Genomic DNA, 144179 nt, shown 5'->3' with positions numbered 1-144179 from the left:
TAACGGCTAAGGCCTTCTCCATGTTTGCTTGGTCAATAGCTCTCAATCTGGAAGCCGCCTCACTGTGCGACAACTTGCAGACTTCGTTGTAAATAGCATACGCCCACCTTTTGGTTCAGCCACCCACAGGACCATTCCCAAAATCATTCAATTCGGTATGCACATTGATGGAGTGGGTGGACTTCCTGATCCTGTTGATGTGCTCTGTGTCAGCTGGTGGACAGATTGGGATGTGTGTACCATCAATGCAGCCAATGAAATGGGGGAACTGTGCCATGTGAGAAATGTCTGTTTTTGTTTCCTGCAGTGCAGCCTGTGTGTTGTGGAAGCTGATGTAGTGGTGCATTCTCTGCATCATGGCATCCAGGAAATTCCTGAAGGAACGGGACGGGCAACTCTGGGATACACCACCCACCGCAGCTGTCACCACCTGATAACTGCCGGATGCCAACAGAAGTGGGCTGCAGAGCACCTGCACATGTGGGGGTATGGCGTGCGCCCTTCTTATTGGCTGGTCCAGGAGTGGGTGCAGGTCCCTGATTTAGTCCATGATGGTTTCGGGGTGTAGCCTGTACCTGTCATGTATCTCTGCATCAGTCAGCTGGAATAGTGTGATGCGCTGTCTGTAGATGCGTTCCTCCCGTCGCCAAACCCTCAGTCCTGCTGCCTGTAGATGTAGGCGCCTTGCAATGACGTACATAGCGAGCATGTTGTCCACGCTGTTGCATTTTGGGATTGCTTATCTGCACTGTTGATGGTTACCACCTGCTTTCAATCCGTGTTAATTACCGACTCTAATTTACCGATTTTCTTGGATTTCTTAATTTCCGAGTGCTCCTACATGTCATTTTGATTTTTACCACTTCATATTTACCACTTCATATTTACCGATTCGTTAATTATGTATTCGGTAAATCTGAATCGGTATTTTGGAATTCGGTAAATATGAATCGGTATTTACCGCCTCATATTTACCGAAAAGTGGTTTTTGGACTCCTACATCTCACTTGTCTGAATACCGGTCGGTAACGGCATATTTACCGAAAATCGGCCGTTACCGACCGGTATTTGGCTACCTACATGAGGCCCTAAGTCTTTTCCCAGATAGTGAATGCATCTGGGTGGGCTCAACCTCTCTAGTGGAGGGAACTCTTGAATGGTATCTTTAAACATGATACTGTTAAAACTGCCTAAATGTACACCCTCTCTTATAAAACTGATTCTTAGGGTCATTTGGCAAATTAAAAACTAGGGGCCATATGTAGGTATGGAAGAATTTGCAATTCTGAAATTGCGATTTTCCGCGAATCGCATTTTGAGAATCGCAAATTCCGATGTAGATATTTTTCGCAAATAATTAGCGATTCCCAAAAATTCGCAGAATTTTTTTGCGATTAGCAAAATTGCGATTCCTTAATTGCGAGAACGCAATTAAGGAATCGCAAATCTGGGAATCTGCAATTCAGGTGCAGAATGATCACATCACACCCAGGAAGTGTGACTGCCCATGCTGCACCTGATTGCCAGCAGCTGTGTGAGAGCCAGTAGCTGTGTGAGAGCCTGTGTGGAGATTAGAACAGTTGTGCTCAGCTACTGAAAGCAAGCCAAATGGAGTCCCAGGGGCCAGAGAAGCAGCAGGAAGAACCACCAAGAAAAAGGAAACAGAAATTCAGCGAAAGGGAGCTGGAGGTCCTCACTCAGGAAGTAGTCAGCAGCCATGACCTCCTGTTTGGCAAAAGTTCCCTACGTGTGCCAGAGGCAACAAAAAGAAAAATATGGAGTGACATCCAGGAAAAAGTGAATTCCATTGGCGTGACACACCGCACAGTCGAAGACCGCAGAAAAAGGTTGTGTGACATGCGGCAAAGGTCAAAGGAGAGGGTGGCTACAAGATTGGCCGAGGCCAAAAAGACTGGTGGTGGGCCATCCACAGCAACAGGCCAAACGCCCCTGGAGGAACTGGTGGAGGGCACACTTCAGCCTGAGAGTGTGAGTGGCGTGGCTGACCTGGACAGCTCCGAACACACAGACACCAGACAAGGTAAGATGCATGCCAAAACCCCCTGATACATACCCAACCCTCTCACACACCCCAAAAGGCAACCTAAGTGCAACTCCAGTACATGTCCACCAGCACACCCAGAAATGCATTATGGGAGATGTACTCACATGCACTGATAACTGGGCCAGTGAGACACAGCCAGGTGGAATAGGGAGGACTCCATCATGTAAATAGGGAAACAGACAGATAGTACCCATGTGAATTTTATTATGTAAACTATAATGCATTACAAATGCGAGACAGGACACAGAATTAATGTGTGCCTTTCAATTCACAGCAGCACCACCAACACAGGAAATCGTGCCTGGAGGGGAGAAAACTGCAGAAATGGAGGACGAGGCAGGGCAGGAGGAGCAGGGCGAAGCAAGAACATCAGACTCTGCACCATGCAGGCGGCGCAACATAGTGTCACCACTGCCACTGTTGGAGGCACAGGCACCAGACAAGCAGCAGAGCCACAGCCAGTGCACAGGAAGCGTGCAGGACAGCATCCAACACAGTCCCCTGAACACTCCCGAGAAGGGAGAGGGTTGAGACGCAGGGCACGCACGTCCACCAGCACTGCTCCTGCCGAAGAGGACACGGTGTTCTCGGGCCTTGAGGGCAGCATGCTTAAACAACAGCGCCTGCAAGTGAAGGGGATACGGTCAATACAGCGGCAACTGGCTGCACACAATCACAACATGACCGAGTTGCGGGCTGGTGTAATGGCCATGACAGGTGCTTTGAAGGGACTGTGCAGGGAGATCATGAGGACAGGGCAGCCCGGCGCAGGGAGAGACATCGCCTTCACACACGGCTGGACTTGTACACTAGAGCCGTCAACCGCCACATCCCTGCTGGCCAGAAGATGTGTCAGTATGCAGCGTGAGATGGCCCACTGCTGCGAGGACGTGGGCAGTGTTCTGGTGCAGGTAACACATGTGGTGGACCAGATGCGCGCAGCTGCCACAGGTGGCATAGGCCCACTCAGTGCAATGGATACGGACGAACAATCCAGCAGGAGCAGAATCACTCCCCCAATTCCACAGGACAGATGCCAGAGTGCACGCCAGGGGAGAGTGGATGGTGACTCCAGGGAGGGCGCTGCGCAGACAGAGCGAGGGGCAACAGGGCATGCACGTAAGAGGTGAAGGGACACCAGGGACTAATGGCCATGTGTGAAGCAACACATTCCATACTGACTCAGTGGCTGATGGCAGTTATTCCACTGTGACTCAAACATGTGCAAGCACGAACAATAAAGTCACGCTATGTGATAGATGTATTCCTGCAACTAAGGAAATAAACATCACTGTCAAACACCATTCAGTGGCATTGTGTCCTCATTACTCACTTAGAAGTAGTTCTGTGTGATCTCATCTCGTCTCATGCGCCCGGCAGCCGCACCGGCCCCACCTGCTGGTCCACGATGTGGGGCTGGTCCCTCCTCTTCTGATGATTCAGAGTCTGTCAGATCCATTGGGGTTCCTTTTTTGGTAGCGATGTTGAGTAGCATTGCACAGGCAACCACAATTTTGCAACATGTCTCAGGGCTGTACTGTAGCGCACCTCCACTCTTATGGATGCATCGGAAACGGCTCTTTAGGATTCCGAAGGTCCTCTCAATGGCACAGCGTGTAGCTCTGTGTGCGTTGTTGTACCTCCTCTCACCTGCAGATGCTGGATTCAGGTACGGTGTGAGGATGTAGTTATGTACAGCATACGCACTGTCACCTGCAGGGTATAAGTAGATTCATGTTCAATACTGTACTGCCACTGCATAACTCTACTGGTTCTGTGTCTGTATGGCATGCATTTACCTAGCAGGTAGCCCTCTCCATATTCGCCTTTTGTGAGTCTGCGATGCAATGCACAGTGGCGAAACATGAATGAGCTGTGTGTGCTTCCTGGGTATTTGCCCACAATATCAGTGATAATATGTTGGGCATTGCACACTACCTGGATGTTCAGGGAATGATATGACTTTCTGTTCCTAAAGACATACTCATTCTGTGATGGGGGTGAGATTGCAACATGGGTCACATCTACGCAGCCAATGACGTGGGGGAATTGGGCAATTTGGTAGAATTCCTGCTTGGTCTGATCTAATGCCTGTTGTGTGCTTGGGAATTGTATGTGGTGATGCAGCCTCTGTACCATTGCATCAAGGAAAGCGTGGAAGAAGCGCAAAAGTGCACTTTGAGAGACACCTCCTGCTGTGGCAATCACCCCCTGAAAACTCCCTGATGCCAGGAGGTGCAGTGAGCACAGGACCTGAACATGGGTGGGAATGGTGTGTGCCTGCGTGTGGGGTGGGTGTCAGCTCCTCTATTAAATCCAGGATGCTGTCTGGGTGCAGCCTGTAGTTCACAAGGATCTCCTCCTCGGTCAGTTGGAAGAGGGTGATGCGTACTCTGTAGATCCTTTCCTGGCGTCTCCTTCTCTGTGTGGCATCTCTGATTCGCAGCCTCCTGGCTATCATGTACAGGCCAGCCATGGTGGGAAGTCCCAGTGGCATTGTGGGCCTGTTTAAATAGGTTGCGCATGGTTACCACCTGCTCAGAGTTGGTGGTAATTGAGAAGTGTAAAATAGTGATTTTCGTGGATTCGCTAATTGCAAATTTTTCCAACATCTAATTTTGCGCAATCGCAATGTGCGTGATCTGTAATAGCGATTTTTGCAGTTGATGTGACGCAGACTGCGATTACACAAAATAATTCGCACAATCTGTGTTACGCAAAAATGCTAGTCGCTAAATTAGCGATTCTCATTTTTGGGCAGCGGAAATCTTTCCTACATAGGAACGGTCTGTTTTGCGATCGCAAACACCTTGATTTTTGCGATTCGCAGGGTTTGCGAACGCAAAAGAGCTTCCTACATATGACTCTAGGTCCCATGCCACTGGAGTATAATATTTCTCCTACATTCACAAATATGTTCTACTTGTTTCAGTCGCTCTTCAGTCTGCTTCTTATATGCCCTGCAGTCACCCAGCTTTCTTCAGGACCAGAAAGAGATTCTTGCATTCTGCTAAGTAGTATATTAATCACGATTTGTAAACAATGTGTGCCAGTCATGAACATTCGCTCATTCGACTGATAAACTTAATACAAACCGCACTGGTATTTCCAGGATAGTATCTGAGGATGTAGGAAATCCAAACATGGTTATTGCACTCTTGTTTCACATCAGGTACCCCAAACCAAGCATAGACTCTGTGGTCCACACCGCACATGACTATTAGTGCATTGTCATGCCCCCACCCATTTCTAAATCATTAAAATCTTTCCACTCCTAGAATCACAGCTGAAAAACACAATGAGAACTTTATTATTTAATTGTTGGGTTGGTGTTTAAGCATGCTACCAAAAAGCACGCATTGTGCATTCATGTAACAGGTGCAGCTTGTCATACTCTCTTTGGTGTCTGTGTTATTCTTCTTATGAAGAAGAACTTGCTACAACGTGTACCAATTGGTTGTTGGTGTCAAGGAATGCTGTACACACACATGCAATATATATGTTGTGATTGATATGTTTTTCTTTAGAGAAATATACCTAGACTTATGGCTAGTTTGACATCATAGGGATCAAGAGACAGGTGGACTTTATAGTCACACTCTGTAAATACAAACAAATCAAAGGGATGACTAGGGTTATAAGGTATTTTTAGGCATGCTTGCTACAGATCAAAAAATAGCAGCGCAACTTTCTCTTTCAAAGGTCCCGCCAGGCCTTTTGCCTAATTACATCCATCTCCTGAAAGTTCAAATTCAGTGGTAGCGCTCACTTATCAAGTCAGAGTCTTCCAAGTTGCATTCTGCCAACAGGGTGCATTAAGTCTGACGTGCAGTATCAGTTGATGTCACTCGTAATGCAGTCCTTACACAATCGTGTTCTGAACAAAAACATTTGGGTCAAAACACAGCATCTACCAAAATGTTGAGCGTGAACAACCTGTTTTCCATGTACCATCAATTGTTATTACTGTGAGTGTCGAGGCCACTGATTTCCTTTGCAACATCTTTGAGGGAGTATTGCTTTCTCTGTTTGCCAACTGCATAGGGTTAGCTGCACTGTGTTTCCACAGAGTTATGAAGAGTTATGTGTTGTGTTCTTCCAAAATGATATCTTGGTGTATTGGAAGAACAGAAAAGAGCATGATTAGGTTTTGATAGGGGTGTTAGAGAATTTGGAGGAAAGTGACTATACAGTCAAGTGAGATAGATGTTAAATTTGTGTTGGCAAGGTATCATACTTGGGGTACACAATCCCAGGTAACAGAATCAGTCCTAAGATAGTCAGTCCTAAGTTAGATGTTGTTGAGCAGAAACAGTAGACTTGACACAAGGTGTGCTCTCTGCTGTCTATCCTAGTCCACCTCCTGTGACTAGGTATGTCCATAATCTTCAGGAAGTAACAACAAAACCAGAGAATGGAGGGTCCAAGGGACTGTATTTTAAAGACCTGCAAGGAGGGTGTTCCCTATTTACAGCGTATTACAGCACAAAGACTCCCTGGGTCTGAACTCACAAAGTGTGTATGGAGTAGCAAATTAAGAAGAGGTATTGACTCTCAGTGGAGGAGAAAAATCCCTTTAGGATGATTACCCTCACTCACCAAAGGTGACATGCTTCATCATTTGGGAATCTCCTCTGCGACGGGGTACCGACGGAGAGAGCGGGGCCCCCTTCCCTGAGCTGTTGCCAGGTTGAGGTGAGGCTCAATATATCCAACAGATTGGGTATTTCCAGTATCACTGAAGGATACACTGGAGGATGGTTTAGTATCACAATAATATTGTGTTTTGTTGCACCTTTATGGTTTTTTCACTTCAGCAGCATCTTTGTATAGCTTTGTGGTCCTGACGAAAGCCCGGATACTTTTTTGATCAGCGGGGCTGAAACATGTTGACCTTGTGTTCACAACCAGCAGTCTAATTTCCATACTGCTGTTGCACTGCTTTTTATGTCTGCCAGTGGGAGCAACCCGATAAAGTTAGATCAATTTGTTCCTCACTAGGGAGTTTTAAATCACAAATTAGTTTATTTTGCGCTGCATTTTTTGTATTTTACCTTACTTACCATGGGACTTTAGGATCCCAGAGAGTGTAGCAGCTTCTACTTTAAAACATCCCTGAGCTCCTCCCTCACAGTGAGGGGGTTGTAGCCACAGTGGAACTAGGTTTTTCCACTGAGAGGAGATTCCCAAATGATGAAGCATGTCACCTTTGGTGAGTGAGGGTAATCGTCCTTAAGGGATTTTTCTCCTCTACTGAGAGTCGATACCTCTTCTTAATTTGCTACTCCATACACACTTTGTGAGTTCAGACTCAGGGAGGCTTTGTGCTATAATACATAATCTTCATGTGTCATACCTGATAATTACTAACCGCATCTTAAGTTCCAATTGACAAGGTCCAAACTTTGTCCTCTTTGTCAACCTTCTACGAATAGGTATGTTCTTACTCTAAATATGTCATACCGTGACTAGTACTAACCACCTCTTAAGTTCCTATTGACAATTTCCAGGCATTACCCTCTTCCAAGATGGCCTCCACATTTACTTGCCACCGTAACATCTCTAGTAGGGACTACTTAGACGCTAATATCAGCCGATTCCCTGAGTTTGACACATGCATTCCTTTATGCGGACCGACGAACAGTGTCCACCTCCTGTGACTAGGTATGTCCTTAATCCTCATGTCTTATACCTGGCAAGAACAAACCACATCTCATATTCTTACTAACAATGCCCAGACACTCCTCTTCCAAAATGGCCACCAGGTTTTCCTGCCTCCCACACGCCTTTGTGCACGTCATCACTCTCCAATCCCAGTCGCCACCCGCTCCCCAAGGTTGGCACACGGCCATGGTAGATATTAGGAAGCAGCTCTCCCTGACCCATACCAGCATCCTAGCAGTGGCAGGCAGGTAATAGGCTGCTTTTTCGGTAGGGGCTACGTGAGTATTTTCCTTCTGGTTCTTCACATCCAAAGAGGTAATATGCCGGTCACGAGCGCATTTGTGATACTGACTTCAATAATGTAACTCACAGATATCCTCCTCCATTCCGCACTACAAAGGCCGATTTAATAGATGACACTATAATGGATGTATAGAGGTCACATGACAATAAACCTAAATATTGGCAGATCGGTGAAATTTAAATAAAAGAAGACAAAGCAACACTTAGGTGCCGATCACAATCCGGTAAAAAATTCCCCCGTGCGACTCGTATCGGGTCTTTTTACCGTACGAATCGTACAAGTGCCGTACGAACTGGCAATCACGATTCGCATGGTAAAAAGTCCATACGAACCGCACTGGGAATCATTCCCCACACGTCCTCGGGTCGGAAAATGTGTCCGACACGTCCTCGGACGATTTACCTTACAAACGTGAAAAGCCAAGTCCGACCGAGGAATCACGATCCATCCCGTGCGTCCGAGCGTACAACCGTATGGAAAAAACACCGTCCGCACCGAACACCCATAGCAACCATGGAGACATGTGCCCGCATACGCGCCCAACACTCCCCCCAGCCCCCGTACGTCCGACACGTACCCCCCGTGTATGTATACCCCCACCCGTCTAGGTACACCCCAGTACGTTCCAGTCGTACCCCCACCCCAGTACGTGTCGTACCACCGTCAATGTACACCCCCCACCCCTGTACGTGTCGTACCACCGTCAATGTACACCCCCCCACCCCAGTACGTGTCGTACCCCCGTGTACCTACACCCAAGTACGTTCCAGTCGTACCCCCACCCCTGGACGTGTCGTACCCCCCCGTGTACCTACACCCAAGTACGTTCCAGTCGTACCCCCACCCCTGGACGTGTCGTACCACCGTGAACCTACACCCCAGTACGTTCCAGTCGTACCCCCACCCCTGGACGTGTCGTACCACCGTCAATGTACACCCCCCCACCCCAGTACGTGTCGTACCACCGTCAATGTACACCCCCCACCCCTGTACGTGTCGTACCCCCCGTGTACCCACACCCAAGTACGTTCGAGTCGTACCCCCACCCCAGGACGTGTCGTACCCCCCCGTGTACCTACACCCAAGTACGTTCGAGTCGTACCCCCACCCCAGGACGTGTCGTACCCCCCCGTGTACCTACACCCAAGTACGTTCCAGTCGTACCCCCACCCCTGGACGTGTCGTACCACCGTGAACCTACACCCCAGTACGTTCCAGTCGTACCCCCACCCCTGGACGTGTCGTACCACCGTGAACCTACACCCCAGTACGTTCCAGTCGTACCCCCACCCCTGGACGTGTCGTACCACCGTGAACCTACACCCCAGTACGTTCGAGTCGTACCCCCACCCCAGGACGTGTCGTACCACCGTCAATGTACACCCCCCACCCCTGTACGTGTCGTACCCCCCGTGTACCTACACCCCAGTACGTTCCAGTCGTACCCCCACCCCAGTACGTGTCGTACCACCGTGAACCTACACCCCAGTACGTTCCAGTCGTACCCCCACCCCTGGACGTGTCGTACCACCGTGAACCTACACCCCAGTACGTTCGAGTCGTACCCCCACCCCAGTACGTGTCGTACCACCGTCAATGTACACCCCCCACCCCAGTACGTGTCGTACCACCGTCAATGTACACCCCCCACCCCTGTACGTGTCGTACCACCGTCAATGTACACCCCCCCACCCCAGTACGTGTCATACCCCCCGTGTACCTACACCCAAGTACGTTCCAGTCGTACCCCCACCCCTGGACGTGTCGTACCCCCCGTGTACCTACACCCCAGTACGTTCCAGTCGTACCCCCACCCCAGTACGTGTCGTACCACCGTGAACCTACACCCCAGTACGTTCCAGTCGTACCCCCACCCCTGGACGTGTCGTACCACCGTGAACCTACACCCCAGTACGTTCGAGTCGTACCCCCACCCCAGTACGTGTCGTACCACCGTCAATGTACACCCCCCACCCCTGTACATGTCGTACCCCCCGTGTACCTACACCCAAGTACGTTCGAGTCGTACCCCCACCCCAGGACGTGTCGTACCCCCCCGTGTACCTACACCCAAGTACGTTCCAGTCGTACCCCCACCCCTGGACGTGTCGTACCACCGTGAACCTACACCCCAGTACGTTCCAGTCTACCCCCACCCCAGGACGTGTCGTACCACCGTCAATGTACACCCCCCACCCCTGTACGTGTCGTACCCCCCGTGTACCTACACCCAAGTACGTTCCAGTCGTACCCCCACCCCTGGACGTGTCGTACCCCCCGTGTACCTACACCCCAGTACGTTCCAGTCGTACCCCCACCCCTGGACGTGTCGTACCACCGTGAACCTACACCCCAGTACGTTCGAGTCGTACCCCCACCCCAGGACGTGTCGTACCACCGTCAATGTACACCCCCCCACCCCAGTACGTGTCGTACCACCGTCAATGTACACCCCCCACCCCTGTACGTGTCGTACCCCCCGTGTACCCACACCCCAGTACGTTCCAGTCGTAACCCCACCCCTGGACGTGTCGTACCCCCCCGTGTACCTACACCCCAGTACGTTCCAGTCGTACCCCCACCCCAGTACGTTCCTGGCGCACCCCCAACACAACCTCCTAAGTACGGAGCGCACCCCATGCCCCAACATCACAACCGCATGTACGAGTCTTACAAAGCCACACACAAGGACAAAATCGTACAACCAAATGGCCCATGTACACACCGTACACACGCTCAAAACGCACGTACACAACCAGGACAAAATAAAACAACACAAGAATACACCAGTCGAAAGGCACACAGCCACTAAACATGGCCAACAACCACTTAAATAACACAATCACTGACCTGCAACTGCCAAAAACAAACAGAGGCCCAATACACCACCACTCCTTATAACACACCCACCCAAAATTCAAAAACTGCCACACCCACCCATGGACCAATAAAAAGGGCCCACACACACAAACCATGAGCCTTTCAAACAGACTCACTGCTGCCAGACACCACAGAACCAGACTACAAGCTACACCACACCTTACACTTGCACACCTTCAAACGACCACCCTCACAAACACCCTCTCATCACATTCACACACACACACAACCATCCACACCCCCCCCCAACATCCACACCCCCCCCACACCCACACCATCCCCACCCACACCCCTCACCATGCCCACTACCAAGAATCCAAAGTTCAGTCACCGAGAGTTGGAGGTCCTTGTTGATCAAATCCTCAGAGTCGAGCCACAGATCTTTGGAACATTGGTCAGAAGCACCAGCCAGGCAGCCAAAACAGCCATGTGGCAGACCATCGTCGATGCTGTGAATGCTGTTGCGGACACCAGGAGGACCAAGCAGGATTGCCAGAACAGGTGGTACGATCTGCGGAGGAGGGTCAGAGCCAAGAGGCAGGAGGAACACGACCAGGCCAACGCCACCGGAGGAGGGCCCTCCCGCAGAGCCGTACAGTACCATCCCTGGGAGGAGAGGGTGATGGCCATACTGCCGGTGGAGGCAGTTGAAGGAGTAGAAGGACTCCGAGACCCGGGTGAGTACACAAACAACGCACCTCACATGGGGGGAACTGCAACCACAACCAAAATTAATAACAGGCACGCAACCACCACAAGCCATCGCATTACTCAACCACACTCCATGAGCAGGCACATGCCACTGCTGCCACCATGCCCCATGCACCCAGCTGGACAATGTCAAGTCACAGGCCACAGAAGACAACAACACATGACACGGTAACCCGGATGGCGGGAGGCTGGGCACCAAGAATCACATAGTGCGACTCCAAAGCAGACAACAATGCCCTCTGCCCATATGGCCTAGGTCACAGCCAGACAAACACTGTGTCCCAACACAGGAATGACTTGCCAGCAAATGGCGGACGCCTTGCATCAACACATGGGGGTGAAGGCACTGTTTTGCACATGCCAGCAGCTAATGAACAGCCAACAGTGCGAAAGAGTGGCAGCACACACCACCACAGCAGCAGCGCACAGACACACAGCAGACAAAATGGGTGCCTGGAGATCAGAAACAAACTCACATCAACAGGCCAAGGGCCACTCAAAGATCTGCTAACAGTGTGTGCCCAGGAAGCTGGGCCAAGGTGACAGAGGGTGACACACGGAGGGAGGGAGAGGGGGACACAGAGGGAGGGAGAGGGGGACAGAGAGGGAGGGAGAGGGGGACTGAGAGGGAGGGAGACGGACAGAGGGAGGAGGCTGACACACGGAGGGAGGGAGAGGGGGACACAGAGGGTGGGAGAGGGGGACAGAGAGGGAGGGAGAGGGGGACTGAGAGGGAGGGAGACGGACAGAGGGAGGAGGCTGACACACAGAGGGAGGGAGAGGGGGACAGAGAGGGAGGGAGAGGGGGACAGAGAGGGAGGGAGAGGGGGACAGAGAGGGAGGGAGAGGGGGACAGAGAGGGAGGGAGAGGGGGACACAGAGGGAGGGAGAGGGGGACAGAGAGGGAGGGAGAGGGGGACAGAGAGGGAGGGAGAGGGGGACTGAGAGGGAGGGAGACGGACAGAGGGAGGAGGCTGACACACGGAGGGAGGGAGAGGGGGACACAGAGGGTGGGAGAGGGGGACAGAGAGGGAGGGAGAGGGGGACTGAGAGGGAGGGAGAGGGGGACAGAGGGAGGAGGCTGACACACAGAGGGAGGGAGAGGGGGACAGAGAGGGAGGGAGAGGGGGACAGAGAGGGAGGGAGAGGGGGACAGAGAGGGAGGGAGAGGGGGACAGAGAGGGAGGGAGAGGGGGACACAGAGGGAGGGAGAGGGGGACACAGAGGGAGGGAGAGGGGGACAGAGAGGGAGGGAGAGGGGGACAGAGAGGGAGGGAGAGGGGGACTGAGAGGGAGGGAGACGGACAGAGGGAGGAGGCTGACACACGGAGGGAGGGAGAGGGGGACAGAGAGGGAGGGAGAGGGGGACAGAGAAGGAGGGAGACACAGGGAGAGCAAATCAGTCCTTTGGTGTGTGGGAATGTCTGCTCGTCAGCAGGTGGACTGCGTGCATGTAGACAAGGGTGGCCAGTGCCAGAACCCCCCCTCTTCATCATGGCAAAACGCAGGGCCATGTTACAACCTGTACACGAGCACAAGGACAGCCACCTGCATCATATGAGTGTGTGGATCCACTCCATGTGCACATGTACAGTGCTACAAGGAAGGCGCAAATGCATAGCTCGGCACACATGCACACTCCACTGCTGACTGCAGTCACACTTGACGCAGCAAGTAAGACTGTGCCACACATAGTTAAAGGGGCCAAATTGGTGCCCAAGGGACACACACATGCACAAGTGCACTGTGAGTGGAATGCAAGACAGATCCTAATTCCAAGAGGAAATGTGCCAACTTTGTAACGGATGAAACATGGATGTTGCATGGATCAAAATTAACATTGTCTCTCTCACACACAGGTCAACGTCGTGCTGCACCCCCCAACACTGGGGGGGAACACTCACAGGACCCGGATCTGCAGGAGACCGATCCCACCGGCAGCGACCACTCTCACCACTCTGCGGACGACCCCGACCGACCTGGCCCCTCTGGTGTCCAACCACCTGCAGCACCTGCGTCAGGTACAACCGTGCCAACCACCACCCCCACTCCTGCCACATCCCAGGAGACACCCAGGATCCCTGCCCCAACACCACAATGCAGCCAGGCTCGCCAGGAGGGACACGGTGTCCCGGGCACCCAGGAGGAGGCAGGCGACAACGCCAATGCCACCCCTCAGGGGTCCCGGAGACCCCATGTGCCCACAAGTGCAGGCCAGACGCAAGTGGGCAGGGGTGGTGGGAGTGGAGAACGGCGGAGGCGCGAGCCTGACCAGTTGGCTGGGGATCCGGTATTTTCCCATGTCCGTAACATCCTGGACTCATACCGGCAGGACACCACGGGCATGGCCCAGGTTGTGTCCGTCCTCGAGGGGATCAAGGTCCAGCAGGCCCAGCAACATGCGGAGCTAATAGCCTGTCTACAGCTACACCAACGGAGGATGGAGGACAGACAGGCTCAGCAAGTGACGGCGTCCCAGGGGATTCACGCTGAACTCCGTCGGATGGCCGACACCATGGCCGACCCTCCCTGTGCCAGAAGGCGGAGAACATCACCACCCACAGGGAGGGATCATGAGGAGGAGGAGGAAACATCCGACGGAGCATCCCAGACGTCGTCACGGCCTGCTGCTGAGGTTCCCCGCAGGAAGCCGGGTCGTCCACGGAAAGGACCGTGAGGGTGGCTGCTACATCACCATCTCCCAGGACACCTGGCCTGGCACCTGGCCCACTGGAGCAACAGCATCACAGCATCAAGAGACATTCTCTGCCACATGGCCCTGCTGGTCACTGGCTGACCAATGTTGACAAAGACTGTGGCATGGACTCTGAGGATTTCCAATGGCAAGGACACCAACTCCCCTACTGAACTTTGGATTCCCTAATCCCGGAAAGGCCCTCACTTGGCCCCCCCCCCCAATAATAAATCACACTATTAAGAGTAGATGCCTGCTGGTAGCATTATTACCTAACATGTGTCTTGTACAGTCTAAACATGCCTGAGTCATCTGTTCACTTCAACCATCCACACCCTGGGGCCTGAGTCTGGCACAGGACACATGGGTCACAGTTTTCTAGGCAAGACAGACATGGAGCACCATACACACCCGTGATGGTCAGAACCAGCTGAGGGGGTGGCCGAACAACCGTGCTGACAGACACATTGAGTACAGCAACAGTCATGCGCAGAGGTCAGGGATCCTGGCCCGTGTCCTGGGGGGCACCCAGGTACGTGTAGACAGGTGGCAGAACCATGTCCTGCAAGCTTGAGTCCGGTGGATGCAGAGAATGGGGTCATGGACAACGTTGGATGCATGGGGATGGCACATGTCACAATACCCACACAGTCATGGACATCATGCCCATTACACAGTCTCAGCACACACACACAGCTTGCATCTTGCCACTCGACACATTGACACATAGCCACAATCAGGGAATACCATGCCAGACATGCAGGATGCACCGTGCCAACACACCAGCATTGACTGAGAAGAGGCACCTTGGAGGCATAGGGACACCTTTAATAGTCATGTGTTTGGGATTGCAGAGGCAACTTGAAGTACACATGAACACATCATGTGGAGTAACATGTGGCTCCAACACTGGCACCCCCCTTCTGCAGCACAAATGCGTGATAGCCATGGAACTGGCACACAAGTGTCGGATAACAGCTAAATACCCACAGCTGCTCACGGAGAGACTGCCATACACCATACATCCGCTGATGTGGAAGTCCCACGCCATGTCAAGACAATGTTAACCGTATGTGTCCGAGGGCAGTGTCACACACATTGATGCCTTCATCACAATCCACTATCCCATCACTGATGACTGACAACCAGGCAGCCCATCTATTCAGGTGTACCCAGCTGCATGTCGTGTCCCATGGGGATGCCACATGTCTGCAGAGGACCCAAACCCCGACCGGGGCAGTGTGCACACATCGTGAACAACTGCCACACCCAATACACCCCAGATGCATCCCTTACCCCATGGAGACTTCGAAACGTGTCCGTGCCTGTAACGCTGAGTCAGCCCACGATGCCATGTCCATGAGGAATAGCAGTGCCACAACAATGCAACCAGCAAACGGCATGCGCAGGTACCTGGGGAAGAGAGACACACAAGAAGTCAGCCACAAGAAGCACAGCCACTTGCATGTGCATTTACTCGACACATGTATGTATGACAACATGCTAGGTCACAATTATGCCTGGGGAAATACTACCATCACTGCCACCATCACTCCAGTGACACACCCACACACACCTCTGACCCACGTGCCATACATGCAGGTGGAGACACACATCACAACGCATGCCACACGGGGACCAATGCGTGCACACTCAGACCCTGGTACTCACCACTAAGCAAAGAAGTCACGTATGAGCCGAGTCCGGATGTCCTCTTGCGGCTCCACATCCTCCACATCACTAGCCCCATTGCCAAGCCCTTCGTCCTCCACGGGTGGATGGTCCTCGTCATCTTGATCCAGGATGAGGGGCACAGCTCTTTCAACTGCCATGTTGTGCAGCATGCAGCAGACCATGAAGATCTTGCAGACCTTCGCCGGGGCATATGGGAGTGCGCCGCCGGTCTTGTGGAGGCACCGGAATCGGCTCTTCAGCATGCCAAACGTCCTCTCTATCACTCGCCTTGTCCGGCCATGGGCGGTGTTGTAGCGGAGCTGGGCCGGCGTGATGGGGTTGCGGAGAGGTGTCAGCAGCCAAGGCATGTTGGGATAGCCAGCGTCCCCTAAATGGAAAGCACATGGATATCGTTAGAACTGGCGAAGCGGTAGTGCTGCTCGGCCAAACAGAATACAGGACAGACAGACTGTACCCACCAACAACACATGCACGTTCGTTGCGCAGCTGCATCATCATATCAGGCATCCCGCTACGCCTCATGATGTAGGCATCGTGTGCTGATCCTGGAAAACGAACACAGACATGTGAAATCACCATGTTGGACAGACACACCACAAGGGCATTGATGGAGTGGTAGTGCTTCCGATTGCGGTACGCCACCTCCCGTGCGTGTGGTGGTACCAAACCTACATGTGTCCCATCTATGGACCCAATGACATGGGGCATCCCTCCCAGGGCATAGAAACCACGCTTGACCTCAGTCATCTGTTCAGGGGTTGGGAACTTGATGAAGTCATCCAGGTGAATCAACATGGCCTCCAAGAAATCATGCAGCACACCGCTGAACATGCTCTGGGACATGCCACCAACATGAGCTATGGTATATTGGAAGGTACCCGTGGCAAGGAAATGTAGGGCAGCCATTACCTTCAGCTGGGGTGTCAGTGCCGTAGGATACCTGTGCTGCGGTTGCAGGTGTGGTGCCAGTCTCGCCGTCAGCTCCAGAATCAACGGTTGGGTGAAGCGGTAGAGCCGGATCCTGTCATTCTCCTGCATGGTGGCCAAGTCTGGAATTCTTCGGGCAACAGGAGGCGCTCTGCAGTAATTTGGAAGTGACAAGGAAGAGTGAGTGCACTACGAGAACAACTCATGTCTACTGAGCACATGTAAATCTGGCAATACACACATGCCACATAGGGAGTCAGGCATGTGCTACATGCCCAGGACACGTATGGATGCAAGGTGACACTCCTTCCAAGACCCAGCTACACACGGTGATTGAGAACCTCCCCATGCCACGCCATGGGAATAGCTGTGTCCCAGTGCAAGTGCACTGCCCGACGCAAGACAGGAGTGACATACACCCACACATCAGCAGAAGTGTGATGCTGATTGCAGAGACTGGCAGCGGAACACTTGAGCCACAGGTCACATGACATTACACTAGTCCAGCCCACACACCTTGCCATGAAGGTGCACATGTCATGACTCCCCACACATTCCTTGTGAGTTTGCTGACATGGCCTTGTCACGCTACTCCGTGTCCCTTGCATACATGTGCACCTCACATCCGGTAACACATGTGGCATGGTGTTGGGAACAGTGTGCAATGACAATCTACACACAGCCACATGTTGGTTGCTGCAACGGCTGCAGCTTTTGAGGGTGCTACAACATCAACCCGATGTAAATCCCGGACACATATATGGCATAGTCACATTGTGCACTGTGGGTAGTGATGAGTCATGTGTCATGACCCCTGTACCGGGCATCATGGGACACTTCCGTGTGTTGGTGTCCGTGCCATGCCAGTGACGCTCACCCCAAGTGCGCAGTCCCACATGCACACATGTCAAAGGAGTCAAGGGCATGCCTGGCACACATTGCACCCTCACACAGTACACATGTACACATCTCATCATACATCTGGTGCCTTCTCCACTCAGGAGGCATGTTCCACATCACAGCCTGTGACACCTGTGCCCCACACATGTGGTAATGCACAGACGATGCCTTGGTGTCCATTCCTGGACAAGTATGTCCATCCATGGACAAGTATGTCCGCCCTATTCCGACATGTGTGTCGCCTATCACCACAGTGATGTGTAAAATCCGCCGTACTGCTGCTGAGAGGGCCTGTGCATGTTCCCAAATCACTGTGGGAGTGCTGCCGTATGTGTACCCATCGTGATAGTGAGCGTAGATGCGAGTGTACGGTCCGTACCACTACGGGTACGCATACGCGTTCAGACCCATAGTGATAGTGAGCGTAGATGCGAGTGTACGGTCCGTACCACTACGGGTACGCATACGCGTGCAGACCCATAGTGATAGTGAGCGTAGATGCGAGTGTACGGTCCGTACCACTACGGGTACGCATACGCGTGCAGACCCATAGTGATAGTGAGCGTAGATGCGAGTGTACGGTCCGTACCACTACGGGTACGCATACGCGTGCAGACCCATAGTGATAGTGAGCGTAGATGCGAGTGTACGGTCCGTACCACTACGGGTACGCATACGCGTGCAGACCCATAGTGATAGAGAGCGTAGATGCGAGTGTACGGCCCTATCACTATGGGTCTGCACGCGTATGCGTACCCGTAGTGGTACGGACCGTACACTCGCATCTACGCTCACTATCACTATGGGTCTGCACGCGTATGCGTACCCGTAGTGGTACGGACCGTACACTCGCATCTACGCTCACTATCACTATGGGTCTGCACGCGTATGCGTACCCGTAGTGGTACGGACCGTACACTCGCATCTACGCTCACTATCACTATGGGTCTGCACGCGTATGCGTACCCGTAGTGATAGTGAGCGTAGATGCGAGTGTTCGGTCCGTACCACTACGAGTACGCATACGCGTGCAGACCAAAAGTGATGGAGAGCGTAGGCATGCATGTACGGGCCGTTGCCATGCATTTGGGGTGCCCTAGGGCCCCCACACGCACCGTACCTGTGTGTGATGGTCCAAATTACATAGGGGACAAGTATTAAGGCCTACATGCATGCTGGTTGTCATGGAGACCAAGTTCAAAATTCGAAATTGTTCTGGAAGGTGCACAGCAGAAGTCAGTTGGGATTTGTCTACTTTGTTGCAATGTGTTTGTGGGGCTGACATCATGCAGGAGAATGAAACCGATAGAGAACCCACAGACTGCTAGGTTTGAAGGGATTGGTGGAAACATAGGATGCAAATGTGAGTGACCAATCTCTCTGTACTCCTGTGCATGAGACTGGGCAGAAGGGCACATATAAGGCAGCCAGGTCCCATGAGGGAGCACTTGCCTGCACATCTTTGCATTCGTCGACCCAGCTGCTGCTACTGATTCCCTGGAACCATGTCAAGGGCTGTGGAGAGGACACAGCCATTCACCCTGGAGGAGAACATGGCTCTGCTGGATGTGATCCTCCCACAGTACTCCATGCTGTATGGGCGACCAGGTTATCAGGTGAGTGCATAGGCCACTGCCACAGACTGTCCCTATGTGGTGACTGTGACTTCTGCCATTGCGTCCAGGTGTAACACACATGACATGTACTGTCGGGGGGGTCCCAGGGGGGGGGGGTGCCTGATGTCTCCCAGCAGTGCCCTGAGACAGGAGGGGTGGGTGCAGAGTCCTCCCAGCAGTGCCCTGACACAGGAGGGGTGGGTGCAGAGTCCTCCCAGCAGTGCCCTGAGACAGGAGGGGTGGGTGCAGAGTCCTCCCAGCAGTGCCCTGGGACAGGAGGGGTGGGTGCAGAGTCCTCCCAGCAGTGCCCTGAGACAGGAGGGGTGGGTGTGGAGTCCTCACAGCAGTGCCCTGAGCCAGGAGGGGTGGGTGTGATGCACAGTGTGAGCCTAGATCATTGATTGTGACATTGCCATCATTCCACCTGTGTACCCACTGTGGCACGTACTGCTTTTTCCCTCACCAGGGGATGATGTCCCTATGACAAAGGTGCAATGCGTTGGCTGCATGACATGCCTTGTTGTTACCAGCTAATTTGTACCCATATGTCTCTCTGTGACATGTGGCTGGTGTATTGATGTGGTGTCACTTGTTCCTCCTCACAGGTAGGCGCCACTGCCAAGGAGCAGATCTGGCTGACCGCCGTCAGTGCCGTGAGGGGTGTGGATGGTCGGAGGCGGCGCCTGGCCCAGGTGAGGAAACGCTGGCAGGATATCCGGTGCTGGACGCGGAGGATTGCACGGCTCCTGCTGGGGGACTCACCTGAGAGCCACAAGAACCGCGGCCGCCGCCGTCTGAGCCACCTCCACAGGCGTGTGCTGCCGGTGGTCTTTCCAGACCTTGAGAGGCGCTTACAGGCGATGCAGCAGCCGGAAGGGGGTAGGTACATGTGTGTTTGTTGTGTGTCACCGGCATTTGTAAGGGCACAGTAGCATGAATCCACTGGCAGGGTTTAAAGGTGCTGTGCAGATCCTGTTTGCCCCAGTATAGCGCTGTGCCCCTGCCACCCTTCCCCTCCTTGCAATGTGTTCCCTGGTCTGTGTGTAGTCACTCCTTCACAGGGTAATGTAGGCTGGCGCTTTGTCCACGGGAACAATGTCTGTAGCATCATGTGTGGGGGTGGTGTGTAACAGGTTGTGGGACCTTGCCTGTGCACTGTCAAGTTCACTGCATGTGGGTTTCATGTCAGTTGGCACTGATGCTGACTCCAGACATGGGAGTTGGTCTCTCATGTGTCATGCCTTACAGCGCGCATGTCCTATGTAGTGGCCTGTGACATGATGTGCATGACTGTGCGATACACATAGTGCAGGGATGGTGACGTGTGTTGCTGTCATTACCATTCAGTAGCATGTAGTTGCGTGCCCACTACTGTCCCCTGGGGCACCTTTTCCTCAGTGGTGTATGTGTCATCATGAACGTGGCCACTGTCAGTGTCTACAGCGTAAGTTGTGCTCTGTGCCATTGTCCCCTGTCACCATGTATATAGACGTGCTAATTTGTACAGGTGTCCACTGTGCAGCCTGACCTGATTGTCCTTCTTCATACTCACAGTTGCCAGTGCCTGTGTGTCTTGTTATACTCATCTGAGGATGGGCACTGGTACCTCATTATTTGTACAGGCGCACCTTGGCTGTTTGGCGACCAATCTTGCTTTTTGCCTGCCCCTGTGTGTATCACCCAGACCATGAGATGTTGGTGCCACCTGTGTCTCCACAATTTGCCTCGTGTAGGGTCTTGTTGGGGCGGGCAATGCCTATGTGTTAAATCCTGATTACCACTTGCTGGGTCTGGGCAGTGTGTGATGTGCCTGGACACACACGCAATGTGCAGTGACCGAGTCATGTTGTGCATGTTTTCAGCATTACCTATGCAGCATGTGTCTCAAGTTCATGGATATGGTCCCTGGTCATCGGTATTTTCGCAAACGCTGTGTGGTGCAGATGCAGTGCTGGATTGTCCCCAGGACCTGGGTGCTATGTCAGACTCCTTTTCCTGTGTTTAGCTATTGTCTCATGCTCTCCATGGTATTTCAGTGGCATGGTGGCTCAACCAACTGTGTGTTGCATGCCCTACATCGGTACCCTGTTCAGTAGATGTTAGGGATCTTCCTTTTCAGGCCATGCAATGTTACCTATGTAGATTGGACTCATGTGACAGATGTGTACAGGTGTCTGAATAATTTCTGTCTCTCCACCCTGCCCACAGCATCGTCGGGGGACACAGAGGGAGACATGGACACAGACCAGGCGGAGGGACCGAGCACCAGTGCCAGCCGTGACATCGGGTCTGGCACATCGAGTGGGACAGAGGCGGAGGAGAGTGTGGCCGAGGACCTGTCGACTGGCACATCAGACTACGAAGCTGACAGGTCCGGGGACGATGTCGCCGAGTGGGCGGAGGCTGCACCAGCAGCTGACAGCGGAACAACACCTCGCACCGCCCCCTCAGTTTCCACCAGCCGCCTCCCACTTGCTCGTGTCCCTTCCCAGCGTGCCCGGTCACAGCATGTCTCCTTCCTGCCAGGCACCGCGCCCCCTGCCCCTGTCTCCACTGCTGCCGCCAATGCAGAGTCTGTGGACATCCAGCGGCAACTGCAGGTTGGTCAGGCTGCGATCCTTAATGTCCTCCATGCCCACGGCAAAACCCTCACCAACATCGAGGCTTTCTTGGAGGGCATTCATTCATCGCAGGCTGACCAACGCAACTTGCTGAGGTCCATCGACTCCACACTGACTGCAGCAGTGGGTCTCCTGCAGCGCGACCTCCCCCCACCTACCCCTGCCCCATCCACACTTCCCACTCCCATGCCTGTCACACGTACACCCAGACGTCGGCATGCACCCACATCAACGGACACGGGCACCACACCAGCAGGGAAGGTCCACCGCACTCCTCCTGACACGCACACACAGGGTGAGGTAGGCACACCCACTGGGTCGGGGGGCAAACGTGTGACACGCAGCCATAGTGGGAGTCCGCATTCCACCCAGTCCACTCCCTCCAAATCCCCTCCCCTCAGCTCTCCTGGCCACATCTCCCCCAAGGACTCCTTCATGGCCGCTCTGTCCCTGAGCCCCACAGTTACACCACCACGCAAGCGGTCACGGAGGTCCCCGGTCAGGGTGGTTGAGTCTCCCCCCCTGTCTCCACCCTCCCCCGGTGGCGCTGCGACCCATCCCTCTGACCCCCCCCCTCCTTGGGGCCTGAGGTCCCTTCGGGTGCAGGGGACTCCCTGGATGACCTTGCAAAGGTGTGTAGTGCCATCCTGGCCTCCGCCTTTGGCACTGACCCACCCCCTGTGGTGGACTCCTCCATCCCTGCACCCACAACGCCGCCCCTTTGCCCTGATGTCCCTGCGGTGCCTGTTGCTCCCCCCCCCCCTGATGCCCTCACCAGTGTGGAAGACGATGCCATTTGACTGTGCAGGCAAGGTAGGGGACACGCATCCCACTGTGTCCCCCATCCAGCTGAGAATCATTGACTGCCCTATGGGGTTTGTGAAGATTGAACTGCCTGCGATCCACGGACATTGTGCTCCTGCTGAATAAAGCTTAATTTTGTTTTCATTATCACACTACTGCTATGCTGGTATTGGTGTTGGTGGGGCTGCTACATGGTTTTGGGTGGTGTGTAAGGGTTTGGGTGTGTGGGATATGTAGTAGTGTACTGCTCATTGGTGGGACCCTGTGATCTGTGTGCCATCACAAGGTGTTGGCTAACTTTCTTTGTTCATGTAGGCAGTTACTGCATGGTGCACTTGTCCAAGGGTGTATTCCTTCCTCTGTGTACCCAGCTTTCTTCCCTGCAGGGTGTTCCCAATGTTTAGCGCAGAGCTGTGTCTACATGAGCTGTGTGTGTGACGGAGCCCTTCTACTTTGGCCATGCATGCAGGGCCATGTCTCCACCTGCGACAATCGTGGCATCCTTGGTGATCACTGTACTTGTGTGTGGAGTCTGTTGACATGAGTTCATGGGGACATGTTCCCTTGTAGCCAGTATGCATGTGGATAATTCTGGCCTCACACACATGTGTTACACCCCTCCAGTCTCAGGGCACTGCTGGGAGGACTCTGCACCCACCCCTCCTGTCTCAGGGCACTGCTGGGAGGACTCTGCACACACCCCTCCTGTCTCAGGGCACTGCTGGGAGGACTCTGCACCCACCCCTCCTGTCTCAGGGCACTGCTGGGAGGACTCTGCACACACACCTCCTGTGTCAGGGCACTGCTGGGAGGACTCCACACCCACACCTCCTGTCTCAGGGCACTGCTGGGAGGACTCCACACCCACCCCTCCTGTGTCAGGGCACTGCTGGGAGGACTCCACACCCACCCCTCCTGTGTCTGGGCACTGCTGGGAGGACTCCACACCCACCACTCCTGTCTCAGGGCACTGCTGGGTGGACTCTGCACACACACCTCCGATTTCTGGATATGTGCGCTTGGCACATACACGGTGGGGGTACGCACACTGCATTAGTGGTGAGGGTACGAGTCTACTGACACTGGTGTGGTGGGGGTACGCTCCGTACGTCCGCGGGTGTGGGTACGGGTCGTACTTACACTGTTGGGCAGGGGGGTACGCTCCTTGCATTCGTGGGTGGGGGTTCGAGTCGTACTTACACTGTTGGCATGGGGGGTACGCTCCATGCATACGCGGGTGGGGGTACGGGTCGTACTTACACTGTTGGGCAGGGGGGTACGCTCCTTGCATTCGCGGGTGGGGGTACGGGTCGTACTTACACTGTTGGGCTGGGGGGTACGCTCCTTGCATTCGTGGGTGGGGGTTCGAGTCGTACTTACACTGTTGGCATGGGGGGTACGCTCCATGCATACGCGGGTGGGGGTACGGGTCGTACTTACACTGTTGGGCAGGGGGGTACGCTCCTTGCATTCGCGGGTGGGGGTACGGGTCGTACTTACACTGTTGGGCTGGGGGTACGCTCCGTACGTCCGCGGGTGGGGGTACGGGTCGTACTTACACTGTTGGGCTGGGGGTACGCTCCGTACGTCCGCGGGTGGGGGTACGGGTCGTACTTACACTGGTGTGGTGGGGGTACGCTCCGTACGTCCGCGGGTGTGGGTACGGGTCGTACTTACACTGTTGGGCAGGGGGGTACGCTCCTTGCATTCGTGGGTGGGGGTTCGAGTCGTACTTACACTGTTGGCATGGGGGGTACGCTCCATGCATACGCGGGTGGGGGTACGGGTCGTACTTACACTGTTGGGCAGGGGGGTACGCTCCTTGCATTCGCGGGTGGGGGTACGGGTCGTACTTACACTGTTGGGCTGGGGGTACGCTCCGTACGTCCGCGGGTGGGGGTACGGGTCGTACTTACACTGGTGTGGTGGGGGTACGCTCCGTACGTCCGCGGGTGTGGGTACGGGTCGTACTTACACTGTTGGGCTGGGGGTACGCTCCGTACGTCCGCGGGTGGGGGTACGGGTCGTACTTACACTGGTGTGGTGGGGGTACGCTCCGTACGTCCGCGGGTGGGGGTACGGGTCGTACTTACACTGTTGGGCAGGGGGTACGCTCCTTGCATTCGCGGGTGTGGGTACGGGTCGTACTTACACTGTTGGGGTGGGGGGTACGCTCCTTGCATTCGTGGGTGGGGGTACGGGTCGTACTTACACTGTTGGGCAGGGGGGTACGCTCCTTGCATTCGCGGGTGGGGGTACGGGTCGTACTTACACTGTTGGGGTGGGGGGTACGCTCCTTGCATTCGTGGGTGGGGGTACGGGTCGTACTTACACTGTTGGGCTGGGGGGTACGCTCCTTGCATTCGTGGGTGGGGGTTCGAGTCGTACTTACACTGTTGGCATGGGGGGTACGCTCCATGCATACGCGGGTGGGGGTACGGGTCGTACTTTCACTGTTGGGGTGGGGGGTACGCTCCTTGCATACGGGGTGGGGGTAGGGTCCGTACATATCCGTCCCCACGCTATGTGATGTTTGTGCGGCCCGTACCCAGGCCTTTGCCACGTGGGTGCGATCCGTCCCGCCATTGTTGGGGTGACGTGTGTGGGCGTGGTCCGACTCGTACCCACGCTCTTCAGGCGTGGGTACGGGACGTACCTGTCTGGTTGTGTTGCCGGTTCGCGTGGTGACGGACTTCCGTTGTGGCGGTCGCTGGATTATCAGGACACGCCCCCACCCCCTCGTGGTGACCAGGGCATGGGAGTCAGGTATGTCCAGGCCATGTGTAGTGTGTCACTCATGTGGTTGTTTTGTGGCCTGCCCTGGTAGTGCCACCCCCACCCCACCCCACTTTCCCCCCTCCCTTAGTTATTCTGACCTTCTGCGGCGTCTGCGTCGTAACCTGTAGAGGAGGTGGACTGCTATGAGGGCAGGGATGACTCGTAGGTTCGGGTCCATGTCTGTCCGTCACGTACTGGTCCTCCTTGTTCGCGTCGTCGTCTGTCCGTCGCGTACTGGTGGTCCTTGTTCGCGTCGTCCTGATTTCCCGGCAGTTTTTGGCTGCCGCAAAATATTCACCGTGCGGGGTGACGGTGCGAATCGTGATTCCTGGGTCGTGAATGGCTGGCTGCGTGCGTCCCGACGTCAGGTCGGCGCTTTCCCGGATCGCATTGGTAGGTGTTTTTTGTTCGGTCGGCCTTTTTTACGAATCGTACGGTAATGGTGTACCCGTGCGAATCGTAATTCCATGTTTGTATATTTTGACGACCGGGTACGCGTCGGACGGAGAATATGCTCCGTCCGACGGTTCGTACCCGGTTTTTACCGGATCGTGATCGGCACCAAAGTCTTTGAGATTCATTCGTGGTTTTAAATAGGATCAAGAAAAATTATCAAATTCTTGGGATATGATATTAAATCGGCGTTTTTGTCTTTGACTCCAACCTATAAAGTGCTCAGCCATCGCTTCACTGACTGAATTAGGAGGTTTGCATGTTAAATATGAAACATAAGATTGTAAGGATCTGGCTCGTATTTTTATTTATTTTTTTAATTTGTTTTTTTGATTTTCATACAATAATTTGCTACACAGTGTATAGCACAGCGCAAACACATTGGTACCGAGCTTAGTTATACATGGTTACAAACAGTTTAGAGGAATACACCTTTGGAATGCCGAAGAACTATGAGAGTTTCTGCAGAGCTATGTAGAGAAGTCTAAAACCGTTATACGAATCATGAGCAGCAGTCTAGTAAAGGTAGTTCACAGCATTGTCGGTTGCACTAGTAAAACAGTATAGCCTACATTATCAATTAGCTCTATCAACATCCATTACCTTTACAACAATCTAACACAACTCACGCACCCGTCCCTCCCCCCACGCTCGGCCATAAACAGCTATAATAGTAATGACACATATCTATATGAAAATCCTATAAGTCTCGGTCCCACAGTCTGTCTGAAGTGTACAAAGCAGTCTTGTTAAGCAACTAATAATAAAGCCCACCGGTGTTATATGAAGCTCACGTGCTTTGTGGTGGTGGTCCAAGCCCCCCATAGTAGTGGCATCGCTCCCTTAATAGGATAATATATCTATTGCAGCATATTCCTCCAACATTGCATTCCAGCTCAAGGAGATCGGTGTTTTTCGTAGGCCCCTATATTCCTCTCATTTAAGTTCAGCCCCTTCTGCCTTGCCCCATCTCACCATTTCCATATGCCAGTCCTGTAGGGATGGGGCAATGGTAGCTTTCCATCGTGTGGTTATGGCTCTTTTAGCTAAAAGGAGCGCAAGATTAGCAAAACGACAGGTGGAATTTCCCTTCTTTTCACGGGGCCCTAATCCCAATATGCAGTATTCCAAGGTGTCCTTAGATCGCACCGGGGCTATATCCGACAGTATTTTGCATATTGTCTCCCAGTAGTGTCCCAGACGAGGGCAGTCCCATATCATGTGTATCAGCCCTGAATTTGGTGCGTGGAAGCGTGGGCAGGAATCGTTTGCCCCTTGAAACATAGCGCACAATCTGCGTGGGGTTAAAGAAGCTCTGTGGGTTAGCATCAGTTGAATAAATTTAAATTTGGGATTACAAGATACTTTCTTGGGGTATCCCAGTATGGTGTCCCATTCCCTAACTGTAAGTTCACGGCCTATGTCCTCTTCCCACCTCTCCCGCAATTGTCGTAGTGAGATCGCCTTCTCAGTCCGAATTCCGTGAGTCAACCATTTTGTCAGGTGTGCCCCGTTACCCATGAGGTATTGCATGATAAGTAGCGTATTCGTGTGTGGTTCAGTGTCTTCGGGTGACCAGGTGGTGCGTATATATCTGGATACGTGTGCATGCAACAGGAACAGTGCATCAGAGGCACCATGTACGCGCACAAATGTTGCATGGGACATTAACCCGTTGAGTGCTCATGACGAGCTCAGCTTGTCATGAGTCACAGTGGTGCTGTGCTCATGACGAGCTGAGCTCGTCATACCGGCTGCGGCCCGCCCACATGCGATTAATTCCCTGCCTGTGCGGGAGAATTAATCAATGGGCAGGGTCGTGACGAGCTCAGCTCGTCATGAGCACAGCTCCATTGTGAGTCATGACGAGCTCAGCTCATCAGGAACACAGCGGTGCCGCGGACCCCCCCACCCACCCACACCGCGGGGGAATTACCCCCGCAGGGAAGGGGTTAATAAACCCTCAGAAAAAAAATCTCCTATCGTGGTGACGCCTGCGTCCGGCCACGTCTGCAACGCACGGTTAGTGATCAGTCCCGATCGCGTAGGGAGACCCAATAACGGAATAGTAGGAGCATATGGTGTCGTCCGTCCAGTGTATCTCACTGCATTTTTCCAGTAAGTAATGGCTATCTTTACAAGTGGGGTGTTGATATCGGCAGGGGGGCTTGAGGTAGTAAGAGTCTGTGGAGGACCCCTCTGTCCCTATCCCGCAGTGACATATCCAGTCCTTGCAAATTACGGCCTGCAAGCCAATACGCTAGCCACTGCAATTGGCTAGCATAGCAATACGCACGCAAATCCGGCACTCCCATCCCCCCTTGCTTCGTAGTCAATTGTAACTTCACGAGGCTTATACGTCTGCGCCCCGTGCCCCATATTAGGTCTATCAGCAGAGAGTTCAATACTTTAAAAATTCTCGAGGGGACCAATATAGGTAGATTAGTAAAATAATAAAGAAGCCACGGCAGTAGCACCATTTTAGTGATGGTTACTCTGCCCGCCACCGATAGGGGCAGCGAAACCCAGAATTGGATTTGAGATTTGAGAGCATTGATTGCGCGTGTCAAGTTGCCATCTAGGAGGTCCGTGGCAGTGCTATAGATGTGTATACCGAGGTATTTAAAGGTGTCAGGTGCTGTGTGGAAGGTCCAGGGGCCGAAAGTAAAGTGAGCGCTTCTCGCTGCATTATCAAAGAAATATGAAAACGACTTGGTAACATTAATAGCCAGGCCAGAAAGTTCCTGGAATGACTCAAAGATGGAGGGTAACGGGTGTGGGTCTATGTCCATGTCATTGATATAAAGAATGAGATCATCCGCATATGCGGAGACAGTGTGAGATACACGACCCCACACTATTCCCCTATAGCCTGCAAAAGAACGTAGTCTGTGCAGAAGCGGTTCCAGCACTAGGATAAATAACAACGGGGACAAGGCGCAGCCCTGTCTTTTACCCCGAGCCAATGTGTATTGCCTCGATATATATCTCGATATATATGGTGACCCGTGTGCGCCCACGCCGTGGGATTCGTGTACAGCAGGAGCACCCACGCAATATATTTCCCAGGGAGACCAAATTGTGCGAGGGCATAGAACATATAATTCCAATGCAAGGATCCAATGCCTGCCTCAATTCAAGTGATATGCAACCTTCCTCGGTACCTGTGCCAAGTGTGCCCAGCATGACCTGGTATAGACGTCTGATGTTAAGTGCCGTGTTCCTACCCACATTGATCAGTATGTATTAGTGTGGGGATAAACTGACAAAGGCGAGTGGCCAATAACTTACTCCGAATTTTATAATCCGTGTTAAGGAGTGATAAGGGCTTATAACTCGAAACGAGCAAACTATCCCTCCCAGGCTTTAGCAAAGAAACCACTTGCAATAAAGTAGCAGGGAGCCCACCCTTCTCCAACGCCTCGTGATATATGCTTTGTAAATGAGGAGTCAACAAATCGGAATATATCGCGTAGATCTCAAACGGTAGGCCATTGTTCCCCAGGGTTTTATTGCGCGGTAAAGCTTTAATCACCTGTCTGATTTCCGCCCCTGTTATTGGTCGTGCTAACTCATCGCGCTGTTGTTGTGTGAGCTGCGGTAAGTCTAGTCCGTCGAAGAAGGGTTCAAAATCAGTGTTGGTAAGTCCCAGCAATGGACCATAGAGATGCTCATAATAGTCCCTAAACACGGTATTAATGTCTATTTGCGTGTTTACCACAATACCCTCCCCGCTGCGAATTTCCAATATGGGTGTGGGCGAAGGAACATTTCGGACCAACCGTGCCAGTAATGGCCCTGATATGTCAGCCTGTGTGTGTTGCTTCTGTGTGTACAGTCGGTGATCAACAATGTGTAGCTTCTCAAGTACTTCTGCATACTGAATGTTAGCCTCCCATAATTGCGTCAATTCCTCATTTGTCCCTAAAACCTCCCCTTCCAACGCAGCCAGACTACCCTCTACCTTCGCTATTCGTTCCATCAGAGCAATTCGAACCCCAGTCTTAGTGCTAATAGCCACTCCCCTGATGACCGTTTAAAAGGCATCCCATTCCATTTGGCTAGTACTAGCAGCCCCCGTGTTTTCTGAAAAATAATGTGCAATCGCTTCCGAGATGGCATCACGGAATACTGGGTCCTCTAGCATCATATGTTGTAGTTTCCAAGTCGGTATGGGAGTCGGAACCTTGCCACACTGTAGTGTTAATTCCACCGGGTTATGATCCGATAAGGTTTGGCCCATATGGAGCACAGAAGTAACGGACCCCATCAGGGCTCCGGAACAGAGGAACCGATCTATCCTAGTGTGGAGTCTGTGTGGTGCTGAATAAAAAGAATATTCCCTGTGTCCTGAATGTTTTACTCACCATGCATCATGAATTTCCCACCCCTCCGTCCACCCTTTGAGTGCTTCAGCTTATTTTTTGCTTTCCGTAGCATGTAGTGGGGAATGAGACCTGTCTAAGTCAATGCTTAATACCGCATAAAGTCACCCCTTAGCACCCAGAGGTATTCCGCCCAGTCAATCAATTCTATCATCAGTGTAGCCAAATATTTATCCTGGTCAATGTTCGGTGCATATATACAACCAATAACCACATGAGCCCTGTCCAACAAGCCATGAAGTATCACATATCTGCCATTAACATCTATTTTCTGCTCTAGCAGCCTAAAAGGAACATTATTTCACACCCACACCGCCGCTCCCCTGGAAGAAGCTGAGTAAGTCATGGTGAACAGTTGCCCTCTACACTTCTTCTGCAGCTTGGCTGCCTCAGCAGCATTAAGATGGGTTTCCTAAGAAACACAAGAATGGTAGTAATGTATATCAGATAGCACCTCAGAAAACAGTATATAATCAGGTTGAGCAGTTCAAATGTTTTTCTTAATTTCCTGATTCCCACATAGCAATGAAACAATTTGTTGTGGTGCCACTAAGGATGACAAAGGCACCTTAATACCATAGGTGCACTAATACATAGATCCTGTGAACAGTCACTATGTGAAACAATATGCTATACAAGTATCCCGACACTCCAAAGTCAAGTCCTATTCTAACCTATTTACGGCCATTATGGACAAACTGCAATTCATTATATCAATACATCACTGGCAATAAACAAAGATGGGTTTATACAAAAAGTGCTCTTTTTAATGTAAACAAAACATTAAACAAAGCATCACAATTTTTCAAATACGACCATACAAACCTATTGTCCCTGGACCAGCATAACATTAAGGAGACTATTCATAAAGGGTATGTTGTAGGTTTACAGTCTTGATCCGAATATGCAACATCCGACACCTGTTTCGGTACACCAAGTGACTTTCTCAAGGCTCATTGGAGGTATTCTTTTCTGTGACTAGAACTTTCTTATTACTCCAATAAGATTTGCCATTCACAGTCCAGATTTGACGAATATATTCCTAGTTTGCTAGCGATGTCCGCATATCCCAAAAATTAGGACACCAGAAGTTCACCCAAACCAGTTGTTCCAAAATTGTATAACATAAATCTCTGTTTATATGTCTGTTTTTTCTATTTTTAGCGTGCGTTTGTAACGCCCAAAAGGACAGAGTCAAAAGTTGTATTAATACAACCGTAAATAGGTTAGAATAGGACTTGACTTTGGAGTGCCGGGATACTTGTATATCAAGATGGGTTTCCTGTAGGTAAGCTATGGCAACCTTCCTTCTATTGAGTTGTGCCAGGATACGGTGTCTTTTATGAATAGAACCCACGCCCCTCACGTTCCAGGTGCAGTAGGTGTACTTATTAGGTACTGCCATCGTGTTGCAGATAGTGTAGGTGTCACGTGACATGTGGAGACCGAATTCCTGTAAACAGGAACTGCGTATAAGCAGAGCGTGCTAAAACATATGAATACCCCAATACTAGGTTTCCCCAGAAAACCTCAGAGGACCAAACCTGAAACAGAAATCCAAAAGGGAGTATGAACAAGACATGCCATATCGCAATCGCCTGGGGGGAGAAGGCCTGAACTGCGACAGTTCGTATAAACAACACATTGCCCATTTGGAACTGTCCTGGTTACATTAGCATAGTTCCCTATATAGCTACTTCACTCCGGACCCACTCAAGCAGCCACCCTCCATAATATATATTGCAGAACGCCTTTATACGTTACCACTCACAGATATCACAGAACGCAGCATTAGAAGTCTCTGGCAATCTGAGCTGTAATAGAAGGGAACAGCGTTATGCTAGTCTCGGAGTCAGAGTGCACTGTGTCCGCATCCGATTAGTGCACCGAAGTCGCCGCAGCTTGGGCATCGTGAGCAGCCAATGCCGCCGCCGTCAGTAGTGCATCCTTTTGGCCCTTCGTGATCTGTTCTGACGTTGGGCAAGTGTCCATAGTGTTCCCACTACTGTCATGTCTTGGTCCGGGTATCCCAGTAGATCGTATTGGAGAGGCCCGGCGCAATTGTTCTGATGAAAGTGAGGTCTGGGAGGTCTCCAGAGTAAAAGTTATTTCAAGCCAGTCCGCTGCTTCCTCTGGGCGTTCAAAGAAATAAGATTTTTGTCCATAAACTACTTTCAGCCGGGCTGGGAAGAGCTATGCATATTTCAAGTTGTCTGCACGCAAGTTCTTCTTGACTCCTAGAAAACTAGCTCTGGCTTTTCTGGACTGCCGGGGTAAAATCCAGGTAGAGAGAGATTGTCTTTTTCTCAAAGCATATGGGAGCATTCTCCCTGGCTGCCCGTAGGATTCTGTCACGGTCCTTGTAATGTATTATGCGTGCTATCAGTGGACGGGGTGGTGAACCCGGCTGAGGAGGTCTGGGAGGCACCCGGTGTGCCCTTTCAACACTGTACAGGGGTGTGAGGCCCTCTTTCGCCACGTGGTCCCTTAACCAGTCCTCCACAAATTGCGTGGGGTTAGATCCCTCACTGTGTTCCGGTATTCCAAGTATGCTGACGTTATTGCACCGGGACCGCCCTTTTGCATCATCCACTCTGTCCTGTAAACCCCTCAGTTGACGTTGAAATTGTTCCAGTTGAGTGGAATGCAAGGTCTGTTGGGGTATTAGATCATCCAGCGCCAGCTTATTCGATTTGACCTTATCAGCAAGTTTTTTATGGTCCGCTTGTAATAAACCAAGATTGGTAGACATCGTTCCCATTCGCGCCTCCAGAGCTGTCCGTGAGTCACGTATTTCCTTCAGAACTAGGTCCAGCTTGGCATCATGGGGGTCCATCCCATCTGGGGCCAAATCCGCTTGTTTGTTTTTTTGGGTGCGCCCATCGTGCCACGGCGTCTGCCTGTCCATCTCTGCTCCAGGATGTTCACTTGGGGGGCCACCAGGGCACGTCAGTATACAACAGTAAGCTCACAGTAGGCTCAGGGCAGCTGCGTGAGCAAACTATTTCCGCAGGCATAAGTACCTCAACTCATTGCATTCTCAGCCATGCACCGGTCATCCACTCCCAGCGCTCATCTAATAGTAGCCCTCATATCAGTGCAACACGCTGGCCTTCATATTGGATTTCCAGTGCTTGCCACTAGGTCAGTATGGCGTGTGCAGAATACCCCAGGGTGCCTACCTGTAGATCACAGCCGCTGCCGTCGGTGGTGAGTAGAGCCGCACTCAGTGCAGAAGAAGGGGGGGCTCCACTCAGGCTCATTCACCACCTCCCTCCTCATAGGTCCGTTCCACAGGCTCCAGTTAATAGCTCAGTGAGTGGGGGGAAGGGAGGGGCCTGCAGTCCCAGCGCTCCGCTTCAGCAACACTCGCCGTGATCGCTCACCTCTGAGCGGCGCCTCCCGCCGTCACCTTACACATCGCTAGCCAGAGGCGCGGTCGGCCGCAACTGCCATTTTGTGATTTGTGGCTGTCGTCAGTATGCAGCAAACAGGCAAACAATCTGCTTTTGGTATTCACATAATGCACCTACTACTTTTGGTATTCACAGAATGCACTTACTACTTTTGGTATTCACAGAATGGATTTACGACTACTAACTTTACGTCCGCATTCGGGCTGGAGATTCCGGCCCGGAGGCGGAGATTCCGGCCCGGAGGTGGGACTTCCGGCCCGGAGGTGGGGATTCAGGCCCGGAGGTGGTGATTCCGGCCGGTGGGGGAGATTTAGCCATGGCCGAAATCTCCACCTCCAGGCCAGAATCCCCACCTCCTGGCCGGAAGTCCCACCTCCATGCCGGAATCTCCGCCTCCGGGCCGGAATCTCCGGCTCGAGTGCGGACGTAAAGTTAGCAGACGTAAATCCATTCTGTGAATACCAAAAGTAGTGAGTGTATTCTTTGAATACCAAAAGTAGTAAGTTTAGGATTTTGTCTTAAGTTAGTTCTGTGAATCGGGTCATATGTTTTGTTCAGTGTATAATTTCACTTATCATTATTATTATAATTATTATTATTATCATTATTATTGTTATTATCATTCATCATCATTATCATCATCATCATCATCACCATCATCATCATCATCATGAAATTTCACATGCTGCCTCTGTTCTGAGTATTTACAGTAGCATGCCCTGTGGTTGTGTCTGCGATAAGCCCTCTGTGCTTCAGGGCAGCTGCACTGCTGCTGCTACTGTTGTCCCTATCCTGTGCCGTGAGGGGATCTCACTCTGCTGCTGCTACTGTTGTCCCTATCCTGTGCCTTGAGGGTATCTCTCTCTGCTGCTGCTACTGTTGTCCCTATCCTGTGCCGTGAGGGGATCTCACTCTGCTGCTGCTCCTGTTGTCCCTATCCTGTGCCGTGAGGGGATCTCACTCTGCTGCTGCTACTGTTGTCCCTATCCTGTGCTGTGAGGGGATCTCTCTCTGCTGCTGCTACTGTTGTCCCTATCCTGTGCTGTGAGAAGATCTCACTCTGCTGCTGCTACTGTTGTCCCTATCCTGTGCCGTGAGGGGATCTCACTCTGCTGCTGCTACTGTTGTCCCTATCCTGTGCCATGAGGGGATCTCACTCTGCTGCTAGTACTGTTGTCCCTATCCTGTGCCGTGAGGGGATCTCTCTCTGCTGCTGCTACTGTTGTCCCTGTCCTGTGCAGTGAGGGGATCTCTCTATGCTGCTGCTACTGTTGTCCTTATCCTGTGCCGTGAGGGGATCTCACTCTGCTGCTGCTACTGTTGTCCCTATCCTGTGCCGTGAGGGGATCTCTCTCTGAAGCTGCTACTGTTGTCCCTATCCTGTGCCATGAGGGGATCTCTCTCTGCTGCTGCTACTGTTGTCCCTATCCTGTGCTGTGAGGGGATCTCACTCTGCTGCTGCTGCTACTGTTGTCCCTATCCTGTGCCGTGAGGGGATCTCTCTCTGCTGCTGCTACTGTTGTCCTTATCTTGTGCCGTGAGGGGATCTCTCTCTGCTGCTGCTACTGTTGTCCCTATCCTGTGCTGTGAGGGGATCTCACTCTGTTGCTGCTGCTACTGTTGTCCCTATCCTGTGCCGTGGGGGGATCTCACTCTGCTGCTGCTACTGTTGTCCCTATCCTGTGCCGTGAGGGGATCTCTCTCTGCTGCTGATCTCTCTCTGCTGCTGCTACTGTTGTCCCTATCCTGTGCCGAGAGGGGATCTCACTCTGCTGCTGCTACTGTTGTCCCTATCCTGTGCCGTGAGGGGATCTCTCTCTGCTGCTGCTACTGTTGTCCCTGTCCTGTGCAGTGAGGGGATCTCTCTATGCTGCTGCTACTGTTGTCCTTATCCTGTGCCGTGAGGGGATCTCACTCTGCTGCTGCTACTGTTGTCCCTATCCTGTGCCGTGAGGGGATATCTCTCTGAAGCTGCTACTGTTGTCCCTATCCTGTGCCATGAGGGGATCTCTCTCTGCTGCTGCTACTGTTGTCCCTATCCTGTGCTGTGAGGGGATCTCACTCTGCTGCTGCTGCTACTGTTGTCCCTATCCTGTGCCGTGAGGGGATCTCTCTCTGCTGCTGCTACTGTTGTCCTTATCTTGTGCCGTGAGGGGATCTCTCTCTGCTGCTGCTACTGTTGTCCCTATCCTGTGCTGTGAGGGGATCTCACTCTGTTGCTGCTGCTACTGTTGTCCCTATCCTGTGCCGTGGGGGGATCTCACTCTGCTGCTGCTACTGTTGTCCCTATCCTGTGCCATGAGGGGATCTCACTCTGCTGCTGCTACTGTTGTCCCTATCCTGTGCCGTGAGGGGATCTCACTCTGCTGCTGCTACTGTTGTCCCTATCCTGTGCCGTGAGGGGATCTCACTCTGCTGCTGCTACTGTTGTCCCTATCCTGTGCCGTGAGGGGATCTCACTCTGCTGCTGCTACTGTTGTCCCTATCCTGTGCAGTGACGGGATCTCTCTCTGCTGCTGCTACTGTTGTCTCTATCCTGTGCTGTGAGGGGATCTCTCTCTGTTGCTGCTACTGTTGTCCCTATCCTGTGCCGTGAGGGGATCTCACTCTGCTGCTGCTACTGTTGTCCCTATCCTGTGCCGTGAGGGGATCTCACTCTGCTGCTGCTACTGTTGTCCCTATCCTGTGCCGTGAGGGGATCTCTCTCTGCTGCTGCTACTGTTGTCCCTATCCTGTGCCGTGAGGGGATCTCTCTCTGCTGCTGCTACTGTTGTCCCTATCCTGTGCTGTGAGGGGATCTCACTCTGCTGCTACTGCTACTGTTGTCCCTATCCTGTGCCGTGAGGGGATCTCTCTCTGCTGCTGCTACTGTTGTCCCTATCTTGTGCCGTGAGGGGATCTCTCTCTGCTGCTGCTACTGTTGTCCCTATCCTGTGCCCTGAGGGGATCTCACTCTGTTGCTGCTGCTACTGTTGTCCCTATCCTGTGCCGTGAGGGGATCTCACTCTGCTGCTGCTACTGTTGTCCCTATCCTGTGCCGTGAGGGGATCTCACTCTGCTGCTGCTACTGTTGTCCCTATCCTGTGCCGTGAGGGGATCTCTCTCTGCTGCTGCTACTGTTGTCCCTATCCTGTGCCGTGAGGGGATCTCACTCTGCTGTTGCTACTGTTGTCCCTATCCTGTGCCGTGAGGGGATCTCACTCTGCTGCTGCTACTGTTGTCCCTATCCTGTGCAGTGACGGGATCTCTCTCTGCTGCTGCTACTGTTGTCCCTATCCTGTGCCGTGAGGGGATCTCTCTCTGTTGCTGCTACTGTTGTCCCTATCCTGTGCCGTGAGAGGATCTCACTCTGCTGCTGCTACTGTTGTGCCTATCCTGTGCCGTGAGGGGGTCTCACTCTGCTGCTGCTACTGTTGTCCCTATCCTGTGCCTTGAGGGGATCTCTCTCTGCTGCTGCTACTGTTGTCCCTATCCTGTGCCGTGACGGGATCTCACTCTGCTGCTGCTGCTAATGTTGTCCCTATCCTGTGCCGTGAGGGGATCTCTCTCTGCTGCTGCTACTGTTGTCCCTATCCTGTGCTGTGAGGGGATCTCACTCTGCTGCTGCTGCTAATGTTGTCCCTATCCTGTGCCGTGAGGGGATCTCTCTCTGCTGCTGCTACTGTTGTCCCTATCTTGTGCCGTGAGGGGATCTCTCTCTGCTGCTGCTACTGTTGTCCCTATCCTGTGCCGTAATGGGATCTCACTCTGTTGCTGCTGCTACTGTTGTCCCTATCCTGTGCCGTGAGGGGATCTCACTCTGCTGCTGCTACTGTTGTCCCTATCCTGTGCCGTGAGGGGATCTCACTCTGCTGCTGCTACTGTTGTCCCTATCCTGTGCCGTGAGGGGATCTCACACTGCTGCTGCTACTGTTGTCCCCATCCTGTGCCGTGAGGGGATCTCACACTGCTGCTGCTACTGTTGTCCCTATCCTGAGCCGTGAGAGGATCTCACACTGCTGCTGCTACTGTTGTCCCTATCCTGTGCCGTGAGGGGATCTCTCTCTGCTGTTGCTACTGTTGTCCCTATCCTGTGCCGTGAGGGGATCTCTCTCTGCTGCTGCTACTGTTGTCCCTATCCTGTGCCATGAGGGGATCTCACACTGCTGCTGCTACTGTTGTCCCTATCCTGTGCCGTGAGGTGATCACTCTCTGCTGCTGATCTCTCTCTGCTGCTGCTACTGTTGTCCCTATCCTGTGCCGAGAGGGGATCTCACTCTGCTGCTGCTACTGTTGTCCCTATCCTGTGCCGTAAGGGGATCTCACTCTGCTGCTGCTACTGTTGTCCCTATCCTGTGCCGTGAGGGGATCTCTCTCTGCTGCTGCTACTGTTGTCCCTATCCTGTGAGGGGATCTCACTCTGCTGCTGCTGCTACTGTTGTCCCTATCCTGTGCCATGAGGGGATCTCTCTCTGCTGCTAATCTCTCTCTGTTGCTGCTACTGTTGTCCCTATCCTGTGCCGTGAGGGGATCTCACTCTGCTGCTGCTACTGTTGGTCCTATCCTGTGCCGTGAGGGGATCTCTCTCTGCTGCTGCTACTGTTGTCCCTATCCTGTGCCGTGAGGGGATCTCACTCTTCTGCTGATCTCTCTCTGCTGCTGCTACTGTTGTCCCTATCCTGTGCCGTGAGGGGATCTCACTCTGCTGCTGCTACTGTTGTCCCTATCCTGTGCCGTGAGGGGATCTCACTCTGCTGCTGCTACTGTTGTCCCTATCCTGAGCCATGAGGGGATCTCTCTCTGCTGCTGCTACTGTTGTCCCTATCCTGTGAGGGGATCTCACTCTGCTGCTGCTGCTACTGTTGTCCCTATCCTGTGCCGTGAGGGGATCTCTCTCTGCTGCTGATATCTCTCTGCTGCTGCTACTGTTGTCCCTATCCTGTGCCGTGAGGGGATCTCACTCTGCTGCTGCTACTGTTGTCCCTATCCTGTGCTGTGAGGGGATCTCTCTCTGCTGCTGCTACTACTGTTGTCCCTATCCTGTGCCGTGAGGGGATCTCTCTCTGATGCTGCTACTGTTGTCCCTATCCTGTGCCATGAGGGGATCTCTCTCTGCTGCTGCTACTGTTGTTCCTATCCTGTGCTGTGAGGGGATCTCACTCTGCTGCTGCTGCTACTGTTGTCCCTATCCTGTGCCGTGAGGGGATCTCTCTCTGCTGCTGCTACTGTTGTCCCTATCTTGTGCCGTGAGGGGATCTCTCTCTGCTGCTGCTACTGTTGTCCCTATCCTGTGCCGTGAGGGGATCTCACTCTGCTGCTGCTACTGTTGTCCCTATCCTGTGCCGTGAGGGGATCTCACTCTGCTGCTGCTACTGTTGTCCCTATCCTGTGCCGTGAGGGGATCTCTCTCTGCTGCTGCTACTGTTGTCCCTATCCTGTGCCGTGAGGGGATCTCTCTCTGCTGCTGCTACTGTTGTCCCTATCCTGTGCTGTGAGGGGATCTCACTCTGCTGCTACTGCTACTGTTGTCCCTATCCTGTGCCGTGAGGGGATCTCTCTCTGCTGCTGCTACTGTTGTCCCTATCTTGTGCCGTGAGGGGATCTCTCTCTGCTGCTGCTACTGTTGTCCCTATCCTGTGCCCTGAGGGGATCTCACTCTGTTGCTGCTGCTACTGTTGTCCCTATCCTGTGCCGTGAGGGGATCTCACTCTGCTGCTGCTACTGTTGTCCCTATCCTGTGCCGTGAGGGGATCTCACTCTGCTGCTGCTACTGTTGTCCCTATCCTGTGCCGTGAGGGGATCTCTCTCTGCTGCTGCTACTGTTGTCCCTATCCTGTGCCGTGAGGGGATCTCACTCTGCTGTTGCTACTGTTGTCCCTATCCTGTGCCGTGAGGGGATCTCACTCTGCTGCTGCTACTGTTGTCCCTATCCTGTGCAGTGACGGGATCTCTCTCTGCTGCTGCTACTGTTGTCCCTATCCTGTGCCGTGAGGGGATCTCTCTCTGTTGCTGCTACTGTTGTCCCTATCCTGTGCCGTGAGAGGATCTCACTCTGCTGCTGCTACTGTTGTCCCTATCCTGTGCTGTGAGGGGGTCTCACTCTGCTGCTGCTACTGTTGTCCCTATCCTGTGCCTTGAGGGGATCTCTCTCTGCTGCTGCTACTGTTGTCCCTATCCTGTGCCGTGACGGGATCTCACTCTGCTGCTGCTACTGTTGTCCCTATCCTGTGCTGTGAGGGGATCTCACTCTGCTGCTGCTGTTACTGTTGTCCCTATCCTGTGCCGTGAGGGGATCTCTCTCTGCTGCTGCTACTGTTGTCCCTATCTTGTGCCGTGAGGGGATCTCTCTCTGCTGCTGCTACTGCTGTCCCTATCCTGTGCCGTAATGGGATCTCACTCTGTTGCTGCTGCTACTGTTGTCCCTATCCTGTGCCGTGAGGGGATCTCACTCTGTGGTGCTACTGTTGTCCCTATCCTGTGCCGTGAGGGGATCTCACTCTGCTGCTGCTACTGTTGTCCCTATCCTGTGCCGTGAGGGGATCTCACACTGCTGCTGCTACTGTTGTCCCCATCCTGTGCCGTGAGGGGATCTCACACTGCTGCTGCTACTGTTGTCCCTATCCTGTGCCGTGAGAGGATCTCACACTGCTTCTGCTACTGTTGTCCCTATCCTGTGCCGGGAGGGGATCTCTCTCTGCTGCTGCTACTGTTGTCCCTATCCTGTGCCGTGAGGGGATCTCTCTCTGCTGCTGCTACTGTTGTCCCTATCCTGTGCCATGAGGGGATCTCACACTGCTGCTGCTACTGTTGTCCCTATCCTGTGCCGTGAGGTGATCACTCTCTGCTGCTGATCTCTCTCTGCTGCTGCTACTGTTGTCCCTATCCTGTGCCGAGAGGGGATCTCACTCTGCTGCTGCTACTGTTGTCCCTATCCTGTGCCGTAAGGGGATCTCACTCTGCTGCTGCTACTGTTGTCCCTATCCTGTGCCATGAGGGGATCTCTCTCTGCTGCTGCTACTGTTGTCCCTATCCTGTGAGGGGATCTCACTCTGCTGCTGCTGCTACTGTTGTCCCTATCCTGTGCCATGAGGGGATCTCTCTCTGCTGCTAATCTCTCTCTGCTGCTGCTACTGTTGTCCCTATCCTGTGCCATGAGGGGATCTCACTCTGCTGCTGCTACTGTTGGTCCTATCCTGTGCCGTGAGGGGATCTCTCTCTGCTGCTGCTACTGTTGTCCATATCCTGTGCCGTGAGGGGATCTCACTCTTCTGCTGATATCTCTCTGCTGCTGCTACTGTTGTCCCTATCCTGTGCCGTGAGGGGATCTCACTCTGCTGCTGCTACTGTTGTCCCTATCCTGTGCCGTGAGGGGATCTCACTCTGCTGCTGCTACTGTTGTCCCTATCCTGAGCCATGAGGGGATCTCTCTCTGCTGCTGCTACTGTTGTCCCTATCCTGTGAGGGGATCTCACTCTGCTGCTGCTGCTACTGTTGTCCCTATCCTGTGCCGTGAGGGGATCTCTCTCTGCTGCTGATATCTCTCTGCTGCTGCTACTGTTGTCCCTATCCTGTGCCGTGAGGGGATCTCACTCTGCTGCTGCTACTGTTGTCCCTATCCTGTGCCGTGAGGGGATCTCTCTCTGCTGCTGCTACTACTGTTGTCCCTATCCTGTGCCGTGAGGGGATCTCTCTCTGATGCTGCTACTGTTGTCCCTATCCTGTGCCATGAGGGGATCTCTCTCTGCTGCTGCTACTGTTGTCCCTATCCTGTGCTGTGAGGGGATCTCACTCTGCTGCTGCTGCTACTGTTGTCCCTATCCTGTGCCGTGAGGGGATCTCTCTCTGCTGCTGCTACTGTTGTCCCTATCTTGTGCCGTGAGGGGATCTCTCTCTGCTGCTGCTACTGTTGTCACTATCCTGTGCCGTGAGGGGATGTCACTCTGTTGCTGCTGCTACTGTTGTCCCTATCCTGTGCCGTGAGGGGATCTCACTCTGCTGCTGCTACTGTTGTCCCTATCCTGTGCCGTGAGGGGATCTCACTCTGCTGCTGCTACTGTTGTCCCAATCCTGTGCCTTGAGGGGATCTCTCTCTGCTGCTGCTACTGTTGTCCCTATCCTGTGCCGTGAGGGGATCTCACTCTGCTGCTGCTACTGTTGTCCCTATCCTGTGCCGTAAGGGGATCTCACTCTGCTGCTGCTACTGTTGTCCCTATCCTGTGCCGTGAGGGGATCTCTCTCTGCTGCTGCTACTGTTGTCCCTATCCTGTGCTGTGAGAAGATCTCACTCTGCTGCTGCTACTGTTGTCCCTATCCTGTGTCGTGAGGGGATCTCACTCTGCTGCTGCTACTGTTGTCCCTATCCTGTGCCATGAGGGGATCTCACTCTGCTGCTAGTACTGTTGTCCCTATCCTGTGCCGTGAGGGGATCTCTCTCTGCTGCTGCTACTGTTGTCCCTGTCCTGTGCAGTGAGGGGATCTCTCTATGCTGCTGCTACTGTTGTCCCTATCCTGTGCCGTGAGGGGATCTCACTCTGCTGCTGCTACTGTTGTCCCTATCCTGTGCCGTGAGGGGATCTCTCTCTGAAGCTGCTACTGTTGTCCCTATCCTGTGCCATGAGGGGATCTCTCTCTGCTGCTGCTACTGTTGTCCCTATCCTGTGCTGTGAGGGGATCTCACTCTGCTGCTGCTGCTACTGTTGTCCCTATCCTGTGCCGTGAGGGGATCTCTCTCTGCTGCTGCTACTGTTGTCCTTATCTTGTGCCGTGAGGGGATCTCTCTCTGCTGCTGCTACTGTTGTCCCTATCCTGTGCCGTGAGGGGATCTCACTCTGTTGCTGCTGCTACTGTTGTCCCTATCCTGTGCCGTGGGGGGATCTCACTCTGCTGCTGCTACTGTTGTCCCTATCCTGTGCCATGAGGGGATCTCACTCTGCTGCTGCTACTGTTGTCCCTATCCTGTGCCGTGAGGGGATCTCACTCTGCTGCTGCTACTGTTGTCCCTATCCTGTGCCGTGAGGGGATCTCACTCTGCTGCTGCTACTGTTGTCCCTATCCTGTGCAGTGACGGGATCTCTCTCTGCTGCTGCTACTGTTGTCTCTATCCTGTGCTGTGAGGGGATCTCTCTCTGTTGCTGCTACTGTTGTCCCTATCCTGTGCCGTGAGGGGATCTCACTCTGCTGCTGCTACTGTTGTCCCTATCCTGTGCCGTGAGGGGATCTCACTCTGCTGCTGCTACTGTTGTCCCTATCCTGTGCCGTGAGGGGATCTCTCTCTGCTGCTGCTACTGTTGTCCCTATCCTGTGCCGTGAGGGGATCTCTCTCTGCTGCTGCTACTGTTGTCCCTATCCTGTGCTGTGAGGGGATCTCACTCTGCTGCTGCTGCTACTGTTGTCCCTATCCTGTGCCGTGAGGGGATCTCTCTCTGCTGCTGCTACTGTTGTCCCTATCTTGTGCCGTGAGGGGATCTCTCTCTGCTGCTGCTACTGTTGTCCCTATCCTGTGCCCTGAGGGGATCTCACTCTGTTGCTGCTGCTACTGTTGTCCCTATCCTGTGCCGTGAGGGGATCTCACTCTGCTGCTGCTACTGTTGTCCCTATCCTGTGCCGTGAGGGGATCTCACTCTGCTGCTGCTACTGTTGTCCCTATCCTGTGCCGTGAGGGGATCTCTCTCTGCTGCTGCTACTGTTGTCCCTATCCTGTGCCGTGAGGGGATCTCACTCTGCTGTTGCTACTGTTGTCCCTATCCTGTGCCGTGAGGGGATCTCACTCTGCTGCTGCTACTGTTGTCCCTATCCTGTGCAGTGACGGGATCTCTCTCTGCTGCTGCTACTGTTGTCCCTATCCTGTGCCGTGAGGGGATCTCTCTCTGTTGCTGCTACTGTTGTCCCTATCCTGTGCCGTGAGAGGATCTCACTCTGCTGCTGCTACTGTTGTGCCTATCCTGTGCCGTGAGGGGGTCTCACTCTGCTGCTGCTACTGTTGTCCCTATCCTGTGCCTTGAGGGGATCTCTCTCTGCTGCTGCTACTGTTGTCCCTATCCTGTGCCGTGACGGGATCTCACTCTGCTGCTGCTGCTAATGTTGTCCCTATCCTGTGCCGTGAGGGGATCTCTCTCTGCTGCTGCTACTGTTGTCCCTATCCTGTGCTGTGAGGGGATCTCACTCTGCTGCTGCTGCTAATGTTGTCCCTATCCTGTGCCGTGAGGGGATCTCTCTCTGCTGCTGCTACTGTTGTCCCTATCTTGTGCCGTGAGGGGATCTCTCTCTGCTGCTGCTACTGTTGTCCCTATCCTGTGCCGTAATGGGATCTCACTCTGTTGCTGCTGCTACTGTTGTCCCTATCCTGTGCCTTGAGGGGATCTCACTCTGCTGCTGCTACTGTTGTCCCTATCCTGTGCCGTGAGGGGATCTCACTCTGCTGCTGCTACTGTTGTCCCTATCCTGTGCCGTGAGGGGATCTCACACTGCTGCTGCTACTGTTGTCCCCATCCTGTGCCGTGAGGGGATCTCACACTGCTGCTGCTACTGTTGTCCCTATCCTGAGCCGTGAGAGGATCTCACACTGCTGCTGCTACTGTTGTCCCTATCCTGTGCCGTGAGGGGATCTCTCTCTGCTGCTGCTACTGTTGTCCCTATCCTGTGCCGTGAGGGGATCTCTCTCTGCTGCTGCTACTGTTGTCCCTATCCTGTGCCATGAGGGGATCTCACACTGCTGCTGCTACTGTTGTCCCTATCCTGTGCCGTGAGGTGATCACTCTCTGCTGCTGATCTCTCTCTGCTGCTGCTACTGTTGTCCCTATCCTGTGCCGAGAGGGGATCTCACTCTGCTGCTGCTACTGTTGTCCCTATCCTGTGCCGTAAGGGGATCTCACTCTGCTGCTGCTACTGTTGTCCCTATCCTGTGCCGTGAGGGGATCTCTCTCTGCTGCTGCTACTGTTGTCCCTATCCTGTGAGGGGATCTCACTCTGCTGCTGCTGCTACTGTTGTCCCTATCCTGTGCCATGAGGGGATCTCTCTCTGCTGCTAATCTCTCTCTGCTGCTGCTACTGTTGTCCCTATCCTGTGCCGTGAGGGGATCTCACTCTGCTGCTGCTACTGTTGGTCCTATCCTGTGCCGTGAGGGGATCTCTCTCTGCTGCTGCTACTGTTGTCCCTATCCTGTGCCGTGAGGGGATCTCACTCTTCTGCTGATCTCTCTCTGCTGCTGCTACTGTTGTCCCTATCCTGTGCCGTGAGGGGATCTCACTCTGCTGCTGCTACTGTTGTCCCTATCCTGTGCCGTGAGGGGATCTCACTCTGCTGCTGCTACTGTTGTCCCTATCCTGAGCCATGAGGGGATCTCTCTCTGCTGCTGCTACTGTTGTCCCTATCCTGTGAGGGGATCTCACTCTGCTGCTGCTGCTACTGTTGTCCCTATCCTGTGCCGTGAGGGGATCTCTCTCTGCTGCTGATATCTCTCTGCTGCTGCTACTGTTGTCCCTATCCTGTGCCGTGAGGGGATCTCACTCTGCTGCTGCTACTGTTGTCCCTATCCTGTGCTGTGAGGGGATCTCTCTCTGCTGCTGCTACTACTGTTGTCCCTATCCTGTGCCGTGAGGGGATCTCTCTCTGATGCTGCTACTGTTGTCCCTATCCTGTGCCATGACGGGATCTCTCTCTGCTGCTGCTACTGTTGTTCCTATCCTGTGCTGTGAGGGGATCTCACTCTGCTGCTGCTGCTACTGTTGTCCCTATCCTGTGCCGTGAGGGGATCTCTCTCTGCTGCTGCTACTGTTGTCCCTATCTTGTGCCGTGAGGGGATCTCTCTCTGCTGCTGCTACTGTTGTCCCTATCCTGTGCCGTGAGGGGATCTCACTCTGCTGCTGCTACTGTTGTCCCTATCCTGTGCCGTGAGGGGATCTCACTCTGCTGCTGCTACTGTTGTCCCTATCCTGTGCCGTGAGGGGATCTCTCTCTGCTGCTGCTACTGTTGTCCCTATCCTGTGCCGTGAGGGGATCTCTCTCTGCTGCTGCTACTGTTGTCCCTATCCTGTGCTGTGAGGGGATCTCACTCTGCTGCTACTGCTACTGTTGTCCCTATCCTGCGCCGTGAGGGGATCTCTCTCTGCTGCTGCTACTGTTGTCCCTATCTTGTGCCGTGAGGGGATCTCTCTCTGCTGCTGCTACTGTTGTCCCTATCCTGTGCCCTGAGGGGATCTCACTCTGTTGCTGCTGCTACTGTTGTCCCTATCCTGTGCCGTGAGGGGATCTCACTCTGCTGCTGCTACTGTTGTCCCTATCCTGTGCCGTGAGGGGATCTCACTCTGCTGCTGCTACTGTTGTCCCTATCCTGTGCCGTGAGGGGATCTCTCTCTGCTGCTGCTACTGTTGTCCCTATCCTGTGCCGTGAGGGGATCTCACTCTGCTGTTGCTACTGTTGTCCCTATCCTGTGCCGTGAGGGGATCTCACTCTGCTGCTGCTACTGTTGTCCCTATCCTGTGCAGTGACGGGATCTCTCTCTGCTGCTGCTACTGTTGTCCCTATCCTGTGCCGTGAGGGGATCTCTCTCTGTTGCTGCTACTGTTGTCCCTATCCTGTGCCGTGAGAGGATCTCACTCTGCTGCTGCTACTGTTGTCCCTATCCTGTGCCGTGAGGGGGTCTCACTCTGCTGCTGCTACTGTTGTCCCTATCCTGTGCCTTGAGGGGATCTCTCTCTGCTGCTGCTACTGTTGTCCCTATCCTGTGCCGTGACGGGATCTCACTCTGCTGCTGCTACTGTTGTCCCTATCCTGTGCTGTGAGGGGATCTCACTCTGCTGCTGCTGCTACTGTTGTCCCTATCCTGTGCCGTGAGGGGATCTCTCTCTGCTGCTGCTACTGTTGTCCCTATCTTGTGCCGTGAGGGGATCTCTCTCTGCTGCTGCTACTGCTGTCCCTATCCTGTGCCGTAATGGGATCTCACTCTGTTGCTGCTGCTACTGTTGTCCCTATCCTGTGCCGTGAGGGGATCTCACTCTGTGGTGCTACTGTTGTCCCTATCCTGTGCCGTGAGGGGATCTCACTCTGCTGCTGCTACTGTTGTCCCTATCCTGTGCCGTGAGGGGATCTCACACTGCTGCTGCTACTGTTGTCCCCATCCTGTGCCGTGAGGGGATCTCACACTGCTGCTGCTACTGTTGTCCCTATCCTGTGCCGTGAGAGGATCTCACACTGCTTCTGCTACTGTTGTCCCTATCCTGTGCCGGGAGGGGATCTCTCTCTGCTGCTGCTACTGTTGTCCCTATCCTGTGCTGTGAGGGGATCTCTCTCTGCTGCTGCTACTGTTGTCCCTATCCTGTGCCATGAGGGGATCTCACACTGCTGCTGCTACTGTTGTCCCTATCCTGTGCCGTGAGGTGATCACTCTCTGCTGCTGATCTCTCTCTGCTGCTGCTACTGTTGTCCCTATCCTGTGCCGAGAGGGGATCTCACTCTGCTGCTGCTACTGTTGTCCCTATCCTGTGCCGTAAGGGGATCTCACTCTGCTGCTGCTACTGTTGTCCCTATCCTGTGCCATGAGGGGATCTCTCTCTGCTGCTGCTACTGTTGTCCCTATCCTGTGAGGGGATCTCACTCTGCTGCTGCTGCTACTGTTGTCCCTATCCTGTGCCATGAGGGGATCTCTCTCTGCTGCTAATCTCTCTCTGCTGCTGCTACTGTTGTCCCTATCCTGTGCCATGAGGGGATCTCACTCTGCTGCTGCTACTGTTGGTCCTATCCTGTGCCGTGAGGGGATCTCTCTCTGCTGCTGCTACTGTTGTCCATATCCTGTGCCGTGAGGGGATCTCACTCTTCTGCTGATATCTCTCTGCTGCTGCTACTGTTGTCCCTATCCTGTGCCGTGAGGGGATCTCACTCTGCTGCTGCTACTGTTGTCCCTATCCTGTGCCGTGAGGGGATCTCACTCTGCTGCTGCTACTGTTGTCCCTATCCTGAGCCATGAGGGGATCTCTCTCTGCTGCTGCTACTGTTGTCCCTATCCTGTGAGGGGATCTCACTCTGCTGCTGCTGCTACTGTTGTCCCTATCCTGTGCCGTGAGGGGATCTCTCTCTGCTGCTGATATCTCTCTGCTGCTGCTACTGTTGTCCCTATCCTGTGCCGTGAGGGGATCTCACTCTGCTGCTGCTACTGTTGTCCCTATCCTGTGCCGTGAGGGGATCTCTCTCTGCTGCTGCTACTACTGTTGTCCCTATCCTGTGCCGTGAGGGGATCTCTCTCTGATGCTGCTACTGTTGTCCCTATCCTGTGCCATGAGGGGATCTCTCTCTGCTGCTGCTACTGTTGTCCCTATCCTGTGCTGTGAGGGGATCTCACTCTGCTGCTGCTGCTACTGTTGTCCCTATCCTGTGCCGTGAGGGGATCTCTCTCTGCTGCTGCTACTGTTGTCCCTATCTTGTGCCGTGAGGGGATCTCTCTCTGCTGCTGCTACTGTTGTCACTATCCTGTGCCGTGAGGGGATCTCACTCTGTTGCTGCTGCTACTGTTGTCCCTATCCTGTGCCGTGAGGGGATCTCACTCTGCTGCTGCTACTGTTGTCCCTATCCTGTGCCGTGAGGGGATCTCACTCTGCTGCTGCTACTGTTGTCCCTATCCTGTGCCTTGAGGGGATCTCTCTCTGCTGCTGCTACTGTTGTCCCTATCCTGTGCCGTGAGGGGATCTCACTCTGCTGCTGCTACTGTTGTCCCTATCCTGTGCCGTGAGGGGATCTCACTCTGCTGCTGCTACTGTTGTCCCTATCCTGTGCCGTGAGGGGATCTCTCTCTGCTGCTGCTACTGTTGTCCCTATCCTGTGCTGTGAGAAGATCTCACTCTGCTGCTGCTACTGTTGTCCCTATCCTGTGTCGTGAGGGGATCTCACTCTGCTGCTGCTACTGTTGTCCCTATCCTGTGCCATGAGGGGATCTCACTCTGCTGCTAGTACTGTTGTCCCTATCCTGTGCCGTGAGGGGATCTCTCTCTGCTGCTGCTACTGTTGTCCCTGTCCTGTGCAGTGAGGGGATCTCTCTATGCTGCTGCTACTGTTGTCCCTATCCTGTGCCGTGAGGGGATCTCACTCTGCTGCTGCTACTGTTGTCCCTATCCTGTGCCGTGAGGGGATCTCTCTCTGAAGCTGCTACTGTTGTCCCTATCCTGTGCCATGAGGGGATCTCTCTCTGCTGCTGCTACTGTTGTCCCTATCCTGTGCTGTGAGGGGATCTCACTCTGCTGCTGCTGCTACTGTTGTCCCTATCCTGTGCCGTGAGGGGATCTCTCTCTGCTGCTGCTACTGTTGTCCTTATCTTGTGCCGTGAGGGGATCTCTCTCTGCTGCTGCTACTGTTGTCCCTATCCTGTGCCGTGAGGGGATCTCACTCTGTTGCTGCTGCTACTGTTGTCCCTATCCTGTGCCGTGGGGGGATCTCACTCTGCTGCTGCTACTGTTGTCCCTATCCTGTGCCATGAGGGGATCTCACTCTGCTGCTGCTACTGTTGTCCCTATCCTGTGCCGTGAGGGGATCTCACTCTGCTGCTGCTACTGTTGTCCCTATCCTGTGCCGTGAGGGGATCTCACTCTGCTGCTGCTACTGTTGTCCCTATCCTGTGCCGTGAGGGGATCTCACTCTGCTGCTGCTACTGTTGTCCCTATCCTGTGCAGTGACGGGATCTCTCTCTGCTGCTGCTACTGTTGTCTCTATCCTGTGCTGTGAGGGGATCTCTCTCTGTTGCTGCTACTGTTGTCCCTATCCTGTGTCGTGAGGGGATCTCACTCTGCTGCTGCTACTGTTGTCCCTATCCTGTGCCGTGAGGGGATCTCACTCTGCTGCTGCTACTGTTGTCCCTATCCTGTGCCGTGAGGGGATCTCTCTCTGCTGCTGCTACTGTTGTCCCTATCCTGTGCCGTGAGGGGATCTCTCTCTGCTGCTGCTACTGTTGTCCCTATCCTGTGCTGTGAGGGGATCTCACTCTGCTGCTGCTGCTACTGTTGTCCCTATCCTGTGCCGTGAGGGGATCTCTCTCTGCTGCTGCTACTGTTGTCCCTATCTTGTGCCGTGAGGGGATCTCTCTCTGCTGCTGCTACTGTTGTCCCTATCCTGTGCCCTGAGGGGATCTCACTCTGCTGCTGCTGCTACTGTTGTCCCTATCCTGTGCCATGAGGGGATCTCACTCTCCTGCTGCTACTGTTGTCCCTATCCTGTGCCGTGAGGGGATCTCACTCTGCTGCTGCTACTGTTGTCCCTATCCTGTGCCGTGAGGGGATCTCTCTCTGCTGCTGCTACTGTTGTCCCTATCCTGTGCCATGAGGGGATCTCACTCTGCTGTTGCTACTGTTGTCCCTATCCTGTGCCGTGAGGGGATCTCACTCTGCTGCTGCTACTGTTGTCCCTATCCTGTGCAGTGACGGGATCTCTCTCTGCTGCTGCTACTGTTGTCCCTATCCTGTGCCGTGAGGGGATCTTTCTCTGTTGCTGCTACTGTTGTCCCTATCCTGTGCCGTGAGAGGATCTCACTCTGCTGCTGCTACTGTTGTCCCTATCCTGTGCCGTGAGGGGGCCTAACTCTGCTGCTGCTACTGTTGTCCCTATCCTGTGCCTTGAGGGGATCTCTCTCTGCTGCTGCTACTGTTGTCCCTATCCTGTGCCGTGACGGGATCTCACTCTGCTGCTGCTACTGTTGTCCCTATCCTGTGCTGTGAGGGGATCTCACTCTGCTGCTGCTGCTACTGTTGTCCCTATCCTGTGCCGTGAGGGGATCTCTCTCTGCTGCTGCTACTGTTGTCCCTATCTTGTGCCGTGAGGGGATCTCTCTCTGCTGCTGCTACTGTTGTCCCTATCCTGTGCCGTGAGGGGATCTCACTCTGTTGCTTCTGCTACTGTTGTCCCTATCCTGTGCCGTGAGGGGATCTCACTCTGCTGCTGCTACTGTTGTCCCTATCCTGTGCCGTGAGGGGATCTCACTCTGCTGCTGCTACTGTTGTCCCTATCCTGTGCCGTGAGGGGATCTCACACTGCTGCTGCTACTGTTGTCCCCGTCCTTTGCCGTGAGGGGATCTCACACTGCTGCTGCTACTGTTGTCCCTGTCCTGTGCCGTGAGGGGATCTCACACTGCTGCTGCTACTGTTGTCCCTATCCTGTGCCGTGAGGGGATCTCTCTCTGCTGCTGCTACTGTTGTCCCTATCCTGTGCCGTGAGGGGATCTCTCTCTGCTGCTGCTACTGTTGTCCCTATCCTGTGCCATGAGGGAATCTCACACTGCTGCTGCTACTGTTGTCCCTATCCTGTGCCGTGAGGTGATCACTCTCTGCTGCTGATCTCTCTCTGCTGCTGCTACTGTTGTCCCTATCCTGTGCCGAGAGGGGATCTCACTCTGCTGCTGCTACTGTTGTCCCTATCCTGTGCCGTAAGGGGATCTCACTCTGCTGCTGCTACTGTTGTCCCTATCCTGTGCCATGAGGGGATCTCTCTCTGCTGCTGCTACTGTTGTCCCTATCCTGTGAGGGGATCTCACTCTGCTGCTGCTGCTACTGTTGTCCCTATCCTGTGCCATGAGGGGATCTCTCTCTGCTGCTGATCTCTCTCTGCTGCTGCTACTGTTGTCCCTATCCTGTGCCGTGAGGGGATCTCACTCTGCTGCTGCTACTGTTGGTCCTATCCTGTGCCGTGAGGGGATCTCTCTCTGCTGCTGCTACTGTTGTCTCTATCCTGTGCCGTGAGGGGATCTCACTCTTCTGCTGATCTCTCTCTGCTGCTGCTACTGTTGTCCCTATCCTGTGCCGTGAGGGGATCTCACTCTGCTGCTGCTACTGTTGTCCCTATCCTGTGCCGTGAGGGGATCTCACTCTGCTGCTGCTACTGTTGTCCCTATCCTGAGCCATGAGGGAATCTCTCTCTGCTGCTGCTACTGTTGTCCCTATCCTGTGAGGGGATCTCACTCTGCTGCTGCTGCTACTGTTGTCCCTATCCTGTGCCGTGAGGGGATCTCTCTCTGCTGCTGATATCTCTCTGCTGCTGCTACTGTTGTCCCTATCCTGTGCCGTGAGGGGATCTCACTCTGCTGCTGCTACTGTTGTCCCTATCCTGTGCCGTGAGGGGATCTCTCTCTGCTGCTGCTACTACTGTTGTCCCTATGCTGTGCCGTGAGGGGATCTCTCTCTGATGCTGCTACTGTTGTCCCTAGCCTGTGCCATGAGGGGATCTCTCTCTGCTGCTGCTACTGTTGTCCCTATCCTGTGCTGTGAGGGGATCTCACTCTGCTGCTGCTGCTACTGTTGTCCCTATCCTGTGCCGTGAGGGGATCTCTCTCTGCTGCTGCTACTGTTGTCCCTATCTTGTGCCGTGAGGGGATCTCTCTCTGCTGCTGCTACTGTTGTCCCTATCCTGTGCCGTGAGGGGATCTCACTCTGTTGCTGCTGCTACTGTTGTCCCTATCCTGTGCCGTGAGGGGATCTCACTCTGCTGCTGCTACTGTTGTCCCTATCCTGTGCCGTGAGGGGATCTCACTCTGCTGCTGCTACTGTTGTCCCTATCCTGTGCCATGAGGGGATCTCTCTCTGCTGCTGCTACTGTTGTCCCTATCCTGTGCCGTGAGGGGATCTCACTCTGCTGTTGCTACTGTTGTCCCTATCCTGTGCCGTGAGGGGATCTCACTCTGCTGCTGCTACTGTTGTCCCTATCCTGTGCAGTGACGGGATCTCTCTCTGCTGCTGCTACTGTTGTCCCTATCCTGTGTCGTGAGGGGATCTCTCTCTGTTGCTGCTACTGTTGTCCCTATCCTGTGCCGTGAGGGGATCTCACTCTGCTGCTGCTACTGTTGTCCCTATCCTCTGCCGTGAGGGGGTCTCACTCTGCTGCTGCTACTGTTGTCCCTATCCTATGCCGTGAGGGGATCTCTCTCTGCTGCTGCTACTGTTGTCCCTATCCTGTGCCGTGACGGGATCTCACTCTGCTGCTGCTACTGTTGTCCCTATCCTGTGCTGTGAGGGGATCTCACTCTGCTGCTGCTGCTACTGTTGTCCCTATCCTGTGCCGTGAGGGCATCTCTCTCTGCTGCTGCTACTGTTGTCCCTATCTTGTGCCGTGAGGGGATCTCTCTCTGCTGCTGCTACTGTTGTCCCTATCCTGTGCCGTGAGGCGATCTCACTCTGTTGCTGCTGCTACTGTTGTCCCTATCCTGTGCCGTGAGGGGATCTCACTCTGCTGCTGCTACTGTTGTCCCTATCCTGTGCCGTGAGGGGATCTCACTCAGCTGCTGCTACTGTTGTCCCTATCCTGTGCCGTGAGGGGATCTCACACTGCTGCTGCTACTGTTGTCCCTATCCTGTGCCGTGAGGGGATCTCACACTGCTGCTGCTACTGTTGTCCCTATCCTGTGCCGTGAGGGGATCTCACACTGCTGCTGCTACTGTTGTCCCTATCCTGTGCCGTGAGGGGATCTCTCTCTGCTGCTGCTACTGTTGTCCCTATCCTGTGCCGTGAGGGGATCTCTCTCTGCTGCTGCTACTGTTGTCCCTATCCTGTGCCGTGAGGGGATCTCACACTGCTGCTGCTACTGTTGTCCCTATCCTGTGCCGTGAGGTGATCACTCTCTGCTGCTGATCTCTCTCTGCTGCTGCTACTGTTGTCCCTATCCTGTGCCGAGAGGGGATCTCACTCTGCTGCTGCTACTGTTGTCCCTATCCTGTGCCGTAAGGGGACCTCACTCTGCTGCTGCTACTGTTGTCCCTATCCTGTGCCATGAGGGGATCTCTCTCTGCTGCTGCTACTGTTGTCCCTATCCTGTGAGGGGATCTCACTCTGCTGCTGCTGCTACTGTTGTCCCTATCCTGTGCCATGAGGGGATCTCTCTCTGCTGCTGATCTCTCTCTGCTGCTGCTACTGTTGTCCCTATCCTGTGCCGTGAGGGGATCTCACTCTGCTGCTGCTACTGTTGTCCCTGTCCTGTGCCGTGAGGGGATCTCTCTCTGCTGCTGCTACTGTTGTCCCTATCCTGTGCCGTGAGGGGATCTCACTCTTCTGCTGATCTCTCTCTGCTGCTGCTACTGTTGTCCCTATCCTGTGCCGTGAAGGGATCTCACTCTGCTGCTGCTACTGTTGTCCCTATCCTGTGCCGTGAGGGGATCTCACTCTGCTGCTGCTACTGTTGTCCCTATCCTGAGCCATGAGGGGATCTCTCTCTGCTGCTGCTACTGTTGTCCCTATCCTGTGAGGGGATCTCACTCTGCTGCTGCTGCTACTGTTGTCCCTATCCTGTGCCGTGAGGGGATCTCTCTCTGCTGCTGCTACTGTTGTCCCTGTCCTGTGCAGTGAGGGGATCTCTCTATGCTGCTGCTACTGTTGTCCCTATCCTGTGCCGTGAGGGGATCTCACTCTGCTGCTGCTACTGTTGTCCCTATCCTGTGCCGTGAGGGGATCTCTCTCTGATGCTGCTACTGTTGTCCCTATCCTGTGCCATGAGGGGATCTCTCTCTGCTGCTGCTACTGTTGTCCCTATCCTGTGCTGTGAGGGGATCTCACTCTGCTGCTGCTGCTACTGTTGTCCCTATCCTGTGCCGTGAGGGGATCTCTCTCTGCTGCTGCTACTGTTGTCCTTATCTTGTGCCGTGAGGGGATCTCTCTCTGCTGCTGCTACTGTTGTCCCTATCCTGTGCCGTGAGGGGATCTCACTCTGTTGCTGCTGCTACTGTTGTCCCTATCCTGTGCCGTGAGGGGATCTCACTCTGCTGCTGCTACTGTTGTCCCTATCCTGTGCCATGAGGGGATCTCACTCTGCTGCTGCTACTGTTGTCCCTATCCTGTGCCGTGAGGGGATCTCACTCTGCTGCTGCTACTGTTGTCCCTATTCTGTGCCGTGAGGGGATCTCACTCTGCTGCTGCTACTGTTGTCCCTATCCTGTGCCGTGAGGGGATCTCACTCTGCTGCTGCTACTGTTGTCCCTATCCTGTGCAGTGACGGGATCTCTCTCTGCTGCTGCTACTGTTGTCTCTATCCTGTGCCGTGAGGGGATCTCTCTCTGTTGCTGCTACTGTTGTCCCTATCCTGTGCCGTGAGGGGATCTCACTCTGCTGCTGCTACTGTTGTCCCTATCCTGTGCCGTGAGGGGATCTCACTCTGCTGCTGCTACTGTTGTCCCTATCCTGTGCCGTGAGGGGATCTCACTCTTCTGCTGATCTCTCTCTGCTGCTGCTACTGTTGTCCCTATCCTGTGCGGTGAGGGGATCTCACTCTGCTGCTGCTACTGTTGTCCCTATCCTGTGTCGTGAGGGGATCTCTCTCTGCTGCTGCTACTGTTGTCCCTATCCTGTGCCGTGAGGGGATCTCACTCTGCTGTTGCTACTGTTGTCCCTATCCTGTGCCGTGAGGGGATCTCACTCTGCTGCTGCTACTGTTGTCCCTATCCTGTGCAGTGACGGGATCTCTCTCTGCTGCTGCTACTGTTGTCCGTATCCTGTGCCGTGAGGGGATCTCTCTCTGCTGCTGCTACTGTTGTCCCTATCCTGTGCCGTGAGGGGATCTCACTCTGCTGTTGCTACTGTTGTCCCTATCCTGTGCCGTGAGGGGATCTCACTCTGCTGCTGCTACTGTTGTCCCTATCCTGTGCAGTGACGGGATCTCTCTCTGCTGCTCCTACTGTTGTCCCTATCCTGTGCCGTGAGGGGATCTCACTCTGTTGCTGCTGCTACTGTTGTCCCTATCCTGTGCCGTGAGGGGATCTAACTCAGCTGCTGCTACTGTTGTCCCTATCCTGTGCCGTGAGGGGATCTCACACTGCTGCTGCTACTGTTGTCCCTATCCTGTGCCGTGAGGGGATCTCACACTGCTGCTGCTACTGTTGTCCCTATCCTGTGCCGTGAGGGGATCTCACACTGCTGCTGCTACTGTTGTCCCTATCCTGTGCCGTGAGGGGATCTCACACTGCTGCTGCTACTGTTGTCCCTATCCTGTGCCGTGAGGGGATCTCACACTGCTGCTGCTACTGTTGTCCCTATCCTGTGCCGTGAGGGGATCTCTCTCTGCTGCTGCTACCGTTGTCCCTATCCTGTGCCATGGGGGGATCTCACACTGCTGCTGCTACTGTTGTCCCTATCCTGTGCCGTGAGGTGATCACTCTCTGCTGCTGATCTCTCTCTGCTGCTGCTACTGTTGTCCCTATCCTGTGCCGAGAGGGGATCTCACTCTGCTGCTGCTACTGTTGTCCCTATCCTGTGCCGTAAGGGGATCTCACTCTGCTGCTGCTACTGTTGTCCCTATCCTGTGCCATGAGGTGATCTCTCTCTGCTGCTGCTACTGTTGTCCCTATCCTGTGAGGGGATCTCACTCTGCTGCTGCTGCTACTGTTGTCCCTATCCTGTGCCATGAGGGGATCTCTCTCTGCTGCTGATCTCTCTCTGCTGCTGCTACTGTTGTCCCTATCCTGTGCCGTGAGGGGATCTCACTCTGCTGCTGCTACTGTTGTCCCTATCCTGTGCCGTGAGGGGATCTCTCTCTGCTGCTGCTACTGTTGTCCCTATCCTGTGCCGTGAGGGGATCTCACTCTTCTGCTGATCTCTCTCTGCTGCTGCTACTGTTGTCCCTATCCTGTGCCGTGAGGGGATCTCACTCTGCTGCTGCTACTGTTGTCCCTATCCTGTGCCGTGAGGGGATGTCACTCTGCTGCTGCTACTGTTGTCCCTATCCTGAGCCATGAGGGGATCTCTCTCTGCTGCTGCTACTGTTGTCCCTATCCTGTGAGGGGATCTCACTCTGCTGCTGCTGCTACTGTTGTCCCTATCCTGTGCCGTGAGGGGATCTCTCTCTGCTGCTGATCTCTCTCTGCTGCTGCTACTGTTGTCCCTATCCTGTGCCGTGAGGGGATCTCACTCTGCTGCTGCTACTGTTGTCCCTATCCTGTGCCGTGAGGGGATCTCTCTCTGCTGCTGCTACTACTGTTGTCCCTATCCTGTGCCGTGAGGGGATCTCTCTCTGATGCTGCTACTGTTGTCCCTATCCTGTGCCATGAGGGGATCTCTCTCTGCTGCTGCTACTGTTGTCCCGATCCTGTGCTGTGAGGGGATCTCACTCTGCTGCTGCTGCTACTGTTGTCCCTATCTTGTGCCGTGAGGGGATCTCTCTCTGCTGCTGCTACTGTTGTCCCTATCCTGTGCCGTGAGGGGATCTCACTCTGTTGCTGCTGCTACTGTTGTCCCTATCCTGTGCCGTGAGGGGATCTCAATCTGCTGCTGCTACTGTTGTCCGTATCCTGTGCCGTGAGGGGATCTCACTCTGCTGCTGCTACTGTTGTCCCTATCCTGTGCCGTGAGGGGATCTCTCTCTGCTGCTGCTACTGTTGTCCCTATCCTGTGCTGTGAGGGGATCTCACTCTGCTGTTGCTACTGTTGTCCCTATCCTGTGCCGTGAGGGGATCTCACTCTGCTGCTGCTACTGTTGTCCCTATCCTGTGCAGTGACGGGATCTCTCTCTGCTGCTGCTACTGTTGTCCTTATCCTGTGCCGTGAGGGGATCTCTCTCTGTTGCTTCTACTGTTGTCCCTATCCTGTGCCGTGAGGGGATCTCACTCTGCTGCTGCTACTGTTGTCCCTATCCTGTGCCGTGAGGGGGTCTCACTCTGCTGCTGCTACTGTTGTCCCTATCCTGTGCCGTGAGGAGATCTCTCTCTGCTGCTGCTACTGTTGTCCCTATCCTGTGCCGTGACGGGATCTCACTCTGCTGCTGCTACTGTTGTCCCTATCCTGTGCTGTGAGGGGATCTCACTCTGCTGCTGCTGCTACTGTTGTCCCTATCCTGTGCCGTGAGGGGATCTCTCTCTGCTGCTGCTACTGTTGTCCCTATCTTGTGCCGTGAGGGGATCTCTCTCTGCTGCTGCTACTGTTGTCCCTATCCTGTGCCGTGAGGCGATCTCACTCTGTTGCTGCTGCTACTGTTGTCCCTATCCTGTGCCGTGAGGGGATCTCACTCTGCTGCTGCTACTGTTGTCCCTATCCTGTGCCGTGAGGGGATCTCACTCTGCTGCTGCTACTGTTGTCCCTATCCTGTGCCGTGAGGGGATCTCACACTGCTGCTGCTACTGTTGTCCCTATCCTGTGCCGTGAGGGGATCTCACACTGCTGCTGCTACTGTTGTCCCTATCCTGTGCCGTGAGGGGATCTCACACTGCTGCTGCTACTGTTGTCCCTATCCTGTGCCGTGAGGGGATCTCTCTCTGCTGCTGCTACTGTTGTCCCTATCCTGTGCCGTGAGGGGATCTCTCTCTGCTGCTGCTACTGTTGTCCCTATCCTGTGCCGTGAGGGGATCTCACACTGCTGCTGCTACTGTTGTCCCTATCCTGTGCCGTGAGGTGATCACTCTCTGCTGCTGCTACTGTTGTCCCTATCCTGTGCCGAGAGGGGATCTCACTCTGCTGCTGCTACTGTTGTCCCTATCCTGTGCCGTAAGGGGATCTCACTCTGCTGCTGCTACTGTTGTCCCTATCCTGTGCCATGAGGGGATCTCTCTCTGCTGCTGCTACTGTTGTCCCTATCCTGTGAGGGGATCTCACTCTGCTGCTGCTGCTACTGTTGTCCCTATCCTGTGCCATGAGGGGATCTCTCTCTGCTGCTGATCTCTCTCTGCTGCTGCTACTGTTGTCCCTATCCTGTGCCGTGAGGGGATCTCACTCTGCTGCTGCTACTGTTGTCCCTATCCCGTGCCGTGAGGGGATCTCTCTCTGCTGCTGCTACTGTTGTCCCTATCCTGTGCCATAAGGGGATCTCACTCTTCTGCTGATCTCTCTCTGCTGCTGCTACTGTTGTCCCTATCCTGTGCCGTGAGGGGATCTCACTCTGCTGCTGCTACTGTTGTCCCTATCCTGTGCCGTGAGGGGATCTCACTCTGCTGCTGCTACTGTTGTCCCTATCCTGAGCCATGAGGGGATCTCTCTCTGCTGCTGCTACTGTTGTCCCTATCCTGTGAGGGGATCTCACTCTGCTGCTGCTGCTACTGTTGTCCCTATCCTGTGCAGTGAGGGGATCTCTCTCTGCTGCTGATCTCTCTCTGCTGCTGCTACTGTTGTCCCTATCCTGTGCCGTGAGGGGATCTCACACTGCTGCTGCTACTGTTGTCCCTATCCTGTGCCGTGAGGGGATCTCTCTCTGCTGCTGCTACTGTTGTCCCTATCCAGTGCCCTGAGGGGATCTCTCTCTGCTGCTGCTACTGTTGTCCCTATCCTGTGCCCTGAGGGGATCTCTCACTGTTGCTGCTACTGTTGTCCCTATCCTGTGCCGTGAGGGGATCTCTCTCTGCTGCTGCTACTGTTGTCCCTATCCTGTGCCGTGAGGGGATCTCTCTCTGCTGCTGCTACTGTTGTCCCTATCGTGTGCCCTGAGGGGATCTCTCTCTGCTGCTGCTACTGTTGTCCCTATCCTGTTCCCTGAGGGGATCTCTCACTGCTGCTGCTACTGTTGTCCCTATCCTGTGCCGTGAGGGGATCTCTCTCTGCTGCTGCTACTGTTGTCCCTATCCTGTGCCGTGAGTGGATCTCTCTCTGCTGCTGCTACTGTTTTCCCTATCCTGTGCCCTGATGGGATCTCTCTCTGCTGCTGCTACTGTTGTCCCTATCCTGTGCCCTGAGGGGATCACTCACTGTTGCTGCTACTGTTGTCCCTATCCTGTGCCGTGAGGGGATCTCTCTCTGCTGCTGCTACTGTTGTCCCTATCCTGTGCAGTGACGGGATCTCTCTCTGCTGCTCCTACTGTTGTCCCTATCCTGTGCCGTGAGGGGATCTCTCTCTGTTGCTGCTACTGTTGTCCCTATCCTGTGCCGTGAGGGGATCTCACTCTGCTGCTGCTACTGTTGTCCCTATCCTGTGCCGTGAGGGGGTCTCACTCTGCTGCTGCTACTGTTGTCCCTATCCTGTGCCGTGAGGGGATCTCTCTCTGCTGCTACTGTTGTCCCTATCCTGTGCCATGACGGGATCTCACTCTGCTGCTGCTACTACTGTTGTCCCTATCCTGTGCTGTGAGGGGATCTCACTCTGCTGCTGCTACTGTTGTCCCTATCCTGTGCTGTGAGGGGATCTCACTCTGCTGCTGCTACTGTTGTCCCTATCCTGTGCCGTGAGGAGATCTCACACTGCTGCTGCTACTGTTGTCCCTATCCTGTGCCGTGAGGGGATCTCACACTGCTGCTGCTACTGTTGTCCCTATCCTGTGCCGTGAGGGGATCTCACACTGCTGCTGCTACTGTTGTCCCTATCCTGTGCCGTGAGGGGATCTCTCTCTGCTGCTGCTACTGTTGTCCCTATCCTGTGCCGTGAGGGGATCTCACTCTGCTGCTGCTACTGTTGTCCCTATTCTGTGCCGTGAGTGGATCTCTCTCTGCTGCTGCTACTGTTTTCCCTATCCAGTGCCCTGAGGGGATCTCTCTCTGCTGCTGCTACTGTTGTCCCTATCCTGTGCCCTGAGGGGATCTCTCACTGTTGCTGCTACTGTTGTCCCTATCCTGTGCCGTGAGGGGATCTCTCTCTGCTGCTGCTACTGTTGTCCCTATCCTGTGCCGTGAGGGGATCTCTCTCTGCTGCTGCTACTGTTGTCCCTATCGTGTGCCCTGAGGGGATCTCTCTCTGCTGCTGCTACTGTTGTCCCTATCCTGTTCCCTGAGGGGATCTCTCACTGCTGCTGCTACTGTTGTCCCTATCCTGTGCCGTGAGGGGATCTCTCTCTGCTGCTGCTACTGTTGTCCCTATCCTGTGCCGTGAGTGGATCTCTCTCTGCTGCTGCTACTGTTTTCCCTATCCTGTGCCCTGAGGGGATCTCTCTCTGCTGCTGCTACTGTTGTCCCTATCCTGTGCCCTGAGGGGATCACTCACTGTTGCTGCTACTGTTGTCCCTATCCTGTGCCGTGAGGGGATCTCTCTCTGCTGCTGCTACTGTTGTCCCTATCCTGTGCAGTGACGGGATCTCTCTCTGCTGCTCCTACTGTTGTCCCTATCCTGTGCCGTGAGGGGATCTCTCTCTGTTGCTGCTACTGTTGTCCCTATCCTGTGCCGTGAGGGGATCTCACTCTGCTGCTGCTACTGTTGTCCCTATCCTGTGCCGTGAGGGGGTCTCACTCTGCTGCTGCTACTGTTGTCCCTATCCTGTGCCGTGAGGGGATCTCTCTCTGCTGCTACTGTTGTCCCTATCCTGTGCCATGACGGGATCTCACTCTGCTGCTGCTACTACTGTTGTCCCTATCCTGTGCTGTGAGGGGATCTCACTCTGCTGCTGCTACTGTTGTCCCTATCCTGTGCTGTGAGGGGATCTCACTCTGCTGCTGCTACTGTTGTCCCTATCCTGTGCCGTGAGGGGATCTCACACTGCTGCTGCTACTGTTGTCCCTATCCTGTGCCGTGAGGGGATCTCACACTGCTGCTGCTACTGTTGTCCCTATCCTGTGCCGTGAGGGGATCTCACACTGCTGCTGCTACTGTTGTCCCTATCCTGTGCCGTGAGGGGATCTCTCTCTGCTGCTGCTACTGTTGTCCCTATCCTGTGCCGTGAGGGGATCTCTCTCTGCTGCTGCTACTGTTGTCCCTATCCTGTGCCGTGAGGGGATCTCACACTGCTGCTGCTACTGTTGTCCCTATCCTGTGCCGTGAGGTGATCACTCTCTGCTGCTGATCTCTCTCTGCTGCTGCTACTGTTGTCCCTATCCTGTGCCGAGAGGGGATCTCACTCTGCTGCTGCTACTGTTGTCCCTATCCTGTGTCGTAAGGGAACCTCACTCTGCTGCTGCTACTGTTGTCCCTATCCTGTGCCATGAGGGGATCTCTCTCTGCTGCTGCTACTGTTGTCCCTATCCTGTGAGGGGATCTCACTCTGCTGCTGCTGCTACTGTTGTCCCTATCCTGTGCCATGAGGGGATCTCTCTCTGCTGCTGATCTCTCTCTGCTGCTGCTACTGTTGTCCCTATCCTGTGCCGTGAGGGGATCTCACTCTGCTGCTGCTACTGTTGTCCCTATCCTGTGCCGTGAGGGGATCTCTCTCTGCTGCTGCTACTGTTGTCCCTATCCTGTGCCGTGAGGGGATCTCACTCTTCTGCTGATCTCTCTCTGCTGCTGCTACTGTTGTCCCTATCCTGTGCCGTGAAGGGATCTCACTCTGCTGCTGCTACTGTTGTCCCTATCCTGTGCCGTGAGGGGATCTCACTCTGCTGCTGCTACTGTTGTCCCTATCCTGAGCCATGAGGGGATCTCTCTCTGCTGCTGCTACTGTTGTCCCTATCCTGTGAGGGGATCTCACTCTGCTGCTGCTGCTACTGTTGTCCCTATCCTGTGCCGTGAGGGGATCTCTCTCTGCTGCTGCTACTGTTGTCCCTGTCCTGTGCAGTGAGGGGATCTCTCTATGCTGCTGCTACTGTTGTCCCTATCCTGTGCCGTGAGGGGATCTCACTCTGCTGCTGCTACTGTTGTCCCTATCCTGTGCCGTGAGGGGATCTCTCTCTGATGCTGCTACTGTTGTCCCTATCCTGTGCCATGAGGGGATCTCTCTCTGCTGCTGCTACTGTTGTCCCTATCCTGTGCTGTGAGGGGATCTCACTCTGCTGCTGCTGCTACTGTTGTCCCTATCCTGTGCCGTGAGGGGATCTCTCTCTGCTGCTGCTACTGTTGTCCTTATCTTGTGCCGTGAGGGGATCTCTCTCTGCTGCTGCTACTGTTGTCCCTATCCTGTGCCGTGAGGGGATCTCACTCTGTTGCTGCTGCTACTGTTGTCCCTATCCTGTGCCGTGAGGGGATCTCACTCTGCTGCTGCTACTGTTGTCCCTATCCTGTGCCATGAGGGGATCTCACTCTGCTGCTGCTACTGTTGTCCCTATCCTGTGCCGTGAGGGGATCTCACTCTGCTGCTGCTACTGTTGTCCCTATTCTGTGCCGTGAGGGGATCTCACTCTGCTGCTGCTACTGTTGTCCCTATCCTGTGCCGTGAGGGGATCTCACTCTGCTGCTGCTACTGTTGTCCCTATCCTGTGCAGTGACGGGATCTCTCTCTGCTGCTGCTACTGTTGTCTCTATCCTGTGCCGTGAGGGGATCTCTCTCTGTTGCTGCTACTGTTGTCCCTATCCTGTGCCGTGAGGGGATCTCACTCTGCTGCTGCTACTGTTGTCCCTATCCTGTGCCGTGAGGGGATCTCACTCTGCTGCTGCTACTGTTGTCCCTATCCTGTGCCGTGAGGGGATCTCACTCTTCTGCTGATCTCTCTCTGCTGCTGCTACTGTGTCCCTATCCTGTGCGGTGAGGGGATCTCACTCTGCTGCTGCTACTGTTGTCCCTATCCTGTGCCGTGAGGGGATCTCTCTCTGCTGCTGCTACTGTTGTCCCTATCCTGTGCCGTGAGGGGATCTCACTCTGCTGTTGCTACTGTTGTCCCTATCCTGTGCCGTGAGGGGATCTCACTCTGCTGCTGCTACTGTTGTCCCTATCCTGTGCAGTGACGGGATCTCTCTCTGCTGCTGCTACTGTTGTCCCTATCCTGTGCCGTGAGGGGATCTCTCTCTGCTGCTGCTACTGTTGTCCCTATCCTGTGCCGTGAGGGGATCTCACTCTGCTGTTGCTACTGTTGTCCCTATCCTGTGCCGTGAGGGGATCTCACTCTGCTGCTGCTACTGTTGTCCCTATCCTGTGCAGTGACGGGATCTCTCTCTGCTGCTCCTACTGTTGTCCCTATCCTGTGCCGTGAGGGGATCTCACTCTGTTGCTGCTGCTACTGTTGTCCCTATCCTGTGCCGTGAGGGGATCTCACTCAGCTGCTGCTACTGTTGTCCCTATCCTGTGCCGTGAGGGGATCTCACACTGCTGCTGCTACTGTTGTCCCTATCCTGTGCCGTGAGGGGATCTCACACTGCTGCTGCTACTGTTGTCCCTATCCTGTGCCATGAGGGGATCTCACACTGCTGCTGCTACTGTTGTCCCTATCCTGTGCCGTGAGGGGATCTCACACTGCTGCTGCTACTGTTGTCCCTATCCTGTGCCGTGAGGGGATCTCTCTCTGCTGCTGCTACTGTTGTCCCTATCCTGTGCCGTGAGGGGATCTCTCTCTGCTGCTGCTACTGTTGTCCCTATCCTGTGCCGTGAGGGGATCTCTCTCTGCTGCTGCTACTGTTGTCCCTATCCTGTGCCGTGAGGGGATCTCACTCTTCTGCTGATCTCTCTCTGCTGCTGCTACTGTTGTCCCTATCCTGTGCCGTGAGGGGATCTCACTCTGCTGCTGCTACTGTTGTCCCTATCCTGTGCCGTGAGGGGATGTCACTCTGCTGCTGCTACTGTTGTCCCTATCCTGAGCCATGAGGGGATCTCTCTCTGCTGCTGCTACTGTTGTCCCTATCCTGTGAGGGGATCTCACTCTGCTGCTGCTGCTACTGTTGTCCCTATCCTGTGCCGTGAGGGGATCTCTCTCTGCTGCTGATCTCTCTCTGCTGCTGCTACTGTTGTCCCTATCCTGTGCCGTGAGGGGATCTCACTCTGCTGCTGCTACTGTTGTCCCTATCCTGTGCCGTGAGGGGATCTCTCTCTGCTGCTGCTACTACTGTTGTCCCTATCCTGTGCCGTGAGGGGATCTCTCTCTGATGCTGCTACTGTTGTCCCTATCCTGTGCCATGAGGGGATCTCTCTCTGCTGCTGCTACTGTTGTCCCTATCCTGTGCTGTGAGGGGATCTCACTCTGCTGCTGCTGCTACTGTTGTCCCTATCTTGTGCCGTGAGGGGATCTCTCTCTGCTGCTGCTACTGTTGTCCCTATCCTGTGCCGTGAGGGGATCTCACTCTGTTGCTGCTGCTACTGTTGTCCCTATCCTGTGCCGTGAGGGGATCTCAATCTGCTGCTGCTACTGTTGTCCGTATCCTGTGCCGTGAGGGGATCTCACTCTGCTGCTGCTACTGTTGTCCCTATCCTGTGCCGTGAGGGGATCTCTCTCTGCTGCTGCTACTGTTGTCCCTATCCTGTGCTGTGAGGGGATCTCACTCTGCTGTTGCTACTGTTGTCCCTATCCTGTGCCGTGAGGGGATCTCACTCTGCTGCTGCTACTGTTGTCCCTATCCTGTGCAGTGACGGGATCTCTCTCTGCTGCTGCTACTGTTGTCCTTATCCTGTGCCGTGAGGGGATCTCTCTCTGTTGCTTCTACTGTTGTCCCTATCCTGTGCCGTGAGGGGATCTCACTCTGCTGCTGCTACTGTTGTCCCTATCCTGTGCCGTGAGGGGGTCTCACTCTGCTGCTGCTACTGTTGTCCCTATCCTGTGCCGTGAGGAGATCTCTCTCTGCTGCTGCTACTGTTGTCCCTATCCTGTGCCGTGACGGGATCTCACTCTGCTGCTGCTACTGTTGTCCCTATCCTGTGCCGTGAGGGGATCTCTCTCTGCTGCTGCTACTGTTGTCCCTATCCTGTGCAGTGACGGGATCTCTCTCTGCTGCTCCTACTGTTGTCCCTATCCTGTGCCGTGAGGGGATCTCTCTCTGTTGCTGCTACTGTTGTCCCTATCCTGTGCCGTGAGGGGATCTCACTCTGCTGCTGCTACTGTTGTCCCTATCCTGTGCCGTGAGGGGGTCTCACTCTGCTGCTGCTACTGTTGTCCCTATCCTGTGCCGTGAGGGGATCTCTCTCTGCTGCTACTGTTGTCCCTATCCTGTGCCATGACGGGATCTCACTCTGCTGCTGCTACTACTGTTGTCCCTATCCTGTGCTGTGAGGGGATCTCACTCTGCTGCTGCTACTGTTGTCCCTATCCTGTGCTGTGAGGGGATCTCACTCTGCTGCTGCTACTGTTGTCCCTATCCTGTGCCGTGAGGGGATCTCACACTGCTGCTGCTACTGTTGTCCCTATCCTGTGCCGTGAGGGGATCTCTCTCTGCTGCTGCTACTGTTGTCCCTATCCTGTGCCGTGAGGGGATCTCACTCTGCTGCTGCTACTGTTGTCCCTATTCTGTGCCGTGAGTGGATCTCTCTCTGCTGCTGCTACTGTTTTCCCTATCCAGTGCCCTGAGGGGATCTCTCTCTGCTGCTGCTACTGTTGTCCCTATCCTGTGCCCTGAGGGGATCTCTCACTGTTGCTGCTACTGTTGTCCCTATCCTGTGCCGTGAGGGGATCTCTCTCTGCTGCTGCTACTGTTGTCCCTATCCTGTGCCGTGAGGGGATCTCTCTCTGCTGCTGCTACTGTTGTCCCTATCGTGTGCCCTGAGGGGATCTCTCTCTGCTGCTGCTACTGTTGTCCCTATCCTGTTCCCTGAGGGGATCTCTCACTGCTGCTGCTACTGTTGTCCCTATCCTGTGCCGTGAGGGGATCTCTCTCTGCTGCTGCTACTGTTGTCCCTATCCTGTGCCGTGAGTGGATCTCTCTCTGCTGCTGCTACTGTTTTCCCTATCCTGTGCCCTGAGGGGATCTCTCTCTGCTGCTGCTACTGTTGTCCCTATCCTGTGCCCTGAGGGGATCACTCACTGTTGCTGCTACTGTTGTCCCTATCCTGTGCCGTGAGGGGATCTCTCTCTGCTGCTGCTACTGTTGTCCCTATCCTGTGCAGTGACGGGATCTCTCTCTGCTGCTCCTACTGTTGTCCCTATCCTGTGCCGTGAGGGGATCTCTCTCTGTTGCTGCTACTGTTGTCCCTATCCTGTGCCGTGAGGGGATCTCACTCTGCTGCTGCTACTGTTGTCCCTATCCTGTGCCGTGAGGGGGTCTCACTCTGCTGCTGCTACTGTTGTCCCTATCCTGTGCCGTGAGGGGATCTCTCTCTGCTGCTACTGTTGTCCCTATCCTGTGCCATGACGGGATCTCACTCTGCTGCTGCTACTACTGTTGTCCCTATCCTGTGCTGTGAGGGGATCTCACTCTGCTGCTGCTACTGTTGTCCCTATCCTGTGCTGTGAGGGGATCTCACTCTGCTGCTGCTACTGTTGTCCCTATCCTGTGCCGTGAGGGGATCTCACACTGCTGCTGCTACTGTTGTCCCTATCCTGTGCCGTGAGGGGATCTCACACTGCTGCTGCTACTGTTGTCCCTATCCTGTGCCGTGAGGGGATCTCACACTGCTGCTGCTACTGTTGTCCCTATCCTGTGCCGTGAGGGGATCTCTCTCTGCTGCTGCTACTGTTGTCCCTATCCTGTGCCGTGAGGGGATCTCTCTCTGCTGCTGCTACTGTTGTCCCTATCCTGTGCCGTGAGGGGATCTCACACTGCTGCTGCTACTGTTGTCCCTATCCTGTGCCGTGAGGTGATCACTCTCTGCTGCTGATCTCTCTCTGCTGCTGCTACTGTTGTCCCTATCCTGTGCCGAGAGGGGATCTCACTCTGCTGCTGCTACTGTTGTCCCTATCCTGTGTCGTAAGGGAACCTCACTCTGCTGCTGCTACTGTTGTCCCTATCCTGTGCCATGAGGGGATCTCTCTCTGCTGCTGCTACTGTTGTCCCTATCCTGTGAGGGGATCTCACTCTGCTGCTGCTGCTACTGTTGTCCCTATCCTGTGCCATGAGGGGATCTCTCTCTGCTGCTGATCTCTCTCTGCTGCTGCTACTGTTGTCCCTATCCTGTGCCGTGAGGGGATCTCACTCTGCTGCTGCTACTGTTGTCCCTATCCTGTGCCGTGAGGGGATCTCTCTCTGCTGCTGCTACTGTTGTCCCTATCCTGTGCCGTGAGGGGATCTCACTCTTCTGCTGATCTCTCTCTGCTGCTGCTACTGTTGTCCCTATCCTGTGCCGTGAAGGGATCTCACTCTGCTGCTGCTACTGTTGTCCCTATCCTGTGCCGTGAGGGGATCTCACTCTGCTGCTGCTACTGTTGTCCCTATCCTGAGCCATGAGGGGATCTCTCTCTGCTGCTGCTACTGTTGTCCCTATCCTGTGAGGGGATCTCACTCTGCTGCTGCTGCTACTGTTGTCCCTATCCTGTGCCGTGAGGGGATCTCTCTCTGCTGCTGCTACTGTTGTCCCTGTCCTGTGCAGTGAGGGGATCTCTCTATGCTGCTGCTACTGTTGTCCCTATCCTGTGCCGTGAGGGGATCTCACTCTGCTGCTGCTACTGTTGTCCCTATCCTGTGCCGTGAGGGGATCTCTCTCTGATGCTGCTACTGTTGTCCCTATCCTGTGCCATGAGGGGATCTCTCTCTGCTGCTGCTACTGTTGTCCCTATCCTGTGCTGTGAGGGGATCTCACTCTGCTGCTGCTGCTACTGTTGTCCCTATCCTGTGCCGTGAGGGGATCTCTCTCTGCTGCTGCTACTGTTGTCCTTATCTTGTGCCGTGAGGGGATCTCTCTCTGCTGCTGCTACTGTTGTCCCTATCCTGTGCCGTGAGGGGATCTCACTCTGTTGCTGCTGCTACTGTTGTCCCTATCCTGTGCCGTGAGGGGATCTCACTCTGCTGCTGCTACTGTTGTCCCTATCCTGTGCCATGAGGGGATCTCACTCTGCTGCTGCTACTGTTGTCCCTATCCTGTGCCGTGAGGGGATCTCACTCTGCTGCTGCTACTGTTGTCCCTATTCTGTGCCGTGAGGGGATCTCACTCTGCTGCTGCTACTGTTGTCCCTATCCTGTGCCGTGAGGGGATCTCACTCTGCTGCTGCTACTGTTGTCCCTATCCTGTGCAGTGACGGGATCTCTCTCTGCTGCTGCTACTGTTGTCTCTATCCTGTGCCGTGAGAGGATCTCTCTCTGTTGCTGCTACTGTTGTCCCTATCCTGTGCCTTGAGGGGATCTCACTCTGCTGCTGCTACTGTTGTCCCTATCCTGTGCCGTGAGGGGATCTCACTCTGCTGCTGCTACTGTTGTCCCTATCCTGTGCCGTGAGGGGATCTCACTCTTCTGCTGATCTCTCTCTGCTGCTGCTACTGTTGTCCCTATCCTGTGCGGTGAGGGGATCTCACTCTGCTGCTGCTACTGTTGTCCCTATCCTGTGCCGTGAGGGGATCTCTCTCTGCTGCTGCTACTGTTGTCCCTATCCTGTGCCGTGAGGGGATCTCACTCTGCTGTTGCTACTGTTGTCCCTATCCTGTGCCGTGAGGGGATCTCACTCTGCTGCTGCTACTGTTGTCCCTATCCTGTGCAGTGACGGGATCTCTCTCTGCTGCTGCTACTGTTGTCCCTATCCTGTGCCGTGAGGGGATCTCTCTCTGCTGCTGCTACTGTTGTCCCTATCCTGTGCCGTGAGGGGATCTCACTCTGCTGTTGCTACTGTTGTCCCTATCCTGTGCCGTGAGGGGATCTCACTCTGCTGCTGCTACTGTTGTCCCTATCCTGTGCAGTGACGGGATCTCTCTCTGCTGCTCCTACTGTTGTCCCTATCCTGTGCCGTGAGGGGATCTCACTCTGTTGCTGCTGCTACTGTTGTCCCTATCCTGTGCCGTGAGGGGATCTCACTCAGCTGCTGCTACTGTTGTCCCTATCCTGTGCCGTGAGGGGATCTCACACTGCTGCTGCTACTGTTGTCCCTATCCTGTGCCGTGAGGGGATCTCACACTGCTGCTGCTACTGTTGTCCCTATCCTGTGCCGTGAGGGGATCTCACACTGCTGCTGCTACTGTTGTCCCTATCCTGTGCCGTGAGGGGATCTCACACTGCTGCTGCTACTGTTGTCCCTATCCTGTGCCGTGAGGGGATCTCTCTCTGCTGCTGCTACTGTTGTCCCTATCCTGTGCCGTGAGGGGATCTCTCTCTGCTGCTGCTACTGTTGTCCCTATCCTGTGCCGTGAGGGGATCTCTCTCTGCTGCTGCTACTGTTGTCCCTATCCTGTGCCGTGAGGGGATCTCACTCTTCTGCTGATCTCTCTCTGCTGCTGCTACTGTTGTCCCTATCCTGTGCCGTGAGGGGATCTCACTCTGCTGCTGCTACTGTTGTCCCTATCCTGTGCCGTGAGGGGATGTCACTCTGCTGCTGCTACTGTTGTCCCTATCCTGAGCCATGAGGGGATCTCTCTCTGCTGCTGCTACTGTTGTCCCTATCCTGTGAGGGGATCTCACTCTGCTGCTGCTGCTACTGTTGTCCCTATCCTGTGCCGTGAGGGGATCTCTCTCTGCTGCTGATCTCTCTCTGCTGCTGCTACTGTTGTCCCTATCCTGTGCCGTGAGGGGATCTCACTCTGCTGCTGCTACTGTTGTCCCTATCCTGTGCCGTGAGGGGATCTCTCTCTGCTGCTGCTACTACTGTTGTCCCTATCCTGTGCCGTGAGGGGATCTCTCTCTGATGCTGCTACTGTTGTCCCTATCCTGTGCCATGAGGGGATCTCTCTCTGCTGCTGCTACTGTTGTCCCTATCCTGTGCTGTGAGGGGATCTCACTCTGCTGCTGCTGCTACTGTTGTCCCTATCTTGTGCCGTGAGGGGATCTCTCTCTGCTGCTGCTACTGTTGTCCCTATCCTGTGCCGTGAGGGGATCTCACTCTGTTGCTGCTGCTACTGTTGTCCCTATCCTGTGCCGTGAGGGGATCTCAATCTGCTGCTGCTACTGTTGTCCGTATCCTGTGCCGTGAGGGGATCTCACTCTGCTGCTGCTACTGTTGTCCCTATCCTGTGCCGTGAGGGGATCTCTCTCTGCTGCTGCTACTGTTGTCCCTATCCTGTGCTGTGAGGGGATCTCACTCTGCTGTTGCTACTGTTGTCCCTATCCTGTGCCGTGAGGGGATCTCACTCTGCTGCTGCTACTGTTGTCCCTATCCTGTGCAGTGACGGGATCTCTCTCTGCTGCTGCTACTGTTGTCCTTATCCTGTGCCGTGAGGGGATCTCTCTCTGTTGCTTCTACTGTTGTCCCTATCCTGTGCCGTGAGGGGATCTCACTCAGCTGCTGCTACTGTTGTCCCTATCCTGTGCCGTGAGGGGGTCTCACTCTGCTGCTGCTACTGTTGTCCCTATCCTGTGCCGTGAGGAGATCTCTCTCTGCTGCTGCTACTGTTGTCCCTATCCTGTGCCGTGACGGGATCTCACTCTGCTGCTGCTACTGTTGTCCCTATCCTGTGCTGTGAGGGGATCTCACTCTGCTGCTGCTGCTACTGTTGTCCCTATCCTGTGCCGTGAGGGGATCTCTCTCTGCTGCTGCTACTGTTGTCCCTATCTTGTGCCGTGAGGGGATCTCTCTCTGCTGCTGCTACTGTTGTCCCTATCCTGTGCCGTGAGGCGATCTCACTCTGTTGCTGCTGCTACTGTTGTCCCTATCCTGTGCCGTGAGGGGATCTCACTCTGCTGCTGCTACTGTTGTCCCTATCCTGTGCCGTGAGGGGATCTCACTCTGCTGCTGCTACTGTTGTCCCTATCCTGTGCCGTGAGGGGATCTCACACTGCTGCTGCTACTGTTGTCCCTATCCTGTGCCGTGAGGGGATCTCACACTGCTGCTGCTACTGTTGTCCCTATCCTGTGCCGTGAGGGGATCTCACACTGCTGCTGCTACTGTTGTCCCTATCCTGTGCCGTGAGGGGATCTCTCTCTGCTGCTGCTACTGTTGTCCCTATCCTGTGCCGTGAGGGGATCTCTCTCTGCTGCTGCTACTGTTGTCCCTATCCTGTGCCGTGAGGGGATCTCACACTGCTGCTGCTACTGTTGTCCCTATCCTGTGCCGTGAGGTGATCACTCTCTGCTGCTGCTACTGTTGTCCCTATCCTGTGCCGAGAGGGGATCTCACTCTGCTGCTGCTACTGTTGTCCCTATCCTGTGCCGTAAGGGGATCTCACTCTGCTGCTGCTACTGTTGTCCCTATCCTGTGCCATGAGGGGATCTCTCTCTGCTGCTGCTACTGTTGTCCCTATCCTGTGAGGGGATCTCACTCTGCTGCTGCTGCTACTGTTGTCCCTGTTGTCCCTATCCTGTGCCATGAGGGGATCTCTCTCTGCTGCTGATCTCTCTCTGCTGCTGCTACTGTTGTCCCTATCCTGTGCCGTGAGGGGATCTCACTCTGCTGCTGCTACTGTTGTCCCTATCCCGTGCCGTGAGGGGATCTCTCTCTGCTGCTGCTACTGTTGTCCCTATCCTGTGCCATAAGGGGATCTCACTCTTCTGCTGATCTCTCTCTGCTGCTGCTACTGTTGTCCCTATCCTGTGCCGTGAGGGGATCTCACTCTGCTGCTGCTACTGTTGTCCCTATCCTGTGCCGTGAGGGGATCTCACTCTGCTGCTGCTACTGTTGTCCCTATCCTGAGCCATGAGGGGATCTCTCTCTGCTGCTGCTACTGTTGTCCCTATCCTGTGAGGGGATCTCACTCTGCTGCTGCTGCTACTGTTGTCCCTATCCTGTGCAGTGAGGGGATCTCTCTCTGCTGCTGATCTCTCTCTGCTGCTGCTACTGTTGTCCCTATCCTGTGCCGTGAGGGGATCTCACTCTGCTGCTGCTACTGTTGTCCCTATCCTGTGCCGTGAGGGGATCTCTCTCTGCTGCTGCTACTGTTGTCCCTATCCTGTGCCGTGAGGGGATCTCACTCTGCTGCTGCTACTGTTGTCCCTATTCTGTGCCGTGAGTGGATCTCTCTCTGCTGCTGCTACTGTTTTCCCTATCCAGTGCCCTGAGGGGATCTCTCTGCTGCTGCTACTGTTGTCCCTATCCTGTGCCCTGAGGGGATCTCTCACTGTTGCTGCTACTGTTGTCCCTATCCTGTGCTGTGAGGGGATCTCTCTCTGCTGCTGCTACTGTTGTCCCTATCCTGTGCCGTGAGGGGATCTCTCTCTGCTGCTGCTACTGTTGTCCCTATCGTGTGCCCTGAGGGGATCTCTCTCTGCTGCTGCTACTGTTGTCCCTATCCTGTTCCCTGAGGGGATCTCTCACTGCTGCTGCTACTGTTGTCCCTATCCTGTGCCGTGAGGGGATCTCTCTCTGCTGCTGCTACTGTTGTCCCTATCCTGTGCCGTGAGTGGATCTCTCTCTGCTGCTGCTACTGTTTTCCCTATCCTGTGCCCTGAGGGGATCTCTCTCTGCTGCTGCTACTGTTGTCCCTATCCTGTGCCCTGAGGGGATCACTCACTGTTGCTGCTACTGTTGTCCCTATCCTGTGCCGTGAGGGGATCTCTCTCTGCTGCTGCTACTGTTGTCCCTATCCTGTGCAGTGACGGGATCTCTCTCTGCTGCTCCTACTGTTGTCCCTATCCTGTGCCGTGAGGGGATCTCTCTCTGTTGCTGCTACTGTTGTCCCTATCCTGTGCCGTGAGGGGATCTCACTCTGCTGCTGCTACTGTTGTCCCTATCCTGTGCCGTGAGGGGGTCTCACTCTGCTGCTGCTACTGTTGTCCCTATCCTGTGCCGTGAGGGGATCTCTCTCTGCTGCTGCTACTGTTGTCCCTATCCTGTGCCGTGAGGGGATCTCACTCTGCTGCTGCTACTGTTGTCCCTATTCTGTGCCGTGAGTGGATCTCTCTCTGCTGCTGCTACTGTTTTCCCTATCCAGTGCCCTGAGGGGATCTCTCTGCTGCTGCTACTGTTGTCCCTATCCTGTGCCCTGAGGGGATCTCTCACTGTTGCTGCTACTGTTGTCCCTATCCTGTGCCGTGAGGGGATCTCTCTCTGCTGCTGCTACTGTTGTCCCTATCCTGTGCCGTGAGGGGATCTCTCTCTGCTGCTGCTACTGTTGTCCCTATCGTGTGCCCTGAGGGGATCTCTCTCTGCTGCTGCTACTGTTGTCCCTATCCTGTTCCCTGAGGGGATCTCTCACTGCTGCTGCTACTGTTGTCCCTATCCTGTGCCGTGAGGGGATCTCTCTCTGCTGCTGCTACTGTTGTCCCTATCCTGTGCCGTGAGTGGATCTCTCTCTGCTGCTGCTACTGTTTTCCCTATCCTGTGCCCTGAGGGGATCTCTCTCTGCTGCTGCTACTGTTGTCCCTATCCTGTGCCCTGAGGGGATCACTCACTGTTGCTGCTACTGTTGTCCCTATCCTGTGCCGTGAGGGGATCTCTCTCTGCTGCTGCTACTGTTGTCCCTATCCTGTGCAGTGACGGGATCTCTCTCTGCTGCTCCTACTGTTGTCCCTATCCTGTGCCGTGAGGGGATCTCTCTCTGTTGCTGCTACTGTTGTCCCTATCCTGTGCCGTGAGGGGATCTCACTCTGCTGCTGCTACTGTTGTCCCTATCCTGTGCCGTGAGGGGGTCTCACTCTGCTGCTGCTACTGTTGTCCCTATCCTGTGCCGTGAGGGGATCTCTCTCTGCTGCTACTGTTGTCCCTATCCTGTGCCATGACGGGATCTCACTCTGCTGCTGCTACTACTGTTGTCCCTATCCTGTGCTGTGAGGGGATCTCACTCTGCTGCTGCTACTGTTGTCCCTATCCTGTGCTGTGAGGGGATCTCACTCTGCTGCTGCTACTGTTGTCCCTATCCTGTGCCGTGAGGGGATCTCACACTGCTGCTGCTACTGTTGTCCCTATCCTGTGCCGTGAGGGGATCTCACACTGCTGCTGCTACTGTTGTCCCTATCCTGTGCCGTGAGGGGATCTCACACTGCTGCTGCTACTGTTGTCCCTATCCTGTGCCGTGAGGGGATCTCTCTCTGCTGCTGCTACTGTTGTCCCTATCCTGTGCCGTGAGGGGATCTCACTCTGCTGCTGCTACTGTTGTCCCTATTCTGTGCCGTGAGTGGATCTCTCTCTGCTGCTGCTACTGTTTTCCCTATCCAGTGCCCTGAGGGGATCTCTCTCTGCTGCTGCTACTGTTGTCCCTATCCTGTGCCCTGAGGGGATCTCTCACTGTTGCTGCTACTGTTGTCCCTATCCTGTGCCGTGAGGGGATCTCTCTCTGCTGCTGCTACTGTTGTCCCTATCCTGTGCCGTGAGGGGATCTCTCTCTGCTGCTGCTACTGTTGTCCCTATCGTGTGCCCTGAGGGGATCTCTCTCTGCTGCTGCTACTGTTGTCCCTATCCTGTTCCCTGAGGGGATCTCTCACTGCTGCTGCTACTGTTGTCCCTATCCTGTGCCGTGAGGGGATCTCTCTCTGCTGCTGCTACTGTTGTCCCTATCCTGTGCCGTGAGTGGATCTCTCTCTGCTGCTGCTACTGTTTTCCCTATCCTGTGCCCTGAGGGGATCTCTCTCTGCTGCTGCTACTGTTGTCCCTATCCTGTGCCCTGAGGGGATCACTCACTGTTGCTGCTACTGTTGTCCCTATCCTGTGCCGTGAGGGGATCTCTCTCTGCTGCTGCTACTGTTGTCCCTATCCTGTGCAGTGACGGGATCTCTCTCTGCTGCTTCTACTGTTGTCCCTATCCTGTGCCGTGAGGGGATCTCTCTCTGTTGCTGCTACTGTTGTCCCTATCCTGTGCCGTGAGGGGATCTCACTCTGCTGCTGCTACTGTTGTCCCTATCCTGTGCCGTGAGGGGGTCTCACTCTGCTGCTGCTACTGTTGTCCCTATCCTGTGCCGTGAGGGGATCTCTCTCTGCTGCTACTGTTGTCCCTATCCTGTGCCATGACGGGATCTCACTCTGCTGCTGCTACTACTGTTGTCCCTATCCTGTGCTGTGAGGGGATCTCACTCTGCTGCTGCTACTGTTGTCCCTATCCTGTGCTGTGAGGGGATCTCACTCTGCTGCTGCTACTGTTGTCCCTATCCTGTGCCGTGAGGGGATCTCACACTGCTGCTGCTACTGTTGTCCCTATCCTGTGCCGTGAGGGGATCTCACACTGCTGCTGCTACTGTTGTCCCTATCCTGTGCCGTGAGGGGATCTCACACTGCTGCTGCTACTGTTGTCCCTATCCTGTGCCGTGAGGGGATCTCTCTCTGCTGCTGCTACTGTTGTCCCTATCCTGTGCCGTGAGGGGATCTCTCTCTGCTGCTGCTACTGTTGTCCCTATCCTGTGCCGTGAGGGGATCTCACACTGCTGCTGCTACTGTTGTCCCTATCCTGTGCCGTGAGGTGATCACTCTCTGCTGCTGATCTCTCTCTGCTGCTGCTACTGTTGTCCCTATCCTGTGCCGAGAGGGGATCTCACTCTGCTGCTGCTACTGTTGTCCCTATCCTGTGTCGTAAGGGAACCTCACTCTGCTGCTGCTACTGTTGTCCCTATCCTGTGCCATGAGGGGATCTCTCTCTGCTGCTGCTACTGTTGTCCCTATCCTGTGAGGGGATCTCACTCTGCTGCTGCTGCTACTGTTGTCCCTATCCTGTGCCATGAGGGGATCTCTCTCTGCTGCTGATCTCTCTCTGCTGCTGCTACTGTTGTCCCTATCCTGTGCCGTGAGGGGATCTCACTCTGCTGCTGCTACTGTTGTCCCTATCCTGTGCCGTGAGGGGATCTCTCTCTGCTGCTGCTACTGTTGTCCCTATCCTGTGCCGTGAGGGGATCTCACTCTTCTGCTGATCTCTCTCTGCTGCTGCTACTGTTGTCCCTATCCTGTGCCGTGAAGGGATCTCACTCTGCTGCTGCTACTGTTGTCCCTATCCTGTGCCGTGAGGGGATCTCACTCTGCTGCTGCTACTGTTGTCCCTATCCTGAGCCATGAGGGGATCTCTCTCTGCTGCTGCTACTGTTGTCCCTATCCTGTGAGGGGATCTCACTCTGCTGCTGCTGCTACTGTTGTCCCTATCCTGTGCCGTGAGGGGATCTCTCTCTGCTGCTGCTACTGTTGTCCCTGTCCTGTGCAGTGAGGGGATCTCTCTATGCTGCTGCTACTGTTGTCCCTATCCTGTGCCGTGAGGGGATCTCACTCTGCTGCTGCTACTGTTGTCCCTATCCTGTGCCGTGAGGGGATCTCTCTCTGATGCTGCTACTGTTGTCCCTATCCTGTGCCATGAGGGGATCTCTCTCTGCTGCTGCTACTGTTGTCCCTATCCTGTGCTGTGAGGGGATCTCACTCTGCTGCTGCTGCTACTGTTGTCCCTATCCTGTGCCGTGAGGGGATCTCTCTCTGCTGCTGCTACTGTTGTCCTTATCTTGTGCCGTGAGGGGATCTCTCTCTGCTGCTGCTACTGTTGTCCCTATCCTGTGCCGTGAGGGGATCTCACTCTGTTGCTGCTGCTACTGTTGTCCCTATCCTGTGCCATGAGGGGATCTCACTCTGCTGCTGCTACTGTTGTCCCTATCCTGTGCCATGAGGGGATCTCACTCTGCTGCTGCTACTGTTGTCCCTATCCTGTGCCGTGAGGGGATCTCACTCTGCTGCTGCTACTGTTGTCCCTATTCTGTGTCGTGAGGGGATCTCACTCTGCTGCTGCTACTGTTGTCCCTATCCTGTGCCGTGAGGGGATCTCACTCTGCTGCTGCTACTGTTGTCCCTATCCTGTGCAGTGACGGGATCTCTCTCTGCTGCTGCTACTGTTGTCTCTATCCTGTGCCGTGAGGGGATCTCTCTCTGTTGCTGCTACTGTTGTCCCTATCCTGTGCCGTGAGGGGATCTCACTCTGCTGCTGCTACTGTTGTCCCTATCCTGTGCCGTGAGGGGATCTCACTCTGCTGCTGCTACTGTTGTCCCTATCCTGTGCCGTGAGGGGATCTCACTCTTCTGCTGATCTCTCTCTGCTGCTGCTACTGTTGTCCCTATCCTGTGCGGTGAGGGGATCTCACTCTGCTGCTGCTACTGTTGTCCCTATCCTGTGCCGTGAGGGGATCTCTCTCTGCTGCTGCTACTGTTGTCCCTATCCTGTGCCGTGAGGGGATCTCACTCTGCTGTTGCTACTGTTGTCCCTATCCTGTGCCGTGAGGGGATCTCACTCTGCTGCTGCTACTGTTGTCCCTATCCTATGCAGTGACGGGATCTCTCTCTGCTGCTGCTACTGTTGTCCCTATCCTGTGCCGTGAGGGGATCTCTCTCTGCTGCTGCTACTGTTGTCCCTATCCTGTGCCGTGAGGGGATCTCACTCTGCTGTTGCTACTGTTGTCCCTATCCTGTGCCGTGAGGGGATCTCACTCTGCTGCTGCTACTGTTGTCCCTATCCTGTGCAGTGACGGGATCTCTCTCTGCTGCTCCTACTGTTGTCCCTATCCTGTGCCGTGAGGGGATCTCACTCTGTTGCTGCTGCTACTGTTGTCCCTATCCTGTGCCGTGAGGGGATCTCACTCAGCTGCTGCTACTGTTGTCCCTATCCTGTGCCGTGAGGGGATCTCACACTGCTGCTGCTACTGTTGTCCCTATCCTGTGCCGTGAGGGGATCTCACACTGCTGCTGCTACTGTTGTCCCTATCCTGTGCCGTGAGGGGATCTCACACTGCTGCTGCTACTGTTGTCCCTATCCTGTGCCGTGAGGGGATCTCACACTGCTGCTGCTACTGTTGTCCCTATCCTGTGCCGTGAGGGGATCTCACACTGCTGCTGCTACTGTTGTCCCTATCCTGTGCCGTGAGGGGATCTCTCTCTGCTGCTGCTACTGTTGTCCCTATCCTGTGCCGTGAGGGGATCTCTCTCTGCTGCTGCTACCGTTGTCCCTATCCTGTGCCATGAGGGGATCTCACACTGCTGCTGCTACTGTTGTCCCTATCCTGTGCCGTGAGGTGATCACTCTCTGCTGCTGATCTCTCTCTGCTGCTGCTACTGTTGTCCCTATCCTGTGCCGAGAGGGGATCTCACTCTGCTGCTGCTACTGTTGTCCCTATCCTGTGCCGTAAGGGGATCTCACTCTGCTGCTGCTACTGTTGTCCCTATCCTGTGCCATGAGGTGATCTCTCTCTGCTGCTGCTACTGTTGTCCCTATCCTGTGAGGGGATCTCACTCTGCTGCTGCTGCTACTGTTGTCCCTATCCTGTGCCATGAGGGGATCTCTCTCTGCTGCTGATCTCTCTCTGCTGCTGGTACTGTTGTCCCTATCCTGTGCCGTGAGGGGATCTCACTCTGCTGCTGCTACTGTTGTCCCTATCCTGTGCCGTGAGGGGATCTCTCTCTGCTGCTGCTACTGTTGTCCCTATCCTGTGCCGTGAGGGGATCTCACTCTTCTGCTGATCTCTCTCTGCTGCTGCTACTGTTGTCCATATCCTGTGCCGTGAGGGGATCTCACTCTGCTGCTGCTACTGTTGTCCCTATCCTGTGCCGTGAGGGGATGTCACTCTGCTGCTGCTACTGTTGTCCCTATCCTGAGCCATGAGGGGATCTCTCTCTGCTGCTGCTACTGTTGTCCCTATCCTGTGAGGGGATCTCACTCTGCTGCTGCTGCTACTGTTGTCCCTATCCTGTGCCGTGAGGGGATCTCTCTCTGCTGCTGATCTCTCTCTGCTGCTGCTACTGTTGTCCCTATCCTGTGCCGTGAGGGGATCTCACTCTGCTGCTGCTACTGTTGTCCCTATCCTGTGCCGTGAGGGGATCTCTCTCTGCTGCTGCTACTACTGTTGTCCCTATCCTGTGCCGTGAGGGAATCTCTCTCTGATGCTGCTACTGTTGTCCCTATCCTGTGCCATGAGGGGATCTCTCTCTGCTGCTGCTACTGTTGTCCCTATCCTGTGCTGTGAGGGGATCTCACTCTGCTGCTGCTGCTACTGTTGTCCCTATCTTGTGCCGTGAGGGGATCTCTCTCTGCTGCTGCTACTGTTGTCCCTATCCTGTGCCGTGAGGGGATCTCACTCTGTTGCTGCTGCTACTGTTGTCCCTATCCTGTGCCGTGAGGGGATCTCAATCTGCTGCTGCTACTGTTGTCCGTATCCTGTGCCGTGAGGGGATCTCACTCTGCTGCTGCTACTGTTGTCCCTATCCTGTGCCGTGAGGGGATCTCTCTCTGCTGCTGCTACTGTTGTCCCTATCCTGTGCCGTGAGGGGATCTCACTCTGCTGTTGCTACTGTTGTCCCTATCCTGTGCCGTGAGGGGATCTCACTCTGCTGCTGCTACTGTTGTCCCTATCCTGTGCAGTGACGGGATCTCTCTCTGCTGCTGCTACTGTTGTCCTTATCCTGTGCCGTGAGGGGATCTCTCTCTGTTGCTTCTACTGTTGTCCCTATCCTGTGCCGTGAGGGGATCTCACTCTGCTGCTGCTACTGTTTTCCCTATCCTGTGCCGTGAGGGGGTCTCACTCTGCTGCTGCTACTGTTGTCCCTATCCTGTGCCGTGAGGGGATCTCTCTCTGCTGCTGCTACTGTTGTCCCTATCCTGTGCCGTGACGGGATCTCACTCTGCTGCTGCTACTGTTGTCCCTATCCTGTGCTGTGAGGGGATCTCACTCTGCTGCTGCTGCTACTGTTGTCCCTATCCTGTGCCGTGAGGGGATCTCTCTCTGCTGCTGCTACTGTTGTCCCTATCTTGTGCCGTGAGGGGATCTCTCTCTGCTGCTGCTACTGTTGTCCCTATCCTGTGCCGTGAGGCGATCTCACTCTGTTGCTGCTGCTACTGTTGTCCCTATCCTGTGCCGTGAGGGGATCTCACTCTGCTGCTGCTACTGTTGTCCCTATCCTGTGCCGTGAGGGGATCTCACTCTGCTGCTGCTACTGTTGTCCCTATCCTGTGCCGTGAGGGGATCTCACACTGCTGCTGCTACTGTTGTCCCTATCCTGTGCCGTGAGGGGATCTCACACTGCTGCTGCTACTGTTGTCCCTATCCTGTGCCGTGAGGGGATCTCACACTGCTGCTGCTACTGTTGTCCCTATCCTGTGCCGTGAGGGGATCTCTCTCTGCTGCTGCTACTGTTGTCCCTATCCTGTGCCGTGAGGGGATCTCTCTCTGCTGCTGCTACTGTTGTCCCTATCCTGTGCCGTGAGGGGATCTCACACTGCTGCTGCTACTGTTGTCCCTATCCTGTGCCGTGAGGTGATCACTCTCTGCTGCTGCTACTGTTGTCCCTATCCTGTGCCGAGAGGGGATCTCACTCTGCTGCTGCTACTGTTGTCCCTATCCTGTGCCGTAAGGGGATTTCACTCTGCTGCTGCTACTGTTGTCCCTATCCTGTGCCATGAGGGGATCTCTCTCTGCTGCTGCTACTGTTGTCCCTATCCTGTGAGGGGATCTCACTCTGCTGCTGCTGCTACTGTTGTCCCTATCCTGTGCCATGAGGGGATCTCTCTCTGCTGCTGATCTCTCTCTGCTGCTGCTACTGTTGTCCCTATCCTGTGCCGTGAGGGGATCTCACTCTGCTGCTGCTACTGTTGTCCCTATCCCGTGCCGTGAGGGGATCTCTCTCTGCTGCTGCTACTGTTGTCCCTATCCTGTGCCATAAGGGGATCTCACTCTTCTGCTGATCTCTCTCTGCTGCTGCTACTGTTGTCCCTATCCTGTGCCGTGAGGGGATCTCACTCTGCTGCTGCTACTGTTGTCCCTATCCTGTGCCGTGAGGGGATCTCACTCTGCTGCTGCTACTGTTGTCCCTATCCTGAGCCATGAGGGGATCTCTCTCTGCTGCTGCTACTGTTGTCCCTATCCTGTGAGGGGATCTCACTCTGCTGCTGCTGCTACTGTTGTCCCTATCCTATGCAGTGAGGGGATCTCTCTCTGCTGCTGATCTCTCTCTGCTGCTGCTACTGTTGTCCCTTTCCTGTGCCGTGAGGGGATCTCACTCTGCTGCTGCTACTGTTGTCCCTATCCTGTGCCGTGAGGGGATCTCTCTCTGCTGCTGCTACTGTTGTCCCTATCCTGTGCCGTGAGGGGATCTCACTCTGCTGCTGCTACTGTTGTCCCTATTCTGTGCCGTGAGTGGATCTCTCTCTGCTGCTGCTACTGTTTTCCCTATCCAGTGCCCTGAGGGGATCTCTCTCTGCTGCTGCTCCTGTTGTCCCTATCCTGTGCCCTGAGGGGATCTCTCACTGTTGCTGCTACTGTTGTCCCTATCCTGTGCCGTGAGGGGATCTCTCTCTGCTGCTGCTACTGTTGTCCCTATCCTGTGCCGTGAGGGGATCTCTCTCTGCTGCTGCTACTGTTGTCCCTATCGTGTGCCCTGAGGGGATCTCTCTCTGCTGCTGCTACTGTTGTCCCTATCCTGTTCCCTGAGGGGATCTCTCACTGCTGCTGCTACTGTTGTCCCTATCCTGTGCCGTGAGGGGATCTATCTCTGCTGCTGCTACTGTTGTCCCTATCCTGTGCCGTGAGTGGATCTCTCTCTGCTGCTGCTACTGTTTTCCCTATCCTGTGCCCTGAGGGGATCTCTCTCTGCTGCTGCTACTGTTGTCCCTATCCTGTGCCCTGAGGGGATCACTCACTGTTGCTGCTACTGTTGTCCCTATCCTGTGCCGTGAGGGGATCTCTCTCTGTTGCTGCTACTGTTGTCCCTATCCTGTGCCGTGAGGGGATCTCACTCTGCTGCTGCTACTGTTGTCCCTATCCTGTGCCGTGAGGGGGTCTCACTCTGCTGCTGCTACTGTTGTCCCTATCCTGTGCCGTGAGGGGATCTCTCTCTGCTGCTACTGTTGTCCCTATCCTGTGCCATGACGGGATCTCACTCTGCTGCTGCTACTACTGTTGTCCCTATCCTGTGCTGTGAGGGGATCTCACTCTGCTGCTGCTACTGTTGTCCCTATCCTGTGCCGTGAGGGGATCTCACACTGCTGCTGCTACTGTTGTCCCTATCCTGTGCCGTGAGGTGATCACTCTCTGCTGCTGATCTCTCTCTGCTGCTGCTACTGTTGTCCCTATCCTGTGCCGAGAGGGGATCTCACTCTGCTGCTGCTACTGTTGTCCCTATCCTGTGCCGTAAGGGGATCTCACTCTGCTGCTGCTACTGTTGTCCCTATCCTGTGCCATGAGGGGATCTCTCTCTGCTGCTGCTACTGTTGTCCCTATCCTGTGAGGGGATCTCACTCTGCTGCTGCTGCTACTGTTGTCCCTATCCTGTGCCATGAAGGGATCTCTCTCTGCTGCTGATCTCTCTCTGCTGCTGCTACTGTTGTCCCTATCCTGTGCCGTGAGGGGATCTCACTCTGCTGCTGCTACTGTTGTCCCTATCCTGTGCCGTGAGGGGATCTCTCTCTGCTGCTGCTACTGTTGTCCCTATCCTGTGCCGTGAGGGGATCTCACTCTTTTGCTGATCTCTCTCTGCTGCTGCTACTGTTGTCCCTATCCTGTGCCGTGAGGGGATCTCACTCTGCTGCTGCTACTGTTGTCCCTATCCTGTGCCGTGAGGGGATCTCACTCTGCTGCTGCTACTGTTGTCCCTATCCTGAGCCATGAGGGGATCTCTCTCTGCTGCTGCTACTGTTGTCCCTATCCTGTGAGGGGATCTCACTCTGCTGCTGCTGCTACTGTTGTCCCTATCCTGTGCTGTGAGGGGATCTCTCTCTGCTGCTGATCTCTCTCTGCTGCTGCTACTGTTGTCCCTATCCTGTGCCGTGAGGGGATCTCACTCTGCTGCTGCTACTGTTGTCCCTATCCTGTGCCGTGAGGGGATCTCACTCTGCTGCTGCTACTGTTGTCCCTATCCTGTGCCGTAAGGGGATCTCACTCTGCTGCTGCTACTGTTGTCCCTATCCTGTGCCATGAGGGGATCTCTCTCTGCTGCTGCTACTGTTGTCCCTATCCTGTGAGGGGATCTCACTCTGCTGCTGCTGCTACTGTTGTCCCTATCCTGTGCCGAGAGGGGATCTCACTCTGCTGCTGCTACTGTTGTCCCTATCCTGTGCCGTAAGGGGATCTCACTCTGCTGCTGCTACTGTTGTCCCTATCCTGTGCCATGAGGGGATCTCTCTCTGCTGCTGCTACTGTTGTCCCTATCCTGTGAGGGGATCTCACTCTGCTGCTGCTGCTACTGTTGTCCCTATCCTGTGCCATGAAGGGATCTCTCTCTGCTGCTGATCTCTCTCTGCTGCTGCTACTGTTGTCCCTATCCTGTGCCGTGAGGGGATCTCACTCTGCTGCTGCTACTGTTGTCCCTATCCTGTGCCGTGAGGGGATCTCTCTCTGCTGCTGCTACTGTTGTCCCTATCCTGTGCCGTGAGGGGATCTCACTCTTTTGCTGATCTCTCTCTGCTGCTGCTACTGTTGTCCCTATCCTGTGCCGTGAGGGGATCTCACTCTGCTGCTGCTACTGTTGTCCCTATCCTGTGCCGTGAGGGGATCTCACTCTGCTGCTGCTACTGTTGTCCCTATCCCGAGCCATGAGGGGATCTCTCTCTGCTGCTGCTACTGTTGTCCCTATCCTGTGAGGGGATCTCACTCTGCTGCTGCTGCTACTGTTGTCCCTATCCTGTGCCGTGAGGGGATCTCTCTCTGCTGCTGATCTCTCTCTGCTGCTGCTACTGTTGTCCCTATCCTGTGCCGTGAGGGGATCTCACTCTGCTGCTGCTACTGTTGTCCCTATCCTGTGCCGTGAGGGGATCTCACTCTGCTGCTGCTACTGTTGTCCCTATCCTGTGCCGTGAGGGGATCTCACTCTGCTGCTGCTACTGTTGTCCCTATCCTGTGCCGTAAGGGGATCTCACTCTGCTGCTGCTACTGTTGTCCCTATCCTGTGCCATGAGGGGACCTCTCTCTGCTGCTGCTACTGTTGTCCCTATCCTGTGAGGGGATCTCACTCTGCTGCTGCTGCTACTGTTGTCCCTATCCTGTGCCATGAGGGGATCTCTCTCTGCTGCTGATCTCTCTCTGCTGCTGCTACTGTTGTCCCTATCCTGTGCCGTGAGGGGATCTCACTCTGCTGCTGCTACTGTTGTCCCTATCCCGTGCCGTGAGGGGATCTCTCTCTGCTGCTGCTACTGTTGTCCCTATCCTGTGCCATAAGGGGATCTCACTCTTCTGCTGATCTCTCTCTGCTGCTGCTACTGTTGTCCCTATCCTGTGCCGTGAGGGGATCTCACTCTGCTGCTGCTACTGTTGTCCCTATCCTGTGCCGTGAGGGGATCTCACTCTGCTGCTGCTACTGTTGTCCCTATCCTGAGCCATGAGGGGATCTCTCTCTGCTGCTGCTACTGTTGTCCCTATCCTGTGAGGGGATCTCACTCTGCTGCTGCTGCTACTGTTGTCCCTATCCTGTGCAGTGAGGGGATCTCTCTCTGCTGCTGATCTCTCTCTGCTGCTGCTACTGTTGTCCCTATCCTGTGCCGTGAGGGGATCTCACTCTGCTGCTGCTACTGTTGTCCCTATCATGTGCCGTGAGGGGATCTCTCTCTGCTGCTGCTACTGTTGTCCCTATCCTGTGCCGTGAGGGGATCTCACTCTGCTGCTGCTACTGTTGTCCCTATTCTGTGCCGTGAGTGGATCTCTCTCTGCTGCTGCTACTGTTTTCCCTATCCAGTGCCCTGAGGGGATCTCTCTCTGCTGCTGCTCCTGTTGTCCCTATCCTGTGCCCTGAGGGGATCTCTCACTGTTGCTGCTACTGTTGTCCCTATCCTGTGCCGTGAGGGGATCTCTCTCTGCTGCTGCTACTGTTGTCCCTATCCTGTGCCGTGAGGGGATCTCTCTCTGCTGCTGCTACTGTTGTCCCTATCGTGTGCCCTGAGGGGATCTCTCTCTGCTGCTGCTACTGTTGTCCCTATCCTGTTCCCTGAGGGGATCTCTCACTGCTGCTGCTACTGTTGTCCCTATCCTGTGCCGTGAGGGGATCTATCTCTGCTGCTGCTACTGTTGTCCCTATCCTGTGCCGTGAGTGGATCTCTCTCTGCTGCTGCTACTGTTTTCCCTATCCTGTGCCCTGAGGGGATCTCTCTCTGCTGCTGCTACTGTTGTCCCTATCCTGTGCCCTGAGGGGATCACTCACTGTTGCTGCTACTGTTGTCCCTATCCTGTGCCGTGAGGGGATCTCTCTCTGCTGCTGCTACTGTTGTCCCTATCCTGTGCAGTGAAGGGATCTCTCTCTGCTGCTCCTACTGTTGTCCCTATCCTGTGCCGTGAGGGGATCTCTCTCTGTTGCTGCTACTGTTGTCCCTATCCTGTGCCGTGAGGGGATCTCACTCTGCTGCTGCTACTGTTGTCCCTATCCTGTGCCGTGAGGGGGTCTCACTCTGCTGCTGCTACTGTTGTCCCTATCCTGTGCCGTGAGGGGATCTCTCTCTGCTGCTACTGTTGTCCCTATCCTGTGCCATGACGGGATCTCACTCTGCTGCTGCTACTACTGTTGTCCCTATCCTGTGCTGTGAGGGGATCTCACTCTGCTGCTGCTACTGTTGTCCCTATCCTGTGCCGTGAGGGGATCTCACACTGCTGCTGCTACTGTTGTCCCTATCCTGTGCCGTGAGGGGATCTCACACTGCTGCTGCTACTGTTGTCCCTATCCTGTGCCGTGAGGGGATCTCACACTGCTGCTGCTACTGTTGTCCCTATCCTGTGCCGTGAGGGGATCTCTCTCTGCTGCTGCTACTGTTGTCCCTATCCTGTGCCGTGAGGGGATCTCTCTCTGCTGCTGCTACTGTTGTCCCTATCCTGTGCCGTGAGGGGATCTCACACTGCTGCTGCTACTGTTGTCCCTATCCTGTGCCGTGAGGTGATCACTCTCTGCTGCTGATCTCTCTCTGCTGCTGCTACTGTTGTCCCTATCCTGTGCCGAGAGGGGATCTCACTCTGCTGCTGCTACTGTTGTCCCTATCCTGTGCCGTAAGGGGATCTCACTCTGCTGCTGCTACTGTTGTCCCTATCCTGTGCCATGAGGGGATCTCTCTCTGCTGCTGCTACTGTTGTCCCTATCCTGTGAGGGGATCTCACTCTGCTGCTGCTGCTACTGTTGTCCCTATCCTGTGCCATGAAGGGATCTCTCTCTGCTGCTGATCTCTCTCTGCTGCTGCTACTGTTGTCCCTATCCTGTGCCGTGAGGGGATCTCACTCTGCTGCTGCTACTGTTGTCCCTATCCTGTGCCGTGAGGGGATCTCTCTCTGCTGCTGCTACTGTTGTCCCTATCCTGTGCCGTGAGGGGATCTCACTCTTTTGCTGATCTCTCTCTGCTGCTGCTACTGTTGTCCCTATCCTGTGCCGTGAGGGGATCTCACTCTGCTGCTGCTACTGTTGTCCCTATCCTGTGCCGTGAGGGGATCTCACTCTGCTGCTGCTACTGTTGTCCCTATCCTGAGCCATGAGGGGATCTCTCTCTGCTGCTGCTACTGTTGTCCCTATCCTGTGAGGGGATCTCACTCTGCTGCTGCTGCTACTGTTGTCCCTATCCTGTGCCGTGAGGGGATCTCTCTCTGCTGCTGATCTCTCTCTGCTGCTGCTACTGTTGTCCCTATCCTGTGCCGTGAGGGGATCTCACTCTGCTGCTGCTACTGTTGTCCCTATCCTGTGCCGTGAGGGGATCTCTCTCTGCTGCTGCTACTGTTGTCCCTATCCTGTGCCGTGAGGGGATCTCACTCTGCTGCTGCTACTGTTGTCCCTATTCTGTGCCGTGAGTGGATCTCTCTCTGCTGCTGCTACTGTTTTCCCTATCCTGTGCCCTGAGGGGATCTCTCTCTGCTGCTGCTACTGTTGTCCCTATCCTGTGCCCTGAGAGGATCTCTCACTGTTGCTGCTACTGTTGTCCCTATCCTGTGCCGTGAGGGGATCTCTCTCTGCTGCTGCTACTGTTGTCCCTATCCTGTGCCGTGAGGGGATCTCTCTCTGCTGCTGCTACTGTTGTCCCTATCGTGTGCCCTCAGGGGATCTCTCTCTGCTGCTGCTACTGTTGTCCCTATCCTGTTCCCTGAGGGGATCTCTCACTGCTGCTGCCACTGTTGTCCCTATCCTGTGCCGTGAGGGGATCTCTCTCTGCTGCTGCTACTGTTGTCCCTATCCTGTGCCATGAGTGGATCTCTCTCTGCTGCTGCTACTGTTTTCCCTATCCTGTGCCCTGAGGGGATCTCTCTCTGCTGCTGCTACTGTTGTCCCTATCCTGTGCCCTGAGGGGATCTCTCACTGTTGCTGCTACTGTTGTCCCTATCCTGTGCCGTGAGGGGATCTCTCTCTGCTGCTGCTACTGTTGTCCCTATCCTGTGCCGTGAGGGGATCTCTCTCTGCTGCTGCTACTGTTGTCCCTATCGTGTGCCCTGAGGGGATCTCTCTCTGCTGCTGCTACTGTTGTCCCTATCCTGTTCCCTGAGGGGATCTCTCACTGCTGCTGCTACTGTTGTCCCTATCCTGTGCCGTGAGGGGATCTCTCTCTGCTGCTGCTACTGTTGTCCCTATCCTGTGAGGGGATCTCACTCTGCTGCTGCTGCTACTGTTGTCCCTATCCTGTGCCGTGAGGGGATCTCTCTCTGCTGCTGATCTCTCTCTGCTGCTGCTACTGTTGTCCCTATCCTGTGCCGTGAGGGGATCTCACTCTGCTGCTGCTACTGTTGTCCCTATCCTGTGCCGTGAGGGGATCTCTCTCTGCTGCTGCTACTGTTGTCCCTATCCTGTGCCGTGAGGGGATCTCACTCTGCTGCTGCTACTGTTGTCCCTATTCTGTGCCGTGAGTGGATCTCTCTCTGCTGCTGCTACTGTTTTCCCTATCCTGTGCCCTGAGGGGATCTCTCTCTGCTGCTCCTACTGTTGTCCCTATCCTGTGTCCTGAGGGGATCTCTCACTGTTGCTGCTACTGTTGTCCCTATCCTGTGCCGTGAGGGGATCTCTCTCTGCTGCTGCTACTGTTGTCCCTATCCTGTGCCGTGAGGGGATCTCTCTCTGCTGCTGCTACTGTTGTCCCTATCCTGTGCCCTGAGGGGATCTCTCTCTGCTGCTGCTACTGTTGTCCCTATCCTGTTCCCTGAGGGGATCTCTCACTGCTGCTGCTACTGTTGTCCCTATCCTGTGCCGTGAGGGGATCTCTCTCTGCTGCTGCTACTGTTGTCCCTATCCTGTGCCGTGAGGGGATCTCTCTCTGCTGCTGCTACTGTTGTCCCTATCCTGTGCCGTGAGGGGATCTCTCTCTGCTGCTGCTACTGTTGTCCCTATCCTGTGCAGTGACGGGATCTCTCTCTGCTGCTGCTACTGTTGTCCCTATCCTGTGCCGTGAGGGGATCTCTCTCTGCTGCTACTACTGTTGTCCCTATCCTGTGCCCTGAGGGGATCTCTCACTGTTGCTGCTACTGTTGTCCCTATCCTGTGCCGTGAGGGGATATCTCTCTGCTGCTGCTACTGTGGTCCCTATCCTGTGCCCTGAGGGGATCTCTCTCTGCTGCTGCTACTGTTGTCCCTATCCTGTTCCCTGAGGGGATCTCTCACTGCTGCTGCTACTTTTGTCCCTATCCTGTGCCGTGAGGGGATCTCTCTCTGCTGCTGCTACTGTTGTCCCTATCCTGTGCCGTGAGGGGATCTCTCTCTGCTGCTGCTACTGTTGTCCCTATCCTGTGCCGTGAGGGGATCTCTCTCTGCTGCTGCTACTGTTGTCCCTATCCTGTGCCCTGAGGGGATCTCTCACTGTTGCTGCTACTGTTGTCCCTATCCTGTGCCGTGAGGGGATCTCTCTCTGCTGCTGCTACTGTTGTCCCTATCCTGTGCCCTGAGGGGATCTCTCTCTGCTGCTGCTACTGTTGTCCCTATCCTGTTCCCTGAGGGGATCTCTCACTGCTGCTGCTACTGTTGTCCCTATCCTGTGCCGTGAGGGGATCTCTCTCTGCTGCTGCTACTGTTGTCCCTATCCTGTGCCCTGAGGGGATCTCTCACTGCTGCTGCCACTGTTGTCCCTATCCTGTGCCGTGAGGGGATCTCTCTCTGCTGCTGCTCCCACCCTTTCCCTACCAATCCTTTCTGTAAGCGATGCTTGCTAAAAACAGTCGGCATTGTGTGTGTTGGTTTATCTGAATGGGGGGGGGGGGTCTCGTTCTCCTAGAAATCCTACCCTCTCCCATCAGCCATGCTCTCACTGATCCCTGGCTGCTGTTTGCTTCACCTTATGCTCCTGGACATCCCCTCTCAACAATTTTCAGAGAGGGTGCCAGCCTACAACTTCGCCTCACTAAATGCACAGAGATGATGTGACAGTCTGTCCTTCAAGAGACTACAAATGCTGCCAGAAGAAAAACAATGAAAGGCAGTTTTATTTCCATATCTAATCTGTTTAAAGTGTTATGCTACACTACCTCCCGCATCCCAAGTTACTGTGCCAATGGACTCAAGAACATCCTCTCATAGTGGATCCAGAAAACATATTTAATGAGCCTGTTAAAGCAGTCTTTATGTCCCTCCATTTTGCATTAAAAAAATGTCCATGAAAAATGAGCACGAAATAGCTCGTCCTTACAGTATGGCTCTGATTACAAGAGGGACAGATAGTTCTGACACCTAGACAAACCCCTATTAACACAGGGGCCAAACTCATGATTTGGGTGGAGCTTACAGCACATGGAAATTGCCCTTGTGCAATCGTGTCCACATACAGTTTTCCCACAGTACTTATCGACAGGTCAAATCTGCCAATATATTCCTGGAAAGAAATGCCTGCTAAGCACTGGGGGCTTATTTACAATTTATTAATGCACGCAAAGAATCAAAGGGAGAGGCCCTCATGAGAGACCGTACTGCTCCCTACCTGAATATGATCTGACTAGAAGTGCGTTCTGGAAAAGAACAAACAAAGATCATTAACAAGCCCGTGGCAGCCGCTGGTACCTCACTGATTCTCATATTAAAAGTGACGCACCAGCAGCTCGAGGGGCTTCCGTGAGGAAAGCACCAAAATTGACGTCAGGACTAAGGGTGGGCGGAATTTGCAAAATTAACTTTCACAAATTATCGCAAAAATGTTTAAAATTATCGCAAACAAGCGGAAATATCGCGAAGATGCGGAAGTTTTTTTCCGGCATGTTCGCGAGATTTTCTGCATGGTTGCGGGTCGCCAACTTACCCAAGTGGTTGCTTGCGGGCGCGGCCATCTTGTTTTGAGTTGTCTCGCGGTGCATGATCGCGAGAAGAAAGACGTGATCGCGCGACGCATGACGTCACTGCAGGCGCGAACTGTCGCGAGACAGCGCAAATGGCTAAAAACAATACAACATCTCATGGAGAACGCGACCGGATCAAGAAAACGCAGGGATTCAGGTAAGGCGATAGCGCGCGCGCGAGAATGTAATATTTTACAGCGCGAGCAAGAAACCAATTATCGCCAAGCTGCGGAAACCGGAATTTTTTACATTTTCGCGCTCTCCGCGGAACGCGAAAATGTCAAATTATCGCAATTTCCGCGAACGGAACAAAATTTTCGCCCAGGCCTACTCAGGACACATTTTAAAGAGATAATGGGTAATACCTATCTTCTTCAATACATTCCGATCTCTGGGTATTAGATTTTAACGGGTGAAAAAGTGTTGACAACCCCTAGGGAAACTTGTAATCAGAGCCTAAATTATACTGTATCAACCAGCACCTAATTGTAAATTACCACTGCCTAGTCAGTTGAAGTAATGCTGTTTGTTCTTGCACCAGTACAGTCACTTTTAAAGAAGGGGAGACCTGGCACCTTCGGCATAAGTTCCACTGAATAAGCCTACGGTAATGGTTGGGTCTTGATAAAAGAGAGACCAAGAGAGGACTCTTCATTTCATTACCATTCCTATAGCTAACGAGGCCCTCTATCTCTGATAGGTGGGCTGACAGCACTCTGCTCTGCTGCTTCTACTTGGCTGATAGAATATGCATTTTGGTGCGGTCTACGTGGGAGATTTGATGTTAATATTTTCGAGGACCCATGGGTGGTCTCCTGTTGTATCGCAGTGCACATAAACCTGGAGCAAAGTGCAGAGAAATGAGAAAGACCTATCATCGTTGTGTTTGGTTGTGTAGAGTGGGGTTATAGAGTGGGCTATCTGGGGAAAAAAGTTGGCGCCATTTTTGACGCTGCTTTTATACATTGATTCGTTTGTAAAAAAAAAATCATACAAAGCTTTTCTAGGGGTCCGCTGCCTCAGGGCTTGCTGAATATTGAGGCTGCCTAGTTTTGATTCTACCTAATGTAATTTTCTTCCATCATCTACACTTTGTGTCTTGATTTCACTGTTGCAGGCTTATTTCCGTCCCAGCTTTCTCTCATTTTCACAGTTTTGCTGTCTGTTGCTTGTTCTTATTTCTTCTATTTCTGCATTTCTCTCGTTCTTGCTGGGGGTCAAAATCTGGTGGTGAAAAATAAGAACACGGCTCTGGCTCAGCTAAATTCCTCTTGGAATCGAGCCTAAATGAGCCAAACGTCCCATCCTAACGACTATTGCTGTCGACTATGGGCCTGATTATAACTTTTGGCAGTGCAGGACTGGGTGGTATGCCACTGCCGAAGGTCGCCGTTTCACTACCGCCAGATTACAAGTTTAAAGTGGTCTGGCAGGGGGGCAGCATGGCAGTCTCATTGCAGTGGCTTAAAAAACAAGGCACCGCAATGGGAGCGCACCATAAGGTTCCTGCACATCCTGGACTCAAAGGTCCATGCCGTGCAGGAACAGGAGTGCATGCACACATGGGGACTCATTATGTGAAGGAGGCACAGGGGGCCCTTTGAGGCCCCCATTGCTTCCTTTCCAACAGAATGTTAATTGAATAGGACACTCCATGACACCGCCGGCAGAAAGTAAACTTGTAATATACTTGGCGGGACCGCCGCGGTCCCGCCAAGCATATTGGTGCCTCTACCGTGCTGCGCCGCTGCCGGGTATGGCGGTACCCTGGTGGTGGAGGCAGTCCCAGGGCTGCCAGAAGGCCCAATTTATAATGGGGCGGTTGGAACCGCCGGTGCGGCGGTGGCTGGGCCGCTGTAGTGTTTTCCGGCTCCCGCTGTCGTATCGGCGGGCCTGTGACTGCCGGGGAGTGACGACTAGAGGCTATGGCCTTAATAAACGACAGGAGGCTGGCTGTGATTTTACTGGGTCTGCCGTCGTAGCCCTAGTGGCGTACATACGTGCGTGACCACCTTTCATTCAACAGGGTCACGTGACTTATGCTTATGCTCGGGGCATATCGCGTCATAGTCACGACATTACATTCCTCCCCAACAAACATCAAAAAACGAAAATTGCTGCTAGACTCTCTCGGGATTAACTCCCAGACCAGCATCAGCCAATAGTGGAATGTTCGAACCCCCAAACAATGTAAAATAAAACAGTCTTACGTGAGGTAGTCCTTCAATCAACAGGATGGCTCAGGATTGCCTCTCAGGCTGTACTGCGACATACCACGACCTTGTGAGTCTCCACTTTCGCCATCCGGCAGATCAGCGGGGGTCAGCAGAGTCCTTTGAGACTGGGAGCCAGTGTTCACCGCTCCACTAGCCGGTCCTCTATGCGGAGGTGACCTTGGGATCTCGGACTCTCCGGTGTCCTCCATGACCGGCTCCATCTCTCCTCCAACAGGCCTGATGTCTTCCACCCGTCTTGTGTTGAGGCTGTCCTCCCCTTGATCGGGGGACGGCCCGGATCTTCCAGGGTGGTATTTCTTGAAATGCGATACATTCCTGGTTATTCTCTCTCTCCCTCGAGTGGCAACGACGCAGGTTCCTCTAACAGACACCACCGTCCATGGTTCTTTTTCGAAATTCAGACGAAATTTGCCTCTGGTGATTCGGTTCTTGAGGAGTACAACATCCCCTCGGTGGATGTGTGGCGTTGTGGCTCTCTGCCGGAGACTGACATGAGCGTGTGCTTTCCGTCGCCGGGCATCAATGAGGCTATCCTTGGGGGTTTCCGGTTGCCACTCCGGGTGATGAGGGATTGAGTCGGTGACTACCCGTCCCATCAGCAAATGAGCGGGAGCGATGCCAGTAGTCGTGTGAGGTGTTTGACGATAGCTCCGGAGAAAGGTGAATATGGCCAGTTCTAAGGACTGGGCCTTGTCATGTGCAATTCGGATTACTTTATTAAGTGTTCGCATGAACCTTTCAGCCTCGCCGTTCGCCTGAGGCCACCGTGGGGTGATTCGGCGATGGTGAATGCCTAAGGCCTGCAGATACGAGGCAAACTCTTGGTTTTGGATGGGGGATCCATTATCCGTTCTCACTTCTTGCCTGAGTCCATGTGCGGCCATGATTTTCTCCAGTGTTTGGTATGACCTCTGTGGCGCTGAGTGCTGATAGTATTTCAACTTCGGGGTATTTGGAGTGGTCATCAATGGCTACCAGGGTGTGGCGCCCATCTGGGAGACTGCCAAAGTCTAAACTCACTCAGGACCATGGAGCTCTCGGCAAAGGTTCCACAATGACAGAGGCAGGTCGGGGTGTCTTCCCTGTGACCTGGCAAGCCGTGCAGGCCCGGACCGTGGCCTCTATGAGGTCGTCCATCAGCGGGAACCACACCTTAGTGCGAAGCCGCGACTTTGTTTTGACCATGCCTTGGTGCCCTACATGTGCAAGGTCCACCACTCGTTGGGTTAAGGATGTCGGGATCACCAGCCGGTGTCCCCTCAGTAGACACCCCGTGTCATCCTCAGTGAGCTCCTCCCGGACATGGAACAGGCTGTCCATGATCCATTGTGCCGTGGCCGTCAGACTCCTCCATTCCTCCTTGGCCCGGTGCCAGTTGCCATTCTGAAATGCTTCCTTCGCACGTTGCAGGCATTCATCATGGCTGGTTGCGTCCCGGAGGCTCTCCATGGAGATTGGTGTAGGGCAGGACCGCGCGGTAACGCACTGAACGTATTCTTTTGTGTCTGCCGCACCTTCCATTTCCTGCTCCGTGGCATCCCGGGGATGGCGGGATAGGTAGTCAGCCGGATTCCTGGAGCCGGGTTGGTACTCTACTTTGCAATTGTAGTTCTGGAGCTGTAGCATCCACTTCTCGATCCTTGGTGGTGGTTTGGTCGAGGTTCCGGAGAAGAGGGCTACTAGCGGCTTATGGTCCGTCGCCACTACAAATAGTTTCCCGTAGACATACAAGTGAAAGTGGCGACACCCCCAGTGAATGGCAATGGCTTCCTTTTTGATTTGGGAGTATCTTTGTTCTGTTTCAGTGAGGGATCTGTTGGCGAACGCCACGGGAGCCCAGTCTTCATTCGGGTTCTGTCTTTGTAGGAGCACCGCCCACAACCCTACCGGGCCAGCATCCACGGCGACTAGGTTTAGCTTCCTGGGGTCAAAGAATGCCAGTGTGGTGGCTTCCGAGAGGGCCTCCTAGATTTTCTCAAATGCCTGGGCTTGCTCAGGGCCCCACTTCGAGGTGGTGGATTCTTTGGTGAGTTCCCTCAGCAGTAGCGTTAGGTTGGCCAGGTCCCGGACGAACCTCCCGCAGTAGTTCACCATGCCGAGAAAACTGCGGACCTCGGTTATGTTGGTGGGGGCGACAGCCTCTTTAATATCCCGAACTTTTTCCGGGTCTGGGTTGACCTTCTCCGTGGAAAATGTGTAGCCAAAGAATTGCAATTTTTGGCGTAGGAATTCAAATTTCTCTCTGTGAAGGGTGAGGCCTGCATCCCTCAGGCAGCGTAGTACTTGAAGGAGGCGTTTGTTGTGTTCTTGGACGGTTTTGGTATGTATCATAATGTCATCACTGACATTGATGACACCTGGGATGTCCGCAATCAATTCCTGTATAATGTTCTGGAATACCTCCGCGGCACTGGATACCCCAAAACTCAGCCTTGTGTACCTCCGAAGCCCCACATGCGTTGAAAATGTGGTGATGTTGCGGGAAGCCTCATCCAACACCAGCTGGTGGTATCCGGACCTCAGATCCAATTTGGAGAACCAGCAGGCTCCTGCCATCTCCCCAATGAGGTTGTCTATCGTGGGGGTAATGTGACGTTCCCGCTTGATCGCGACGTTGGGCAGCCTCATGTCAACACAAATCCTTACTGCGCCTGGCTGTTTGGGCTTCCGAGTAACAACTATCGGGGACACCCACATGGTGGGACCAGACACCTTCTCAATTATCCCGGCGGCCTCCAATTTCTTGAGTTCCTCCTCTACCAAGGGCCTCAGGTGGAACGCTATCCGCCGGTGTCGTAACGCGACTGGCTGGACCATAGGATCAATGTGGAGGTGGATCTCTTTTCCTCTGAACCTCCCGATCCCCTGGAAGACTTCCGCAAATTCGGCCAGGAGGTGCTGAAGGGATTCCTGGTACACGACTCCCAAGTCCTCGGCTGCTCGGCACCCTAGAAGCATCCCCTGGCCATCTTCAGTGACGTAGACGTTGGGGGTGACAGACTGTGTGCAATGGGATAGGACCGTTCGGAACCGTCCTCGTATCTTCAAAGGAGCGTCTTGGCCATATGCAAACACAGTTATGGTCGAAGGGTGTAGTGCTGGCCTCGGGTTCATGGTGCTGTGTAGGGCTGAGGCCATGATGTTGATGGTGGCCCCGGTATCTACAACCGCGGTTACCTCCTGGGATCCTACTCGAATGCTGCATTGTGGTCGGCGTCTTGCCTTGCGGATGGTGGTGCCAATCATGTGGATCTTGTGCACTACCCTCTCTTCCTCCTCATCATCATCCATATCGCTGGGTCCTGGATCCTCTTCCTTGAGAGTATTCGCCACTTGTCGGGGCTTGCGATACTTCTTTGACCGGCACACTTTTTCAAAGTGATTGAACCGTCCGCACCCCGAACATCTTTTGCCTTTCGCGGGACACTCGGCCGCTGGGTGTGGCGGTCCTCCACAGTACCCGCATGATTTGGCTTGTCCTTGAGAGGATGTTCCCATTCCTTTCTTGCCCCACCTCTGTGGGGGTTTGGTCGATATCGCATTTACCGGTTCGGTTTTCACCGGTGCCTGGAGGGCTGCCTCCATGTGCGCCACGCGCGCCTTTGACAACTCTTTGGTCTGACCCATGGTTAGGATTTCCGCCAGTGGCTTCCCGGAGTCTTCCAGTATGCGCTCTCGCAACTTGGCCGACGCACAGCCCTGGATGATCTGTCCCCTGATTTCTTCTGTTTCATCACGGAACCCTCACGTGGACGCTAAGTTCTTTAGTCGGGCATGATACGTGTCTAGCGACTCTTCCGGAAGCTGGCGTGCTTGTCGGAAGATGAACCTCTCGTAGTCTTGGTTGGCCATCGGTTCGAAGTGTTCATTGAGGGCATTTATCAGTGTGTGGTGGGTCTTGGGAGTGGCCTCTACTAGCGTTTTGACGATGTTGTGAATGTCTTTTCCACCCAAATGTATTAGCATTGCCCTTTTCTGGTCCCTGTGGACCTTGGTGGCATCGAAGAAGATATGCAGGCGGTCCTCCCTGTCCTTCCATTTGGCCGCCAGCGAAGTAGGCGACCCCTCCACTACGAATGGTTCAATTGGTGGTAAAGTGGTCATCTCCGTTGCCTAGCCTTGTGTTCTTGCCCTTCCTGACCTCCCAGTGTCTTTAGGACGTCTGTGGTGCCCCAACCCATGTGGGTCTTCCCCCTTTCTGGGAGCTTTCACTGCCTGCGGCATCTCGATAATCCCCTTTCAAACCGGGGATGATTGTCGCAGGGTGGTGTAGGTGGGCTCTCCCTCACACCATGCCTCCCACTCCGGTGCACAGTCACTTAGGGCTCCCCACAGCGCTATGGGCCTGCTCTTTTCCACTAGGCCTCACTCTGGTGCAAAGTCACTCAGGGCCCTTCCTCAGCATTATAAGCCTGCTCTTCCCTCTTCATGCTCACAATCAGGGAAGGAGGGGTACTCACAGGATGTGCAGGAGCAGTTCCAGCTCTGAAGGCGACAACCGGCAGTTGACAGCAGGGCCCAGTTGCAGGGGGCTCTTCAGCCGGCACCAGTGAGGGCCGGACCACGTGGCCGGCGGTTCGATGCGCGTTGCGTCTCGTGCCTAACTCGGCAGCGCTCCAGCTGGGCAGCGCTACTGCACCGCTCTTCAGGCGCTCCATGTGGTGCACAAAGGAAAGCACACGCGCAGGGGCACGAGCGCCGCGAGCCAAAGGCAGCACTCACGGCCGCCTCACCAGCGTTCCGCACTTCGGCGAGGGCACGCCCTCCCTCGTCGCCAATTATGTAGTGTTCTCCGGCTCCCGCTGCCGTATCGGCGGGCCTGTGACTGCCGGGGAGTCACGACTAGAGGCTATGTCCTTAATAAACGACAGGAGGCTGGCTGTGATTTTACTGGGTCCGCCGTCATAGCCCTAGTGGCGTACGTACGTGCGCGACCACCTTTTATTCAACAGGGTCACGTGACTTACGCTTACGCTCGGGGCGTATCGCGTCATAGTCACGACATTACAGGCCGCCACATCCACGCCACCACGTGTCTGGCAGTCATCGGGCAACCAGATTCGTAATCAGGTGCTATGTATCATGGGGAACCGGTTTAAATCCCAGCTTCGACTCAACATCCTGTGATTCCTAGCAAATCTCACTAAGCCAGAAAAAACGTGTTTAGTAGTCTGTGTCACTTGTGAAGAAATCTTATGTCTCTGGGCAAAGTTTGCTCAATATGAAACTGCCCAAAATAAAATGTAGGCTCTGTCTGTCACCTATGCTCCAATCTTATCCTCCAACAATCATGGACAAAGCAAACCTTTCATGTCCGAAAGAAGTGCCCATCTATTGGTTGAAATGCAGTATAAAACTGGAAAATCTGGAATCAATCCCTGCTTCCCTGCTTGACTAAATTGTGTGATCCTAGGCAAATACTTTATTTCACCAACCCTCCTTTTTCTTCTTTATCATGTGTGAGAGCACCTTAAAATATATGCTGTACAAAAACCTCTCTTGCATTTTATTTAATGGCATATAATCTTCCTCCAGCTATAATACAAATTTAGTCCATATATAGGGTAGACAGCACAATCGATGTTGCACTTAGGTCACTAAAAGCATTGTCATCAGAGCAGGGGCAGAATGTTTCTGAGTGCAAGTTCAAAAAGTCTAACTTTTAACAAATACACCACATGCAATCACCAGTACGCACTAAGATCTGCTTCTGTGCATTTCTACTGGCTACACTAAGTGCGTCGTGAAGTGAAGAGGGTATTCTTATGCAATGCCAGACATTCTACCTTGTTTATACACAAGAAACCCGAGTTTTCTTGCTTTAGGACTTGAAGGAACTCTGAATGGCGCTTATTTACACACATATACATGATAATCAAATACAGGTCGCACATACCTTGTTTGCAGGTCATGGTAGCTACGAGCAAATTGGCAAAAACGTGCGTCTTGATGTGGTTGGATTGGATATGCAGGTATTCTGGGTATGCATCCAAATTGATGACATTTGCCCTTAAAGCAACTATTTTTTCCCCTTTGTCAGACAGATGGTAAATGTTTGTTACTTTGGCTCCTCGGTGTCCTTGTGTGCTTTGAATTTGAAATATATATAATTTTTGTTTTCCTCTCCAAATTCCGCAGTGACTGTCTTTATCTTTTATAGCCGGCGTCTTGGCTGCTCAAGAATGGCTTGGAAGGTCTGAAACCTCCATTAAGGAGCTCTACCCAAACATATTGCAAGCTCATACAGCACTCTGCCCCAGCCGCGGTGCGTCCATTGGGGCGTAGGGGCGTAGCCCCACCAGCCCTGGACCCGCGTTAAAGAATTAAAATAAATGTTAAACAGAAACTCGAAATAATTACCTTAATTACTTATTCCACGGCGCCGGGCAGCACCCGACTTTATCGGGAGTGTGCAGGGGGGGGGGGGGGGGGGGGGGCGGGCCGGGCTGGCTGGTGTCTGTGTTTAAAAAAACGTTTATCCCCGCATGTATGCTTCGGGCAGCAACTTGCCCGAGCATGCGCACCCAGGCCGGCCCCATTAGCTAGTAGGGGGGGGGGGAGTGCAGGACCTGCTGGCGGCAGCGCTGGCAGCAAAAGGGCGACAGGGCGAGGAGTCACTGTGCCCTCCAAGCCAATCCTGGTGCTGCATGCAGCGCCACTGCGCCAGGATTGGCCGGTCACCGCAGGGGCGGGCAATCCATATTGGATGCCGAGCGCGTGACGTAAGTAACGGTCGGGTTCACTTCTTCACTCTGTCTCGACTCTCGACTGACTCGTGCGCGTCGCTGCCTGAGCCCAGCCTGAACGGATTTAAAACAGTAGAAAGTGTCAAATGTAAGTATTCTTCGAACAATTCATTAAATGGAAATAGGTAATTTCTCCGAAGTGTCTAACAGCTGTCGTAACTCGTAACACAGGAAGGAGTGGACATATCACATAGCATGGTTGCAGAGTGTCTAGACCCTACCATCAGAGAAGTAAATACCGACTGTTTCTTTAAATATAACACCATGAACACAGGTTACGGTGGTGTAGTCATAGCAACAGAGGACTTTGTCAATTACATTTGATCTCCAGCATTTTATGGTCGTGTTTGATTGTCGTATACAATCTGTACCGCAAATATTTGGCTGGGGTTTTGGATAAAATTCCCAAATACTTCATTCATTGTAATGACTCGAGGAAGGCACTGTAGAGTGCGAAGAACAAGACATTTAAAATGTACACGATTGAGTTTTCCAAGGAATTATCTAAAGTCTCTATGTATTTATGAGGAACCTTTTTTATTTCGGGGGCTGTGGGGGTGGGTAGGGGCTAAATTATCAAACCACCATGCGCATACCTTTATGGGTCACTTCTGATTGAAATATCTTGGTTACGGATAAACTGGTAATATTGTCGAGATAACTGGGCTCTTTTTTATGTAGCGAATTACAGATAACCCCATTTCCACGTTATATGTAATAGATAACTGGACAGCACTCGAGGGGAGGAGCAGGGCAGACGGGGAGATTTTGTTGTTGCAGTTTTTTATAGCGCTAAATCGACCCGAAGCTATCAGAGCGCTTTACTTGAACACCAGTTACATGAGAGGAACACATTAATTCTTAAGGCAGGGGGAGATTTGCCCAAAACTTTCAGGGCGAATGTATTAATGTGCCGGGACATGCAGGGGGACGGGAAGGGCTTCTCTACGTGTTAATGAGTGGAATGGCTTTTTAATCCCGTTCAATTTGTATACAACGGATTTAAAACAGTAGAAAGTGTCAAATGTAAGTATTCTTCAAACAATTCATAAAATGGAAATAGGTAATTTCTCAGAAGTGTCTAACAGCTGTAGTAACTCGTAACACAGGAAAGAGTGCATTACTGGACAGTACTCGAGGGGGGGGAGCATCCGAGCAGGCCAGACGGGGAGATTTTGTTGTTGCAGTTTTTTATAGCGCTAAATCGACCCGAAGCTATCAGAGCGCTTTACTTGAACACCAGTTACATGACAGAGGATTGAGGAACACATTAATTATTAAGGCAGGGGGAGATTTGCCCAAAACTTACAGGGCGTTTGAGCCCCCTGTCAGACTGGAACCTCGTCCCGAACTTCAAGGTCGGCCGCTCTAGCCGTTAAACCACATCCTCTCCCCTCTTGGAGACGGTGATGTGGCCCAGTAAAAATCATTTAATTTGTACAATGAAGGAGCGCTGTTTGAGCAAGGGATGGTAATGAGGCCTATGATAAAAAGTTTCATTTATTTAAAATAAAGACTTAGAAAAGCCTGCATTTTATATTGATTTGAAAGGCGCGTGCCGTCCCAGCGGCACCAGAAGCAGAATCCTGTGAATGGAACGTGGTATACAAGGCTGGTAACCAGGCAACCCCAGCATTGCACTCATGAGCACCAGAGGGAGAGGTCACGTAGACAGCATTAAAGAATACAGGTGGGACGGGGAATATTTTATCATAGCAAGCACAGGCCTCCAGTGTCCATGAAGGATTGGGGTTCAAGCAGACATGCCAACTCTCCCGATTCAGGCGGGAGACTACCGATTTCAAGGCTAGTCTCCCGCCTCCCGATTCCTGCAAGCAAAAACCCGATTCCTCGGGGGTTTCAGCTGACAGGGCTTGGTATTGTGTAACGTGCTAATTCCTCCAGCAATAGTCAGTGGCGATGCAGGGGCTCCAGAAGGGGTGAAAAACCAACAAAGCCCAATTAACAGGCGAATTAACGGGGTGGGGGGGCGGCTGCGTGTGTGTGTGTGTGCGCCCTGGAAGCTATTTCAGCCCGGGCTGCCACACAGGGGAGGGGGGGCGGGGGTGGTGTATGCACTGCCAGCAACCTGGCAGGCCAGTGCACAACACTTGCATCACCCTCTCTCTGCCTGCCATTGCGCTCCATGCTTCTGAAAGGTAAGAAAAAAACGTGAATTTGCGTTTCAAATTTCTGATCCTGCAGCAGCACACCTCCAAAGCACATACATGACATAATGTTGCCGCAGGCATGACTGCATTGTGGTTCGCGTTGCAGTGTTTGATGGAATTGAAGCTGACATCCACGGGATCAATATGGCGTCCACTGAGATGCAAAGCAGTTGTCAAGAGGACGAGAGCGGGCTGTATCTCTGCTCTAAGTGCCTGCAGGTGTCAGGGAAGTTGAACCGTCTCCATTTGGAAGAGGTGTGAATTGAAATGCAGCATATAGATAAATCATTAGTTGGAGAGGTTAGTTGTGCTAAGTGTCTGGTAGAAGGGAGGTGAATATGGGGCCGAGAAGGGAAGGTGGACTTTGAAATGGATTAAAAAAGGCCTGCACAAACGCCTTTATAAAAGTCTTCATTTGATTTTCACCCTAAATGATAGCCTATTTTTCTCATTCCCATGTTACAGAAAGTCCCATTTGAGTCATTAGGGGCCACATGCATCAAACTTAGTATGCCCCGTATAGAGACTGCGGCTTTTAGAAAGTGTCCAACAATTCGAGGACAAATTCATAGAGCAGGAGATGAAGAGCGCAAGCACGACTTTTACACGGCACAAAGTGCCTTTTACCAGCTCTTTCATTAATAATTCAGGAGCCGCTCTCAAAACTTCAAACAAGCAGATCGTAGGCAGGGAAATGTCAAGGCTCATTAATTCACCACCGTGTGCTGACGTCCAAAAACATGCGGATAGCTAAATAAAAGTTTTAACTTTTGAATGTACACTGGTGAATATTTAATCTGATTCAAATGAAATCTGTGAATTTCCCAGTGCGTTGCGAGCCTGCCTTTATTGTTTTGTGAATTGTAATGGGTATTGTTAATATTAATGCTTATTGGAGCGTTATATTTTTTCCCCACAGTCTTTGTTTCATTACCCTACTGTTTCAAAAATAAATTGTTATCTTTTCATTTTCAGCACCTGACAACCTGAAACATTACCGCATTTTGGGGCAATTTTCCAGCAAACAACAAGAGGACCCCAACCTCCTTTGCTGCTCTCTCAACAAGAGGACCCCAACCTCCTTTGCTGCTCTCTCACCCGACCCCGGCTACAACCCAGCAAACACCAGTGTTAAAGGTAAGGCAACTGATGCTATATATTTTTTTACATCGTAGTTAGAGCATGTATGTCATGTGGTCACTCTCAAGGCCCTCAAGCAGTGTCTTTCAGTGCCTCCAGCAACACTATGGCACAGAGAGGCAGGAGGCAGTACGGCTCTATTTTTAGCAGTCATTTGAGATGTATTAGGATAATGCACAATATATATGTATAATGTATTTATACTGAAATTTGATATTATTGCACTGCACCTTATACGTTGTACTTTGATTATTGACAGGTTTCTTTAATATATATATATATATATATATATTGGTAAGGCCAGCAACACCCGACACCCCATCATGAATACAGTACAAGAGCTGATTACAAAGTCATTCCAGTCACGGCCACTTGAACAAAAACTGAAGTTAAAAGAATTGGGACCTCATCAGCCTGAAATAAACCTACAGCAAACTACCCAGGACAGAGGAAAAATGTCAAAACGTACATTCTCAAATGCCTGGTACACAAAAGCTGATTGGCTTACAGGCTGCCCTATACGCAATTCTCTGTTCTGCTTCCCCTGCTTGCTGTTTGGCGGTGACTTTTCTTGGACACGGCAAGGAATGGTCGACCTGAAGCACATCGCTGAAAAAATAAAGAAGCATGCGCTCACAAGAAATCATCTGGAAAACCTGACAAGACTGGGAATGTTGGGGGAAGACGCACCAATTGAGCAGCAGATAAATGATGCGTATCGCAAATCCATTCAAAAACACAATGAAGCTGTGGATAAGAACAGACAAAATCTATCCAAGATCATTGATTGCATTCGTTTCTGTGGTGCTTTCGAACTGGCATTGCGAGGCCATGATGAATCGGAAACTTCCTCAAAACCTGGGATCTTCCGAGGCCTAGTGGATTTAATGTCAACCATAGACCAGGATTTGGAAAGACATTTAGCACATGCTACAGTCTTTAAGGGCACCTCTAATACAATACAAAATGAACTCCTTGACTGTATGCTCGAAATTATAAGAAGCCATATTGTGCAAGAGTTGCGAAACACAGACTTTGTGGCTATTCAGGCTGATGACACCACTGATGTGTCCACTCAAACACAGTCCGTGTTAGTGTTTCGGTACCTTGACAGTGACAGAAACATTGTGGAAAGATTTTATGGCTTCACGCATTTAAGTGACTCTAGTGCAGCAACCATCACTGAAGCAATACTGTGTCAACTGGACTTAATTTTCCCGGACCTGCCTCAAAAACAAAAGCTTATCGCACAAAGCTATGACGGTGCATCCGTAATGAGTGGGAGCCTTAGTGGAGTTCAGAAGAGAATTCGAGATGTGTACCCTAATGCTCATTTTGTGCACTGTTACGCCCACCAACTCAATCTTATTATGCAACAGGCGGTATCAAAGATCAGAGAGACACGAGTCTTCTTTCAGGATATCGGAGGCATAGCAGCATTCTTCACACGTTCCCCCAAAAGAACAGAAGCCCTTCATGAGATTGTGGACAAAAGCGTACCAAGGGGATCCTCAACTCGTTGGAACTTTCACATTCGTACAGTCAACTTAATCTTTGAACAGAGGGAGGGCCTTGAGAAATGTTTTGTCGCCATAGCATCCAGAGCAGACTTTGATCACACAAGTCAGAATGAAGCCCATGGCTTTATTAGAACACTACAAGACAAAGAGTTTCAGTTCTTACTGTTTTTATTTCATGACATAATGATTCCTGTTGATGTGTTATACGATCAGTTGCAAAGAAAAGACCTAGATACTGTCTCTGTGAAAGCCAATACATCTGCATTTGTACAACAGATTATGAAAGTGAGAGATGGGGTTGAAGATTTAGAGAGCAAACTGCCGCAGCATTCTGTTTTTGCAAACCGCAGACAAAACATCACCTCTCTGGTTCGAATTGGAAAGGAGATATGTGACATTGTAATTGTGCAGGCGAAAGAACGCTTTTCGTTCACAAAACATTTGGTGAGTGCGACTTTATTGCAAGGTAAAGAGTTTGCACAATATGATGAATCCTTCCCTGAGCGTGCTCTGAATCAGGCTGTGGAAGCGTATCCTATGCTCAAAAAAGAGCAGCTGAGAACTGAGTTAACTGTACTCTACGGAATGCCTGTGTACCGGAAGGCCACAAGCGCCTTGACTTTGCTGAGTTTAATTCATAAACTGCATATGGAAAACTCACTTACAGAGACAGTGACTTTACTAAAAATTGTGATTACGACTCCAATGACAACAGTAGAAGCTGAACGATGTTTTTCAGCCTTAAAGCGCATAAAGACATTCCTCAGGAACACCATGCTAGAGGAAAGACTAAATGCTTTGGCGATGCTATCTGTAGAGAGCAAGCTAGTCCAAAAGATACCGGACTTCAACATGAAAGTAATTGACAAGTTTGCTACACTGAAAGAGAGACGTGCGGATTTCATCTACAAAAAGTGAATGCTGCTACTTGTTTGAATACCAAAAATTCTGATTGAGGTAAGAAATGCATTGTTATCTCTGTTTTTAAAAGTTTTGTAGTGTTTGTTCTATTTGGAGACTACACAGATTTGCTCACCTTTGTTCACTGGCCGGACCTGTCTCCCGCAGGGTGAACGATTCGTTGCTTGTGTTGCCTATCAAACCTTTCCCCTTGGCAATTTGCGAAAACCTTTATACCAGTGGTTCCCAAACTGTTTACTCCTGAGGACCCCAATTGAGTCACCACTGGAAGCCGGGGACCCCCAAGCAATTTGTATGACTTAAATTTCAAACATTAAAACAGTAATTCGAAAACAATAAACACACGTGTGCACACAAAACGGATACTCGAATTACTAAGGATTTTAGTATTTTATATTGAAAGAATTTGCAAAAAACAGGAGGGTTAGCGCTGCATCTCCATGACTAACTTTTAAATGGTTGGTTTTATTTCGCAGTATGAGACTCCTGCCAGGGCCAGACTGGAAACCCAAAGCAGCCCAGGCAAATGTTTTCAGACCAGTCCCCATACAGTGCACACCTAGTGCAGTGAGTGCGCCTGACCACTACAAAGGGGGCTTTGGGAGGCTCTCCCCCCAAGACAATTTAGGAAATAATGGTGCAGTCTACAACAAATGTATCATTATATATTGAATTGTATCAGCTTTTAAAGAGTAGTAAATGATGACCTTACTATGCACCAGGATATGACAATCTTTGTTGGGGTTCTTCAATGATTCCCATATTATCCTCCTCCAACAGTGCCTCTCATCTCTCCATAGCCCCTCTGTCACATGTATTTAATTTGTTTTATAACATCTCTCATACCATTGAAGGATGTCAGAGCACCTTAAATCACACACATATAGGGGCTGATTTACAAGCCCCTTGCGCCACAGGTGCGTCACAAAAAGTGATGCACCAGTGACGCATTTTAGTGCCCCATATTTCCAAGGCAGGAAAAGCAACCCTGCGTGACTTTTACTGGTCTTGTAAATATGGCCCAATTGCACACAGCACTTTACGTGAAAGGGACGTTCCATGAGTGTTGCTGTGGGTGTTCCCACGCATAACCCATGGAACCAGACACATTTCCAGATTTACGAGGAATCGTACATCTGGAAATGTGTCTGAATGCTACGCCACCCCAGGGGAGGCGTAGGGAGGGGCAACTTGGAGAAATTTATTAATTTCTCCTCTTTCTATGCATGTTGCATTCTGCAGCACGCATAGAAACAGGATATTACCTCTGGTGATTGTTTATGTACAGGAAGGTGTCCCTTCCTGCACATAAACAATCAGTAAAACAATGACGTTTTGCAAGTTCTATGTGTGCTAATGCAGCACACTTAGAAGTTGAACAACGCCATTTCTGATTGTTTACATGCAGGAAGGGTTACTTCCTGCACATAAACAATCTCCCCACGACACAGGCATCCTTGCACCATGGTGCAAATGTGCCTGTGCAGGCGTATGGCAGCAGTTTGTGCGCCAGCACAGGGGGAAGCACAGAGATGCAACATATTGTTGTAAATATGTCGCATCCCTGTGCTTCGAAAGTGACTCAGTGCGGCGCAGCCAAATGGCTTGCGACACACACAGTCAATTTTCTTGCAAATCTGCCCCATGGAGACAATGATTCATACGTGTAAATCAGTGTATAGAAAATGTTACATAAGGCAAATGCGACTACAGGGTGTAGGATTCACATGTTATTCATACTGGTAGGCATTTTTAAAGAGTGCTTGGTCTGGAGAAGCACAAACTCAGGATTCAGAACATAACACTGGTTAGCATTGACTTTAACAATAAAAATGTATTTCCACCCAAATAAACCTTTTTAGCAGGATTAGGATAATGAAAGACTTGAAACAAACATATGTTTCTAACTTGTATCATGCAGCTTGCAAGCAGCTCTTTGATGACAGTTTATAGGTCACTGTGCTAGATTACTATTGTCACTTATGAACTGCACAGTAACAAAAGAATCTGTGACTAAAGCAGTAACCCACTAACCTAGGCACATAAAAAATGTTTTTCAAAATGCATGGTACACGTTCTTTGCAGTAGGCATATTAACCCTCTGTGCTACATTAGATAAGTCAAAGCTGCCACTTGACACAACTCTCATCTCTCTCCAGCAGGTACATTAATCACCGACGTAATCTTGACACTTTTATTGTTGCTGGAAAACTGCTGATTCTACAAGGAACTTTTTTGTGCTTTTAAAATTACTGCCTGAGGACCCCCCTGGGAATGTGACCACAGTTTGGGAAACACTGCTTTATACCATTTATATTTGGGGTACTTGCGTGGACCTATGTGAAGTGTGTGTACAAAGTTCAGCTCAACCAGAATCACGGTAACAGCGCATTGCGCTGCCTCTTTTATATTCAGTATATTGTAAGACTGTTTTTCTTCCCCCGCCTTTCCTTGTTTTGTTTCCCTGTTTTCCCCTTGCTTGCCATTCGTTACTCTAGAGTCTAATATTCAGTATGTTGTAAGACTGTTTTTCTTCCCCCGCCTTTCCTTGTTTTGTTTCCCTGTTTTCCCCTTGCGTGCCATTCGTTACTCTAGAGTCTATTCTAATAGAGTCGGAAGGCCGTAGGGGAAGACTGTGGACTTTTCTTCAAGTTCCTGACGCTCCTGCGGAACGAGCCTGGCAACCATTACACTGCTGTGCAACTTCTTCTACTCTTAGAGCTGAGATTTCCATGAGTCTTATAGTCTGAATTCAGCACCTGAGCAAAATAGGACAGAAAGTATGAAGCTCTGTGGTAATACTGAATAAGCAGCTACCTATGTTATGCCATCTATTAATGTAATAACTGCACTTTCACAATTGCTGCTTTAACCTTCCTGCTTTCTCAAATTTGCTTGAAAATGCACGATTTTTCTTCTTTTTTTCCAAAATTTTCTTGGGGGGGGTAACCCCCCCAAACCCCCCTTTTGGGGTTCGGGCTCGCTCGCTGAGCTCGCTCGCTACGGTGCTGTATGCTAATTCGGTTGCGCCCCACCACTTTCAAATCTCACCCACCGCCCCTGCTCTGCCCAGATCAACTTATCAGAAAATGGCGGCGGGAATGACCTTCCAATGAATTAAACCTTTTTCTCTGGAACATATGGAACCCACTCGCTGCAGGAATTATTTCTTCAACGTGCACATATTTCAAAGAGATGCAACATCTTGGGGCAATAAATGCAGGACACAAGGGACTACAATTTCTTTTATCACAATGGAAAAAGAATTGGAAGAAACATTTTGCATCTATGTAGAAGAGTTATGAGATTATATTGTTTAATAAACTCGTGTTCGTTGTTTTCTCGAGTTATTTGCCCTTAGTTAAAAGGGTAATATTATTGTTGTCTAGATGCATAATTTATGGTCTTGGTAAAGTGAAAAACTCTGGAAGGCTCAAGGCTGTTAGCACTGGCTGTTCACTGATTTTGTGAGCAGGCACTGTACATTCCTCCTCAGTGACCTCTGGCAGTGCACCCGGAGTGTGACATGGGGGAGGGAAGTTTCAAAAAGATTTCTTGCAAGAACAGATACATGGTGCCCAAGATCAGTTTACAAAAGGGAACAGTTTCAACACAAGCTTCATCAGACTACTATATTACACAAGAAGTGATCGCTACTTGACATGGGCCGTTTACAACAGATGGTTTCAACAAACGCACCCTAAAACTAACGTTTCCATAGGATCACTGATAGCGTGTGACCAGATTATTCATTGTGATGCAAGGAAGTTCTACTGCTCACCAAAGATCATCCCAACTGAATTTCAAAGAGAATTGGCATCCAAACAGGTTCTGCTGAATCCCTCTGATCAATGGCGAACAGATGCTTTCCTCACATCAAAAGGCAGGACTTTGAATTAAGAGTGGCCCTAAGGAGGTTGAAAATCCAGAACTCTGTTGGGTTTGATGGGGCTGGATTCCACGTTCTAGGTTCACTCTGGAACCTCTGGCCGATGGTCTTTATTGCCTGTTGAGAAAGTGTGGAGGGGAGAAAAAAATGTCTAGCGGATTATACATTCCCCTTCCCCATGCGTCTAAAGGAGCACAGACTCTTGATTCAAGTTTGCTAAAATTATTATAAGGCCAAAAAAGCTGAACATAAGTACACCTCAATATAAGAGTATAGAGAGACACGAACACCAATACAGAACCAAGCCTACGAATATAATTCATTCGGCACAGTAGGCAAAGATTAATGAATTCCAAAAGAAGAACACGAGTGAGTATAGATTTTGTGTCCATCCTTCTTCATTTATATTTCGGAATTAGAAGAGTAATCTGCGCCTACTCTACTTCCAGAGTGACATCCCTACTTATCTTCCCAGTTGATTCCCCTCAAAGGTGTCAGTACATGAAGACTTCCTAAGAAGCACACTCACGTTAAATGGATCAAGTAGAGTAAACCTACAGAGCTCCCTTTCCTCAGTCCAAAGCAGAAGTCCCCCGAATCTGTCCCTGTTCCTAATACAAAAAGACAAAGTTAATCCCCTAACAGGTCACATGGCAACCTGCTCCGTGGACACGTCCTTTAGGTAATTTTCCACAGAACTCCAATTAATTCAGATTGCGTCCAATGACCTAGGTTCCCAGGTTTCACCAAATGCAGAAGGCATTGTCTCTTCTATCCGTTCAGACTCTTCGAAGACATTCTTTTCCTCCCTATGCCTCTTCTTAAATCTTAATACGAGGTCAAATTACTGCATATGCAGTAGGGATGAGAAAGAAAAAACTCTCTACACGTACATAAATTCTAATTAACTTATAACTTGAGAGCAGACAAGGGGAAACAAAACTTTAAAGAAACTAAAGTTAGGCCTACAAGATTGGCTAACCTAAGAACATCCATTAATACACACACATTTCATGAGTCGTTATATGAACTGCTTATTCGGAAGTGAATACATTATATATTGTATAATATTCGCAATACGCATGCATGACTACATTGCTTCTCTAAACATGTGCAAAATCCTAATCATGCTTTTATACAGCAGTACAGATTTCATTCTAATGTCCTTATAAAGCGATACAAGCATCATTCTTATCACATGGATTACAGCAAAACAACAGGATATATGTGAATACAGATTATTCTCGATTATAATGCATCCCTACAAATTTTAAGAGCACCAAGCGCTCTATCAGCCCCCCTCTGATGGCTAGTGTCATCAAATACAGCACTCCTTCCTTCCTACATTCTCCTTGCAGAAAAGTCCGACCTAAACAGAAGTTGTAGCCTGCTTTCCATGTCTAAACTTCTCCAGATTCTTAAGGTTCTTGTAGTGACTGTCCTGCCATCTTTCCATTTGTCTTTCTCGTTTCCTGAGAGAACTCTCTCAGCCTGTCTTGCCTTATGCCACTTATAAGCTATAAAGACACCCAATAAAACAATGATGCAGACCACGACTATTATGGTAGGCGTCAAGATGTAACCAACAATTTCCTGTCCCAGGTTTCCGAACCAACTTCAAGCCTTTTACAAATCCTTGGTCAATTTTATACCAAATCCCTTTGGTAGCCAGATAATGTATGTCCTGATGTATCTCAGTGATGTTATCTATATATTTCCTCAGATTTTTACTATTGCCAGAAATATAAGTACAGCATTGTTGGACCCTCAGTAATTTACAGACTCCACCCTCTTTTGCCAATAATATGTCTAATGCAAGGCGGATCTGGAGCACCATGGCACTTCTCCCCATCGACAAGTTGCAAGGCTTGAGCTGTATTCACTGACAGCTTATCCACCAGTGTGGACAACCTTCTAATATTTACATCATTCAGAATCACTCCCAAACACAGTATCATTGCCCCAAACACATCACCAACGATTTTTTCTGCACTCATGCCACATTTCTCTCTACAAGGTTGTTTCCCTTCTAATGCCACAAATCTCTCACATGGAATATTTTAGGAAATATCACAGCCAGGTAACACGTTTTATACCAATTCTGTGTTAACCGAATGTATGCTTTCCTTCCGCACAAAAATAAACATTGGGCACTATGGTCAACTTTTCCAAAAGCGCCTTCTTCACCCGTTTCCTCAATCAGGAAAATATGCTTGCATTCACTCTCCCCCACAGATATTTAGTCCTAATATGTCAATGTGTGTGTAATGCAAATGTTCCCATAGGGCTATTGGACCAGAACTTCCTTTTGCCTCATTGGTCCATTCGATTAACTAAATTAGGATTGGGCCTAAATAATGTTTGCCTATGCATGTCCTAGATCTGATCTACACATGTATTTTCTGTCAGATAACATAAACATCAAATTTTGTCTGTGGGCAAATTCAGTGTCCAAATTTACTGTGGGCACAAAATATTTCAACATTCTCTCTTCTTGTTTATAATAATCATACTTGTTCAAATATTTATAAATTGGGACTTCCGGGAGTACTGCATCATAATTAGAGAAGTAGTATTCAAAATGTGCCTTGCCATAAAACGTACTAAGCAACACACTACAGGTGATACCATATGTCAGGTGTAAGTGGTGATATCTTATGCTCTCTTCCACAGACTCTGGCAACTGCATGCACTCATAGCAATCATTCACACCCATAGTGTCCAAGTATTTATAAAATAACCTTGTGTACGCATTTAACGTGCAATCACCCTTGGGTAGATCTACATGTCACAAGTGACTGGTTTCTTCTATCATGGCCCTATCGTACTCCAATGCACCCTCTCTTATGTCTGAAGTGGAAGGTGTAGTTGTCCCTCATACCCCATCTGCTATTGTAGTGTTGGACTCAACTATGGATGTAATGACTACTACGGTGATGACTACAATCACCCCTACTATGAGTGTAGCTATCATGCATTTCTGCCTAGCCCATTTTCTTCTTCTACTGGAAAATCCCTAAATGTATTCTTCTTCCATCCGGACCTAAGTTATTTTCTTTCAGAGCAAAGTTCATATATTAATTTTCTGTATACATTTCAGTTTTCATCATAAATCTGATTGGTGCTGAGTGCATCAATAACAAGCGGTAACATCTCCATACGAAAAGCTGCCAATTCTTGAGCTGAAGGTTGATGGGCAAACGCTGGAAATGAGAGTTGGTTTACGATCAGAATTCGTAACCCACTCAGCTACGGAGGGTCTGGTACAGTCAGTGTCAAGAGACCTAGGGCCTCGACTCCAGGGACCAGCAGTTCAATTTCAATGATCAGTGCTGTTTCCCCATGTCTCACTCTTCCTGACCTCAGTCTCCCAGACCTCCCTGGTCCCTGCATCTGTGTCCAGGTACGTCCATCCTGGAGCAGCGTACTTCCATAACAACTATCTCCCTCTCCTTGATCTCCTCAATCCTTCTTGACTTGGTTCTGTGTCGCTTTGCTCAGATTCAGATGTTTCAGTGATTGGATCAAGATCCCTTTCTGATGCAAACCTCAAATTCATTATTTCTTTTCTCACCGGCCACGTCTCGCTTCCAGCTTTTGTTTTCCTCTTCACCACCCAGGCCTGCCCCACACCAGTCCGCTCAGCTGAGTTTGACTCTATATCAACCCCAACATTTCTGTCTCTCTCAGTGTCTATACCTGGGTCCTGTACAACTTGACCCCTCAGCTTGACTTAGTGAGCATTCAGCCTCGACAGGAACCCTCACAGCTTGGCTTGACCTCTCTTCTGACCTTGCAATCGCAGCTGGATTTCCTTGAGTGAGAGGAGCTGTTTCTTTCAAGGGTTCTGGAATATTGTGGGTGTGGGAGGCATGGATCCAGTTCTGTAAGCCTCTGTATTTCACAGCAATGCTTGTGACCAGAATCACTTGATATGGACCTCGCCACCGTGCATTAAGGCAGTTCTTCCTCTTATGTTTCCGGACCAGCACCCAATCTCCTGGGCTTAGGTCGAGCTGGAGATCCTTCGATGGGGGTGCGGTTGCAGCTTCAACCTGGTGAGACACAGAATTAACCACATCAGCTAGTCCCGTGCAATAATCGAGAACCAAATCTTCAGTGATGTTTATCAATACTGTAGCTGGCACTGCAGGCAAGTGCATCGCCCTCCCCATTAGTATCTTGTGGGGTGAAAGTCCTGTCCTCCTCTTTTGAGTGCTATGCAAGCTCATCAGCACCAGCCAATTCAAAGACGTCAATGAGCAAACCTTTGCCACTCTCATCTTGATAGTCCCATTAATTTGCTCCACCAATGCCAGATGCCTGAGTCAAGTCTGTAGCTACAGTGCAGTCTCAGATCAACTTGTAAAGCAGCACACAATAGCTTCATAATCTCTCTATGAAAGTGAGTTCTTCTGACTGATTCCAATGAGGTTGTATATCTGAACCGTGGAATAACCTCTCTAAGCAATAGCTTTGTCACTGTAAGACTGTCACACCGCCTGGTTGGATAGGCCTCGGCGCAATGTGAAAAGACACACATCACAACCAAAACATACCTCAGCCCAGTGCACTCGGGCATCCTGATGAAGTCCAGCTGTATTCTGTTAAAAGGACTTCCCAATCTCCCAATGTGACTCAAAGCAACCATAGTTTTCTTTCCTACATTCATTTGTTGACACGCAACACACCTATGACACACTGTCTCAGCGTACATGCAAAACCTTGGATTGAATCATGTCTTTGGGAACACCCTCACCATAGCATCTCTACCAAGGTGAACCACTCCATGAATATGTCTCGCCATCAAACTCAACAAACAGTTTGGTAACATTGCCCTTTCATCCATTGAGACCCAAATGCCATTACCTCTCCTCTCACAACCTGCTCTAATCCATGCTGCCTACTCTTCCTCAGAAACCTTTTCTTGTAGACGTTTAAAAGTGTCAGCTACAGCTAATATCATGCTGAGCTCGGTCTTTTCTGTGCTCTCTCCTATATTCTGATTTAAAAACACAAGCATGTCTGGCACAAAACCGAGCAACTTCATCTGCATAGCGGTTTCCCTTAGTTATAAAGTCCCCCCATTCCATGTGCTGTATATTTTACCACTGCCACTTCCTTAGGTTTCTTCAAGGCCTCTAACAGTTGTTGCACATATTCTCCATTCCTGATAGGGGATCCTGATGGCGTTAAGAATCCCCACTGTGGCCACACCTGCCCAAAATCATTAACAACTCCAAATCCATACTGACTATCGGTGAAGATAGTGACTCAGACTTGATTGGAAATGAGACATGCACGTATCAAGGCAATGATTTCTGCCACTTGTGCTGAGTATACTCCTTGTGAACAAGCAGCTTCAACAACTCCAGAAATAGTACAAACAGCAAAAGCTGCTCTTGAACGACCCTCATTGTCTTTTAAGCATGAACCATCAACAAAAAGGATCAGATCTGATTCGGGTAAAGGGTTGTCGACAATGTAGGGTCTTGGTTTGGTAGAAAGTTTAGTCATATCCAGGCAGTCATGTTCTTCACAATCTTCCCCTTCAATGTGTGGAAATGGCATCAGTGTAGCAGAATTAAACATAGAACATCTCTTCAAGAAAACATTTTAAGATGCCAAGATAACTTAGTGAGCCTGTTATTTGTCAAATGCAGCGCTTTGGTTCTTGTCATCAGGAACTCTTCTGAGTGCAGAACATAGACAGTAAGAGGCTGACACATTACAATGCTTCCACAACTTTCAATGCTGACACCTGTTGGAGCAACGAATCTGAGACATCCTGGCAATGCAGAAGCTACCGGGCCTAGGGTAACTGAAAAATAAGCCACTGATTTACGGGCCCCCTCCATGGGTCTGAGTAAGTACCGCTAGTGCACAACCAAACAGTCATTATTCCATGGTACCGGATCACTCACATCGTTTTGTGTTAACCTTAACAAAGGTTTTGCCTTCAGGTAAAAATTGGGGATCCACTGTCGACAGTAGCCGACAGTAGCCGACCATTCCCAAAAACATTCAGACTTTTTTTTGCGTATCAGGAGTACCCATTTGTAAGATCGCCTCAATGAGATCCCGTAACACCTTCCTCCTTCCCTTCTCAATCCAATTACCCAGATACCGGACTTCAGGCAAACAGTACTGAAGCCTATTCAGGGACACCTTGTTTCCATTCTCTGCCAGATGATTCAGCAGAGCCACTGTATCTATTCTACAGGCATCCTCAGTTTCTGAGGCAACCAGAAGATCATCTATGTGCTGAACAAGAACCAAATTCTGTGTCAGTACCAGACTCTCAAGATTCTTTTTCAAAATCTGATTGAAAATGGCTCGAACTTTCAATTTACCCTTGTGGGATATGACACCATGTTAACACACGGTTTTCCAGTCGGAAAGCAAATAAAAATTGGCTTTCCTCATGGAGGGGTATCGAAAAGAGTGCCACGCATAGGTTAATGACCGTGAACCATTCTGCTTCACAAGGTATTTGAAACTAAATTACCACTGGATTCGGTACTACAGGACAACATGGAATCACAATCTCATTAACCTTTCGGAGGTCTTGGACAATTCTATATTTACCGCTGGGTTCCTGCAACCTCATAATAGGTGAATTACAAGGGCTCCCTCTTATTTCCGTCAGAATGCCTTGTGCAATCATGGACTCAATTACAGGTCTTATTCCGGCCACAGTCTCCGGAGTCAAATTATAGCGCAGCGTCCTTGGAAATTCAGCATTTGGTTTAACCTGTATTTTAACTGGTTCAACTCTTCGACTCTGGACTGAAGACACGGTCCCATATTTGGGAATTCAGTTAGCCTCCACCCTGCAAATCACGGCAAATTACACACCCAAATCTGTTCTAACATCCAGCGGTGGAAGCATTACCCTATCTCTTGGTTTGGGAGGGTAGCATCCATCAAAATGACCATTTTAGCAAAGATCTTATATTTATTTCAGACCCTTCCTCTGAGACCCCCACTAGGGTGGCTCAAACAGGTACAGTCAGAGCTCTCCCTCTTTATATGGCAGGGCCACAAACTGCAAATGAAGAAACTCATTAGTACCCTTCCACCTGACGAGGGTGGCCTGGGGATCCCTGACCTCCAACTCTACTACAAGGCTGGGCAATTACGACACCTAGTAGAGTGGAATCACACTGAGTCAGAGAAAAACTGGCTATTTCAGGATCGTGCAGTGGCAGGCACATCACTCAGGAAGATCCCCTTCATGAAGAAATCACACAGTCCTCTGAATCTATATGCCTCCTATGTAACGCAAACCACAGCTAACCACCTTTCCCTCCCCTCCCACCCCGCTTTTCGACTTTGGAACTGGAATAGGAGAGACAGCCTTTACACACGGGCACACTTCGGAATGTCGTGCCCTGGGACATCTTTTTGACAAACGGGGAGTGCTTTCTTTCACACAAATTAGATCAGACTATGGAATCCCTAAGTCTGAAAGGCTCCATTACCTGCAACTTGGATATTGGGCACTGCGCCCTGACATAAGGCCACACGCACAGAGACACCTCACCCCTTATGAACAATGTCTTATCACACAGTCGCCCGATAAGAAATTAATCTCAGACCTTTACAAGATGCTGCTCTCCCACCACACGCATGCATTAATGCGAGTCGAGCACGTTGGGGAAGGGACCTAGGAAGAGAACTTAGTAAAAAGGAATGGGAGGGTGTTGGTGCACCCCATGTGTAATGTTGTGGGGCATGAGGCCCCCATGCCTATAAAGTAACCACACAGACAATGTACATGTACAGGAGAACTGGCCCAGGGCACGTGCGTTCGGCCCCATTTGTTGGAAGGGTCACATGTCCAGTGACGCCTGTGCTGGGTGGCTGTGGGGTGGGGGTAAGCCAGCCCTCTGGGAGTGGCTTGTACATCAGGACAACTAGAACAGTGACCAGCTGGTATGAGAGAGTGTGACCTTTGAGTCAAGTCTTCACACACATGGTATGTCCAAGAAAAGGAGAGTGAAATTACATACATTGTCATGCCTCATTGCCAGCATGGACTGAAATAAGGGAAGGAGTCAAAAAGGTCAAAGGTCTCTCACACTGTACCAATGTTGTGTAATGAAACATCCAACCTGGGAGCATCACTTGTGTATCCCTTGACAACTGACTGGCATCTCTTGGCCAGGGCTTCATCTTGTGAAGGGCCAGTGATTCAGGCAAACAATTAGAGGTGTCCATTGTCTGCAAATCAGACATACTTGTAATCCCTGGCACTTCCAACACACATACTGGTGTAGCATGCAGTATGCCTAGCTGCCATTGCCTGTAAATTTTCTCAAACAAACACATAATAGGAGTGCACATTTGGAACAAATAAACATAGCTCTGACCGACATGAAGGTCATTGTCAGCCATGTGGGCATGTATAAACAATCCATGTGCATTTGTGGCTAATTCAGGTGAACATTGCAATGCCTGTTATGCAAAATCATCACACACTCACGCAGAACTGACCCCATAATGTCCACATGTCTCTGTCCACAGTGCTGTAATCCATGTTGCATTGTCCAGATGACACTCACTGCCCTCATTCCTTAATGTTGTTGTGTATTGTGGGGGCTAAAGCTTGCGGTTGTGCAGTGACAGCCGCTAAATGCAACTCAGCACTGATGCTCGGAAACACAAGTGCTGTGCCTTCAAACCACATGGAAGCTCATCCTTGATGTAGCAGTGTAATATTTGCCATACACATTGACTTCTTTGGATGTTGCAGTAGTCAGTATGTCGAGTGAGTGTAGACAAACAGCGTCTGAATGCAGGTCACTTGTGCATTCCACGTGACCATGAGTCCTGTCAATGTTGATGTTGTGTGAGTGTCTGGATAAGCTGTTCACCATATCTCATCTCTAACTCATCTCATGCATGTGTACCCTGACAGAGTATGTAGGAGGAGACCACCCATCTTTTGACATGTCCTTTCGATGATGGAGTACATCGAAATCATCAGGAAATTCCGTTTGGATCACTGCACACTAATAAACCTATGTGCTCAGTTGGAGCCCAATTTAAAGCACAACAGAACATATCCAGCTGCATTGTCTGCTACAGCTAAGGTGATGGCTGCACTGCATTTCTTCGCTACTGGGTCTTTCTAGTACACCATTGCCAGCGCTGGTGGGATGTCACAGCTCATGTTCAGCAGGATGTTACATGAAGTCCTGTCAGCACTGATGCTGTACAAGGACAGACACGTCCACTTCCCGAGGAGGGATGAATTGGCAGCTGTGAAGGAGGAGTTCTATGACCTGGGAGGCATTCCAAATGTTGTGGGGGCCATTGATGGTACCCACATTGCCCACGTTCCACCGCAGTCAAGTGAACACATCTATAGGACCCGGAAACACTACCATTCCATCAACGTGCAAGCGGTATACCAGACGGGTCAGATCATCTTACACATGTGTGCAAAGTATTCTGGGTCTGCACATGACCCCTACATCTTGTGGAACAGCACCATACCCCAAATGATGGCCAATCTGCAACCGAGCTGGCCTGGCATGTTGGTGAGTGGACTGTGTCAATGACTGTGATGTATGTGTGACATGCTGCTCACCTCACATATTCAGATTACACTGTTTGCCTGTTTGTCTCCCAACTAGGTGACTATGGGTATCCCAATCGTCCGTGGTTGCTGTCCCCACTGTGGAATTCAACAACGCCGGAGAAAGTCCAATACAATGATTCACATAGGAGGACACGTTGTGTGGTGGAGCGCACTTTTGGACTGCTCAAGTCAAGATTTAGGTACCTGGAAAAGACTGGTGGTGAACTTATGTACTCACCACAGAAGGTAAGCCAGATGGTAGTCGCCTGCTGCATGCTACACAACCTGGCCTTGTGCAGAAGGATCCCCCTGATTCTGGACGACGATGAACAGCAGCAGCCCCTGCTCCAAACCCACACATGTCCAGTGACGATGAAAGTAGTGAGGAAGAAGGCCTTGACCAGCATCAACAGCTCATCGTCAACTACATCCGTTGAGTGTAAGTTAACAATGAGCGACTATGACTGTGTCTGTGTGCCTTGCTGTTGTGTCACAAGCTTTGAGAATTGTTGCTGCCATTTTGTACACATACAGGACTATGTGCAGGATTAGAGAACCTGGGCTGGCAGGGACTGAGCACCCAGAAGCACCCATAAGCACAGGACCCAATTGCTATAGTGCCTCACTAGCTCTCCTACTCACTCAGAGGTATTCAAGCGCCTATACACAAGTAGATAAATTGAAGACAAGAAACACTTTGAAATGTGCATTGTTTACTACAGTGTCAAAACATGCAACATATGTGCCACAACAAGTTGAGAAAGCATGAGTACAAAAACAGTTACCATAGTGACACATCCATATCACATGAAGCAAGATGTCATATCAATAATCCCTCTGGACGAAGACCCACAAGCATATCCCCCACCCCTTGCTGGCAGGAGTTCTATGAGATGCCCCAGGTCTATGGGCTTTGTCAGAAGACCCCATTCCTCAGCCAATACATGGTGAAATGTACATCAGATGTGCTGTATCGCTCTTATTACTGGATGGATCACTCTCCAAGTGTGAGGCAACAAGCCCGCCTTCCCATGACATCTTAAAGGCACCCGTGCAGACACTTCTCATGTGACAGACATATACTAAGGTACTTGCAAAACAACTACGCCATGTAAATTTCATGTGCTATAGCTGCATGATGGAAGCCGGGCTCATGGCAGTCGACAATGTCCATGACTGTCAGATGACAGCCTCCCCTTGCTCAGGTCTGTGGTACCAAGCGAAACAGACCACAGAGGTCAGAAGAGTCAAAGCTAATGCAGACAGGGCAAGAGTCAGAGAGCTGAATGACAATTCCTGTCAGTAGGCGTGAAAAACGGTAAAAGAATATTTAATTAGTCACCAACAGTTCCTGTTGCTCCTAAGTAGTTAGGAATCCAAGAAGGCACAGACAGCTTTGAAGGCAATCAGTGTCAAAAGAAGATCCAAATCATCTTCAGCAAAAAGGACCACCATCCAATCCAGCCGTATGAAGGAACAGACGTGCTCCTCGCACCACGAGGAGGAAAGGAGCATCCCACGGCAACCTGGGAGAGGTTTGATGTAGGCATTGCACAGTAGCCATTGCTTGCGCAAACTCACAGGCGCAGCTGGCAGCCTGTCTGACACATTGAAAGGCATCCCACAAACGTGTATCACTGAAGCAGTCCTGGTCGTGGACCAACAAAGGACTCACCCACAGCTCATGATCCAGGGCAGCAAGGGATGTGCTGGAAAGGCAGACATCCATGGCCCAGTGAAAGGGGCATCGGCGACAGTAGAACACAGATTGCACGCAGGTGAAATAGGCATAGCGGAAGGTTAGCCTATAACTGATGAGTAGCACAGCTAATGTGACACATTCAAAGAGAAGCTGGATGCTGTCACGGCACAGTTGCCACTGACCTGGGTTCGCCTGGACCACAGGATGGGCAGACATGGAGTGAGAGCACTCTTACAACCAGGGCTCAGCTGTACAGACACAAGTATGGATATCAAACTGCTAAATGCAGTCTCAAAATTGGAGAAATGACTCCCGGTAGTACTCTAAAAATAGTATGAAATGAAAGGACAAATTCAAAGCCCACAAGTTTGAAAAAAGTGTGCAACGGGCTTCAGTATCAGAGGCTTTCGATCGTTTTTGTGTCAGTTCCCCGGAAAAAAATGGGAGTGCCGTGTTCAGCAGTGACTGAATTGCGTGGGACGGTCTCGACACCTGGAATTTAAAGGTCTCAGGTCTTATGTGTGAGCGTCTACTTGTTGAAACAGAAGCCCATTGTGCCTGCACACTTATTGAAGTATGCTTTTGCTGTGGGAATGTGAGGCCACAAATGACTATCCACAATCACATGTGGGGGAGTAAGGAGAACATTGCTACAGCAAGAAACAAGGTGTGCAACAGTTCCTATATATGTGATGCCTGCCCTGTAACCACAGCAGTTATGCTCATTCAGGAGAAGATAACTTCCATTGTAAAACAGATTTAGCGTGGGTATGTTGTCAGGGACTGGTGTTCATATGGGTAAACATGCATAGATCGCACCTATCACATGAACATCCCTGGGCAACGATGCTTGAGTGTGTGAATGCGACAATGTCACCATCATCCACATGACAGGATGTGTTGCGATGCTGGCTCTTGTGGGCACACTGCTAAGGATTTCAATGTTCTGCGCTGTGTGATCTGTGACAACTTCCGTCATGTCCATGATGATGTTATTAGGGGGATGGGAGCACACTGCTTCACCTCCCAGCACAGTTCACCCCGTATCATTCTGGTAAATGCAATTCAGTCATGACTCTTACTTATCATGTGACTGAGGTGTTTCACCTGAGTTGGGCAGGGAGAGGTACAGAGACTTGAGTAGATTGTGGCAGCTTCCTCAGCAGACACCGATCACAATGTATCTTACCCCTTCTGATGTAGGAGGATAACGCGACACACATGTCTAGAGATCCACAGCACTGACCTGCACCAACATTGTTGACACACGACAACGTTAACAGAAGTAAGCTTTTCAACTGAACTGCATTTACCAGGATGCCAAGGGCTAAACTGTGTTGGGAGGTGCAGTTGTGTTCTCCAGTCCTCCTGCTGTCCATGTTGATGGTGTTGGCCGGTGTTATCTGTAATGCATATTATACAGTGTTGCCTAGTGGTGTGCTTTTGTGGTTATTCCATAATATCTCAACGCACTGTTATTTCCTTGTGTCTTTCCAGGTTCCTACACTCTCTCAATGGATTTTCGCTTTTACATATTCGGATACATTTCAATGTGAGTTAACATGCTACTTATTGTAATGAAAATGCTCTTGACACAAAGGCATACTGTTGTAAGTTGTGTTTATTTTGCAATGAGTGACATGTGAGGGGTGATGTGGAAAGTGATGGTACATGGATAGTTAGGGTAGAACACACAATGGTAGAGTTCCAAAGTCCAACCGAACACTCCCATCCTCGTGGCAATGTGGTTTCGTATTTACAACAAAGTCAATGCTCGGTGTTACAGTGGTGAAATCAGTGGTTGCTCCGAGAACTGGTATGGCACGGTGCTGTGCTGTGCCATGTAATCCTCCCGGGTTCTGTTTCGGATGCCCCCTCTGCAGTTTGGCCAGGGGGGAACCTGTTGCATGCTCAGAGGTGTCTGAGGATTTGCCGTGGTGTGACTCACCCCTCCCTGTGGCCGCTGCTGAGGTGGTGTGACTATCATCTGGCTGGCTACGGGGGGTTGGCAGTGATTTGAGCTATATGCATGTCCCTCATAACACCCAGTTGGCCTCCCACCTGCTCTGCTGCCATGGGCCTGTGGCAGTGCCAGGTGCTGCTGCTGTACACCGTCCCCAGCATCCACGGTCTGCCTGGTGGTATTCGCAACTGCTGTCAAAGGGACAGTGTTGGAGGCACCGGTGCTGATGGTGGAGGTGACTGCCACACAGGTCGTTGCTCTAGGTGTCTGCGTTGGCAGTGCAGCTGTTGTGGGAGTCATGGTGGTGGGGACAGTGAACGCCAGAGACTAAGCTGTCCTGGGCACGCCGGAGGGGCCAGGTCCGTCATTCTCATCTAAAAAGACCAGGCAGTCTGCATCCGAGGGTTCACCTTCCTGGGGGGGAGACTGGCTGGGCTCGCCCATGGCTGGTCGCCTGCTGTTGCTAGCGAGTCACCTGTTGAAGAGAGGCTATATTGTCAGCATGTTCAGTACACAGCACAACTTTGATGTTTATGTTTAGCACATTTCATTTGAGATGGCCTTACTTTTTACCTTGGCATTACTATGCATTCATAACAGTTTGTCAGCACTTGAACGTGATGTGGAGGTACATACATTGCACGTTAACGATGGGACATGGCTGAAGAAACAAATTCATATGTACAGATATTGTATTTCCAAGGACATGTCCTCTGGTACCAACTTGTTGCTCATCCAATTCAGTTCCTGCTTGGACATTTGTGTCTTTTCTATGAGTATAACGCTACTATTCCACAACTTCATGATTTGTGTTATGTTTTTTGTACTTACCTCCTGTGGTTTGTGAGGTTTGACAGAGTTTCTATACATGTGTTGTGTTGACCCGAGTCTTTCTGCTTTGAGGCAATGGGACTTGCACATTGGCTTTTTGTGATCGTGTTCTTTTTTTTTGCTTTGCAGTTACATGTGACTTCATCACTGACACTGTGAATCATGTGACCTCTTGATGGTATTAGCTGTATGTGCACTACCTACAAGTTAAAGGGGTTTCCAGAGTTGGCTACCAAGTGTGGGATGTGGGGATCATTTGGCTCCATGCTGTCTGTAAGGGAAGACAGGTGGCCTTGTAGGAGTTGTGGTCTTGCTGTCAGGGCTGAACAACAATCTCCCCAGTGAGATGGCTACCTACCTGTTCGGAGGCACTGTCGATGGAGTTAGCTGACACATGGCTGTGGGGTAGGGAGGTTGGGCCATGCTGTTTGGGAGAGAGGCCAGGGTGCATGATCTGACTACCTACTTGTGAGGTGAAGCTGAGTAAGGAAATGCTAGCCTTGTGATCCATTCATATTGAAAACATGCATTCCACATGAGTTTGATGTGTGCTGGCGATTGAAGCTCACTTGTTGTACACAACAGTACATTGCAGTGGGAGGGGAGACTTGTGTTAGTACCTACCAGCCTCCACTCCCCCCTCGATTCCTGTGAGACTCTCTGGATGCATTATGGCAAGCACCTTCTCCTCCCATTCGGTGAAGGCTAGTGGTGGAATGGGAGGGCTGGCACCAGTTCTCTGGGCCGCCGCGTGGTTCCTCTGGGCCCGATTCTTGACCCGGCCCTTGAGGTCGAGCCACCGCTTCCTGATGTCACGCACAGTGCTTAGGGTGGTCCCTACAGCATTGACTTTGCTGTGATCCTTGCCCACATCTGATTCTTGCACGCAAGTTGGGTGTGTTGGACCAGGTGCCCAAACAAATGTGGTTCTACCCTGATTATATTGTTTGCCATCACTTTCAACTCTGAGGCGGTGAATTTGGACATTTTCTTAGGGGGCATGGTGCAAATGAATGCGGGGTACAGGGTGCAGGGTGCAAGGTAATGGTGGAGATATGTGAAGTGTGTTAGGTGTGTGGGTGAAAGTGGTGTTGTGTGAAGATAGGTGGGTGTGATGTTGTGCAGTCTGAGTCAATGGTGCCCTGTCTCTCTGTCTCGGCTTGTGATGTGCAAAGGATGTTGGTCCAGGAAGGGGTTGGTTTTATACTGTGGTATGTGGGTGTGTCCACATGAGTGATGACCTCCAGACGTCTCTTCTGTTCTGCGCATGGCTTTCCTTACCAGGAGCAAGCTGGGGTGTATCATTTTGGCGTGTGTGTTGTGATTGAGGGCGGCAGGGAATACTGGCACACTTCAGGCATTGTGGTGAAGTTGGTTCTGTCTGCCATTCATTTGGCCTATCTGCATGCGCGGCAGTCGGATGCAGTGCTCGGTCCACCAGCTTTGCATTCTCATCGTAATTAGCTGTATGGTAATGCGGAGGCAGGAGCGGCCTTTTCAAGTGGTTGAACAGCTTTCCCCATCTGCCGCAGTCGGATTTGCAGCTTTTGCGACCCTGGTGGATGGTCTTTTCTGACATCTGTCCGCCGCGGTCTGATTTTGCGTACATTGCATCGTAATTTGACCGATGGGAATGCCGCGGGTCATGCAGAGGGAATTTTTCCGAAACCATGGCGGTCGGAAGGATATTCCGTCAGTCAACGTAATTGGGCCCTAAGTGTTGAATATGCAATAAACAGCTCCTTCACATATCAAAAAGCGTAGGGGTCGATTAGGATGGTGGTCGGAAAAGCTGTGGTAGCGGAAATTAACCGTCCGCATGTACCGCGGAAAAACCGTTGGCCAGATTAGGATGAATCACTAGAAAAATCTGACCGCGGCGGTCAGATATGCTGCAGGAAGACCCAAAACCGCCGCATGACCAGCGGATTGACTGCACTTGAAATTAGGATACTTTTGCGGTGACAGCGGAACGATCAGTTGTTTCCGACCACCCCGATCGCAACAATTGATGAATGGGAGAGCTGGCGGAAGAGCTGTTGTATTCCGACCGCCGCGGTCGCTCCTGAAGAGTAATGGCGGTCGAAAGCAACCACACAACAAAGCTAACAAGTGTGGCCATTAATCTGGCTCAGCCTCAAAAAAACACCTAACACCCCCCAATGACACATCGCCATGGCCAGTAAAAAATTACAAATCCCAGATCAACCCACACAACACACCTGACATGAATACTCCATTTTGACCCACCCACATAGCTGAGTATAAAACCAGCCCCTTCCCTGACCAGAATCCTTTGCACGACTCCACAACTGAAGGGCCAAACCCATAGCACAAAGGAGAGGCAAATCAGCACACATCACACCCTCACAACCGCACACACCACACTCATCACCACCTCCACCTTCACAACTGCACTTTTCCCACATTTGCATATCACACACCATGTCACAGAAGAAGATGCCCAAATTCACCTACAATGACTTGGAAGCATGTTCCAGCAGACACCATTAACCACAAAAAGAATCACTTATGGGCAAGGATAGTCAACAAAGTCAATACAGTAGGGACCACCCTGCCACCAATATGGAGATCAGGAAGTGGTGGAATGACCTCAAGACCAGGGTGAAAGAGCGTGCCAACAAGAACCATGAGCTGGCTCAGAGAACTGGTGGTAGCCCTTCCATTCCACCACTAACATTCACCGAATGGGAGGAGAAGGTGCTTGCCATACTGCATCAAGGTAGTCTCACAGGAATACTCGCGGGGAGTGGAGGCTAGTAATTACCAACAAATGGCTCACATTACACTGCTATGTACTGTCTTGCACAACTACAAAGCTACACTTCCTAGGCTGAAATGCACTCATGTGCAACTCACTCTTCCCAACACATGTCTCACAGATCTAACATTTACTACCTCTGAATCACCCCAAAGGTAGCTAGCAACAGGCAGCCAGCACTACAACTCTGACCAGGCTCCCTTGTCCCACAGCTCAGCCGGATGGAGCATTCCCCACACCCACAATCATGTGGCAGCCATTGCATTGCTCACCTTCACCTAACAGGTAGGTAGCCATCTTAACAGGGAGGGGCGTTTGTGGGTGGGAAGGCAGCACTACAACTTCCACCAGGTACCCTTGTCCCACAGCTCAGCAGGATGGAGCACTCCCCACACCCACAGCCATGTTGCAGCCATTGCATTGCTCACCTTCACCTAACAGGTGGGTAGCCATCTTAAAAGGGAGGGGTGTTTCTGGGTGGGAAGGCAGCACTATAACTCCCACCAGGCACCCTTGTCCCACAGCTCAGCAGGATGGAGCACTCCCCACACCCACAACCATGTGACAGCCATTACATTGCTCACCTTCACCTAACAGGTAGGTAGCCATCTTAACAGGGAGGGGTGTTTGTGGGTGGGAAGGCAGCACTACAACTCCCACAGGCCCACTTGGCCCTCAGCTCAGCAGGATGAAGCGCTCCCCACACCCACAACCATGTGACAGCTATTGCATTGCTCTCTTCAAATTTACAGGTAGGTAGCCATCTTATGCTATCTTGTCCCACCCCTAAGCAGGATGGAACACTCCCCCATCCAAGAGCCATGTGTAACCTATTCCCTTCCTCTGCTCCACTTTACAGGGAGGTAGTCATCGTAACAGGGAGGGGTGTTTGTGGGTGGGAAGGCAGCCCTACTACTCCCACCAGGCACCCTTGTCCCACAGCCCACAGGAAGGTACAACCCTCCCACTCATGACCATGTGGCTACAATTTCCCTTCACTGTGTCACAGAACAGGTAGGTAGACAGTGCATGCAGCCTGCCATCCTTCTGAAAAAGCATGGAGCCATATGACCACACTAGCCATCACATGTCATTCAACTTGGCATAGATCCAAAAGCCACATTCAGTGTGCAGACAGCTAAGCATACGTAACTGTCACTGAAATTATACTTTGACTTACCAAGTCACATGTTGAAGAAATTCAGGGCCCAATCATGCACAGCACTGAATGCTATGTGTAAGTGCCATGGTGACAGAGCACGAAGGCCCATATGAACACAAAACATGCATGGTCAATCGGAAAAACAAAGTATAGTACATGATATGAAAAAGGTATGCATGACATTACAATGGCTAGTTCTTGCTCAGATGAAACATCTTCCATGCAGAGCAAACCAAAAAGACGCATCACATAAAGTTGATGTGCCGCAAGTCATTAGATGACGACATGTCCTTGTAATCACACAATCTGTACGTGGCACATGGTTTCTTTTTACATTTCACACCATGGACAAGTAATGAATGTACCTCCACATCATGTCATGATGCTCAGTACCTTGCAGCCATATAAAGTGATTTCAATGTAAACAGTGTGGTGTGTCACTTGTAACATCCAAACGTCCAACATCAAGCTTGTGGAGTGCACTTCAATGACCATTTCACCTCTGTTCAACAGGAGATCCACAAGCAACTGCTGCAGAACACAACACCAACCTGCAGCGCCAGCCCCCCCCCCAGAACATGAACTCTCGGATGCAGACTCCTTACGTTTCTCAGATGAGGAGCAAGAACCTGGTTCATCCGGACTGCCAGGGCACACTACGTCCCAGGCCCCCATTGTCCCCACCAAAACCACCACAGCAACAACAACAACTCGGACCCCTGCTGCAACAACCTGTGTGGCCACAACCACCACCACCACTACCACTGCTGCCTGCAACACTCTCCCTGCCTCAGTGGTTAGCAACACCACCACACATTCAGAGGAGGGCAGGGAGTCTGCAGGTGCATCGAGTGCCAACGACACAGGTCCAGGACAGCAGGGCAGGTGGGAGGGCAACTGGGGGACAAATCCAAGAGGACACTGGGACTGAAGCTCTGGCCAACATCACCAGATGTATTGTAGTTCCTATATCCCTGATAGGCTCTGCGCATAGGACTGAGGTCAGTATGTCTCTATCGAGTACATTAAACTTAATTACTTGTGTGTGCCAGCTAACTCAGAGGTCACTTCTCGAATAAACGAGAAGGGATTAGTTTCTGACAACCGCATAAACATGACAACTTTGTTTCCCTTAGAATCGGAACAATCTCAGAATCGTGGAAACAATAGATAACAGTTTCACTCAGTCAATCGTGCATGCTTCGTTTCTACAAAGTTACACAGAAATAGATAGACGGGGGTTTCAATAAAAAGGGTTTATTGAACAGTCTTATTTCTCATGCAAGAGATATGAACTGCTACAATCATAAGACAGAATGCGAAGTATAATATGTACAGCGTTAGCAGTAAGATAAAATAATACTGCCAACAGTATGGTTAGTAGCTATGACAGATATTCCTAAAAATTATATACATAAATAACACAGGCTAAAATGTTAATACTCATCTGATGCTTCTGGCTAGTTTTACCCCAGTGTACCTAACCTAAGTGCAGTTAATCCTGTGCGGAATATGCGAAAGTGCCTTTCGCAAAATATCGCGAAATGGCAAAAAATCTCCGCGATCACGCGAAATTTCGCGTGATCGCGGAGATTTTGCACTGATTAATGCGTTACTGAATTTGACCATCAACTCGGGCACCTGCTTTATATCTGTAAGACTTACAGATATAAATAAAGCAGGTGCCTGAGTTGAAGGTCAAATTCAGTATAAGTGCTTCCTGTTGAGGTTTAATTTTTGTGTCTGTAACTTTGCCACCGCGCCGATGGCCGCCGGGGTCCCTCGAGTGAGCTGTCCATCATAGTGGGTAAAGGGCGGGAAGACGTTGCACACCGCCAGCGTGTGGGGCGGGGCTTCTATGTATGCAGTTCACATGCCTCTTGTTTATAAAGGGTCAGAGACCGACCAGTGCAGCAGATGAGGAGACAGAACCTCCTGGTGTAAGGAACTACACGGGGATTGAGCTAGAGAAACCCATGGATGCACAGACCTCCATCAATGATTACAGCAAATTGCTGATGGTAGATATGGGGAGAAAGCACACCTGCCTAGCCTCCACCATGCTCACAAATCTTTTGTGCTGATTAATGCGTTACTGAATTTGACCTTCAACTCGGGCACCTGCTTTATATCTGTAAGACTTACAGATATAAATAAAGCAGGTGCCCGAGTTGAAGGTCAAATTCAGTATTAGAGCTTCCTGTTGAGGTTTAATTTTTGTGACAGGAGCATCGTGCCAGAATGAATCCTGCCCTGCATATTTATCCAAGAAGATGCCACCATTTTGTGCAATACCTCTACTCAACTGGAGTACTTTCTACTGGCTAATCAGTAAGTGGTACCTCGTTAGGTAAATGTATAGTGCTTTTCCTACAATACAGCTGCGTAAAGGGCCAGAAGAGTTGTCTCCAGCGACCATGTGTGTCTGTAACTTTGCCACCGCGCCGATGGGCGCCGGGGTCCCTCGAGTGAGCTGTCCATCATAGTGGGGAAAGGGCGGTAAGACGTTGCACACCGCCAGCGTGTGGGGCGCGGCTTCTATGTATGCAGTTCACATCCCTCTTGTTTATAAAGGGTCAGAGACCGACCAGAGCAGCAGATGAGGAGACAGAACCTCCTGGTGATGGGAACTACACGGGGATTGAGCTAGAGAAACCCATGGATGCACAGACCTCCATCAATGATTACAGCGAATTGCTGACGGTAGATATGGGGAGAAAGCACACCTGCCTAGCCTCCACCGTGCTCACAAATCTTTTGTGCTGATTAATGCATTACTGAATTTGACCTTCAACTCGGGCACCTGCTTTATACCTGTAAGACTTACAGATATAAATAAAGCAGGTGCCCGAGTTGAAGGTCAAATTCAGTATAAGTGCTTCCTGTTGAGGTTTAATTTTTGTGACAGGAGCATATTGCCAGAATGAAGCCTGCCCTGCATATTTATCCAAGAAGATGCCACCGTTTTGTGCAATACCTCTACTCAACTGGAGTACTTTCTACTGGCTAATCAGTAATTGCTACCTCGTTGGGTAAATGTATAGTGCTTTTCCTACAATACAGCTGCGTAAAGGGCCAGAAGAGTTGTCTCCAGCGACCATGTGTGTCTGTAACTTTGCCACCGTGCCGATGGGCGCCGGGGTCCCTCGAGTGAGCTGTCCATCATAGTGGGGAAAGGGCGGTAAGACGTTGCACACCGCCAGCGTGTGGGGCGCGGCTTCAATGTATGCAGTTCACATGCCTCTTGTTTATAAAGGGTCAGAGACCGACCAGAGCAGCAGATGAGGAGACAGAACCTCCTGGTGTCGGGAACTACACGGGGATTGAGCTAGAGAAACCCATGGATGCACAGACCTCCATCAATGATTACAGCAAATTGCTGACGGTAGATATGGGGAGAAAGCACACCTGCCTAGCCTCCACCATGCTCACAAATCTTTTGTGCTGATTAATGCGTTACTGAATTTGACCTTCAACTCGGGCACCTGCTTTATACCTGTAAGACTTACAGATATAAATAAAGCAGGTGCCCGAGTTGAAGGTCAAATTCAGTATAAGTGCTTCCTGTTGAGGTTTAATTTTTGTGACAGGAGCATCGTGCCAGAATGAAGCCTGCCCTGCATATTTATCCAAGAAGATGCCACCGTTTTGTGCAATACCTCTACTCAACTGGAGTACTTTCTACTGGCTAATCAGTAATTGCTACCTCGTTGGGTAAATGTATAGTGCTTTTCCTACACTACAGCTGCGTAAAGGGCCAGAAGAGTTGTCTCCAGCAACCATGTGTGTCTGTAACTTTTAAGGGTGGGCGACAATTTCTGTTCCCTCGTGGATCGCAGAAGTTTCGACATTTTCACGTTCCGCGAGGAACGCGAAAATGTCAAATTTTCGAAATTTCCACGAGCTGAACAGAAATTGTCACCCACCCTTAAGTGTAGTACGAGGTAAGAAGTAGGTGCTCTTTGTCTATAGTCTAGATTAGCTATAGTTGCCAAGATTTGCCAAAAGTCCCTCTAGGTTCTAGTCCACTCCATACCTTAGAATAAGTGAGGTTGGAATCTCTTTCTGAGTCTCGATCTCTAACACCCCGCAAGGGGAGTCAGAAACACTGGAGCTGGATTCTCTGCGAGGAGGATGAGAGCGTCTGGTCAGTGCGTCAGGCGGGGACTTAACTTCCTTTCGAACTTGCCGTGGCGAGCTGCATCCTGCAAGTAGGCAGCCGAACCGTGGTTTGCCATGGTAAGTGAAGGTATATTTATACTTTGAAGGTGTTTAGGAATACCAGTATTGACGTAAAAGTCAGGCAGAAGAACGTCGTGCATGAACCCGTAAGGAATAGAAGTTCATGCATAATAAATTAGTTCTTGGAGAAATCAATATCCAAGCAAGGGGAAGTCCTAAAGGCTTAAGAGTCTGGTTTTCCAAGAACTCGTTGTGACGTAGATGAACGGATGTAGGTGGCAATGCCTGTATTTGGTTAGCATGGATAATGCCTAAATAAGGGTAGGATTTCTATGCCTAAATATGGGCAATGCGAATTGTGCCTGTATAAGGACATACATTGGGAAACCTATATACGGTATCTAAATCGACACACAACACAGAGTCCTTGGGTCATATGAGCAGACCCAGGGACACATGGGCCAGGTTTTGGATGTAGTGCGTAAGCTCCGCCTGCTGCTGAGGTCCATGGACACACTTATGGGCCAAACTGTGGACCTCATGGGCCAGCTCATGGGTGTTCTGAGGGACAGACATGCAGCCCAAAGGACAGCTCAACCCCCCTCCAGTGGCCTGCAGAATGATACTCCCACCACCTCAGCTGCAGCCACAGAGAGGGGTGAGCTGCAACAAGATGACTCCTCAGACACTGTTGAGCACGCAGCAGTGGCCCCCCCTGCAAAAAGCAAAAGGGGCTGTCAGAGAAACTTCAGTGGAGGATCACGAGGTAAAGCACCATCCAAAAGCTAGTGGCATCGCTGTTTCCCTTGACTTTGTTGACTATCCTTACCCACACTGCCATGTTGATGGCAGGTGTCCGTTTGACTGTGTGACTACATCAATGTGGTGACTACTCTATTGTCTCATTTACCATCAGTGACAAATCATAAATTCACTTAGCACCATTTTGTAAACAATCACTTTTCTGTCACAAATACTCTTTGTAAATAAACACTCTTTACACACCTATGTCTTTGTGTCAGTTCCATGTTTATCACGGTATGTACAATGTCAACTCAGGTTCCAATGTACCACAAGTTCTGATTGTGACGAGGCATTAATAGGGTGAAGGAACCTAGAAAGACACAAGAGAATGACATTTACTTGTCAGGTCATGCCATTACAGCTGAAACACACCACTAGTCAACATCGTACAAAAACCCTCACACATAACAATGACCAGCAACATCAACATAGACATGAGGTATGCGGAAAACAATACCCTGGGCCACACACATCAGCTATTAGCACTGAGCCAACAGCAGCCAGCAGTCAAAAAGCTCATCTATGCCTTGCCACAACCATCAAAGCCAACAGACAATGTCACTGTTGTACAATGTCACTTACACTCAAGGTAAGTAGTTGTCGATGAGCTGTTGACGCAAGTCAAACCTTCCTCTTCTCCACTATCATCGTTACTGGACATGTGTGGATTTGCAGTGGGGGGCATCTGCTGCTCCTCATCATCCGGGAGCAGGGGGTTCTCTTTGCGCAAGGCCAGATTGTGGAGCATGCAGCATGCAACTATGATCTGACACACCTTTTGGGGAGAGTAGAATAGTGCACCTCCGCTCTTGTACACCGCAATCTAGACTTCAGAAGCCCAAAAGCACGCTCCACTACACCACGTGTCTTCCCATGTGCATCATTGTAGCGGACTTAGATTCCTCAGTGGGCTCAGCAACCAAGGCCGGTTGGGATATGCAGTCACCTAGGTGTGAGATACACAGATCAATTTTGTAATATAAACAGTAGCTGAGGACAGCATGTCACACATACAGCACACTACTTGACTCTGCGTACTCACCAACAAGCCAGGCATGCTCCAGATGCAGATGTGCCATCAGCTGTGGTATGATGCTGTTACGCATTACGTAGGAGTCATGTGCTAATCCTGGAAATCTGGCACAGACATGGGAGATTATCATATCCGCTTGGCATGCCACTTGCACATTAATGGAATGGAAATGCTTCCTATTCCTGTATATGAGTTCACATGCCTGAGCTGGAACCAGGCAAACATGTGTGCAGTCAATGGCACCAACAACATTAGAGATGTGGCCAAGGTCATAAAAATCACCCTTCACAGCTGCCAATTCTTGTCTCCAGGGAAAATGGATGCAGCGATCCTTGTACATCATCATTGCAGACAGGACATCACGTAGCACCATGCTGTACATTGGTTGAGACATCCCACCTGAGCTGGTCACCGTGTACTGGAACAAACCAGTTGCAAAGAAATGCAGGGCCACCATCACCTTAACTGTTGGTGTCAAAGCAGTCGGAAAGGTTATGCAAGGCCTCAGATGGGGCTCCAACTGATCGCATAGATCTTGAAGGGTAAGTTGATCCAAACGGAATTTCCGTATGATGTCCTCATCCTCCATGTCCACCAGCAATCTGAACGGACGATGCACATTTGGTCATCTTCTAAATAAAATGAAAGTGGACACATGTCAATTCAATTCCCCTATGAGATGTGTCCAACATCTTATGTCTTGACTGATACAGCGCCAACAATGACTGGACTGAAACAACAGCTTAAAGCAGAAGTCACATGCAAAGACACCTTAATCTCAAGTAGTTGTACATGTGTTCAGTATGTACATACTGAGTACCCCCAAAACAGATTCTGACTATGTGAATGAAAAATGGTACATTCAGACATCTTGTGTCACCAGCCCTGAGAGTAGTTGACACAGCACATGTTTGAAACAGCAACACTGCTGGCTTCTACGTAGCTGCTGTACTTGCCACATCTTCATGCGTAAGTTGGACGAATTACACATTTTCAACACAATGAGCACAGTGTGTGTAAGCAGATCAATTATCAAAATGATTTCAGCAATCTACACAGTTAAATAAGCACATTATGTAGTCAGTCCATCATTACTGTGGGTTGGTTAGCCAACTCACACATTGACATGTTCCCAAATATGAGAGTCCATTACACAACAGATCTATGTACATGCACACAAATATCATATGTGACATGTGAGGAAGTACATTCCAATGCATGTAATCCTGTGCACTGACACGGCATGTGTAGTTATCAGTGAGTTCAATGTCACACTAGCATTGAATTTACCAATCAGGTGGGATGATTCATTGTAAGTGTCTAGTGTTCAGTGATGAGAAGTGGCCATTGCCATTGCTACAGCATGATGTGTCCATAGGTGCTGTATGTGTGCACCGCCGCCGCAATCACGTTCATTGGCACCAATTGAAAAATGCCAATTCGCAGAAGCGACTGCCTGGCCCCCGCGGTGTGACACCGCCAATGTCCATGCCCTACCAACCAATGGGAACCGCAATCGTGGTAGTGAATTACTCATCTTAAACCCGCAGTAGGCGTGCTCCGCTACCGCGGGCCCGGTCATTGGGTACTATCAAAAGATGCATGATTGCGGTAGCGACTGGCTGGGCCCCACGGTGTGACACCACCAATGCCCATGCCCTACCAGTCAATGGGAACCGCGGTCACGGCAGTGAATTACACATTTGAAACCCATCTTAGACGTGCACCACCACCGTGGGCCCGGTCATTGGGTACTATCAAAGAATGCACGATTGCGATAGTGACTGACTGGCACCCGCGGTGTGACACCGCCAATACCCATGCCCTACCAGCCAATGAAAACCGTGATCGCGGTAGTGAATTACACATTTGAAAATCGCGGTTGGCGTGCACTGCCACCGCAGGCCCGGTCATTGGTTACATTTGAAAATAGCTGACCAGGAACACCAATTGTAGCAACTGAGTATCACTAAAACAACCCCAGGGGGATATATATGTCTGTGAGAGAGCCACACATTTCCACAGCATACAAACACTGCTGCCTGCCATTCTTCATCCCCAACTGCTGCTGTTCCTGTCTCCTGAACCCAGTGATGGTGAGAACTGAGAACATCAGGGCCCGTCCCTTCACCACAGAGGAGCTGGAGGTCCTGGTGGACGAGGTGCTTTCAAAGTATGGGAGGCTATATGGTGCTCCAGATGTACTGGTAAGTGTTTCAGAGTGACAGTTTGAGAGTACTCACAGTGCTCACATGATATTGCTCTGCAGTAGTATGTGTTTCTGTGTGCAAGTTAATGTGCATTCATCCTCATTTTTGCTGTACTATGCTCCATGCCCGGCCTAGTAAATATTGCACTTGACTATTTGTGGAGGATGGCAATATGGACATTTCTACAGCCCTTCTCCAGCAGGTAAAATACAAACGTAGGTGTGAGACAGGGTGATGTGAATGAGTGATACACTGCCTGGCATGCTGACTTCATGTTAATCATTACAACAAACAATTGATGGACGGAATGCTGACAATGCAGACATTCTCCCGCAGTCAAGAGATCTGGGTTAAATCCATCGTTCTTTTGCCCACTACGCCACCCCAGTTTAGACATGGCCATATGCAAATCAGTCTTGACCCTGTGCCTCATGGGAACAGTCCAGCCCGAACTGCCAAGCCATGTCTTCCCTGGACCGGAATCAAGCATCCTAGGACCGGTTTCTGGCTATCAGCCGTCATCAGCCAGGATAGCTTGACTCCAGTGGCGTAGTGAGCACGGGTCCCACGTCTGGGAATACCCATCCCACTTAGGGCGAAAAGCATTACAACAAACAATTGATGGACGGAATGCTGACAATGCAGACATTCTCCCCCAGTCAAGAGATCTGGGTTAAATCCATCGTTCTTTTGCCCACTACGCCACCCCAGTTTAGACATGGCCATATGCAAATCAGTCTTGACCCTGTGCCTCATGGGAACAGTCCAGCCCGAACTGCACAGCCATGTCTTCCCTGGACCGGAATCAAGCATCCTAGGACCGGTTTCTGGCTATCAGCCGTCATCAGCCAGGATAGCTTGACTCCAGTGGCGTAGTGAGCACGGGTCCCACGTCTGGGAATACCCATCCCACTTAGGGCGAAAAGCATTACAACAAACAATTGATGGACGGAATGCTGACAATGCAGACATTCTCCCCCAGTCAAGAGATCTGGGTTAAATCCATCGTTCTTTTGCCCACTACGCCACCCCAGTTTAGACATGGCCATATGCAAATCAGTCTTGACCCTGTGCCTGATGGGAACAGTCCAGCCCGAACTGCCAAGCAAGGTCTTCCCTGGACCGGAATCAAGCATCCTAGGACCGGTTTCTGGCTATCAGCCGTCATCAGCCAGGATAGCTTGACTCCAGTGGCGTAGTGAGCACGGGTCCCACGTCTGGGAATACCCATCCCACTTAGGGCGAAAAGCATTACAACAAACAATTGATGGACGGAATGCTGACAATGCAGACATTCTCCCCCAGTCAAGAGATCTGGGTTAAATCCATTGTTCTTTTGCCCACTACGCCACCCCAGTTTAGACATGGCCATATGCAAATCAGTCTTGACCCTGTGCCTCATGGGAACAGTCCAGCCCGAACTGCACAGCCATGTCTTCCCTGGACCGGAATCAAGCATCCTAGGACCGGTTTCTGTCTATCAGCCGTCATCAGCCAGGATAGCTTGACTCCAGTGGTGTAGTGAGCACGGGTCCCACGTCTGGGAATACCCATCCCACTTAGGGCGAAAAGCATTACAACAAACAATTGATGGACGGAATGCTGACAATGCAGACATTCTCCCCCAGTCAAGAGATCTGGGTTAAATCCATCGTTCTTTTGCCCACTACGCCACCCCAGTTTAGACATGGCCAAATGCAAATCAGTCTTGACCCTGTGCCTCATGGGAACAGTCCAGCCCGAACTGCACAGCCATGTCTTCCCTGGACCGGAATCAAGCATCCTAGGACCGGTTTCTGGCTATCAGCCGTCATCAGCCAGGATAGCTTGACTCCAGTGGCGTAGTGAGCACGGGTCCCACGTCTGGGAATACCCATCCCACTTAGGGCGAAAAGCATTACAACAACCAATTGATGGACGGAATGCTGACAATGCAGACATTCTCCCCCAGTCAAGAGATCTGGGTTAAATCCATCGTTCTTTTGCCCACTACGCCACCCCAGTTTAGACATGGCCATATGCAAATCAGTCTTGACCCTGGGCCTCATGGGAACAGTCCAGCCCAAACTGCCAAGCCATGTCTTCCCTGGACCGGAATCAAGCATCCTAGGACCGGTTTCTGGATATCAGCCGTCACCAGCCAGGATAGCTTGACTCCAGTGGCGTAGTGAGCACGGGTCCCACATCTGGGAATACCCATCCCACTTAGGGCGAAAAGCATTACAACAAACAATTGATGGACGGAATGCTGACAATGCAGACATTCTCCCCCAGTCAAGAGATCTGGGTTAAATCCATCGTTCTTTTGCCCACTACGCCACCCCAGTTTAGACATGGCCATATGCAAATCAGTCTTGACCCTGTGCCTCATGGGAACAGTCCAGCCCGAACTGCACAGCCATGTCTTCCCTGGACCGGAATCAAGCATCCTAGGACCGGTTTCTGGCTATCAGCCGTCATCAGCCAGGATAGCTTGACTCCAATGGCGTAGTGAGCACGGGTCCCACGTCTGGGAATACCCATCCCACTTAGGGCGAAAAGCATTACAACAAACAATTGATGGACGGAATGCTGACAATGCAGACATTCTCCCCCAGTCAAGAGATCTGGGTTAAATCCATCGTTCTTTTGCCCACTACGCCACCCCAGTTTAGACATGGCCATATGCAAATCAGTCTTGACCCTGTGCCTCATGGGAACAGTCCAGCCCGAACTGCCAAGCCATGTCTTCCCTGGACCGGAATCAAGCATCCTAGGACCGGTTTCTGGCTATCAGCCGTCATCAGCCAGGATAGCTTGACTCCAGTGGCGTAGTGAGCACGGGTCCCACGTCTGGGAATACCCATCCCACTTAGGGCGAAAAGCATTACAACAAACAATTGATGGACGGAATGCTGACAATGCAGACATTCTCCCCCAGTCAAGAGATCTGGGTTAAATCCATCGTTCTTTTGCCCACTACGCCACCCCAGTTTAGACATGGCCATATGCAAATCAGTCTTGACCCTGTGCCTCATGGGAACAGTCCAGCCCGAACTGCACAGCCATGTCTTCCCTGGACCGGAATCAAGCATCCTAGGACCGGTTTCTGGCTATCAGCCGTCATCAGCCAGGATAGCTTGACTCCAGTGGTGTAGTGAGCACGGGTCCCACGTCTGGGAATACCCATCCCACTTAGGGCGAAAAGCATTACAACAAACAATTGATGGACGGAATGCTGACAATGCAGACATTCTCCCCCAGTCAAGAGATCTGGGTTAAATCCATCGTTCTTTTGCCCACTACGCCACCCCAGTTTAGACATGGCCATATGCAAATCAGTCTTGACCCTGTGCCTCATGGGAACAGTCCAGCCCGAACTGCCAAGCCATGTCTTCCCTGGACCGGAATCAAGCATCCTAGGACCGGTTTCTGGCTATCAGCCGTCATCAGCCAGGATAGCTTGACTCCAGTGGCGTAGTGAGCACGGGTCCCACGTCTGGGAATACCCATCCCACTTAGGGCGAAAAGCATTACAATAAACAATTGATGGACGGAATGCTGACAATGCAGACATTCTCCCCCAGTCAAGAGATCTGGGTTAAATCCATCGTTCTTTTGCCCACTACGCCACCCCAGTTTAGACATGGCCATATGCAAATCAGTCTTGACCCTGTGCCTCATGGGAACAGTCCAGCCCGAACTGCCAAGTCATGTCTTCCCTGGACTGGAATCAAGCATCCTAGGACCGGTTTCTGGCATTATTTGATGCAAGTGTACTACGTGTCATGCTGTATGGCCTCTGCTCAACATTTATGTCTTGGTGTGCTCTGTTTTTTCATCCTCCTGTACTGACACATAGTGGTACATTAAACAGTGTCACTGAAACTTCCTCTTCTTGTCTCCCTTGCCTGCAGCTTGAGGTCCACCAGCGTAAGGCCTTAGCGTATGGCCATATGGAGGGCCATTGCATGCAAGGTGCGTGCTATGGGTGTTTCCAACTGATGGCACCACACTGTCACAAGAGGTGGGATGACATCTGCCGGCTGAGCAAAAACGGGGCAGAGATGACGCTGGGGGTCCCCCCTCGGAGTGGCAGGTTGGCGTGCAGGAGCATGACACCACTAATGGCCCGCATCTTGGCAGTGACACAGCCAGAGCTGGATGGACGATTGAAGGCCCATCAGCAGCAAGTCGGGGGTGAGCATTCTGCAATGTGTGACTTTTGGTGTGGGAGACTGCATGAATCCCAACCCTGAGCAAGAACAGAGCTCTGTTATGTTTCTAGTGTGATGCAATGGATTCTAAGTGGCCTCTGTGTTGAGTACAGCTGTCATACATTTTCACAACATGTAGTTTCTCATGTGTTTAATACAATGACCCTTGACATTGCAAGATGCGATGTGGCCTTCTGACATATGCTGCATTTTGGGTGTCATAGACATCATCCGGCAGTGAACAGCTGTGAGCATCATCTTAGTGTGCTTTTGTAGATGTGTGCTGTGGAAAACTTAAAATTTGTGAGATCTACACATCTGACACCAATGTGCAACTGTAGTTGTGCTTTAAGGCACAACATGGTGGATATCAGGAGCGTATGGCCATTGCAAAAAGACATTTGGGAGTCAGTATCTGTGTTGTTCCCCTAAAGAGACTCCATATGTTACGTAGACAACATGTTGAGATGTATATCTATCTCACCTACAGGCAAGTAGGTATGCTTACAGAGATTAGTATGTTAGGTTACAAGGAGGCACGGGACAGCTATTTGGCTGTATCAACGTCACATGGGTCATTAATGTGAACTATGCATGTTTCTATGCATCTTCTGAAGATTGCATAAAGGTTGCACATGCAGACTGCACATGGTGGTGGGCAACATGGGGGTATCATTTTCTAGTTGTGTGCTTTGCTTGCATATGATGTTTGTGAGTATAGCACTATGCTGAACCTACGTCTCTGTCTATTGCAGCATTTACCGAGGGCACGGAAGGACAGGGGACGGACAACAGTGGTGAAGCTTCTGGCACAACTGCTACACATGAGCTCACTGATACTGATGTGACCAGCGCCTAGGAGGGGGAAAGGAGTGCCCTGGATGAATCACGTCAGGAAAGACCAACCTCAACATCATCTGACTCCAGCGGTGACTCCTCGATGTTGGCGGGCACAGGGACTTCAAATTCTGCCTCTTCTTCCACCACATATCGTCCAGTGCCCACCCTCCTGGATATTACCACAAGTGCTGTCCGTGCCCGCAGCCCTAGGAAGGGTAGAATGTCCTTCTCCCCAGGCACTGCTGCCCCTGCCCCTGTCTCCCCTAATGCCCTCAGTGTGGAGGCGGTGGACCTTTTGCAACAGCTAGGTGTGGGTCAGGCTGCTCTCCTGAATGCCTTCCAGGATCATGACAAGAAGTTGGCACAGGTAGTTGCCTTCATGGAGGGCATTCATTCTGATGTGGGTGGGCTACATAGAACTGTCCAGTCTTTGTCCTCCACAGTAATAGCAGCCATTCAGCTGTCACAGGTTCCCAGTCCCTTCAGCAACCACCTTGCCTGTGGCACCCCATAATGAGAGAGGCCACACGCCACATCCCTCTGGCACCAAGTCCTCCACAAGCAGCACACAACAGCAGCACTCCAAGCGGCCCAGAGCACAGACACCATCCCCAAAACACAAAACAGGCACACAGGAGAGCAAAGACAAAAGCCCATCACATGACATGCAGGGGCATCATGCCAAGAAGCAGGCCTCAACCTCACATTCATCCAAATCACCCCATCCAAGGGCACTCCCATCCTGCTCCCACAGACAAACAAACAGTTGCTCTGTTTGCTGTGAACATGGTGCCTGCAAAGACTCAGCACAAACACTTCTCTAAGGCACATTCACCCACAACCTCAACTTCCACCCACACCTATGTGAAGCTGAGACAGGAGAGCAAAGTAGGTGGTTCACCTGGACAATGGGGGATGGATGGTAAAAGGCAAGGCCACTCCAAGCGTACCACCAGATCCAGCAAATCTCCACAGGGAGAGCCACCTGCACCTGATACACCTTTGGTGGAGAGTGAGGCTGTTTTGCCCACCTCACTGTCCACTCCAGCCTAGACAAGTGTGGGCTATCGAATCCTCAAAAAGTTTAGGACCAGCCCTCAACATTCACCCTCACACACTGTGTCACACAGCAGCATGTCTCTGCCTCCCCGTGCCGCCACACCACCCGGTCCATGCAGACCTCAGGCTCCCACATCCACTGATGCCGCTACCTCAGCTGGTCCTCTCTCTCCCAGGTCCAGTCCTCCAACTGGCCCTGACAATCAGCCATCTCCCAGGTCAACTGACAGCCAAATCTAAGGGAAATTCCCCCTCCCAACACCATCTCTCTCACAGCGGTGCCTGGACTGCCCATTTGTATCCTCGGAGCTGTGGTGATTCCCATGGCAGTGGACGGTGTTACCCATTCCATGTGCAGTTTCTCATGCACATATGTGCATACTTTGAATTTGTACTGGCCAATGGCCTTGCTGTTTATCACTTTTGATGCCCATTGCCTGTGCGGTTTCTAATGCACACATGTACATACTTTGAATTTGTACTGGCCAATAGCCTTGCTGTTTGTCACTTTGGATGCCCATTCACTGTGCGGTTTCTCATGCACACATGTACAGACTTTGAATTTGTACTGGCCAATGGCCTTGCTGTTAATCACTTTGGATGCCCATTCCCTGTGCGGTTTCTCATGCACACATGTACATACTTTGAATTTGTACTGGCCAATGGCCTTGCTGGTTTGTACTTTTGATGCCTATCTGGGTATATGTGATAAAGACAGTTACTTCTGTTGTCTGCTTTGTGAATGTCCTTGCTGAATAAAAGGTTTTTTGTATGGGTATCGGTTCATGTGACACATGCTCTGTATGCCACTTTAACATTGCCAATTGCTTATTTTACTTTTTCCGAGGTTGCCAGAGGTGACAGGTACTTTTGTTCTTCTTGACTCTGAGGCTTAAGGGTGCAATGATGGTTGTTTGTGATGACCTACTCTTATCCTAATCATCCTATGCTCAGGTTTGCTAAATTCTTCACATGTCATGTTAGGATGCAATACCACAACAGAGGTAAATTCTATCCACAGGATTACTTGCGGGGTGGCCAGGGTCCGTCATCTCTGTGGGATCTTTCCTGATGTGTGAACAGCAGTGTTGATGTGCTGTCATCTTGTGTAGGCCTGTCTTCATAGTCAGGTGGGTACATTTGAATGTGTGCACTTGAGTAGTCATACAGAGTGAATGGCCTGTCGTTGTCAGTAGTGTTGATGAGTTTGTGCCCCTGCAATGCCAACTACACACATGTATGATCCAGGTAATGAGTGCCTGTTTGTTTAAGTTGTCAGCCATGTGCTTCAGATTGTGGGCACATGTAGGAGTTGTAGGTTGAGCACTGTGCAGTGTGTCGGTGTGTCCTTGCACTCCTGGGGACACCTACTTGTTGTTGCTGCCAGTTGTGAGTGTGTGACTGCAAAGTCTGTGTTGAGTTTTGTTGACCAGCCATGTGTGTTGTTTCTGTCTGTGCAGACCTGCTCAGCCACACTGACATTATTTGGGAGTTTTCTCATGAATTGCTGTCACTTGAGCCATTTTTGGCTCCAGTACGGTATGTGGTATGAGGAGTCATACCACCCCCTATAGGTGCTTCGGATGCCTACACATTGTGAGTTACTCCTCTATGTGTTTGTGGACTGTACACTCCTCACCTGTCCAGTACTGATGTATACACCACTTCAGTCTCATGTCTTCCACCCCATGCCTTGTCAGTGTGTGAGCCTCCCACCACTTCATAGTGTGACACTATACTGTGTGAGGATTATCTGTGTACAGGACCAATGTGCCACTCAGGATGGTTTCACAATTAGTTTCATGTTATTTTCTTCTACTAGTTTGCAGTCATGGTTGCTCATGTGCAGTGCATATGTGTGACCAGCACAGTCCTCTAGTCATTTTGTTTGCATCTGGGTTTCTCTGAGTTGTGCATCTGTGGGGGAAGGCTAAGCTGTATGTGTGTTTGCTGTGGTGCTGCTACCCTTCCTGAGTGTGATGTTATCTGTATGCTGTGATGATTTGTGTTGTGGGAGTTCATGCTGTGGCCCTCAGATATGTGTGCTACTGGTTTTGTAGTTGTGCACACACTGCTTGGTGTCCATGCAGAGCTGTCAGTGTATGTTGCCTTGTACTTGCTTGGTGTGCATCCCCCTGATATCCAGCTGAGTTTGCTATGTGATGGATTGGTATGTGCGTCTGTTGTGTTGTTCTTGTGGATGTATGCAGTGTTTGGCCTGTGTTGACTATTTCTGCTGACAGGTGCAATGTGTGTGTGATGTTTTATCTGCATGACATTGTGTGTGAGTAGTTTGTGCATTGTGATACATCCAGATGTGTCTTGCATGTGTAGTGTGCATTTCTTGTGTGTATGTCACATGCAGCTATGTGGATTCTTGTTCATGAACTTGTTTTGAGTGCACAATAGTGGTTTGTCCACCTATTTTTGGCCTGTTGCTTATCAGGGTTGTGCATGTACATGCTTGTGGTACACTATGACACCATGTTCACTTGATGACTGGTGTGTATGTGTGTGTTAGCTGATTTGTCCCCTTGATTCCACTTATTGTTCATGATTGTTATTTGATGATACAATTCTTGTTTGTGTCGGGGTATGGTGTCTGCACATTTGTCCAGAGTGACAATGTTGTGTATTTCTGTTCTGTATAGGGTCACATTGCCTTTCCACGGTTTGGCTGCACATGTCTGGGCTTGTTGGACTTCTGTGGATGTTGTTTGTGAGATTTGTGTTTGGCTATTGGTTTTGTGT

The sequence above is a fragment of the Triturus cristatus genome, chromosome 6, assembly GCF_964204655.1.
Source record: "Triturus cristatus chromosome 6, aTriCri1.1, whole genome shotgun sequence".
Lineage (NCBI taxonomy): Eukaryota > Metazoa > Chordata > Amphibia > Caudata > Salamandridae > Triturus > Triturus cristatus.
This window is presented reverse-complemented; position numbering follows the sequence as displayed.